Here is a 117,175-nt window from a genome sequence, read left to right on the forward strand (position 1 = left end):
CCAGTCTAGGTTCAATGCAGGATACAGGATGCTTGGGGCTGGTGCACTGGGATGACCCAGAGGGATGGTACGGGGAGGGAGGAGGAAGGGGGGTTCAGGATGGGGAACACATGTACACCAGTGGCAGATTCATGCTGATGTACGGCAAAACCAATACAATACTGTAAAGTAAAAAAAAACAAAAAAAAGAACCAAGAAGCAGGCTCTCACCAGACAAATCTACCAGCACTTTGATCTTGGAGTCCCCACCCTCCTGAACTGTGAGAAATCAATTTCTGTTGCTTATAAGCTCCCCAGTCGATGGTATTCTGTTACAGGAGCCCAAACAGACTAAGACACCAAATAATTCCCTTTCTACGAGCACAGAAACTGCACAGTGCTTTTGTCTTCTGACCCAAAAGCAGACCACAAGTGGTTTATGTTGCATTTTCACAATGCTGCTCGACCCAGAAATCTAATATACTGACTTACCACCAGCCCTTAAAATGGGAGCATTGTCTGTCAACAGAGTTGGGGGATTCATTTCTCCATCAAAAGACAAAAAGGGCAACTTTGAAATGAATCTCTTGTGTGCCTGCTGGACAGAGCCCAGGCCCTGTCCTCACCTCTGGCAGTGACTGGCCACATCCTGTGAGCAGGGCCAGCCCAGACCCTCTGGATGCAGTGAGGGGCTTTTATCTGCACCTTGTCACAGACCCACTGAGTGACAGAACATGAACTGAATAGCCCATTCTCTCTGTCGAGACAGAGTCAACAGTGTTCTTGTAGCACACTCGGCCTTCCTTGCCTGAAGGAAAGTGAGGGCACCGCACACACCCCCTCTGTCAGCTCACTTCCCTTGGTGGATAGCTTGAGCTAGAGAGCCGGAGATAAGATAAAAGCAGAACAGAGAGAGCAGATGTCAGGTTCAGAGGCGAGGCATTATTTTTAGAGCTTGTAGGTAAAAGAGCGGCTAACCCTAAAGGGAAGACAATTCCTTAATTTTTAAATTTGAGTTCTTGACCTAAGGTTCTGAATTTAAGAAATATAATAATTAAAAAAAAATCATGCAACCAGGTCTAGGTTGGTTCTAAAGCATGAAGACAAGAAATTAAAAACAGAACCTGCTCACAAAGAGTAAAAGTGACAATACATTTGAAATGTATCCACACAGTTTATATAATCTCTCTCTGGGTCTTGATGGTCTTTGTCCATTAATTTTCACTAGAATGCTAGTGAGCAAAGGGCTCGTGAAGACATCATGGCCAACAGTAGCAGTTCTCACCCACATCTCCATTGACCATGACTTTTTTCCTTCCTTTCCTCCAGATGAACTTTTTAAAATATCTTTTCAGAGCTGTCTTTGGACATAGCAATGTGCAGTTTTGTCAATGGAGGCCTTATACTTCCTTGAGAAAAAGATACAATTCTGTATACCACATTATGATTAGGTATTCAGAAATCCAAGAGAAATGGGCCAGAGGCCTTATCCTGGAGAAACCTACAGTCTATAGGAGACGAGCTATTGGTAGATTGCAATGGTCAAAAGTACAGATCTCATCAGTCAGATACAGGTTCAAATCCCACCTCCAACATTATTCACCATTAAACCACTCACTTCATTTAGTCTCTGTGAATTTCAGTTTCCTCATCCATAAAATAGATATAATTCCAATGGCACAGAATGACCATGAAGATGAAATATTCCATAAAAAGCACTTATCACAATGTCTACCTATTAAATATTTGGTATATACTAGTAATTATTATCATCAGTACTGCAGCTTACTGAATTTCCTCATGCCGATCCTCTGCCTTCTACGCATTGTTTTTCCTACTACTCATGTTTTGGATCTGTTTACAAGACCTTGTTTTAGCCACATGATCTTTGGTCCAAAATACATTGAGAGGATAGGGAGGAACATCCTAAATGGTGTGATATACAATCAGCTTGGATTAATACCACCTCTGGGATCATTCTGGGTCCAGAATCTTAGAATTGAAGAGAAACTTAGAAATCTAGTAACTAATCCAACTTATAGAGGAGCTTTTACCTGCCACATCTTTGGCCATCAATAGTGAGATACAGTGGGGCTGAAAGAAACTGGAGGTACAAGGACCCAGTACCTCCAGAGGTACATAAAGGAATAATCTCAAGACCCAACACAGTCTCCTATATCCATCTGAGGTGCCAATGACAAAAATCTATCCAGCTCCATCATCTGCATTGACCTTATCCTTTTGAAATAATATTGGGGAGATGGAGCTGCACTGCTAAGCCTCTCAGTCCCCACCTGCCTTCTAGCAAAGATGCTCTAGTAGAGACTTTGAAGACAACCAGAGCCACAAGGGGGTAATCTCTTAGGCCACTAGGGCTTGACCTATGTGTCTTGAGTTCCACTCCTGTCAAAAAGCTAAAACCCTCTCAGATACAGATGGTGGGTTTGACTGACTGAAGACAATGGGGTAAATGACACATTGTCTGTGTTTTTCCTGAAGACTAATTGCTGCCTGGATAGAAGCATTTTAACTATTCTAATTATTATTAAACCGATTACAAAGCTCCTTTAAGCAACTTGCTTAACCAAGCCTATTTGGTTCTTTGGGGGCTATGACTTCTCCTAGAATTACAGTGCGCAGAGTTCTGATTCAATACTGACCGCCAATCCTTTCCAGTCAGTAGGGACTCTCAACTTCTCCAGGGAGCCCCTAATAGAGTAAGGAACAGAAAGTGTCTTCAGCCAGGCATATAATTTACAGTAACTTCAAAGAAAACTTAATGCTTAAGACTTCAACTCCCAGCAACAGAAAATCAAGACACAGACCATTGAGACCACCAGACAGTTGCCTGTGGAGTACCACTTACTTCCTGCCACAGAGGAATGGAGAGGAGGAAGAAGGAGCAAGGAGGCAGTAAAGGCTTGCAACCTCAGACATTCTCCCAGGCAACCTGGGCTTTGTTTAGGCTGCTTCCTGTTGGAAAATGAATGTTCAAAACAAGTTTATCATTCATTGAGTCTGTAATAGTCTCTTAAAAAAAAAAAAAGAAGACATCTAGGAAGGGCATAAGATGAGGGTTCCTCTGATAAAACTGCGCCAGAGTTCACTGACCAGAGGACACAGGGCTTGTGCGTTTAACTGAGGGCTCTCTATTTGTCACCACACAAGACTCAGTGGACCGCAGACCAGAGCTGCTATCTGCCCTACACACAGCCTTTCTGGGGTCAGGTGCAGGAATACACATGTCAAAGCTCACCTTATCTCCCTCCCCTCTTCCTATCTCCTGTCGATAAACAAGGGCTCCAGTCCTCAGCTATCAGGCCAGGTCCTCTTCACACTTGCATATTCAACTGCACAGAGAGTCCTCATTCCTTCTCAAAGTACAGCTTCCTCCCCAATGCAGTACGCGGGCACGCTTTGCCTCAGGGAGGATGGTGATGTCCATCCTGAAGACACAGCTCTCCAGCAGTCTGTCTTGTCTCTCAGACTCACATGGCTTTCCACGTAACCTTGACTAGATCTTTTCTTTGTTGGAAACCACTTGACAAGTCAGAAAGGAATCAAGCAGCTCAGGAGATAAGCCTCAGCTGACCCCAAAGGAGGCCGATCAGGCGGCTATAAATTCATGTTGATGTATGACAGAAATCAAACCAATATTGTAAAGCAATCATCAATCAATTAAAAATAAATATAACTGTAAAAAAAAAAAAAAAAAGAGCCGCATTCTTTGCTTAGTCACGCACCCAGAAGAGGACAATGCCTCCGCTAGGTCACTGGAGGACTCAAGAAAGGATCGGAAAATGGACAGGAAATAAATCCATCCTTTACCTTCCCCTACTGAGCCCAAAAACCGCTCCAAGTTCTTCCTTGCAAGTTTTGAAATCACGTGAAAACTCTCTTGGACGACAGCCCAGAGGATTCGACCCTTTCTTGTGACAAACATGCCTGATGGGTTTAGCGTCAGGCTCTGGGTTTTCTCTTCCTTACGGAACAACCTTTCCAAAAGCATTCATACATATCATCTCAATATACCTTCATTCCAAGGGAGATAGAGAAGTAAACGTTATTATTTTTAAGTTAACAGTGAGAGAAACAGACACAGGTGAAGTCAGAGCTGTCCTGACAGGTCTGGGACGAACCTGATAACTTCGGGTCCTTTTGTTACCAGCAAAGCCCATGAATAATTCCTGGGAAGTAAACATAGAATCTGGGTAATAAAGCCTAACCTTTCGTTTTTCCTTTTCCTTTGTGCTTAGTCTGGTTTCACTTGCTCGCAAGATGCCGCAGGCAGAGGCCTTGCCCTGGTGTTCCTGGCAAGAATCTGCGGGGCCAACACCCCAGCTTTGAAGAAGGGAAGAGTTCAAGATGGCGGCGGGCTGCGTACAGAGACCACGCCCATCCCCACGCCCCGCTGGGATCTGGAGCCCCAGCAACCTGGCTGCACCCGCTCGCATGCCCACCCATGGGAGCTCTGCTCCCTGCTGCCCCCATGAGGACCCTATAAAGCAGCCGGAAGCACAATTTGTCAAGGAGGGCATGGGCCGTAGAGTGTGAACTCTCACCTCTCCGTTCTCTGATCAAAGACTGAAACTGTCCTCGGTTTCAGGAACTCAGTCTCATTCTATTGGCCCAAACACCATCCGGCTGGAAGAACCTTCCTAGAGCCGGACAAGAAAGCGTCAGTCACACTTGGTTCTCGCCATTGATTGTCCCACGTGTGTGATGCAATGATGGCCTCACATTTAGACTCTCCTAGCTTGTTTAAGGTGGAGAAGGCAATGGCACCCCACTCCAGTACTCTTGCTTGGAAAATCCTATGGACAGAGGAGCCTGGAAGGCTGCAGTCCAAGGGGTCGCTGAGGGTCGGACACGACTGAGTGGCTTCACTTTCACTTTTCACTTTCATGCATTGGAGAAGGAAATGGCAACCCACTCCAGTGTTCTTGCCTGGAGAATCCCAGGGACGGCAGAGCCTGGTGGGCTGCCGTCTATGGGGTCACACAGAGTCGGACACGACTGAAGTGACTTAGCAGCAGCAGCAGCTTGTTTAAGGAGAAGGCAATGGCACCCCACTCCAGTACTCTTGCCTGGAAAATCCCGTGGATGGAGGGGCCTGGTGGGCTGCAGTCCATGGGTTCGCTAAGAGTCAGACACAACTGAGCGACTTCACTTTGACTTTTCACTTTCATGCATTGGAGAAGGAAATGGCAATCCGTTCCAGTATTCTTGCCTGGAGAATCCCAGGGATGGGGGAGCCTGGTGGGCTGCCGTCTATGGGGTCGCACAGAGTCGGACACGACTGAAGCGACTTATCAGCAGCATCAGCAGCAGCTTGTTTAAACGGGACTTCCCAGGTGGCGCTAGTGGTAAAGAACCCCGCTGCCAATGCAAGAGACAGAAGAGACATAGGTTCCACCCGTTGGTTGAGAGGATCCCCTGGGGAAGGGTATGGAACCCACTGCAGTATTCTTGCCTGAAGAATTCCATGGACGGAGGAACCTCTGTCCTGGCAGGCTGTGGTCCATAGGGTTGCAAAGAGTTGGGCATGACTGAAGCGACTTAGCACACACACACATATCCCCAGCCTACCTCCCCACCATTCTCAACCTCACTAGTCTCTCAGCAAAAGAGCAGTATATTGAAAGTGGCATAATCTATGTTTTGTCTGACATTTTTGCTTGTTTTTTTAAGTAACAGACTTTGAAACTCAGAATACTATTTTTAATAGTTTAACAAAAATCACCTTAACCAAAGACTATGTATAGCTTCTTAGCCTGAGAAACACACTTTTTATCATCTTTTTGTCCAAGGTAGTTGGTATACATTGGGTATGCAGTAAATGCTGAAGGAGAAGCAAGAAGGGAATGATGGAGGGGGCTGGAGAGGAAAGAAGGATGATAAACAAGGGCTCTGAGGATTTCATCCTGCCTTCCTTCTCATCCTCATTATTTATGGGCTTTTAAAGAGTCATCAGAATATGATGATTCAAAAAAAAAAAAAAAACTGGATGTTCTTGGTAGCCTACTTCAAGGAGAAGTGCTCAGGGTTCTGAGATGTAAGAACAATGAACCCCAAGGCAAATCTCTGAAACAAGCAACAGTATTTGAATCACAAACTGTTTTTTATTTATGACAGCTTTCTTGAGGTTGATCAGTAAAATATTCTTTTGAAATCTATTTGCTAGGATTTCAAAATCATGACACTTCAACAGCTCATTTGTCTTGGAGTAGAGATACAGCTCCTGGAGACAGGGTTTGTGTTTGTCCTTGGAAATAAGGACAAACACGAGCTGGCAACTCAGAGTCTTTATTTTCGTCAGCTTGCTCTTCTGCAAGCTTACACCGTCAGCACTGTGTGAAGAGTGAAACCAATAAAAATCATCTCCCTCAACGCAGGAGGCCAACTCAAGACTGTTTCTTGGCTCAAGAGCAAGTATCTGTCAGTCAAGGTCAGGGAGCTTTCTGCTGCATTCAGCCAGAAAAATCTCTCACACAGAGTAACTGGGAGCCTGAGAAGGGAGCCTAAATGGAAGAAACTGAGGCTCCCAGGTGATAACGCTTTGCTCCGGTGAGGCTCGCCCTACTCAGAGGTCATTAACTGAGATCCAGAACCAAGAAAAGAACAGACCCTAGAGCAGTGGCAAAGTCACAAAACTCCATCACATGGGACGTTTGTCAAGGAAGTCAAGAATCTCAGCCACAGGGAGTCATTTTGCAAATAGCTACAACTTCCTAAAGAGCCTTGACAATGGCATAAGGGGGACAATCTTCACGGGGAGGGAGCTTCTCTCAGTTCAAGCCTCAAGCCTAGACTTTGTAGCAAGGGTTGGAAGTCCTTCATGATCTGGCCCTCATTTCCTCTCCAGCTTCATTTCTTCTATTCATCCAACACCTGTAGTTGAGCTCCAAGTATCCAAGCTACTGGAACTGCTATCCAAGTGTCCTTTTCCAGATGCCTGGAATCCCCTGCTTGCCCTCATACAACCTGATGTCAGCTGGCAAGTTCCACAGCTTCTTCCTCAGGAGTCTACTTAGATGTCAGTTCAGTTCAGTTCAGTCACTCAGTCATGTCCAACTCTTTGTGACCCCATGAATCGCAGCACGCCAGGCCTCTCTGTCCATCACCAACTCCCGGAGTTCACTCAGACTCACATCCATCAAGTCAGTGATGCCATCCAGCCATCTCATCCTCTGTCGCCCCCTTCTCCTCCTGCCCCCAATCCCTCCCAGCATCAGAGTCTTTTCCAATGAGTTAACTCTTCGCATGAGGTGGCCAAAGTACTGGAGTTTCAGTTTTAGCATCATTCCTTCCAAAGAACACCCAGGACTGATCTCCTTCAGAATGGACTGGTTGGATCTCCTTGCAGTCCAAGGGACTCTCAAGAGTCTTCTCCAACACCACAGTTCAAAAGCATCAATTCTTCGGCACTCAGCTTTCTTCACAGTGCAACTCTCACATTCATACATGACCACTGGCAAAACCATAGCCTTGACTAGACGGACCTTTGTTGTCAAACAAGAAAGATGTCAACTTTGTTGACAAACAGCTTAGATGTCAGCCTCTCTCAAAAGTGCTCCTGGACCCAATTGTCTCCCACTGTTTGTGTTTGAAAATGTAGATTTCCTGATTATTCAGGTTTGCTGAGACCAGCAGTTCAGAATACCATTGCCAATGAAAAGAGTTTGTTCATCAAAGATCCCAAAAGAGGGCATGCCTTGCCAAGCCGGTGCACACAGATTTGTCAGGAGGCAAGAGGGGAGGTAGGGGAAAAATGTGGTTAAGCGTCTTTATAAAGGTTTTTATTTATTTATAAATAAATAAATAAAGGTTTCCTTTATGGGGGTTCCCGCAGGAACAAACAGAGAAGCAGGGTGAGGAGGCTTGGGATTGGCTAGTCTGGAGTTTCGTGGGCTCTGGGGTGTAGGGTCTGTCCCTATTGTCTGTGCCTGGCCTTTGAGTGATTATGACGTGGGAACAGGGACCCAGAGCATGAGAGCCTGAAGGAGGAGGTAGGGGTTTATAGGCTCTGAGCTCCGTGTACATATGAGAGGCGAGTCCTTTACTACCTCGCACAATTGGCTGGCCCTGGCAGGAGCAGACTCTCCAAGGTGAGCAAGATCTTGCATGTCATGTCACAGGATCAGAAACATCATTAAGACTATACACTGTTCAAAGTGGTTAACTGCTCCTCTTATACTCACCATGGACTTACCCTCTGGAAACCTGACTACTTAGCTCGTTATTTGCTATGACTTTTGGCCCCCTGGACTTGAAGTTCATTGAGGACGGGGGCTGTACCTTTTTCAATGCCAAGAATGACAACAAAGTATACAGAGATCAACCTGATTGGCTTCGAGGTCTAACCCTTGGTCTGGTGTACTAGGTGACCAGTGCAGGATCGAGTCTCGTGGAGGGTTGATCACCTGCTGCAGGATCGGGTCTCATGGACCACTCAACAGCTCATGGAAATATGTCTTCCACAGCACCATGTTGCCCATTTTTCCTTAGGAACCCAGTTAGCATCATGCAAGACCTCTCTTTGGGTTCAGAAAGCCAAACTGAAGGCAAAAACAAAGTTCTGTTGTTTCCAGATTCTTGATCTGTTTTTTCCAAAACTAAGAAAACAAGCTAACAAAGGCAAAAATAAAAAAATAAAATTTTACTCATCTGTTTTGCTCCAAAAGATAAGACTGTAGAATTAAATGTCAAGGGATCTTATGACATTTCTTGGCAAAATTTCTGTGTGAAGCTTTAAAATCAGTCAGTTTAATCCAAATTAGTAGGAGCTTCAGAAAAGGCTTTTGGCCCATCCCTAACTGGGAAGAGGTTTTGTCATGGACTCTGCCAAAAGCATAAGTATATATAAAAAAAAGATAGAGGGAAATTGGGATTTTGGCCCAATATTTTTTAATAACGGGCAAACAAAACTCTCAACTTAATTAAAATTTTCCCCACATTCTGGCCTACCCTGTGTGATTTTTGTGTTGCTACCCAAAAGCTATTAAGCAGTTACTTAAAAAAGAGAAAAGGGAAGTATTTTTAAAGGATAAGGAGAAGAGGAAAAAACTCAAGGTTTCCTTTCCTTTCTCTGCATCCAGAGTCCAAACCATGGTGGCCTGTTTCTTTAGCAGGTTTTTCCTTCGAGGCAACTAACAGCTTGTCAGTTTTTAAAGTTCTATGATGAGGCTCGTGAACATATACAATCAATGGGGTGTATGCATTCATCCAGTTTGGACAGGGGCTCATCACCCCAAAGCCAGGGGGATTGCTCTCTGCAGCTTCTAACAGTGCAATGCAGCAATTCATCTCACTAGATGAATTTCATCTTACTATATCTCACTATATTTGTAATAAAAATATAAATTTCTCATAGTAATTTTGGAATTACCTCATTCAGTCTGACAGGTGTTGGGTCATGCCAATTCTCTTTGCTAAACATACACATTATGCAAGGGGACAGGGCAACAGAATGAACCGGTGTGGGGTATCTTCACTCAGGGGCTCTTTGTCTCAGGCAAGGATCTTCTGCTCCTCAAATTTGCAACCACTATCCAGATTTGCTCTTGAATACTCAACAGTCTGCTGTGCAGTTTTCTCTGCCTGTTCCATAGGCTTCACGTTCAGGATGTGTGTCTGTCCAAACCCTAAACACACGGTCTTTTCTATTTTCTATTCCATTGTGTGTCATGCCATCCACCCAGTCGCCCAACTGGAACTCTGGACATCATCCATTACTCATCCTTGTGTGCAATCAATCAATCAGCAGGACCTGCTCATTTCATCTTCTAAATATTCTCTTCAATCTTTACTGTCACTGATTTCTAGTGGAGATCCTCACATCTCTAAGCTGGATGGATGACTGCAGCAACCCTCTGACTAGCATTCCAGCTTCTCATCTATCTCCCTTCATTCCAAACCACTACTGGAGTGATGGTGATAGACCAAGCCTGCCAATATCACCCATGAAACTCCCAAGGTAGCTTCCCTTCCGCCCCCAGGAGGCAAAGTAGAAAGCCCTCCTGCCATAATTTCTAGCCTTATTCGGTTGCTCCCTTCAGTGATTCCAAACCACAAGCAGTTCCCCTACACACCCTCATCTTTTTATGCCTTTTATCAACCAATCAGCAGCAAGCAAGCCTTGTGAACATGTATAACAGGAAAAGCAGGGAGCTTCTCTGGTGGTTTAACCGTTAAGAATCCACCTTGCAATGCGAGGGATACCGGTTTGATCCCTGGTCCAGAAAGATGCCACATTCTGCGGAGAAACTAAGCCTGTTCTCTGCAACGTGAGAAGCCACTGCAAAAAGAAGCCCGTGTACCACAAGGAAGAGGAGCCCCACTCTCTGCAACTAGAGAAAGCCTGTATGCAGCAACTATGATCCACCACAGCCAACAAATAAGATTAGTCCTTACAATAAAAAAAAGGAAAAGTAGAGGAGCACATATAACTGGTACATGGCAAAGCAGTTATTAAAATAAAATAGAAAAGAACGTTTTTACATATTTTGGGCTCTAGAGGAAAATATAAAGAAAATTAAAGATAATAAATCAGCTGAAATATTGATTTTCCAGCTTCAACATCAATAATAAAGCATACCAGGTAGAGGGCTCCTTTTGGACCAGATTGTCATAGCTCCCTCTCTGGGTCTGGTTCTGGAAACCTTCCCAGTCTGAGGCTCAAGCTGTTAATCAACAATTGTCTCTGGGCTGAAACCCAACAATTAAAAGACTTAGATGTCTGACAAAGGACGAAACACTGTACTGTTCAGAGCTAACTCTAGAGCAATGTATTACTAAGCCTTTCTGAGAAGGCTTGGTAAACGACTGCCAGAGAAAACATAGAACAATGCAGAGAAAATTTCCAAAGCTCAAAAATTCCAGATGCCTGTGGATGGTAGGGAGCATGGAAAGTCTATCAAATACCTTGACTATCAGCCCATGGTTGAGTGGCTTTTGCAATAAAAGGTATAATACCATTGTCATACCAATGGTTCAGAAAGCCAAACATGTGACACCACTTAGTTTCAAGGGCCAAAGTGATGTGGCTGGAGTCAACTGATCAGACTGGAACAGCAAGGCTGTAACCGAAGAAAGTGCCAACAGCAGTGACACACAAGCAGCAGCTCTGAGAGTGGGGGCAAAGACCCGAAATCATCAATCTGCCAGGAGCAGGCTGGACAGCACTCCATGCAACGTGGCCTCCTTCACTGCAAGGCAATCAGGTCTATTTCTTGGCAGGAGTCATAAGTCTGGCACCGAACAGTAGCTCTGCGTCAGAAACACAGCCCTTTACTTTGTGTCCTGTCTACATATTGGCAGGTGTGCAGTCACATGGGGGACAACGCTGGATCCAGGCCACAAGGATGGCAATCTGGGTGGTGCCAGCCCAGACAACAGCTTTCTTCTAGCTGGCTTCATCAGACAACGACCCAGACAGCTGTCAGCAGCCAGCTGTCTGTTTCCGCTGTTGGTAGCCCCCAAGGAAGGGTATCTTTAGTCAACCAATCTGTAGTTTTCCAAGTGATGGACCAAACCATAGGTCATCAGCAATAGCCTAAAAGTCAGTAAAAATATAACAAGTCTCAGCAAAGAGGGGACTGGCTGGAGCTATAAGAACAGCTTTGAGATTTGCCCATGGACCAGGTCAACCACACCCATTTTCGGGTCTGAGTGCCTGGTGCTAAAATGGAGTGGCCACGGCAGCCCATTGCGCACTACTGGGTTTCAGTCTGGCCGATCCTTCAGTGAAAGAGGCAAAAGGCACTTAGAGGAATCGCCTAATTGTAACGTAAAAGTATTTTTAACCCACCGTAAATGTAACCTTTAAGAATCAAGGAGACCATTGAGCCATTCCCTTTGTTTCAGGCAATGTGGAATGGGGGACAAAATTTTCCCCAAATGGATAGCTACCACCTTTTCATCTAAATCCAAGATGCAAGTAGGGCTATGCCAATTGCATTCTTGAGTACAGCAACTCCATCTGACAAATGAGGTTTGCTGGGCCCTTCTCATCACGGTGAGTCTGATTCACTCCACATTGGCAGGATCAGGTTGGTTGGCTCAGGTGTTCAATTTTGACAAGAGCCCAGTCTTTTGCTATTTTTTAGAAGGGGGAGCAGGCAGGGGGAGACACTATGTCTCTATCTTTCAAGGGTGCTCACACATGCACCAAAAAAAAAAGTTTTGCTGTTTGTGCTGGAAGCACTCAAACTTGTGAGATACTCCAGTCCATGATTTATAAACAAACCAATATCAAAGTAGACTTCACCTACCCTATGGATACAATCCTTCTAAGAGAAAAAGATTCTTACAAGTGTTTAAAGAGGTTTTACAGATTTTTAAACGTTCACCAATACCAGCTCTGACCATCCTGATTCACTTCACAAATGTACAACATATTAGATACAATACTTAGGCAGACCATGGAAGCCCAACCCAAGTACCATTTCACTTCCAATTTTAATTTTCTCCTCAGCCATTTTTAAAATTTGACTAACTTCACACATAAGCCCAGCTAATCTCCGCTGCTGGATGTTAGACAAAATAGAGTTCCTCTGATAAGCCCTCAGGAGAGAGATGGGAAGGCTTGATTAAAGGAGAGATTTTAAAGTCATAGAGGTCAAAGCAGATTCCTTTTTGGGTGATTCAATTTGGCATCACTGTGATATAATTATCTTAGTAAGAACATTCAAATGCTAGAACAAAAATATACTAAGAACATCCTAATATCCCAAGAAATAGGACTAGCAGTTACATAAAGTGAAGTGGGCTTATCTTAACATTCATCTCTTAAGCCTATTTTGTTCTGTGACCCAAGCTTCTTAGGAGACTGCCATGAGAATTTAGCCTCCATCCCCCTAAAAGCCTGTCTACAATGGCTTATGAAGGAAGGGATAACAGCCAAATTCCAGGTTGGCCTTGGTTATGCCTAAACGTCAACTTGCTTATCCTACCTAGTGAAACATATGAACATCCTGAGGCAGACCTCTATTGAGGGAAGAGGGTCAGGTTCCCTAGTGAGCTTTGCTAGGAATGTGCTGTCTCTATGATTCTATGGCTAGACCAAATCACAGATATGTTTATCATTCCATTACAATTCTTTACACTCTAGACCTTATGCTCTCAAACCACTCTGTTTTACAGACACTCTCAAGGTTTTAGTAAAGTACAAACATCAGTCTAGTATTATTGTGTCCATGTGTATGTTCTGGATTAAAGCACTTTTTTTTTTTGGTTTGGATTACAAACCACATTACTTGATAAATATCTGAGAAAGGGAGTGAGTGAGTTGGAAATAAAAGTAGGTTTTGCTTATTCTATGAACACAATTCTTGTAAGAAAAAAAGATCCTTACAAGTGTTTAGTTTTCTAAATAACTTTATAATGGAGAAAAAAATATGCTCTTGTGAGTTGTCAAAGTCCTTATTCTGGTATAATTTACTCCCTTTGGTCAAACAGAAAAATCAACAATAAGATCATCAATGTTCTTAGCCACAATTACTTCCCATTTCTATCCCTATGCTCCGTATTAATTAATTTATGCCCTGCTTTATCTACAATGGATTTTTCCCCCCTATTAGAACTATTAACATCAGTTTAGTTCCACAGTGCTTTTACAAGGGAGATTAGAATGCAGTAGAAAGATCATTTTCGCCCAAACATGTCACCTTCATTCTTTAAAACATAAACATTATGCATTATTACATATCTCCTGAGATTAGCAATACCTGGTAATACTTCCAGCATGGGTTATTTCTTTTTATCCCAAACAACTAAGGCCTTTGATTCAAGAGTCAGATTTGCTTATACTGGCATCTAGATAACCACCTTAACATCTAATTTCCTGATGTTAAAAAAAGTCATCCCTGATTATAAGAGTATAATAAAACATATTACCTAAACAGTTGTTTCTGTCCCAAACTTTTAAAGCACATCTTTCACTCGATAACGTAAACACATTCACTATAAATCCGTCCATTAACTCATACTCTACCTTTCCCTACCAAACTTGAAATAAATTTCTTTAGTTGTAGTCATCATTCTCCTTAAATTTATAGTAAATATCAAATTTTAAGCGAATTTTCACCATAAGGGAATAGTTGTAACACTGACTTACCTTCCAGAGTTTAAACAGTTTGAAAATATTTTACTGCTCAATCTCTGTATTTAAAGAATCAGGAATAAGGAAGTTAGCAGTGAATAGGCCTAAACCTGGGTTACCCTGGGCAGGAAGCGGCTAGAAATTTATAGGAGATTTGAAACTTTTTTTTTTAATCTGCTGGTCACTTTGTCTAAATACCCCAAAGACCACCTACCCCACTATTCCCTCGCAGCTATCACAGAAGAAAAGAAAAGAAAATCCACCAGAATGGATGCGAAGCAGGTTACTTCTGATGAAACACCACCAAGATGCCAGGAGGAAAATTATAGAGTCTGTCATATTATGAACATTAACTAGGCCAGCCCAGAGACCACCGAAGGGTCACTCACAGATTATACTGTAAATTCATACTACAGGACTACCTAACATGCAGGCATTATGCTAGGTGATGTTCTTGCTAATAAAGTGCATGAAGAATATACATAAAACTCAAGCAATCCTGGAAATGATCTTCTCCAACTTATGCAGAAAGTAGTAAGATCCTGATGCCAGAAAATAAAGTTGTTCTTTCTAGAATAAGAGGACGTATGACCTCTAAAATTGAAATTGGTTGAGAGTGATTAGTTTCTTCTTCACTTTTGGGTACAGACCTTAAAACAAGTGAAATCAATCTCACAACAATGAACAATTAAAGAGTAGAATACCCCCATTAGAGGTAATAAGAAATAATTTGAATTTTTTTTAAGGTAGGGTCATTTTTTAAGAACAAATGATTAAAATTAACATTGCAACTTTTCCAGATTTAATTTGGAACTAATTTGGACTAATTTTTGTGAAAACCAAAAAACGAGGCAAGGCTAAAATTTCATATTCCAAATTTAGTCAGCTACAAACTTTCAAACTCACTCCCCATACAACCTCCAAAAATTTTAAATGAGACGGTTTACAACAGAAATACTGAAAATAAATCATTCTTGAATATTTTTAGATTTTCCCCAGCGTACCACAAATCACATCCAAAAACCCAAACAAAATAATCACTGAACTGTTTGAGATCTGCTGAAATTCAGAGCTGCAGAACAAGGAAAAGAGGGAGGAGGTAGCAGACGGCCTGCTCCCTTTCTGCTTGGGCAGCACCGGTCTTCTGGAAGTCTTAAGCTATGCACATTCAAACTGTGAGTCCATAAAAGCCAGCAGTAACACTAAATTAATAATAACAGCATAAATAAAAATAGGCTCTGGTTAGAGAGAGAGGATTCATTTACTGCCGCCCTGCTGAGGTACTTTGGCCACTGAAAGCAGGAAAGCTATTAGCATCCTGAATTAATGGGTATCGTGGTTTCCAAACAAGATATTTTCATGATGGACGCAATGTGGACTCAGCAAAGTTTCTCCTTCAAGAAAAATATAGCTTCTATTTCAAAGAGCTCTGATTAGACTTAATACCATTAGGGAACCATCAAGGATTTGTGTTGTTGTTACTGCTTTAACTATCAGTTACTTTCTAAACCAAAAATTGTGGGTAGTTAACTTGACCGACAGTCAAGGTTTAGGAATGCAGAAGCAAATCCAAGGTACAGACGAACTTCAGATGTGAACAGGCCTCAAGGAGTTTGGAATCTTTTTAGGTTGTCAGGTCCTAGCCTTTCTCATTATCAACATGATCATTGTTACTACTTATTTGTCTGGGATTTATAAATAAAACTTCATTTCCATCATCACACCCCCTCTGTATACTACATGATTTTAGAAATCCTCAGTAAGCTTTATTAGTGACAATGACAATGTAAAACAATTACAATCAAAAACAAAATAAACAAGTCTACCTAATGAACAAATTCTCAACCACTATTAACTGCCTATAACATATCCAGCAGATTATGTTTAAAAAGTCAATGTGATTAGTTCCCTTTATAAATTAATTACCAAAAATATAACTGTTTTCAATTTCCATAATACTTGAAAGTACAAATATAAATTAAAGTTCAAAAGACACATACAACAAAATAGTCTATAAAACAAAGCTAACGTTAAAAGAATTGTACTTTGTAGAATGTATTTTATTATATAAAGCTATTTAAAACAGTACATTTTCTGTATTACACATGAAAATTCACATCCAGATGTCTTTTCTATCAAATCCTTATTCTTTCTCCGTTGTCAAGAATCTTAAATTTTCATTCCTGGCTAGATTTTTCCTCCTTGGCAATTCTTTTTGTTACCCCACTGAAATATTTCTCACGGAAGGAATTATGACCTTGGTATAGCAGAAAGTGATCGCTCAGCAGATGTGAATACTGGTCCCGGTTCTGGTTGGTTGGAAAATACAAAAAATAAAGATGTTTGAGTTACTTCTTTTGTTAGCCTGCAAGCAAAGCAGTTACTTTAAGCAAAATCTCACTCTCTGGTATACAGAGAGTTGTTTTCCCTTTATCACATCTGAATTGGAAATATACCACCATTTTATATCTGGGTCATGCTTGTGTATCCAAAGTACTTTCATCTACTTCACCTCACCTGATCCCCCCAACGGTCCTCTGCACAAAGAAGACAAATACTCTTACTGGGTAAGAGGGAAAACAGGGAGAACCATCTCCCGCAACTTTAGTCCGGACAGCCACCAGCATCTTCCAATTCCTTGCTCAGCACAGACAGAAGCCTTCTTTGACTATAAGAATCATTGAGCGAAGAAGCTTCTATTCTAACAGATTACTACCTCTGCATGATGTCATACAGGTCAGTAAAACCGCTTGGGGATATGTCCACGTTCGGTTAATGACATCAACTACTCCTGGCAACTTTAACCTCAGTAGATGAAGATACAGGCTAAACAAGTGGTCTTCACACTGAGACTTCGAAGACAGGTGAGGACTAGTGGTCAGACAGATCTTTAGGAAACCAGAAATACGAAACCGGGACAGACTGTCATGTTTCAGCTTAGAAAACCAAAGGATAAGAAGACTGACAGAAAACACTGACACATCAGCTTCTTGGTCAATTTCACTTGTCACCTCAAAATGTGACAAAAATCGAATTAGAAATAAAAACCACATATCCCATGCCCTTCTGCAAGTTCATATTCTACTGCACAAGGATTAATGTGATTTGGAGAACAGGCATGGAGACACAGTTAGAAAATATGAAGCCTAATTTGTTACTCTGGTTTCAGTATAAAACAATATCTACAAATATATTTGAAATATAACAATCCTCAAAATATTCTTGTATTTTTCCTCATTCCTGTATGAGATGAATACCTTCATTCTTTCCCTCATATCTAATATTAATAATAGCCCAGGTTTAGCCAAAATCAAGTTATTTTGGCTGATTCGTTTATTCGAAACTATTTTGCCCCAGAATGCTTTTTTAAAAATCACACACAAAAGAAACAAATTATTAAACACGCCAAGATTTCCTGATTCATTTTATTAAAAAAAAAAAAGTGGCTACTTAAATTCTATGGCACTAAGAATACTATACTTCCAAATTCTTGCAAGCACATGAAAACATGATGGTGGTTATAACTTCAGGCTATATAAACGTCAAAAGATTAAAAAGAAATTTTACCTATCTACAGGTAAAAAATTAAAGAATTCCAAAAGAAAGACAGTATTTATGTGGTATTTATTATGAGCTAAAAAGACAACCCACGCCAGTATTCTTGCCTGGGAAACCCCATGGACAGAGGAGCCCGGTGGACTACAGAGCAAGGAGCAGCAAAGAGTCAGATACACACACCCACACCCCATCCTAAATGCTTCATAGACGTGGAACTGTTAGCTGCTTAGTTGCGTCCAACTCTTTGCCACCACATGGACTGTAGCCTTGCCAGGCTCCTCTGTCCACTGGATTCTCCAGGCAAGAATACTGGAGTGGGTTGCCATGCCCTCCTCCAGGGGGTCTTCCCAACCCAGGGATGGAACCTGGGTGCCTTGCATTGCAGGCAGATTCTTTACCATTTGAGCCACCAGGGAAGCTCAAATGCTTCATAAGCACTATCTAATATAAACTCATCACCTCTAAGAGATAAGCACACTACTATCACATCTAGAGATGAATTAATTATTGAAGTGCACAGGCCCAAGAAAACACAGCTAGTAAGTAAGTGACAAAGCTAGGATTTGAACACAGGTCTGCCAGACCCAGGGACTACACTCTTTCAATGTAACATAATGAGGACTTTTTTTTTTTTTGTCTTCCAAAGAACTAACTTTATCCTCAACTCAAGAAGCAGGAGTATCTCTGGGAACAAAGCATGTGATAAACAAAGGCCTCCCAGAAAGGAAGAGAACTGGATCAGAAGTGCTATTAACTTAGTTCTAGTAACTAAAAGAGTTACTTCAATGACACAAAATTTTCCTACTAGGAGATGTAAGGAGCCACAGATGCTCTAACCCTAGGAGGACAGTTGACTTGAAGGGAGGACTCAAGGTCCACATCTCAGAACCAGACATGGGAGAGCAGCAGGACAGAACAGTGGTCCAGCATTTAGCCTCTGCACATGCCAACTCTGATCAAACGTCTGACTGAGGAGTCATGAGAAAGGACGAGTCACACCTTCATCTGTTCCCCCAGGTATTCTGCATTCTGTCCATATATCAAATAAGAGCATTAGGAAACTTGTCTACTTGCTGAAGGGCATGAGTTTCATCCTGGCAGAAATACCTTAGTTATACACAGAGCTATGTCCAGAAGTGACATCTCCCCTGCTATTACGTCTCACAGCTCTTTGTGTCATTCTCCACCCAGTTATCAAAATCAGAAACCCGGGTCAAAGTGCTCTCCCTTTCTTTCTCACATTGAGTCAGTCCTGTAACCTGAGGTTCTACATCCTAAATATTTCACATCCACTCCTCCTCTTCATGTATAACTCCAGTACTACAGTCTAAGCCTTCCTCATCTCTCCTTGCTTTTTCCTGAACAGCCAGTTGCCCTGCCTTTGTGGTTCCCTCTCTAGTCTATTTTCCACAGTGGGATCAAATACAACTTACTAAAGTGCAACCTACTACACCAGCATTCTGGTTGAATCCAAACGAGTCCAAACTCTCCCCAGTGCTGATGCTTTTCCCTTAACGTTTGGGAGTGACGTACAATTTCACATCAGTTTGCTGAATGTCCTCTCACTTTCCCCTTCTGAACAAGAGGGATCAGAACAGTATCAGGCAGTGAGATCCTTCAGTTCTGCCTTCTGTCCATTCTTCTCCCTGTGACTCCTCTAAGCCACGCAAGATCACCTCTACACCAAAATGCACTGCAGACTAGTTTAGCGAATGTTCCAGGGCTGCAGAGGTATGACAGGACAGAAATGTGTGATGCGAGTGTGCAAGCTTAAAAGGCAGAGGTGTGGTAAGACAGCTGAGACCAGCATGGGCCAGGAACTGACTGGGGCTCAGTCGCTCCTGCGCCTAACCTACCTCAACTGCCAACTATGCAGCTCACGAGGGGAAGCAGGAGAGAAAGTCAGAGCACAATGCAAGACAGGTGTCCTCAGAAGACAAACCGAGAGCTTAACAAGATAGCTTGCCTTTGATTTCAAGGATATACACAGGACAAACTGATGATAAATAAAGACAAGACTATAAAGATCAGAGGCAAAGACTAGGAATGAACAGCAGAAGCCTAGAAAACTCAAAGTGATGATTATAACCTATACCAATGAGTGATTACCAAGAAAACATGTACTAGCTATGGCATTCTTTATCTGACTAGTTTAGACCTCAAGATTTACTCAAAATACAGTAAAAGCAAACTAAGCCTCTTAACAGATCATATGCTCAGTGCTACAGAGACCCAGTGACAGAGAAATACATGCTACTGGAAAAGTGGGGAAAGACTATTATTAGAAATGAAACCTCTTTGGGGGCGAGGGTGGGGGTGTGGTGGCAGTGAAGTGAAAGTCACTCAGTCGTGTCCAACTCTTTGCGACCGCATGTAGTAATAGTCCATGGAATTGTCCAGGCCAGAATACTGGAGTGGGTAGCCATTCCTTTCTCCAGGGGATCTTCTTAACCCAGGGATTGAACCCAGGTCTCCCACATTGCAGGTGGATTCTTTACCAGGTGAGCCACCAGGGAAGTCTTGGGCGGAGAGGGGATCCTATTCATCTCCCAGGGAGTAGAGAAGATTTAATGTGAGTCCTATACTAGAATGCCTCCTTATGCAAGGATTGATTGCCCCCTGATTGCAAAATCAGACATTCATAACAAAAACTCCTGAAGAACCCCAAAGCTCCAAATCCCTTGTTCAGCCAGGGATCTGGCAAGTGCTATTCTATTACTAACAGCATAAGTCTGCTTCAGGGCAAGCCAGACACTCCAGGACTTTGACAACCATTTTCATCTAAGTGGAAGAGACGTGGTTCACAAAATGTTGCACATAATAGGTTCAGTACGTTTATCGTCCACATAGATACATGTAAATATCACACCTATGAACAGTACACTCTGGTCCTTATGAAAAATACCATTTGCAGCATTCAGAACTTATGTTACCTTGATGCTGAATAAAATAGCAAAGTCAATGTTTTTCCTCTTATTTCTCTCTCTCTTTCAACCTATCTTTAGTTCAGTTTACCAGGGATCACACTTGAGACGATGATATTCAACTCCACATATTTTTCATCACCTTTTGATAACTCTTCTCTATTCACATTCCCTGCCCATCTCAACCAAGAATATCTGCAGATTTTTTTTTCAACTCAGTATCTCAAAGGCCAAGAGTTTACTTAAAAGGGAGAAGAGTATCCTCAAGCAACACGACCCTTGAAGTCCCTCACTAACTCCAGCTTGCCCCAGTGTTTGATTTCTGGTTTCTCTGACACTTCTCAATCTGTCTATCACTATCAGTCATAATGTCATCTATGTATCATAAAACCTGACTTATGCCAGTTTTTAGTAAGCAAGATATACTGCATGGAAAATACACATACACAAAGAATTAGCAAATGCCAAGAAAAAAAACTATGGCAATGAAAGATTACAGACCACCTTTCCTAAATATGATGACTACTGGTTAAATTTTGGCACATGTCAGTACTTGAAGAAACAGGAATAAAATACTAAGATTGTTGATTATACTATTTACTGTTTATCATTTTTATAACCAGAAATCAAGAATTTCTGTAGGAAAATTCTGGATACATAATGGGAATACACAGCTTTCGGATCTATCACTTAACTTTGTAAGACAAATAGCAATTATGACAAGAAACATACAAATTCTGATTTAAGAAAGCAACTGATATACATGTATAGCTATGTGTGTGACAGAAGTGAATTAATTTTCTGCATCTTTTCACAGCAGATTATTATCTAAATTTTCCACATACAGAAACTTCAAGAGTTTAAATAATCTGCCACAAGTCACATAGCTAGTAAGTAATGCCAGAATTGTAGCCTAGATCAGGCTTTAAAGCACATACTTTTTCTGTCACACATTTTTTTTAATAGATATTACATCAAAACAGTGGTTAAAGAGTTAACTTCCTACATGGTAGATTAGTGGGTTGTTCAAAACGGAGTGTGACATTTTGAGGCTGTTTTTTACTAAACAGCAACATTATGGTAATACATATTTCATCTCTAAACTTTTAGACAGAACCCCTTTAACCACTGTCCCACCCAGCCAATTTCTGGTCCTATCACTACTACTAACTCTAAACATAAACTCCTCGAGGAATTTTAACACTATTGCCAAGGGAAAAAAAAAAAATCAAAGGAAGCTTTACAATTGGCCGTGTACTTTTTATATATACAGTGCCCCCTGCTGGCTGAAGCAGATAAATTCTTCTTTATAGTATTTCCTGATGTGGGTAAAGAGCATTTGAAGCCCAGCTGATCACGATGCATCGGACAGTCAGGAGCACTCCACTTCCCTCTCTGTCTGAGTCCTGGTTGCTGTAAACATATAGAGCCACAGAGCACCAACAGGACAGCCGTTTTCCTTCAGAGAGCACTGGCATTTATTCACATCATTTCTAGAAGAATGATGTGGAAATATACTAACACGTATTTACCTTAGTGATTCTAAAGTGTTTCATCATTGTCATTTATGTCCAATCTAGAATTGCATATTCTCCAGAAAAATAAATAAAAAGTACATAAACCACACCTTATTCAAGTTAACCTTTATTTTTACAACTAACTCTACATCAAAAGTTGCTGAGTTGCTCAGTTGTGTCTGACTCCTTTGCAACCCCATGGACTTCAGCCTGCCCGGCTCCTCTGTCCATGAGATTTCCCAGGCAAAAATACTGGAGTGGGTTGCCATTTCCTCCTCCAGGGGATCTTCCCTACCCAGGGATCCAACCTGCATCTTCTGCACTGCAGGAGAATTCTTTATCACTGAGCCACCTGGGAAAAAAGTAGAGCATCAAAAAGAAAAAAAAGAGACTTCAAAAGGGAAGTACTTTAGCTACTTATAATTTAATAAATGTTAATTTAAAAGGGAACAAATCCTCAAGAAAAAAAACTAACTATGTTTTATAGTAACATCTGAAGCTGCCACTTTAAATGGAACTAATGACACTCTGGATTAATCTGGGAGAATACATATTTGCAAGAGTGTCCTCAAACTGAATGTCATAAAACTTCTCACTTTAAAGAAAATAAAGCTGAGAACTGCACTTACATAAAACTATCCTTCTAACTACTATCTTCTCCCAGAGATCTGCCTTTCTTTGTTATTTCCGCCTTAATTAGAAGGAAGGTGTTCTCATCTCCACAGTATAGCGATCCACCTGTTTCTTTGTTGCTTCTCATAAGAAATAAGGCCTAGGTATCATAGGATTAAACTATTTCTAAATCACTGACTTTTCAGGAGTGACATCAGGGTAATGACAAAATTCAGTGTATTACTCTTCCTTCAAATGGATGATTTAAATACTGTTGAATTTGACTGGTTTTATTCTAGAAGGGCCCCAAACAATCACCGAACAGTTACTATTTATTTCATAAATATTTACTGAGTAGTGAGCAAAACAGTCAAACTCCATTAATTCACAGAGTTACAGACATTAAACAATATACACCCTAACATATACTTACAAACTGTGATGAAATACTGGGAAGAAAAGGGTACCATAAAAATATAAGGAGATACCTAGTTGGATGGGAGAGAAGAAAATGAATAAGAAAAGCTTCCCAAAGGAAGTGACATTTACCTGAGACCTAAAGGATGAATCAAATTTACTCATAAAAAGAGACAGGAAGAAAGCATTCTAGGAACACAATGAGGGAGGAGACACAATGTGAAAACATTCAGACTAGAAAGAGCTAAGTACATTCTGGGGAGTGAAAGCGGGCCAGTGTGGCTCAGGCTTGAAGAATGAACGGAAAGGTGGCTCAAAATCAAATTGGAGAGACCGGCTAGAAGTAGGTCAGGCTGGCCCTGAAGGTTATGTGAAGGATTCTGAATTTTGATCTAAATTTCATAGCAAGTTATTGATGAATTTTAAACAGGGGAGTTTGATTATCTGCTTCCACTCTGAAAGATACTCTGGCTACCGTGCAAGCTATATGATGGGAGGAGAAGCTGCAGAAGCAGGGAAACCAGCGGGAAGCCTCCTGCAGTAGCCCAGGGGAGCAGCACTGCGCGGTGTCCTCTGGGACGGAGGGGCAAGGGTAACATACCTGCACCTACTCAGCCACCCCAAGCCAGATTTCTAAGTCAGCCTTCAACCTGTCTCCCTTCCCCAATCATTCAATCAGTCTTCAGGTCCTGCCACATCCACCTACCCGGAAACTCTCAATATCACCGTCTCTCCCACAATCTCTATATTCTATCTTTCTTAGTTGACAGCCTCATTGTCTTCACAAGATCATACCAGAAGCCTCCAGGCTGGTGTCACAGACATCTTTCCACAACAAAAACTGGCCTGCATATTAAAGTCTGGGTGACCTTCCTAAACAAGAACCTCTGTTACTCTCCTAACTCACATCCCTCAGGATTCGCCATCGCCAATAGGATAAACTTGAAACTCTTTGGTAGGTAAAGACCTTCAACACTAGGCAGGCCTCCGGTTTTCGACTTTATCTCCAACCACCTCTCCCCAAATACTTTCAGTCATGCTTCAATGTCTAGAATTCCCTGAATGCACCCCTCTCGTATCTCTGTACCTTTGCTGAGAATGTTGGCTCTTGATTCAAGCACCATCTCCTCGGGGAGGTGCCCACTGGTGTTCACATAGCAACTTGCACAGATCACTACCGAACCAAACTTTCTCTCACACCAAGTTCTCTAAGGATAAGAGCTATGTTTCATTAGTCTGTTCTATCTCAGCAGATGACAGAAGTGGTTCCATAAACACATGCTGAGTGATGAAAGCCATGGCTTTCCCCTCAGGGAGCACGCAATCAAGTCAGAGAAAGAAAACACAACAAAAATACCCGAATGTAAAAACCAGTAAAAGACAGTTTTCTTTCTCATTTCGCACAGTCCTTTTTCCATTCGCTCTCAACAAAAACTTATATCCTTCTTTATAGAGAAAAAAGAGGAGTCAGGGGGTATGAATTTCCTCAACCTCCTTGCCTGCAGCCCACCCTCTACTTACAAACTGGATCCCCTTGCTTAATTCTACAGTCTCATCTCTCACACCACTCCCTACCCACATTCTAACTGAAGCCAAAATTCTCTCACAGCATCGCTTTTCTGCCAAAGAGTGACTTTTAAAGAATCCCCCAATAATATGCCTAAGGATAATCATCAATTTATAATTAATTTACTGTTTAAAAATAAGAGCTTTCCCCTAGAAAGGTATCACTTTGGGGATGAAGTTGAAAACCATTTAGAAGAAAACCAAATGCCTTCTATTTTAATTATAGGTCAAGTTTAAATTGTCCTTTTACTTAACTGACAATTCCTGATAATGAGATAATGATTTTTTCTACCTCACTAGTATTAACCTTAAGTCATTTATATTCTCAAAGTGGCAGCAGTTTATATAACATAGCAGTTTCTCTGCAAACACTTGATACAAATGGCTTATGAAACTTATTCTATGATAAGTGGAAACCAATGATGCTGTCATCGTAATAAAAGCCAAACTGGTGATGCTCACCTAATTTTGTCAAGACCAACTTCTGGATTCAGGCAACAGATTAACGGCATAATATACATTCTTTAATAAGGTGAGAGGAAGAAGGCAAAGAGATGGAAGAGGAAAAGAGTCAATAGATTTTCCTTCTTATAATTAGCAGAGAGTGAAATGCAAAGTAAATGATAGTGCTGAATATAATGGACCTCAGTTCAGCTTCAGGGTAATTACCCATGTCCGGCTTTTGTTTAAAAATCCTTGCTCCCCTTATCAAAGCTTCCCACTGTTCTACATCTGGTACTGGACAGTAGCTATAGAAACCACTTGTGCTAAAGTTATACAACTATAAACAGCACTAGGCCATTTGCAAACCAAGGACAAGCAGGTCAAAAGTCTGGCATCCAATACTATTATGGGAAACTTCTAGCATTACTCTTAATGGGAACAAGGTAAGGGTTGGAAATCTTCCTCCCTAAATTAGGTATTCACATACAATCTATACTTGTAAAACAAAATTACTCTGTAAGGCATTAAGTTACCTAAAATCTGGTAAAATATTTTAATATATTAAAAAATCTTTATAGCTAGAGTTCTGAAAATGAGTGACATTCAATTACTGAACTTTGACATCTGGCACTCAACACATAACTTCTAACTGTAAAAAAACACATCATGGATATCTGTGCTATCATGATGATACAGAACTATGAGTATATTCTACATGCTCACCACTAAAACCTATAACTTCATAAAATTCAAAACTTAACCCCAAACATTAAAATACAGGCCAACACACAGGATGAAAATGTAATGACAACTTATTAGTTACTCTGTCTAATGGCTAGTTACAGTTAAGAAGAATCTTACTTACTCTAAGCAGCAAAGGATGAGCCATAGGCCAAAGCATGCACACACATACATATACAAACTCTCCTGTTTAATGTGGAGACACTTCATCTCCTGGGTGACTTTTTAAAACCACCACAACCCATTAAAATTAATAAAAATACATATGCATTTATATATATAAAGATCAGAAACAAATAATTATTTTGCTTAGCAATGAACTGGATAGTGATAATATTACAAAGGAAAGCAAGGAGGTGATTACCATAAGAGTCAGATTAATGCTTATATCTGCGGGAGGAGGTATTTTTGACCAAAAAGAGCCACAAGAGTGGGATGCTCCAATACTCCATAATTTTGACCTTGGTGGTCACTACAGAAATGTTTACTTTATAATTATTCATTAAACTGTACCCTTAGGATTGGGGCAAAAAAATACATATTAAGTTTCAGGGTTGGGTTCTTGATGGGTCATACGGTGAGAAGACAAGCCTGTGTTTGAATTTGAAAAATACTAAGAAGAGAATTCTAAATTAAACAACCATATGATAAACAAAAATACAAAAAACAGAAAATGTGTCATTTGAGAATCATAATAAATTAAATAACCCTATGATAAATAAAAATACAAAAAACAGAAAATGTGTCATTTGAGAATTATTTTTAAAAAAAGCTCCAGAGGATTACGCTGACTCTGAACATACACTCCTCATTTCCCTAAACCATTCATGCCTTGGACTCCCAGATCACACTTTAAAGTTTTAAATGACCTCTGCCTAAGATTCTGAAAGAGCAATAGATTAAAGACAGTTTTACTGTCATGGTTTGAAAATATGAACATTAGAGCTGGAACACTTTTTCCTGCAAATAAGAGAGTTATATCCAAGTAGCATCGTAAGTAGAAAGACCCAGGTATCTTAAATGATTCCTTCTTGGAGGAAGTAGGGGACAGAGCTTTGTTTTTACCTGGTTTACCAGAAACAGTAATTTCAAAATACTGTGATAGCATTAATTTAACAGAAAATCCAGTCTGGCGAAGTCATTTAGTTGCAGAAATAGAAAAAGTCAAATGATGACTCTCTCAAATTTAAATTCAAGGGAAACTACCATTAATAGCAAAAGTAATTCACTTGGTAAGTAGATGGCATGATCCTTAAACCTGAATTAATATGATATATAGCATCATCAGTCTTCTATCTGTGGTTATAAGCCTTTTATAAACACCTCAAGTTGAACTATAATTTTAAAATAATGCAAATAGCTTCCTTTTGATTTCTAATACAAAATAATTTGGAAGATTCTCTCTTCATCTCTGTTCCTTGACCTCTCTCTCTTACACACACACACACACACATTTTAATGTTAATGAATACTGTATTGTACTAAGACACAGACTGAGTTCATATCCCACTACCACGTTCTTAGTGTCATTCTGTCTTATTTTTGTCACTGATAAACGAAGTAGCATCTATTTCCACTAGGCTTAGGATCGAAATACTTCATACCTAATTTTTAATCTTTCCTCTCTGATCGAAAGGAAAATACCCAATCACCCTGGCAAGGGATAGGCAAAAAAACAAAATATTTCAGAAAGAAAGGTCAACAGGAAGAGACAATCTTTAATTCAAATGGCTGCCTAAGGAAAAAACAATCAACACCACTGATCCTGGGAGAGGGTAATGCATCATGGAAACAGGCACAGGCATGAAGTCAGCAGAACACCAGAGTTTATGATTAGCGACACTACTATCGTTCTAAAATGCCACTACTTATACGAAGTCAAATTTCTTCCACTTCAAGCCATCCATAAGTCATTTTCTCAAACAAGTGACCTCAGTTTCTCTTCTCTTGCTTCCTCATTTAAAACACTGTTGTAAAAAAAAAAAAAAAACCACTGTTGTTGTTAGTGGTATGTTAAGGCTGTTTTCTCCCTCCACAGCTTTAAAATCTTTCAGTCAAGTCTTTCGGTTTTGGCCACCTTCCATTATGATTAATGAAGCATTCATAGGCTTCATGTTACAGGACTCTTTCATTTGGTCCAAAATAAAAAATTATATTAACTTTCACCACCTGCCACTATGACCTCCCAATATTCTCTGTTTTAAGTCATGTGAACTATACTGCCCAGCTACTAAAAAAAAAAAAAAATGACGACTCACACTATAACTTTCGTCTAAATTAATGTCAGTGATATCTAAAATTAATTTACTCACACTTCAGTAGTTTTCAAATCACCAGCAGGGTAAGGCAGGATGTCAAGTAAATAAGCCACAAATAAACAGGGCATGTGTGTTAGTTGTTTGCTGCTGCTAAGTTGCTTCAGTCATGTCCGACTCTGTGAGACCCCACAGACGGCAGCCCACCAGGCTCCCCCATTCCTGGGATTCTCCAGGCAAGAACACTGGAGTGGGTTGCCATTTCCTTCTCCAATGCATGAAAGTGAAAAGTAAAAGTGAAGTCACTGTGGCCCACCAGGCTCCTCCACCCATGGGATTTTCCAGGCAAGAGTGCTGGAGTTGGGTGCCATTGCTTTCTCCGTGTTAGCTGCTTAGTCATGTCCAACTCTTTGCAACCCCATAGACTGTAGCCCACCAGGCCCCTCTGTCCATGGGATTCTCCAGGCAAGAACACTGGAGTGGGTTGCCATTTCCTTCTCCAAAAGGAACTATACAAAGAAAGAAAATGAAGTCGCTCAGTTGTGTCTGACTCTTTGTGACCTGATGGACTGTAGCCTACCATGCTCCTCCATCCATGGAATTTTCCAGGCAGGAGTACTGGAGTGGGTTGCCATTTCCTGCCCTGAAATAGGGCATATGATAGCCTATTTAGTGTGACAGCAACTTAAGATAATTTTCTTATATTTAACCAAGTACTTTTATAGCATATAAGAGTTGTATGAATGTTTAAAAAAAAATTTCAAGGAGATCTTGAAAATGGTTGTCTTGGGTACACACGCATTCATCTATTCAAGTACACTGGTATAGAACACTGAGTATTATTTTGGGTAGTTTTCACTGAAGACAAACTACTGTACTCATATTCTTCTGGATATCTCTAGAGATCAGCATTTTTCTCCTATGAATTTTATATGAGAAAAATATTTTATACAAGTAACCACTATGACCACAGCTATATATGGCCGCACTGACTACACGTTGTATCAGCAGGAAAAATTAGTTCTCGTACAAGTCACATTCTACCACGGCCACATGAGGAGTGGGAAAAGAAACTTGTAACATGCCACTCAAGAATGTCTGCCTTTTAATCTCGGCATATTCTAAAGGCAGGATTGTGTTTTGGTAAAGAGGCAACATGATGTTGAAAAAAGGATATAGAATATCAGGTACAAAGGAGGAGTTTTGCTCTCAAACTGGCTACTTCCTACTTAAGCAGACTGGGCTAGGCCTTGGGCACTTCCTCATCTCTAACCATATGCAACAATAATAAGGTCAAATTGATGTGAAACTGCTGCAAAAAATAAAGCTTTATAAAAGGGCTATTTGTCATTCATTTAGCTTTCAAACTGTATCAACAGGGAATAATAACAAAAAACTGGCTTTTCTTAGCAGGCATTTTCATATTTTAACACAGTCAGCAAGAATTTTCTTCCTTACTACCAATGTTCAGTGAGTCTAAAAACCATAGCCAATAAAGATACAAAATTTTATGAACTATCTATACTCTTTAGATATTTTTTACATATATAACTTATGTTTACATTTTAAAAGGGGGGAGAGGGAGAACACTTTATAACAACATATCAGCTGGGCCAAAAGTTATACTGAAGTTAATCCTAACAAGTGACAAATCAAAAATGAAGAGACAGTATACAAAAGTGTAAAAACCTAAAATTAATAGTCTTCCACTGCCAAAGTCAACAACACTGAACAAGGTCAAGAATAATTTGTTAGATGTACATGAGAACTGTTTGACAATTTTATGTCATCACTTTCATTATAAAGGACTCAGATCTTGCTCCAATTATATACACTCCTCTCCATGCAAACAGAAGGTAGAAATGAAGCCATTAATTAAAAGCCAAACATGACTAATTCAACATGACAAAGTAATTTCAGTTATAATAAACTCCATGCAAATTAAAACTCACTGATTAAATTTGATCTTATAAAGGGAAGGACATTTCAAAAAATTACTCGAGCAACAGGATTTCCTTACTTTATAAATTAATTTGAAAGGACAAAAGTAAAATATTAAATATTAAAAATATCTCAGGAAACCGCCTTTGTTTTTAGATAGCAGAAATATTCTCGGAAGCATCCTTAGATCATCCTCTATTTCCTCTTCTGTGTATCAAATTTGCTTGGGGAAATATAAATCTATCAAAAAAAATACCAGACTTTCTTAAACAAATTAAACTCGGAGGAAAGCAAGCGTGAAATGGTCCATAATGGGTTTTAATTCTGTCATTAAAACAGAAATGACTGGCTTATCATGTGGCTCCATTAATTCTTAAGCCTTTTCTCTAGACTGCTCTCCTTCCAACTCTTTAGAATAGCACTTCAAGCCTTCATAACCATCATATGGTGCACTTTTTACGGAGGCCACAAAGTTAACAACTGCTGATGTCATTCACTGTACTTTCTAATATCAAGACTTAAAACTGAAAAATCTATTGGTAATATTAATTTTTCAAACATATTAAAATAAGCATTAAATAAACAACCTAACTTTATACCTCAACAAACTAAAAAAAGAGGAATAAGCCCAGAGTAGAAGGCAATATAGGTCAGAGCGGAAATAAATGAAATAGAGACTAAAAGGATAATAGAAAAGGTAAATGACACTAAAAGCCGGTTCCTTGAAAAGATAAAAACTGGTAAGCCTTTAGCCAGACTCATTAAAAATAAAAAAGGCTCAAATAAGGAAAATCAGAATTGAAAGAAGAGACTTTAACCTGACACCACAGGGGAAAAAGCAAGGAAAAGAGACCACTGTTAACATTTACATGCCAACAAATTATACAATCTAGAAGAAATGGGATACATTCTTAGAAAGACTTCTGAAGAATTCTAATAAGTTCCTAGAAATGCCTTCTAAGACTGAGTCATGAGGACACACAAAATCTGAACAGACCAATTACTAAGAGGACTGAAAAAGTGACAGTGAAAGTGCTAGTCGCTCAGTCGTGTCTGACTCTGCAACGCCTCTGTAACCCCATAAACTGCAGGCCACCAGGCTCCTCGGTCTATGGAATTCTCCAGGCAAGAACACTGGACTGGGGAGCCATTCCCTGGGCTTCCCTGGTGGCTGAGACAGTAAAGAGTGGGAGAGCCGGGTTCAATCACTGGGTGGGGAAGTTCCCCTGGAGGAGGGCATGGCAACCCACTCCAACATTCTTGCCTGGAGAATCCCCATGGACAGAGGAGCCTGGTGGGCTACAGTCCATGGGGTCACAAAGAGTCGGACACAACTGAGAGACTAAGCATAGCACAGCACAGCCATCCCCTTCTCCAGGGGATCTTCCTACCCAGGGATCAAACCCCAGTCTTCTGTACTGCAGGAGGATTCTTTACCATCTGAGCCAGCAGGGAAATCAATAGAGATTGCACTAGTAATCAAAAGCTTCTCAACATATAAAAGCAGAGGACCAGAGAGCTTCATTCAGTGATTTCTACCAAGCATTCAAAGAAGAATTAATACCAACTTTTTCAAACTATTCAAAATATAGAAGATGAGGGAACAATTCCAAGCTCATTCTACAAGCCCAGCTAAACCCAAAACCAGACAAGGATACCACAACAAAAGAAATTACAGGCTATATCCTTGATGAATACACAACTCCTTAACAAAATATTACTGAACCAAACTCAACAATACATTAAAAAAATCATACACCATGATCAAGTGGGATTCAGGCAACAGTTCTGGGGATGCAACAGGTTAATCCTCACAGATCAGTCAACATGACACACCACATTAACAAAAGAAGGATAAAAATCATATGATCATCTCAGTAGATACAGAAAAAGCACCTGACAAAATTCAACATCCATTTACGATAAAAAAAAAAAACACCTGTCAACAAAGCAGGTATACAGGGAATATACCTCAACATAAAAAGGCTACGTATGATAAGCCTATACTCAAGAATGAAAAGCTTAAAGCTTGTCTTCTAAGATAAAGACAAGGATCCCCACTCTTGACAATTTTATTCAATACAGTACTGAAAGTGCTAATAACCAAAGCAATTAGGCAAGAACAAGAAATAAAAGGCATCCAAAATGGAAAGGAAAAGGCAAAACTGTCACTATTTGTAGATGATGTGATAATACATATAGAAAACTCTAAAGACTTCCACCAAAAACTGTTAGAGACAATAAACTGTGAAGTTTCAGATGCAGTAAAGCTGCAAAATACAAAAATCAATATACAAAAGTAAGTTGTATTTCTATATACTAACAAACTATCAGAAACAGAAATTAAGACAACAATCCCGTTTACAATTACATCAAAAAGAAGAAAATACCTAGGAATAAATTTAACCAGGGAGGTAAAAGATCTGAAAACTATGACACTGATGAAAGGAACTAAAGACAACACAAATAAATAGAAAGGTATTCCATACTCATTCCATACTGGAAAATTTAATATTGTTATAATGTCCACACTACAGGTTCAGTGCAATCCCAATCAAATTTCTAATGGTACTTTTCAAGAAATGGAACAATTCTAAAATTTGTATGGAATTGCCAAAAAAAAATCAAAAACCCAAAGAGCTGAAAGACAACACATAGGTAATGGATACCTGAAAAGATGCTCAACATGACTAATCAGGGAAATGCAAATCAGAACCACAATCAGATAACATCTCACACCTGTTAGAATAGCCATTCTTCAAAGGAAATAACAAGCGTTGGTGAGGATACAAATGGAAGGGAACCTGTATGCTTTGCTGCAAGGAAGGTAAATTTGTGCAGCCACTACGGAAAGCAGGCTGCTGCTGCTGCTGCTGCTGCTGCTGCGTTGCTTCAGTCATGTCCAACTCTGTGTGACCCCATAAATAGCAGCCCAAAGGCTCCGCCATCCCTGGGATTCTCTAGGCAAGAACGCTGGAGTGGGTTGCCATTTCCTTCCCCAATGCATGAAAGCGAAAAGTCAAAGGGAACTTGCTCCTAGCGACCCCATGGACTGCAGCCCACCAGGCTCCTCTGTCCATGGGATTCTCCAGACAAGAGGTCTGGAGTGGGTTGCCATTGCCTCCTCCAATGGAAAACAGTATGAAGATCCTGCAAATTACAAACAGAACTACCACGTGAACCAGCAATTCCACTTCTGGGAATTTATCTTAAGAAAATGAAAACACTAACCTGAAAAGATATCTACAACCCCACATTCAAGGCAGTATTATTTACAACAGCCAACATATACAAGTAACCCATCACTGATAGATGAATGGATAAAGAAGATGTAATACATATATGCAAAGATGGGCACAATAAAGGACAGAAATGGCATAGACCTAACAGAAACAGAAGATATTAAGAAGACGTGGCAAGAATACACAGAAGAACAGTACAAAAAACATCTTCATGACACAGATAATCATGTTGGTGTGATCACTCACCTAGAGCCAGACATCCTGGAATGCAAAGTCAAATGGGCCTTAGGAAGCATCACTACAAACAAAGCTAGTGGAGGTGATGGAATTCCAGTTGAGCTCTTTCAAATCCTAAAAGATGATGCTGTGAAAGCGCTGCACTCAATATGCCAACAATTTTGGAAAACTCAGCAGTGGCCATAGGACTGGAAAAGGTCCGTTTTCATTCCAATCCCAGAGAAACGCAATGCCAAAGAATGCTCAAACTACCACACAATTGCACTCATCTCACACTCTGGTAAAGTAATGCTCAAAATTCTCCAAGTTAGGCTTCAGCAGTACGTGAACTGTGAACTTCCAGATGTTCAAGCTGGATTTAGAAAAGGCAGAGGAACCAGAGAGCAAACTGCCAACATCTGCTGGATCACTGAAAAAGTAAGAGAGTTCCAGAAAAACATCTACTTCTGCTTTATTGACTATGCCAAAGCCTTGGACTATGTGGATCCCAACAAGCTCTGGAAAATTCTGAAAGAGATGGGAATAGCAGACCATTTGACCTGCCTCTTGAGAAACCTATATGCAGGTCAGGAAGCAACAGTTAAAACTGGACATGGAACAGACCAGTTCCAAATTGGGAAAGGAGTATGTCAAGGCTGTATATTGTCATCCTTATTTAACTTATATGCAAAGAACATCATGAGAAACGCTGGGCTGGATGAAGCACAAACTGGAATCAAGAATGCCAGGAGAAATATCAATAACCTCAGAAATGCAGATGACACCACCCTTATGGCACAAAGCAAAGAAGAACTAAAGAGCCTCTTGACGAGAGTCAAAGAGGAGAGTGAAAAAGTTGGCTTAAAGCTCAACATTCAGAAAACGAAGATCATGGCATCTGGTCCCATCACTTCTTGGCAAATACATGGGGAAACAGTGGAAACAGTGACAGACTTTATTTTGGGGGGCTCCAGAATCACTGCAGATGGTGACTGCAGCCATGAAATAAAAAGACGCTTTTTCCTTGGAAGAAAAGTTATGACCAACCTAGACAGCATGTTAAAAAGTTGAAATATTACTTTGCCAGCAAAGTTATGTCTAGTCTAATCAAAGCTATGGTTTTCCAGTAGTCACGTATAGATGTGAGAGTTGGACTATAAAGAAAGCTGAGTGCCGAAGAATTGATGCTTTTGAACTGTGGTGTTGGAGAACACTCTTGAAGAGTCCCTTGGACTGCAAGGAGATCAAACCAGTCCATCCTAAAGGAAATCAGTCCTGAATATTCATTGGAAGGACTGATGCTGAAGTTGACACTCCAATACTTTGGCCACCTGATGCGAAGAGCTAACTCATTTGAAAAGACCCTGATGCTGGGAGGGATTGGGGGCAGGAGGAGAAGGGGACGACAGAGGATGAGATGGTTGGATGGCATCACTGACTCAATGGACATGAGTTTGAGTAAACTCCCAGAGTTGGTGATGGACAGGGAGGCCTGGCGTGCTGCAGTCCATGGGGTTTAAGGAGTTGGATTCGACTGAGCGACTGAACTGAACTGATACACATATATATATGTGCGCATATACACACAGCTTAGCTTTCAGAAATGCCCTGATACTAAAGCCTAATTATTGAGAAAAATGTCATACTGAAGATTCTGAACCTTACTCTGTAATAAAAATGAGTCAACTAAAATTCTTGCAGAAAGAAGTGACCTAACAAATGCAGTGTTTTAGGAAGATTTATTTAACATATAGGGCTTCACAAGTGGCGCTGGTGGTAACGAAGCTGCCTGTCAATGCAGGAGATTTAAGAGATGCAGGTTCGATCCTTGGGTTGGGAAGATCCCCCTTGAGGAGGGCATGGCAACCCACTCTAGTATTCTTGCCTGGAGAATCTCATGGACAAAAAAGGCCTGGTGGGCTACAGTCCATGGGGTCGGACAGAGTTGGACACAACTGAAGAGTCTTAGCAAGCACACACATTTACTATATAAGAGCTAGAGGTGTGAAAAGTAGGAGACGTAATTTAGGAGCTTATCAGCATAAACCAGGTATATGGTAACAAGGGCCTATATTAGTGACAGATAGGAAATAGAAATTAAAAGGAAAAAAAAACCCACAAGAAATATGTAGAACGACATATGCAAACGGCACTGTACAAATATTATTTTTTATTATTGTGAAAGAATCCATAAGCTGTGAAGCACATGAAAAAAATGAAATGCAGAGGTAAGGATGAGTAAGACAAAATCCTCAGGCAGTAACACTATTCTTTTCTGCTTGCCCTCCAGATCCAAAGCATTCATGGGGCTTACCCAAGTTCTAGTGAATGTGGAAGTGCTTTGGTTGTTAATCAAGATCTGTACAGACCAAGATGAATTCTGCAGATTTAATTAAGCTCCATGAGGAGGCATTATTCATATCAATTCTGATCTTGGTATGAAATAACAGATGTTTTGTTCTTTCTTTTCAACCTGAAAAATGAATTGTGTGTGGGAGAGAAAGAACGAAAGAGAGGTAACACATGTTGGACCCTAACAGATAAGTCTTTCTCCTTTATATAAAGTGACATGTTCTCCAGTAAAGTGTGCAGTCAAGCAGGTTCTGCTTTTGAAGAAAAAGGGTAACTAGTACATTGCTAATTACACCTTGGTTGTTTAATTAACAGTGCTCTGTTCTATAACTAAGTTAGCCCAAGGATAACAAACATAGCCTGAAAAATAAAGGTCAACCATTCTTTCTATTCTTCAGTTTCTATATTCTATTCCTACCCCACCAAATACCACAAACCTGTTCAACTTTTGCCTCCTCCTGAATTCATTAAAAACTTAAAAAAAATCAAGGACTAACATTAACCAAACTTCATTTGAGGAAATTAGGAAAATCTACATTTAATTCTTCCAGAATTTATCTGGAAAAAAAAAAAAAACCTTGGACAATTTACCTCAAATTCCTTCACCTTTTCCATTGTTATCAAGCGCCTTGATGTGTGACTGGAAAGCTTCTGCTCGCAGTTGCTGATGAGTTTCAAGCAGGGGTGCCAGGGTACCATCTCCTCAGTGTATCTGAAGAAAGAAGAGCTCACTGTTATGAACACTCACAGGTGCATCCTGCACAGGATCATCAAGGGGGTTGATCCAGTGTGGAATGGGCCCTCCTCCCCCTACAGGCTGCACCATTTTATTTCACATATGCTAACTGTCCACATAATCCATAAACCATCTGCATTTTTAACAAGCAGCAGTTTTTTTACCTATATAATGTGAGAGAATACAGATACGTTTTAAACCACAAAAATACAAAATGACAATTCAACCCTAAAGGATCCGGCAAGAGCACAAAAAGACAAATACAGACCACAACAACTCTCTGATATTCTTGACGGACTGATTCAGCTAGGGATTTTTATAAATTCCCCACGTATAAAGTCCACTACACTATATATTTTCACCTTTAAAATGAAATGTCCATGCTAAATTGTAATGACATCTTAAGACCTCTAACAACTTTGTTATGTAAAGATAATTGAGACAAACTACCGTTAGAACACTACAGAAAACATCAGTCCCCTGCCATGAAATAAAACCAGAGTCATGATAAAGAGTGGTGGTACCCGCTGCTGTGCAGCACGTGTATTGAACTCGGTGAATGAAGATGATGACACCGAGAAAGCACAGCAGTCCAGCTGCAGGAGTTCAGAACCTGACATCCGACAGGCTTTTGGCATTAATCTTGGTAGAAGAAGCAGGTAACAAATGTGGGGGAAGTAGTTATGGAGCAGAATTCAGAAAAACAGTAGAAGAGAGGGCTCCCTAGGTACGGGCACCTTTAAGAACACAGGGATTGCCAGTTTTTGTGTTTTTTTCTTCTTTGCAAATCTTCATACCTTTCTAGATACATAATTTCTGCAAACATTTCTTATATGGGAAATTTTAAAGCTCTGATCCAAGGTGGGGAAGGAGCTGATCAGCACTTCCTGTAAAGGATCACCATCTTGGTTAGCCCATTCTAATACATCAACACTGTCTCCCCCACCCCTCTAACTGATTTATCTAGGTCCCTGTGACCTTCAACAAGCTCTCCCTCACTACCTTGACCACTTGCTCAGAACCTTCACCACCCACTTACCAAACGACATTCATAATGCACCTCACTTCATTATCAGTGGAAGGAATTCTCTTGAAGTCATTCTCTGACTCCTTCCTCAGGGCTTTCCAACAAGTAATGACCATTTTGGACTTCATCTCACCCCACAATTCTCTAATGCCAACTACACAATAAGAAATGTGCTCTTATAACATCAGTTGATGTCAAATTTGTAGACTTCATATAAACCATTTATGATATGAAACAATACATTCTATATCATAGTTGACAGACTAAAATAATGATAACAGAAAGAAAATATAGTTCTGACCTTAGGTTTGCAAGCAGCAGGGTTTCTAGATGTCTGAAACTGTCAAATCTAGTAATGTATACTTTTTTTAAAGAAAAGAATCTTATTTTCCAGCAAAGTGATAAGGTATTATTGTTAAAATGCTACTTAAATGTATACAAATATAAATTCCTCATGCTTATATAATCTGTATAATTATAAAACCCAAGATAAATCTATAAATCAAAGGACAAAACCAATACAATTATTTATGACATGAATAATATTAAACTGGTAAAACTAAGCCATTGGCATTTGGCTTAACAGCAGAAAAACATATTTACATGTTCTATATTATTTTTTGACTTGATCTTTGAGTTTGAGCATGAAAGGACATCATTTAGGTTATCATTAACAAACTTGTTTTTAACTTACTGCTCTTGAATGAGCCAATCAATTTAATCATGTACTTCCAAAATATACTAAAAAAATTAAAAACAGCTTTTAAAATCATCTACTATATATTTATTACTATATTTCATACCAATGGATTGTTTGCAATCTGTTAAGTCGGAGCTATAAATCTGTACTATGCCCAGATTATGAGGGAATGGTATTTTAATTCTGTTTTTACTACCATCCCTCTATGATATAAGCAACTATTTAAAAATCTAAATAGTTAATAGTCAGCTAGAATAGATAAATCCACAGAGAAAGATAAGTGGTTGGCAGGGAAAACAGCAAGATAGATTGTTTGCATGAATGAGGTTTCTTTAGGGGGTGATAAAAATGTTGTGGAGTTAGACCTGGAGAATCCCATGGACAGAGGAGGCTGGTAGGCTGCAGTCCACGTGGTCGCAAGAAGTCAGACACGACTGAGCGACTTCACTTTCACGCACTGAAGAAGGAAATGGCAACCCACTCCAGTGTTCTTGCCTGGAGAATCCCAGGGATGGCGGAGCCTGGTGGGCTGCCGTCTATGGGGTCACGCTGAGTCGGACACAACTGAAGCGACTTAGCAGCATGGTTAAATAACCTTGTGGCTATGCTAAAAACTGTGGGGTTGCACACTTAAAAGCTGTGACTTTTCTGGACTTCCTTGGCAGTCCAGTGCTTAAGACTTTGTTTCCCAATGTTAGGGGTGTGGGTTCGATATCTGGTTGGGGGAACTCTGATTCCACATGCCTTGTGGCCAAAAAAATCAAAATATGAAACAGAAACAATATTACAACAAACTCAATCTTATTTAAAAATAAAATAAAATTGCGATTTTCATGGTATACAAATTAAATTTCAACTTTTTTTAGAAAAAAGGGGAAAAAACCCTGTATTTATACATAGCTTTTCCATCAGTCAGTTCTGACAGTCATTTATCTTCCTGTGAATCTTCACACCTCAGACTATTTCCAAATGTCATTAGAGGTGCACTTCCCATTTGAGACACAGTGCTGATTGGAGCACTTACTGAAAACAATTTAAAGAATCATTTTTTTTTCTGTTTCCCAGATGAAAAATGAAAAGTATGTTCTGTTCACTGCTCTGAGCCAGCACAAAATTCATTTTATCACAATTAAAATTTACCCCCAAATCCTACTTTGCAGTCCTTTATCAGACTTCTTCACTCTGTCATCATTTTTTCACAAGCTTAGCAGTTGGATTTCTATGAAAGGACATCTTTCACAAAGAAACACAGTTCCTAATCATTTCATATGGATATGTGGAACCTGGGCAAGAAGCTACAGTCACTCAACAGCTTAGGAACTCCTATAACATCAAACACAAAAGTTGAATGTATGCCCTGACCAAATGAATGTTATACAGATCTTCGGGGTCATTTACAAAGAGTTGAAACTGTGAATAAACTCACATATACCAAGAGCCAACAGTAACTTTATGTGGTTAAGTTTCTATGAGTAATAAGAGTAAACTACTAGAAAAGCACAGATGCTAGACTAATGCATTCTGCTGAGAAGGGTTGGGAAAGTGTCAGAGGTCGTGACAATTAAGCCTGGCCTTAGATTACCAGAATTTTACAGCTGAGGAAAGAAGAAAGAGTATATCAAGCCAAGGGGACAAAATAAAAAAGGTAACAGGATACAAAGAATACAGAGTGTCTTGATGCAGGCCCCACACCCAATATACTAAAGCAGGAAGAATCCGGTCTAGAGGAAGCAGAATTTGTTGAGCAGTAGTTTCTTCACAATTTAAACTGTTAAACAGTGAGAAAATCCTTTTTCAATCATCAGTTTTGATAATTCTTCACAAATAACTAAGCTTTGATGTTTTTATTATGCTTTACAACTTTCAAAATGTCCTGGGTTTAATGAATAATACCTTAACTTGATTATAATGTGCAATTCTTATTTTTAAACTTCAATCGTATTAACAGGATTTGGTTGAGTAAATGAATTCAACAGCAGGACTAAAAGTCAATATTACTATACCAAAAATACAAAAGTTGTCCAATTAAGCTGTGCCAAGGCACAGTTTTAAAATGAATTCTTTATTCCCAGGCTAATAAAAAGCTATATCCGCAATACAACATAACCAAACTAAGCAAGAGAGTTCCAGAAAAACATCTATTTCTGCTTTAATGACTATGCCAAAGCCTTTGACTGTGTGGATCACAATAAACTGTGGAAAATTCTGAAAGAGATGGGAATACCAGACCACCTGACCTGCCTCTTGAGAAACCTATATGCAGGTCAGGAAGCAAGTTAGAACGGGACATGGAACAACAGACTGGTTCCAAATAGAAAAAGGAGTACGCCAAGGTTGTATATTGTCACCCTGCTTATTTAACTTCTATGCAGAGTACATCATGAGAAACGCCGGGCTGGGAAAAGTATAAGCTGCAATCAAGATTGCCGGGAGAAATATCAATAACCTCAGATATGCAGATGACACCACCTTTATGACAGAAAGTGAAGAGGAACTAAAAAGCCTCTTAATGAAAGTGAAAGAGGAGAGTGAAAAAGTTGGCCTAAAGCTCAACATTCAGAAAATGAAGATCACGGCATCCGGTCCCATCACTTTATGGGAAATAAATGGGGAAACAATGGAAACAGTGTCAGACTTTATTTCTGGGGGCTCCAAAATCACTGCAGATGGTGACTGCAGCCATGAAATTAAAAGATGCTTACTCCTTGGAAGGAAAGTTACGACCAACCTAGATAGCATATTCAAAAGCAGAGACATTACTTTGCCAACTAAGGTCCGTCTAGTCAAGGCTATGGTTTTTCCAGTGGTCATGTATGGATGTGAGAGTGGGACTGTGAAGAAGGCTGAGCGCCAAAAAATTAATGCTTTTGAACTGTGGTGTTGGAGAAGGCTCTTGAGAGTCCCTTGGACTGCAAGGAGATCCAACCAGTCCATTCTGAAGGAGATCAACCCTGGGATTTCTTTGGAAGGAATGAGGCTAAAGCTGAAGCTCCAGTACTTTGGCCACCTCATGTGAAGAGTTGACTCATTGGAAAAGACTCTGATGCCGGGAGGGATTGGGGGCAGGAGGAGAAGGGGACGACAGAGGATGAGATGGCTGGATGGCATCACTGACTCGATGGACGTGAGTTTGACTGAACTCCGGGAGTTCGTGATAGACAGGGAGGCCTGGCGTGCTGCGATTCATGGGGTCACAAAGAGTTGGACACGACTGAGTGACTGAACTGAATTGAACTGAAACTAATTCTACATTGTTTAATTCAAAAGCAAGAACAATATTTCAAACTTTCGCAGATGACTTTAGTTTTAAGTTCATCTAATAGAAACAGTAAAGATTTTGGGTTATGTTTGCTGCAAAGGTGAAAACAGTTCATTCCCTAAAATAAATTCATGACAAATTAAGTTCATTAATAAGATTACTTTGGGTTAAGGGGAGGAGAAGACACACTGGAAGTCTAGTAATGAACATCAGAAGATCTGAAAATAACTCTCAGACAAGTAAGTCAGGGAAGTAAACGCCACAGAAGTCTTCCTATTTGTGTCCTAGCCTGGATGAAATTTGCCCTTTGATAAAACATCTAAAGCTAAAAAAATAAATAAGTAAATAAAAACCTGCCTCCTTTTTTACTTCTAAAAAATCCCTTTGGTTATAAGAACTTGGAAATTTCCTGTTGTCAAAAAACTATTAAAAGAGAAGTCACTGAAGAAACATCCTAGACATTTTTTTTAAGATCTTCAGAAATAGTAAAATAGTTGAAAGTGCCTCCAATTTGACTTTTCATAACAACAACAAAAGAATTATAGAACATACTCATAACCACATTTAATTTCAATTAGAATTAAATAATAAACTACAAAATAGTAGAAAGTAAAAAAAAAATGCCAGAAAATAAGAAACACGAAAACTAATGAGGATACTTCAAAAGGACAGAGCAGCTACCTCAAAGGGACTCTCCTATTTCAAATCTAGGACAATCTAACAAAATCATGACAGAATTAAATTATAACCCAATGAATAATATTGGAATCTCTGACTCCATACCAATATAAATCAACAAATTAATGGGAGGGAAGGGGAAACTAATCCTTACAGAAAGCCAGCTTACAAATGCAGAAGGAATGATGGAACAGCAAACTCATCATTATGGTGGTTGTCAACAATAAAACAAGACATTGATGTATCCTGGGTTTCCGTCCCCTGGAACATACTAACTGAAAAGAAAATGATAAATCACTTTATCAGAGTTCTGATATTTCTTTATCAGAAATGATAGTTTCTCCACTTGACAGAACATGACCAGATGATTAAGTTTAAGATCTCCAGGAGGGGCTGCTCTGTGTGCCCCATAATGCAATGCACTAAGAACACAGTATCATTTTTGTGGTATTCCTACCAAGAGCATTACCAAAGCCTGGTCATGGAAGAAACAACAGATGGACCTGGTTAAGGGTCAACCTTCAGAATATAAGCCATGTACTGTACAACTCTTAAGGACACAAAAGATAAGGAAAAGACTGAGGAAGTATTCCAGACTGGAGGAGAATGACATGATGGATCAGGGCAGTACATTTTCCTGGAGAGACTACAATCAGTAAAATCTGAAGGGGTCCAGGATCGGGCAGAAGCACTATCAATGGTGTTTCCAGACTTTGGGGCTTGACGGTGATTTGACAAGAATGCTCTTACTGAGAAATGCAATGAAATATGTAGGGGTGATGGGACATCATATCTGCAACTTCTTAAATGGTTCCGAAAAAGATTAATGACAGTGGGCATAAATGTAATGTGTGAGAAAACAAGGGTGGAGGAGGTGTATCTGAACAGCTGGAAAATTTGGATGAGGGGAGAAATTAGAGCTTTTTGTACTGTATTTGAAACTTTTCTGTAAATTTTAGATTTATTTCAAAATAAGTTTTTAAAAAATTCAGTCCTGAAACTTGAATTAAAACAAAGACACAAGGAAGCTTACTGCTGGAATTTAGCTTGTCTAAGACAGAAACCACTTTTGCATAGAAATAAGCAAATACGCTACTTTCTGAAAATATTAATAAAGCCTCATCTATCACTTCATATACCAGGTAACTGAGATCTTGGCAGGATGCTGAATTAAGTAAACACAGCACAAGGAATAATGAAACCAATGAACTAGTCAGCTTTAAACTTTAGACAAGTCATTCTGTTCCTTAGAATTAACTCCTCACACTTCTAAAATTAAGAAACGATTAATTTAACAGAACATAAGCCCAGTGTTAAGGGGTTCAGATACAAATGTGCACAGTTTTATTAGCCAATAAACAAAATGCAAGACTAAAGTTAGTGCATGGTAGCTCCCAATGTGACATTTATTAAAAAAACAAAAAAGCATAGCTTCCAACTGCTGGAAGACCATCCACCATTACAAAAACAGAAACAAGATAAAACTGTTCTAAAATGCTCTTTGTTTAACTATATACAGTAAATATAGAAATTAAAATAATTTTTAAGAAAGATTTCTATAGCAGATTGAATAGCCAAATTTTGAGCTTGATACTGATTTTCAACTCTAAAGAGTCTCTTTTGTTCAACACATCATGTCTTTCATTGTTGATGTATATAGCTCTGTTTAAAATTAATAATTACTGAATAATAAAACTTAAACCACTAATGTTGAACAGAATCAGGGCTTTAAACATATGCATAGCTCTTCTTTTGGTCTTAGTTTTTTAAGACAATCACAAGAGCAACATATATTAAAGCTAAGAGTAAACAGATGAATCACTCAGCCAAGTTGTTAAAAATTACCTAGGTTTGTGGCCTGGCAAAAGAGCTGATGAACAGCTGACACATAGAACCTGAACTAACAGTGATAAACAACAGGGCAAACTTTTGCACTTACAGGTCAGACAGTAAATATTTTAGCCTTATGGACCACGTGTGCTTCTGACACATATTCTTTTTCGTTGCCTTTTTCCTTTCTAACAGCCCTTTAAAAAGATAAAAACCAGTCTTAACTGCTTTACCAAAGGAAAAAAAAGGCTAAAGACTGTATCAGGCTCACAGGTTGTAATTTGCCAACCCCTGATGTAAAATAAAAAGTTTAAAGCGATTCAATCAATAAGAGAAAGGGGCCTGTTTTATACAACGTGTTGGTAAATAAAGGCTATTGTACACATGTACACATTAAACACGAAGATACTCACTCTGAATATGATTAGAGACAGAAAAAAAGCATGTTAGATACACAAACACCATAATAAAAATGAAATTAAAAGTAAAATTATTATTATTACATACTCTGGTGTGTATACTGGTAACCAATAGACGAGTCTTCCACCTAATACGAGGGTCTCTGCTGAGAAGTTTAACAGGTCAAAAAACATATCACTCAGATGATAACTCAAGGAAACAGGAACGTGGCTTTCTGGACTAGACAAAACAAAATTTCAGAATCAGTGAAAAACTTAAAAACCAGTGAAAAACTAACAAACACTATTAAACTCAGTTAATTAAAAAGAACCAATATGCTTCTTCCCAAGGCAGTACTGTATCATATTTAATATTCACTTACCATTTTTCTATTCCCTTTGGTATTTCCTTCTGTGAACCTGTTCTTCTTGTAGATTCTCTAATACCATATGGAGCTAGAGAGAAAGCACACAGAGCAAAGTCACCCCATCACCACTGCCAAGCAGATGGACACCACGTGCCTCCAGATGTGACATCCTGAGGACACAGCACCTGTGCAATACTCCAGCCGAGAACGCCAACGAGAGGGACATTCTCGTTAACACTGGGAGGGCAGGCAGGCAGGTGACTGTCTTCTTCAAAATGTCAATGTCATGAAAGACAGAGGAACGTTGTGGAAATGCTACAAATTACAGGAGGCCCTAAAGATATGATTACTCAAAGCAATGCCTGACATTAGACTGGATACTGTACTTCAGGGGAAAACATGCTACAAAGGAGTACTACTGGGTCAACTGACAAAACTGGGTGAGAAACTACAGATTAAAAGTACTGCACTGACTCACTGAAACTGGTTAACTGTACTCTGGCTATCTAGGGCTTCCCAGGCTCAGCAGTAAAGTCTGCCTGCCAATGCAGGAGCACAGGTTTGATCTGTGGGTTGAGAAGGTCCTCTAGAGGAGGAAATGGCAACCTGCGCCAGTTATTCTCGCTAGGGTAATCCCATGGACAGAGAAGCATGGCGGGCTGCAGCCCATGGCATTGCAAAGGGTTGGACAGGACTGAGCATGCACGCTCTCTGGCTATCTGAGAGCCTATCCCTATTCTTAAAAAATACACACTGGAGTGTAGGAAGGTAAAGGGCCACGATGGACACAACTTACCCTCAACTGATCAGGAACAAAATTACATATTTTTACAAATACATATAGAGTGAGAGCAAGTAATACAGCAGGTTATAAATAAAAAGCCACCCAATTCCCATGAGTATATTCATAGACATTGTAAAGTGAAACTTTACAACGTATCCAACTCTTTGAGTCCTCATAGACTGTAGTCCATGGAATTCTCCAGGCCAGAATACTGGAGGGGGTAGCCTTTCCCTTGTCCAGGGGATCTTCCCAACCCAGGGATCAAACCCAGGTCTCCTGCATTGTGGGCGGATTCTTTACCAGCTGAGCCATAAGGGAAGCCCAAGAATACTGGACTGAGTAGCCTGTCCCTTCTCCAGGGGATCTTCCCAACCCAGAAATCAAACCAGGGTCTCCTGCATTGCAGGTGATTCTTTACCACCTGAATTATCACTGTAAGGCCTTAATAATTTTCCTTTTGTTATATTTGAAACCACCTAAGTTACGAAATGGAGAAGGAAATGGCAACCCACTCCAGTGTTCTTGCCTGGAGAATCCCAGGGACCACGGAGCCCGACGGGCTGCTGTCTGTGGGGTCGCACAGAGTCGGACACGACTGAAGCGACTTAGCAGCAGCAGCAAGTTACCAAAGAACTGAAGAGGTCTGAGATGGAAGGGCTGAGATACAGCTTGCCACTATGTACAGATTTACAGTCAAAGACTACAGAAAAGGCAGATCTATTCTTAGACAGGATGCCTGAAAAGCCCAAGAACTCAGGAGGCAAGAGAAAACAAGTTCCTATGCACACTCCTGAAGCTCAGTGGGTTCCCAATCCCAGTGGTTCACAGAACTCCAAATTTCTTATAACTCTAGGAAGAAGATGCCAGTTATAATGGGCATAAAAACAACAACAACAAACACAAAAAGTTAGACACAGAAAATCTGAGATACCTAAAACTTTCTTCTTCAAAATCTGATCCCATAATTGCAAATGACATTTTGGCTCTAGTTGGTATGCTAATAACCAACTACAGGTAAACATAAAACAAATATAAAAACAAATTTATGTCTTGAAAATAAGCTGAAGAGAAAAAAGGGGTGACAAGTTAATATACATAGTTTAGAAAAACAAAACCATGTAGTGAAATTGGTGTCCTGCCCTACATGCATAATTTCTTCCTTCTCACAATGTGAAGAAGTCAGGAGTGGGGGTAATGCTAGTACAAGGTGGCTCTTTTTTGTTGTACTGATACATTTTGTACATTAAATGTAAATGACCTTAGGAACCCAATCCTACTCCTGCTGCTGCTGCTAAGTCGCTTCAGTCGCAACCATCTCCGTGTGACCCCATAGACGGCAGTCCACCAGGCTCCTCCATCCATGGGGTTTTCCAGGCAAGGGTACTGGAGTGGGGTGCCATTGCCTTCTCCAATCCCACTCCTGCTTTTGTATAAAAACATACTTACGATCAGTGATGATTGCATCAAAATATGTGCCCTTCCTCCAGGAAGGTTTAGATGCATCTGAAACCAGGACATCAAGGTAATACTTCTCTAAACCATACTGACGAAGATTTGCCCTAATGTTTTCATCCGGTCCTCTCCATTTCTGGTTTTTCCTACTAGCCTTTCCTAAAGGCAAAGAAAAAGGAAGACAGAACTAACAAACAACATTCTTAACTCTTTGTCATTTAGCTAAAAGCAATGTTTAGCTCACCCAAACCTACATTAACTCAAATAGAACCTGCTTTTGTTTATACAATTTTAACTGCATTTACACAAATGAACAATTATTTTTATTTTAACTTGCAATGAAGAAATACTGATGAATGAGATAAACGGAGCAGAAATGAAGAGAGCTAACCTTGGAAATGCAGGAGCAGTGACCATGGAGAGAGAAAGTAAAAGGGAGACACGAGATATGAAAAGTTAAAGTGGCGGCTCAAGGGAAGTTCAGAAGTTTCAGTTTAGGAGACATGAGTAGATGATGACATTGTCAGTTAAGATCTGAGAAACCAAGAAGAAAAACAAGCCTAGGAAAAAAGATGAAATTCATCTGTGATACATCAATCTCGATATACCTTGAGGTACCTATGGAAGATTCAGAAAGAGATATTCAGCAGGGAGTTAGAGGCCAGAATATATATACACACTGGGAGATATCAGTAAATAAACTTAAGCTAAATGTGTAAGAATGAATGATATTTTTTACTAATGTAAGTGGCAATTATTTGTTTGTTCTCTAACTTCTCTATTTTCATAAACTCCTCTGCATTACGATCTACTTCACAATAAAAACGAAACCTAAAAATTAAAAGATGAATGACATGACTCTGCACAGTATGTAATGTGATAGTTGGGGCTAACAAAGATGCCTGGAAAAAAGCAACATGTAAAGAGACACTGAAGATAACCACAGGGCCTTCAGGAAACTGAGAAAGAAACAGACAAAGAAATCAAAGTACCACCAGATGAAGTCACTGTCTAGGAAACCAGAGCAGGCATTATGAAGGTCTACACTGCCAAATACTGTAGACCTGGGGCCTGAGTATCCAGTAGGCATGGAAGCTGGAAACAAACAGGCAGAAGACAGTTAAGAGATGAAAAAGAGGAAAGAGCAAGTAAACACTAGTCTTTTTAAGAAGCACTTTGGCAAACAGAAGAGGAGAATAAAGTAGTAGCTAGGAGGGCCTCTACAGGGTTGATAGAAAAAGTTTTGCATTTTTAAAATAGAGGAAATTTGGAAGTATTTGAGAGTACAGTAAGAGATGAGAAGCACAGGAAACAGAGGGCAAATCTAACAGCACGTTGGATAAGCTCTGAGGAAATTCTACCTCAATCAGAATTCTACCCAAGCAGACTGAGAGGTTAGCACGTAACTTTTACACATAACTCTAATAAAAATTAAAATGAAGCACATAGGACAATATCCTTAAAGCAAACAGACTGTTTCTACTAAAACCAAACAGGAATAATTCTTCTTAGCACTCTGTCTATGCTAAAATACTGCAAACAAAGACTATCTTTTTCTAGTTAGCCCATTTAGGTGAACTTTATAAAATGTTATTCATTCTCCTTATAGTACTAAAGTACTAAAGTACTATTCCTTACAGTCAAAGTAGAAAAAAAGGCAGTTCATCAAATATAATATATCAAATTACTTCAAGAAAAGAAAGTCTAATAAATTTTCACCTATACAGTAACTTACACTGGGTGAGAAAAATAAAAAGCATATTTTACAGGCTGATTCTAGCTACAACGATAAAACAATACCATAAATACAATTTCAAAATCAAAGAAACTTTACATTTTTAACACTATTCAGCTATAAAAAAATACTTTTAGATTGATTCAGTTTCATGCAATCACACTTCATTAGCGTAGCTTCCGGATTTTTAAAGTGTTTTCCAAAACTGCCTCAAAAGTAACCCGATGCTTATTTCAAGTTACTCTCAGTCTAATGCAGAATCTTTAAAGTTACTGTCACCGTAACTGCTTTGAAGATGTTTTGGTTAATTATGAAATCAAAAACATATATGGTACTCAAGGACTACAGTAATTAATCAAGTATACACATAACAAATGACTGCTAAACAAAAGAACGGTGATAATTTTTAAGCAGAAACTATGTTTTACTAAGGAGAATACACTAATCACAAAAGGCTTAGTTAGTCCCTCTCCTACTTCTTTCCCAGCCATAAAGTTTTACAGCTTTACTGATTGTCTACTTTTTAAAAATCTAAGACCAAAAACAGCTCTGAGAGAAGGGCTTTTGGTTATTCATCTTTGGTTCCCCTGGGAGGTCATTTTGCTCACTGGATAACTTCATGAAAAGCAGATACCCAATGAAAAGTCTTATTGTTGTAAAAATAACTAAAACTGTATTATATCACAACTCTATATTTTAATATTAAAAACAGATGTATAACGCCATACATAACTATTTAAGTATTTTAAAGGCACATTTGGTACAAGAGCAAAGACTCATTTGCTCATTTGTTATAGAGGAAAGACTATAACACTGTCTAGAACCACTACTCACCCAAGCCATGAACAGTATTGTAGTCTATATCTGTCCCATATACGTATGCACCAAAATGAGCAGAAGCTATCAGAAGGCCACCTGAAAAAAATCACACAATTGTGATTTGTTAACCAGAAAGTCCCAGACTCTTATTTCTTCCTCTATTTAATCTGATCCAGATTCTTACAGACTACCTGTAGGCAGAGTACCCTGGAATGACCTTGGTTCTGGCCATACTTAAGAGGCTTCAGGATGAAAAAGCAAACTCCTAACCTGTGCTCATCAACCTGGTTAGAAAGCAAGGAATTAATATATGTCCTGGCATTACTACTTAAAAATTCCCAGCACTATTTTGGGAAAATTATCCATTTTTTTGGTGAAAATAAGATGTTTAGACATTTTCCTTTTATTTTTGAGAAGTCTATATAAAAGCATCTTGTTCCCTTCTTACAAATAAACATATAAGGCTGCTACACAAACAGCTGGCAATAAGTAAGTTCTGATAATTGAACTTAATTCTCACTGAAGTCAGAGTTTCAGATAACTTAAAGAGAACATAATTAATATATGAGATTAATTCTTATAAAAATTAAAATATGAAGACAAGTAACAGTTACTCCTATAATCAGTGAGGTAATTCTTTCATTTTCAACTGTAAATTTCTATGGTAGGACAGTTATGTCTGAATAAAGCTATTATTGAAAATAAAAAAAAAACTGTAAATACAAATTCCTGAATAACTATTATCAGACATAAACAAAATAGTTAATACAACAAATCTTTTTACCTAGTGTTATAAACAAAGAAAACACAAATGTCCTAATACAATCTGAGGGGACTAAGTAACTTGGTAGGTATGACCAGTTTAATATGGAAAAGAATCCTAATAGAAATCAAAAATTAATGAAAACCTTAATGAAAAATGAAATATTTTAAAACTGTTTAAGAACAAAAATTCACAAAGTTAATAGCTGTTCTTTTCAGGGAACTTCACTTTTTAAATTACCCGAACTAAAAATGTTCTTAATGATTGGGTAAATCCTCATAGCTTTACTGCAGAAAGATCTGCCAGTCAATATGAAATGAGAAATATACAGAAACATACACTTAGACGATGCACAAACTTGGATATGGGGATATAACTAGGGCTCTTTCCATTCTATCCTTCTGAAATGTAATCTCTAAAATTAAGATGGGTAGTACCTCCAGAGGGCCAAAAATCTATAAATCTTGTTTTGAGATTTATAGATAGATATAGGTCTATAAATCTACAAATCGTGTTCCTTCCATAGTCATTTAAAACATAGTTTGGTAACATGTACTTAAAAATACTTTGCTCAATGAAAAATAACTGACTAGTTCCTAGCGGAGCCATGAGTCAGAGAGATGGAAGACTAACAGCATAGCAGAAATCAAAACCTAGGTTCCCCCATGCGAACTACAAAAAGGATTTGTTTGAGGAGGTAAAGACAGACCTCCTAGTTTTTAGCCTATAAATGGAACAGTCAAAATTTAGGAAAGATACTGTATGTAATGACTTGAAATACTCATTAAAAAAAAAAAAATCACTTCATCCAAATTATGAGGCATTACTACAATTCTGCCAATTAAGGCAGATACTCACCTAGAAGAACTAGTTGTCAAGGGGAACAGAAAAGTTTTCCTGTGCTTCCTTAAACAGAACCTTATCCATTTGGTTAGAATGAGCTTTGAGAAGACCCAATTTAGAGTACACTGCTGAAAGGAGATGAATAATCTGTTAGACTACATCTGTTAGTGAACTCTGTATTCTTTCCAGGTTTTCAAGTTTTAAATAAAATCACTATAAATTAGCTTCTCTGGTCACTGGGTAATCATTGTTAATTACCTCATTTTATTTCAATTAAATTGAAGCATTTTTGCATTTAGTTATGTATCTCAGGTGGAGTTTTCTTGGAAGCTTTTTGGTGGAACAAGGGGTAATAAAAAAGAAGGGGTGAAGAGTTGAGGGGGCAAATAATGCAATTCACCCAATTTCTCATTATGCTATCAAGTGTAAAAATACCACAGTGTGATCTACACTAGTAAACCAGTGTTTTGATTTCTTATTACTTAAACAGTAACCAGTTTAAGGTTCGGGCAATATCTTTGCAGGCAAACGGACACAACAACTGAACTTTATAATGAGAAACTAATTTATGATTTTCATCTGTACAGATTTAAGCAGAAAGCTATACAAAATGTGAAAATCAGAACTGGGCTTTAGTTTTGCTGAAAGAAAAGGAGGAAAAATTGTGATACTACTTTACCTATGTTACCCTAAAAGAAGAAAACAAAATACACAGAACTCTAATAAACCGGCAGCTTATGCAAAAGGATACTGCCAGTAAACAGAAATTCTACCAAACTATGGGACTCGGGAAAATGGGACTACAGAGTGGTGAATAAAACGGGAAGCAGAAAATTATTAGAAAGACCTACAGAGATCCATTATCTCTCTCCTAACTTCCTCTCCTCCTCTTCGTAGTCTCTTTTCAGAGCTAGGACAGTGGGTATCTCAACACCTTGCTCTCACATCTATCATTCTGCAAAGATAAAATTTAAAAGTTTTACTCTTTTCCTTACACCTATGGGCCATCTGAAGGTAGAAGAAGCCAAGGAATACACAACCAGTCTCCTGGGTATATTCTCCACTAAAGGAGAAAGAAGAAAGGGAAAAGGAATCTGAGCTATGGCTGCAGAGCTACATCACTGCATCTGCACACACTGGCAGACACTTATGCCAATTATTTTCACTGTAAACAAAGAAACCGAAGTTTACAATTTTAACCCTCAATTACATTTCTTGCTGCCATAATTTGCAAATAGTTGCAAATTATGAATATCTTGGAAATCAGCCAAAGAAGGAACTAGAAAATGAATTCATGGTCAAATTGTTCATTGTAACAATTCAGTATTGGCTATATCTAACATCTTTCACCAAAAAGGATCTCAGTGCTTAACAAAATAATTAAAAAATGATAAACAGTACAGTTCACTGTCTACCATGCATAACACAACTTCCTAATAAGTTCATATACATATATTACCTCATTTACCCTCACAATATATTACGTATTACAATCATACAAATGATGAAATTGAGGCCCAAACAAGTTAAGAATTTTGCTCAAAGTCACATAGTAACCGGTAAGAGTAAGGATTTAAAACTCACTCTCTTTGCTGTTACAGTGGTCTATAATCAGACAACCTCCTCTAGGATCAGCAGCAACTGAAGTAAATATTTATTAGGCTACTACGTAGATACACAAAAGTAAAAGTTTGTTATTAAACAAATTAGATTAAGTAAGACTACACACTCAGTTAAGAGTTGTGTACCATTCACAAGTCTTATATCACATCACAGGTCTGCCTGTGACATTATAGGTATTCAACCGATGCATCCTCATCACTCCTTTAGTGATGTTCATATTAGAATAGCAGTACTTTCTAATTACTGAGAGCTGATCCAGGATACATATCTTCTCCCTTGGAAAAATGGAGATGCAAAAACTTAAAAAAAAAAAAAAAAACCCTTACTACAATGAGAATCAATGTATTTGCTAAAACAGAAATGAAAAGTGTGCTTCTGCAGCTTATAATGTCATTCTAGACAAGACAGTAGACTGTCTAAAAGAAAACGGTATTTAGGTAGGAAAAGATTACATCTCTCCTTTCAACTTCCCAGAAGTTCTCTAACCTACTCTATAACCTTGAGAATATCACAAGTCATAAGTAGTCTGTGGGTAAAGCATTTAGAAAACTAATAAATATCAATTTTATACCTTTAAAACAGAAAAGGAATTGCAGACACTTAAATTTATAAACAAACAAAAACTAAACAGAAAAAAAGACAAAAATAACCAATAGTGTGTGAAAAACTATGACCATGGAGGAAAGCACAGGGCTGCTTATTTCTCCAATCCTTCAGAAGGTACTACCCATCAAAGAGAGAAAAGGCCCAGGAAAGAGGACAAACTGCTTAAAAACTGTTGCCTGTTCACAATTACTGGCCATTATCAATTTTAAAGATGGAGCCAGTGGTGAAAAATCTACCTGCCAATGCAGGAGACGTGAGTTTGACCCCTGGGTGGGGAAGATTCCCTGGAGAAGGAAATCGCAACCCACTCCAGTATTCTTGCCTGGAAAATTCCATGGACAGAGGAGCCTGGTGGGCTACAGTCCATGGGGTTGCAAAGAGGAGGACCAACTGAGCACCAGTTTTAAAACAAAAGCACTAAAAGCCGAAGTCTTAAAGCTATGCTTAAACAACAAGCACAAATTATGAAATGTATTTTAGCAACGTCTTTGCAAAGATCTTCGTCCTGCAATTTTTCATTAACCGTCCTGCAATTTTTCATTAACTGTCCTGCAGAGTGCAATTAATTCTCCATTAATTGTCCTTATGTTGTTATCGTTCGGTCACCAAATAGTATCTGACTCCTCGAGACCCCACAGACTGCAGCACACCAGGCTTCCCTGTTCCCTGTCCCTCACCATTTCCCGGAGTTTGCCCAAGTTCATGTCCATTGAATCGGTGATGTCATCCAACCATCTTATTCTCTGTAACTGTCCTATACAAACACTCAAATGACCAAGATATGCCCCTCACTCTAAAGAGCTGCCCTAAAGTACATTAGGGGCAGATCTCTCGCCCCTTACCACACTAAAGGTAGTCAACATCTTGACTGCTATGGAAGTTAGCGTTTCATAACATGCCCAGCCTCATCCATGTCAAAGGAAGAAAATTTTACCCATACTAGTAACTATTTTTAAACTTTATGATCTTGCCTATGTGTGTATGTGCGTGCATATCAAACACATACATGTATGTATCTCAAAAAAAAAATCACTCCCCAGAAAAAGGTTTTAGAAATCCAAGAACAAGATAATTAATAGAGGGTTAGCATTTGGAAAAAGACAAATTAGATTTATTCCTCACAGCAAACAAGAAAATAAACTCCAAATACACCGGAGATCTAAAGGGAAAAAAAATCAAAACTACTGAAGAAACCATAGCTGAATTCCTCTATAACTTGGATGTAGGGAAAGCTATCGCCTGGTTGGAAAAAAAAAAAGTTACACGCAAAATCAGAAGAAAAATGGCAAGCTGAGAAAAAATATTTTATATATTTATCTACATTAAAACAGGAAAAAAAACAGGGGGACTAAAATACAAAGTATTTTTAAAAATAAGGGGGGAAACCAAAATATCTACAGAAAAATGAGAAATGACTTTAAGAAAATTCCAAAAAAGTTACACTGCTAGTCCTTAAAATAGAAAGTTATTAGAGGTCACTCTTAATAAGAAAAATACAAATTAAGATTACACTGAGATAACATTTTCACCCAATGGACTGGCAAATTTCAAAAGCCTGATAATACACTCTGCTGGTGAGGCTGTGGGGGAACACGGACTCCTATATATTGCTGGCAAGAAAGCAAAATGGCATAACGCAGAGTAACTTCGCCACATTTAACAAAATTACATACACATAAACTCTTCAACCTAATTTCCTAGTTTTAGGAATTTACCCTAGAGCTGTATTTCCAACACTATAAAAGTATATATATAAAGATTATTCATTGCAAGCACTATTTATAACTGTGAATATGGGAAACTACCTATATCCAGGCTTAAGAGACTGTCTGAATAAATTACAGTACATAAGAATCTGCCTGCAACACAGGAGACTGGGTTCGATCCCTAGGCTGGGAAGATCCCCTGGAAAAGTGAATGGCTACCCAGTATTCTGGCCTGGAGAATTCCATGGACTGTATAGTCCATGGGGTCACAAAGAGTCAGGCACAACTGAGAGACTTTCATTTCATTTCAAACCCATGGAGTATGCTGTAAAATAGATGAAAACAATCTCTATGAACTAAAGGAAGTGATTTCTAGGAAATATTGTTAAGTGAAAAAAGGTTAAAGTGGAATTTGTAGTATATTTGAGAACTCACAAGTTCTAAACTATGCATATATGTTTAGTTATGTATACATACAGTATGTATGCATGAATGCGTATTTGCATATGCATTTATATACAGATTTTATATATATACATACATGCATTTCCAAGTTGTCTGCTGAAAGGGTGTAGAAGCATAAATACCTAGCACCTAGATCTTGGTTTCTAATATTAATACCATTCCCCACTAAAAGAAATAAGAATTTCTAAGAGACATGACTGATTCCAGGGTCTGGGGAGGTAGGAAATGAGCCAGAAAAAAGAGGGAGGTGTTAAAATAAAAACAAACAAAAAAAAGACTACAGGAACATATCACAAAGACAGATCCAATATGAAAGGGCTTGCACAAGGCAAATCTGGGACAATTTGAGCAATAAAATAATTAAGAAAAAAGTGAATTAAGACCACTTGGGGAAAGGAGGGGAAATCCACTAATTCTTATTAACAATAGATAAATGAATACAAAGGAAAAGAAAGAGTTTTTGCTTATAATAAGAAAGGTGTCCACTGGAGGGAGTGCTGAAGACAGAAAATCATCCCTTTGTAGCCAAAGTTAAGACGGGTGTACGCAAGAACCGACAATCAGCGCTAAACCTGACAACCACAGGGTGGGGGTGATTCAGATATACAGAATAGAATATTTTCAACATCTTGGTGTGTCTCCATACAGACTGCCTATTAACTGCGAGGAAAAAAAATAGTAATCACACAGTGGGAGGGGGGTCGGCAATCGAGCACCATCTCAATCAGTTGATCAAAATTAACATTACCAATGGGGAGAGATGGGTACTATTTGGATGCCCTAAGAAGACACAAACCACTGATGCAGTGGTCCAGCCAGGAAAGTGGGACCCCTTAATCTAACCATAAGGAAACATCAAATTAGCCAAAAAAAGGAATATTCTGCATAAAAAATAAAGAGAGGAGGGATAATATTCCAAGTTTCCTAAAAGAAAAACTAAGACTTTGGATACATTCCATATCAAAGGATCAAAGAAATGCTGACAACAAAATACAACACCTGATGCTAGAAGGAAAAAGAAAAAAGATGGTATAAAGGACATTCGTGAGTCAACTAACAAAAATGGAACACCAACACTAAAGTACTATATGAATAATATGTTTACTAACAAAGAAAACTATACTGTGGTTATGCAAGAGAATATACTTATCATCAAGAAATATATATTGAAGTGTTTGAGAGGTAAAGGGATATAATGGATGCAACTTACTTTCAAACGGTACAGAAAGAAAAATACTGTTTATATAAAACATAATGGGAAAGTAAGTGATAAAGCAAATAATGCCAAATTTTAACAACAGTCTACTCTGGGTCAGGGATATGTAGGTTTTCTTTCTCTTATTTTTATAACTGTAACATTTCCGTAAGTTTGGTATTACTTCCTGTCAAGTTCAAAACATTGGGGAGGCACTTAGGATGATTAGGATAGGAAAGAAAGGAATGGGTAGTGTGTCGGGGGTAGCATATATACAGAGACAGTGGAGGAACGGAGCAGAGAGACGCACCAAGGTTGATTTAACAACTCAGGAAATTATTCCACCTCTTAGAAACCTCTTGACCTTGATTCTATTTGCTCCCCATGTGCTGCGTTGCTCCCGTTAGTTTAGGGTACAGCAGCTGGCTGGCAGCTCCTAACGCTGAGAGAGGCAGTGCTGACAGGAACGGGCAGGGGGCCCCGGGGTTAGTGCTTGAGTGTGAGACCTATGAGATTCATACAGTGCCTACGTCTGGGCAAGTCACTTAATCTCTGTGCATTAATCTCAGGAAGATTTTGTAGAGTATCTCAATGTCAGTAGCTGTAGAGAGTTAAATTAGACCTTAGAGTCCACAGCTAGTACGTGACATGTTTTCTATTCAACAAATGGGAGCTCCTGTGTCATCACTGCTTACGGAGTTTCAGAGGAGTTTCTGACAGGGAAAGACCACTACAGTGAGAAATTCCAACTGCACATAATGTATTCCTACACAATCTGAACATAGTAAATTTAGTCAGGTGAACCTAATTGTGAATACTCCATAAGCATAGGCAAGATGGAAGAAAAATGGGTTGAAGCGGGAAAATGTCGTCAAACTCAGGTGAAATAACCCTGGACTTTCACACAAAGTTAACTATGAGGACATCCAATCGCACATCCTGGGCGTACAAAACCCAGGGAAGAGCCTCAGCAGTCACGCTCTAGGCCACTGATACTTAGTCACTTTTCTTATTTTCAAACTTCACACATGAACCTCCACAAGCCAAAGATAAGGCACGTTAACTATTTTTTATGTAAGTATATAACCGCCAATTTTAAAAGATGAATACTTTTTAAAATTGTGTCACTTCAGTCTTTCTTCCTCAAGTGCTTTCCCGTTTTTTTAATTCAAGTACAGTAAGAAATTTCCTATATAAAGAAACTGTAAAGCTTTACAACATTTCTATAATGAATGGTATGCTCCCCTCAGTGGTTACTTATGGGAAAAAACCCCACAAAATTCTAAAAAACATAATAAAAATAAAAACAGAGCCCACAAAATTCTTTCAGCATTATCTTTGGAAGTAGCAAAAATGTCAAATACTGACTATTATACAAATATGTGGTTGTCTCTTATTTAGTGATCAATAAAAAATTATTCTATTTAATCTTTTAGCAAAAATAATACTATGACCTTGACTAATATAAACAAGTAACATCTCTACATTAGTTTAAAACAATTAAATAAAAATACCTGTTCCAACAAATGGATCAAATACAATATCATTTTTTTTCACTTTTCCATGGTTGGCCATGATGAATGATAAACCAGCATCCATGCTTGTATTTCCAATAAAGTGTCTCTTTTTGACACTGTATGACTCAATAAGCTCTCTCTGCCCATCTGCAATCTAGATCAGAGATATTTTTCAATAAGTACAAATCTATAAAACGGATCTAAAATAACTATTCACATTAAACCCATAGTATCTTGATGACAGTAACTTCTTTCCACTTAACCACTGCTTTATATAAAAATGTGACTGAGGCAGTTACGGACATACACGTTGTATTTCTTAGTGTGTTCCCATTTACTTCTGGTTTTCAAAGCAAATATGAATTGAATTTGAATGCAATTATTCCAGGAGCTGGTAGGGAGCTCTAGCCACCTCTTTTATTCTCCTAAATAGCAATATCTTGTAGCATAAGCCACAGATTCCACTTGCCCATTCATTGCCTCAGGGAAGTGGGCAGAACTGCTTTGCAGTGATTTCTTTTAAGAATGGAAACCTCAATCACAGAGCTCCACCAATGAGATTCCTGCTGTCACAGCACTCTGCCTCGTCTCTGCTTTTATTTAAAAAGCAGTTCATCTTTCCAACAAGTTTTGGGTTAAGGTTTCCAGGTACACAACCTCCTACCTAGGCCCCACACCTTATAACACCTTATAATAATCCTCTCGCATTTCATCAGAATCTCAGGGAAAAAAACACACACACATAACCACATATTTTCCACTGATTTTATTTCACACAGTAGTTCTGACTCTTCAGCTCGTTTCAAGTTTTACATGGAGTCCAATTCAAAGGACTAACATTTAGGTTTTAAAGAAAAACTAAAATAGGTAAAAAGATCACTTGCTTACCCATCTACCAAAATAAATATTATGTGGATTTTCAGGGATGTGGTTTGGGTCCAAACCATAATCCTCCAAAATAGAGAATATATGTTGTGGCTTCTTTAAATTTACTTTCCCTTCAAATGGCAGAAATTCAAGTGCCTAAAAAATAAAAATAACTCTAAATAATATAAATATCTAAGAGGAAAAATAGTGCTTAAATAATAATTCCTATCTTGTAAGTCTGGTTATCAGCATTAAATAAGACAAAACATGAAAAGTGCTTAGAATACAATGGGGTACAAAAGCACTTAGTAGACACTGGGGATTCTCATCTATCAACGGCGACTATTTTACATTAATCTCATAGGTCCTCTCAGCTTTGCTTTTGCATGCGTGCTCACTCGTGTCCAGCTCTTTGCGACCACAGGTTTTGGTTTTTGCTAAATTCACTTACATCTATCCGTTTGACTTTTTCTTCTTGTGTCAATGTTTTATTAAATGTGTGAATCTTTATTTTATATGTAGAACCTGAATGCAGAAATGGAACCTAAAATAAAAGCAGACAAATCCTCTAAGTTTTGTACACAGTACACATGTAGGCAGTACAGTATCTACAGATCTGCTTATATAAAACCACATTTGCTACGTACCATCTTCTCTACAGGGTAGTTTTTAAGAGAACTGTACAGCTCCTCTGGACACTTCCCATGACCCCACAGTTCAAATATAGACCTAGGAAATAAATGATTGGCACTGACCTCAGTAAAAGAAGAGTTAGTTCATACAGTAATATATAACAATTCTTTCATTGGTTCTTTATGCTCGCTCCACCAAAACAATTACTGCCTATGTTTCTAAGCTATTAAATGAGAAATACATATCTAGAAAACAAATATAGCTTAAGTCTAAATTACAAACACATGTTGAACTTTACACAGAAGAAGAATTTATAAGTCAAGATCTTTTTTGAAGTCTTCACCATTATCATTTCATTTTTTTTTAAACTATAACACAAATGATGCCATAAAAATCACTTCTTTTAATGAAACAGTTATAAAGCACAGGAAATTCAATCTTTTCCAATGTCTTCTACATAAAAGGAAAAATGACTGGATAAAAATGTTACCATTAATATCTAGCCATATTTGATAACACTTAGTAATTGTTACTTTTAAATATGAAATCTTACTAGGAAAAAAACCTCAAGCTTATATCTATTTTAAGGAATAAAAAAGATTACGCAAAATTGTATTGCAATCAATGAAACCACTTTTAGGATCAGTTGTAATGAAACTTGATCTATATATTACAGTTTTGTACATCTAAAATCAACCACTTCATGATTAGAAAAAATGCTGCTCTCAGGACTGCAAATATTATCTTTTGAAAATTAATTCCTCCTTTCCCTTGTACTGAATTTATAGAAACAGGGCCTCTACAATTATACTGCTCTTACTTAGCTAAGTAAGAGCTAACACTTAATATAACTCAAAGTACCAGGGACTGTTTTAAGGCCATTTAATATTAACTCAGGTATTCCTCATAGGAATCCTGAGGTAGCTGCCAGGATCATCATCCATTTAACCAGTGAGGAAACTGAGGCACAAGAAGATTAAATGACTCTCTCAAGTCATACAGCAATTTGTAAGGTAGGATTCAAACCCCAATCCATCTGACTCCAGAATCCATACGTCACTTCTCTATGCAAAAAGACAAGAACTCCAGGCCATTCAGGAAAGGCACAGACAATGCCACAATTCATAATTATCCCTAATGAACTATTATACAGTAATAATGAAGGAACTTATGCTGGAGTGACAACCCAGATTCAGTAAAAATAATACTCCATGTCCTCTTTCAGAAAGAATTTATACAACATAGTAAATTTGTACGTAAACGGAAAAATAAAAATATTCAATATATAACATCATAAGCTTCCATTATAACCGGCACACTGGAGTAACACCTTTTATGATTTAGATTTTCACAGTAAACTGTTTCCATATATATGACTGCACTATTATGATTCCTGTTTTAGAGATTAGAAAACCTATATGGATTGCTACATTTCCCATGGGTGCTATATAAATAAGCATGGGTGTCAACTTATTAATATCAGTATGTTTGAAAATATTTCACTGATTACAGCAATAATAATGAAACCTTTCTGACAAATAATGCTTTAAGAAACTGTCCTTTGAAGGAAGGAGGGTTAGAACTGGGACATGTACACAGGGAGCACCAATCATTTCTGTAATGGGTGGTTTTTTTTTTTAATTGTGGCAAATTACCCCGAAATGTTGAGATTTAACAAGGTAGGTACCTAGGCATTTGTTATATTTTTCATTCTGTAATATGCTAAGAAAACAGTGCAGGTTAAAAATAAGTCAAACAAAATCAACTTTCAATCCCTATTCTACCACAAAAAAATCTGAATCTAAGTTAGTTTTGAATACACACTTCTAATGTCTGTTATTCAAGAATAATTAATGCTACAATTAGGACTGTGAATTTTATCCTCTAAAAATGAATTCCCCTTTACCTGTTAATTATAGAAAGAAGGCCTCCACAGTGATACTACTTTTACTTAGTTATCACTTAAGGTATAACCTCAGCTATGCAAAATATACACAGACTAAAAAGCGAAGTCAAGTGGGCCTTAGGGAGCATCACTATGATGAACAAAGCTAGTGGAGGTGACAGAATTCCAGCTGAGCTATTTCAAATCCTAAAAGATGATGCTGTGAAAGTGCCGCACTCAATGTGCCAGCAAATTTGGAAAACTCAACACTGACCAAAGTACTGAAAAAGGTCAGTTTTCATTCCAATTCAAAGAAAGGCAATGCCAAAGAATGTTCAAAGTACCGCACAACTGTACTCATCTCACGTGCTAGCAAAGTAATGCTCAAAATTCTCCAAGCTAGGCTTCAACAGTATGTGAACTGAGAACTTCCAGATGTTCAAGCTGGATTTAGAAAAGGCAGAGGAACTAAAGATCAAACTGCCAACATCTGTTGGAGCAACAAAAAAGCAAGAGAGTACCAGAAAAACATCTACTTCTGCTTCACTGACTATGCTAAAGCCTTTGACTGTGTGGATCACAACTGTAGGAAATTCTTCAAGAGACAGGAATACCGGACCACCTTACCTGCCTCCTGAGAAATCTGTATGCAGGTAAAGAAGGAACAGTTAGAACCAGACATGAAAGAAGACTGGTTCAAAACTGGGAAAGGAGTACGTCAAGGCTGTATACTGTCACCCTGCTTATTTAGCTTATACGCAGAGTACATCATGAGAAAAGCCAGGCTGGATGAAGCCGAAGCTGGAATCAAGATTGCTGGGGAAAATATCAATAACCTCAGATATGCTGATGACACCACCCTTATGGCAGAAAGTGAAGAGGAACTAAAAAGCCTCTTAATGAAGTGAACGAGGAGAGTGAAAAAGCTGTCTTAAAACTCAAAAAACTAAGATCATGGTATCCAGTCCCATCACTTCATGGCAAATAGATGGTGAAACAATGGAAACAGTGAGACACTATCTTTTCTTGGGCTTCATTATCACTGTAGATGGTGACTGCAGCCACGAAATTAAAAGACGCTTACTCCTTGGAAGAAAAGCTATGACCAGCCTAGACAGCATACTGAAAAGCAAAGACATTACTTTGCCAACAAAGGTCCATATAGTCAAAGCTACGGTTTTTCCAGTAGTCAAGTATGGATGTGAGAGTTGGACTATAAAAAAAGCTAAGCACCAAAGAATTGATGCTTTTGAACTGTAGTGTTGGAAAAGACTTGAGAGTCCCTTGGACTGCAAGGAGATTCAACCAGTCCATCCTAAAAGAAATCAGTCCTGAATATTCATCAGTTCTGAAGGAATGATGCTGAAGCTCCAATATTTTGGCCACCTGATGCGAAGAACTGACTCTCTAGAAAGGACCCTGATGCTGGGAAAGACTGAAGGCAGGAGGAGAAGGGGACGACAGAGGATGAGATGGTTGGATGGCATCACTGACTCAGTGCACGTGAGTCTGAGCAACCTCTGAGAGTTGGTGATGGACAGGGAGGCCTGGCGTGCTACAGTCCATGGGGTCACAGTCAGACACAACTAAGCAACTGAACTGAACTGAAAAAGCGACCAGGGATATTATTTCATAATGTTACACAAGTATTACACAACTATTTACTGTACTGCAGTATTTACTGCATTCATCAAAGATATGAGCTATGAAGGAAGCATATAAATCTGGTTCTCAATAAGCTATTTTAAGCCTATAAGATTTATCCTTGGAATTCAAAGATCTCTCAGAGCCATAAGTTTCAATATGCTAACATATAGTGATAATTATTCAAATGACTTGTTTTTTAGTTCTGTTTCCATTTTCTGGTCATTTTTATTGACTAAGTGAAACTCATTAACAAGCTTCAATTTATGAGATTAGACTTAGCATTGCAGCTGGTTTTCAATTGTTGTTGTTAAGTCACCAAGTTGTGTCCTACTCTTTGGGACCCCATGGACTGCAGCACACCAGGCTTTGCTGTCCACGTCCTGGAGTTTGCTCAAACTCGTGTCCATTGACTTGGTGATGCCATCCAACCACCTCATCCTCTATTGCCCCCTTCTTCTCCTGCCCTCAATTATATGGGGGTTGTAATCTACTCAATAATAAAGCGATAAATATTGCTAACCATATTAACAAAACTAGATATATGTAAATTCTTATTTGCATTGCATTATTAAATATAATTTCCAAGCAAAAAGAAGGAAGTTCTCAGAAATCTGTCAAAATGTTCAGGGGGTTGGAGGGGAGTGTTAAAAAAAAATAAAGCAAGGACAGCATAAGTTTTTCAATTTTAAAATGCTAGTTGAAAATGCAGTTTAATTTCCAAACGCAAAGACAGAGTTTTCCAACAATGAAACAAGAAGAAAGAAAGAACAGATACTAATGATGAAAGCCAGAAAACACTCAGGCAAGATAAACAAGAATGACATCATTATATTAATTCACATGAAGATATTATAATCAGAACTACACTAACAAAACAGTAAAACATATTTTATGGTAGGTTTCATTTTTTGTCATCTTATACTTCACCAATCTGTTCATCTAATTAAAAACCATCTATAAGAAAAACACTTTTAGGCTTTCAATACTTTGGCTATAATTAAATGTGGCATTTTCCCTATGTAATAACATAGCATTTACATCTTAAACCATATGCTTGCTTAATATAGAAGTTTAAAAAAATTATTCTAAAGCACGTGTTTCTGCATTTCATCATCTGAGATTCTCTCATCCAGTTTCAGTAGGTAACTCTCTTCTGTTCTCTTACCACCATCCAGTGGCAAAAACACGTAACTACAAGCTAAACTGGGCTCCTCACAACAATCAACCCCTTCTGCTTTCTGCCAACAGAAAAAAGAACAGAGTAGTTATGAGAAGTCCAGCTTACACTCATGCAGGAGAACATAGTAAGTTTTTCTTACTTGGCACACACTGTCCGTTTCATTAAATTTCTGGCAATATCCTCAGAGGGAATGCTAAGAATCCAAAAAGGAGACTGAAAGAAATAATAATATGCAACTTACTTCTAAGTGGTTTTATGACCTTATTTAAGAAGTCAGTAAGAAGAAATTCTTATTTGCTACTTTTACGTGAGAATATCTAAGCTGACACTAGCCAAAATAAAAACTGCTCCAATAGTGGAAAAAAAATTAATTAACAGGTAACCTGTCAGGACAATACAGTAAAAATCAGAATACTTTTAAAAATGATCAGATAAATGAAAACACTTTTTATTGCAAATTTAAGGTTATTTAAACTGAAGATTAATTTCATGTTTGCTCATATGTATTATGACCAAGAATTAATGCACATTTTACCCTTAAGTATAATCTCAGAATCTTTTTTATTGTTGCTAATATTTTCTTATAATACAGCTATTTTGTTTTGAATTACTAAGTAATACATGTCTGAATCATCTCTCTTTTTTTTTTTTTCTAGCTAGCTTTGGCCACCTAAGAGGGTGGGGTCGCTGCAATAACTATGATGAAAAATTATATAGAGTATATTATTCAATTATCATTTATTATTTTATCCAAGGAAAAAAGTTCCAAGTATATCAGGGGCTTTTAATACCCAAGATAATCTTTGCGCTCCACCCAGATAACCACTTGCCAGAATGCAGCAATATGCAGCAGGACCCCAACCTCAGTTCATCACCCTCACCCAATTATATCCACACACTCTCTTTTCCTCCTCCATCAATAATTGAAGTTCACTTCCCTGATGGCTCAGAAGGTAAAGTGTCTGCCTACAATGCGGGAGACCCAGATTTGATCTCTAGGTGGAGAAGATCCTCTGGAGAAGGAAATGGCAACCCACTCCAGTACTCTTGCCTGGAAAATCCCATGGGAGGACCCCGGTAGGCTACAGTCCATGGGGTCGCAAAGAGTCGGACACAACTGAACGACTTCACTTCACTTCACTTCAGGTGTAAAAGTCCAAAACCAGAGGACTTTCAATTTAAGTTCTCTCACTTTTTATGAGAAGTCCTCCCTGCCAGACCCAGTCTTGATTCTAATTTTTATACTATCCTACAAAAAAATTCAAAATAACCCAAACAGGGAAAAGACAGTAACCTTAGTATTATTTTTATTAGGAAAAATTTTAAAGCAAGCTGAATGAAGTGAAATCATTAGATAAATTATGGTTGAGTTAATTGATAGAAAAATATACAGCCCTTTAGTAATGAATGCTAAGCAGAGGTATGTGACTGACTATATTAATGCAATCAAATGAAAAAGAGATATAGAAGTTCACTGCTAGTATTACAACCAAGGGGGAAAAACATATATCAAAAGACCAGAAGGCAGTATCGCCAAATTATAAGTCATATCAAAGAAGAATTGTGAATGATTTTTTTTTCTATTTTTCAAACTTCCCCAATACACTGATAAACTGTCAAACCCAAATATATGGCTCATAAATTCACAATTTCACACATACATAATTAATTTCAAATTATAAAATGAGTACCAAAGTAAGTCTGAAAGCCAGTTAAATTCTAATTATACCTCATCAACAGAAGACAGTCCTCTTTTCAATAAAGGGACAGACAAAAATTATGGTAGACTACCGAAGTAAAATTTAAAAACTAACGAAGTGAAAGTTGGAGATAAATCTAACTTTCCAAAACAAAAATTTTCCCAAAATATCCTTTTTATTCAACTGCCCTTAAAAACAGACACAAGTAACTATAAAAATATAAATTTAAGATTTCTAAGGATACTATATATATATATATGTCTAATTAAAAATATAAATTCAACTTACCTTTCCGTAAGTTTCCTGACTACTGGTGAACTGACCTCCAAAAAGTGAAAGCAAAGACTTTATCTCCTAAATTGAAAATATTAGAGAATACATTTTAACACATGGAACTTAGAAGTATAATAAAACACAGATATTAACACAATTTTTAAAAAAAGAGAGAGAGGGGGTTGATTATCTACCTAAACGGCTTAAATGTCAATACCAGACAAATTATAACTCTGGGTTCTGAAAATATTTTATAGTCACAACCATGGGAAGCAATTTTTGAGAAATTTTAGAAAAAAAAAAGTTGTCAAAAGATTTTGGGAAAATGCCCTGATTTCTGAAAAGGAAAAAGCAGATTGCAAAAATGATATCTGACAATGGATCAATAAAAATAAAACCATTAGATGATTTGAGGATGTTCAGAAAGGAAATAACATGTTTGTAATGAGGTTTAGGACTGTTACTTCTTCCCTTTAAATATTAATTTCATAAACATTTTTCTCCTTGGCATTAGGATTACAAATTTTTCAGTAGGAAACAATATACTTTATGTTGAACACTTAGGTGTTTTCAAAATTTTATCAGTTTAAAACAAGGCTAAATACTCATTTTCATAAATATCCGGCTTTTTCCAAATTTTAGATTGTTTCTTTAAGATAGAGATGCAATAACCTAGGTGTCCATCAGCAGATGAATGGATAAGAAAGCTGTGGTACATATACACAATGGAGTATCACTCAGCCGTTAAAAAGAATACACTTGAATCAGTTCTAATGAGGTGGATGAAACTGGAGCCGATTATACAGAGTGAAGTAAGCCAGAAAGAAAAACACCAATACAGTATACTAACACATATATATGGAATTTAGAAAGATGCAAATGATGACCCTATATGTGAGACAGCAAAAGAGACACAAATGTAAAGAACAGACTTTTGGACTCTGAGGGAGAGGGAGAGGGTGGGATGATTTGGGAGAATGGCATTGAAACATGTATACTATCATGTAAGAAACGAATCGCTAGTCTAGGTTCGATACAGGATACAGGATGCTTGGGGCTGGTGCACTGGGAAGACCCAGAGAGATGATATGGGGAGGGAGGTGGGAGAGGGGTTCAGGGTTGGGAACTCATGTACACCTGTGGTGGATTCACGTCAATGTATGGCAAAACCAATGCAGTATTGTAAAGTAAAAAAATAAAATTAAAAAAAAAAAGACAGAGATGCAATAAACAATGATATTATACCCAAAGATGTGGAAAGTTGTATGACTTCTTAAAGTATATATGGGCAAAATACTTTCTCGAAGAACTGTTCTACGTTATAAGGTGAGAGTACCAATTTGTCTTCACTACTGTTCAACTGGATGCTGTACTGTTTTTAACTCATTAAATATATGAAAAATAGCACTTGTTGTTTTAATTTTTTGATTACTTGGATAGAAAATTATTTTTAATGTATGTTTACAAGCTGTATTTGGAACTATTCTTTCTCTAGAAAATAAAATCATTAGTCATGTATTAATTTATGATTAACAAAGACCAATAATAGAATTTTACTAAATGTCAGAAGAGAATACTTTACAGACTAAGTCTGCTGTCTTGTCCAGTTAATTAGATGAATAAACATATATTGAATTACAAAAAAAGAAAAGTGATTATTAGGGACCATAACTATAGATTAACTGACTAAGTACAAGCCAGGCTTCAGCAATACATGAATCATGAACTTCCAGATGTTCAAGCTGGTTTTAGAAAAGGCAGAGGAACCAGAGATAAAATTGCAACATCCGCTGGATCATCGAAATAGCAAGAGAGTTCCAGAAAAACATCTATTTCTGCTTTACTGACTATGCCAAAGCCTCTGACTGTGTGGATCACAATAAACTGTGACCAACCTAGATAGCATATTCAAAAGCAGAGACATTACTTTGCCAACAAAGGTCCGTCTAGTCAAGGCTATGGTTTTTCCAGTGGCCATGTATGCATGCTAGAGTTGGACTGTGAAGAAAGCTGAGCGCTGAAGAATTGATGCTTTTGAACTGTGGTGTTGGGTAAGACTCTTGAGAGTCCCTTGGACTGCAAGGAGACCCAACCAGTGCATTCTGAAGGAGATCAGTCCTGGGTGTTCTTTGGAAGGAATGACACCAAAGCTGAAATCCAGTACTTTGGCCACCTCATGCAAAGAGTTGACTCATTGGAAAAGACTCTGATGCTGGGAGCGATTGGGGGCAAGAGGAAAAGGGGACGACAGAGGATGAGATGGCTGGATGGCATCACTGACTCGATGGCTGTGAGTCTGAGTGAACTCCGGGAGTTGGTGATGGACAGAGAGGCCTGGCGTGCTGCGATTCATGGGGTCACAAAGAGTCGGACACGACTGAGCGACTGAACTGAACTGATGGTAGTTTTTATCCTTTCTGGATAAAATTACAGAACTAGAATGAGAATACAACAGCTACTTTAAAAACATCAAGTATGCAAAGTTGAAATCTGTTCAGATAGTGCATATGGCCTATGAAGCACAAATACTTTGTATTGGTAAACACAAGATGAGGATACAAACTTTCTAATTCATACTGCTAACAAATTTTATCTTCCTCAAATAACATAAAGCAGTTAGACTCCCACTCCGCTGGGTAGGTCTTACACAGGATGCAAGCTAATGAGAGGGTGCCTACAATCCCCTTTCCTCTCAGGCAGGGGAAGGAAGAATTAACATCGAGCCCACCATGAGCCCTGGTCACCCTGGGAGAAAGTATACCCAGCTAGGAAAGCCCTCCACCTCAAGACCAAGAAGAATGGGAGGTTTGCCCAACTAGTGCCTTGTCTTTTTCTCCTTTTGTCTGTGCAACAAATCTTTTTTTTTAATCCCAGGTACTAGAAGGTGCTGCATTCACCCGAATCCTATGGACAGAGTAAGAACCAGCACAGACTATCAGGTCCAGTAGTTATTTTGCAACACAGGTGACACAAATTTAAACAGGAGGCATCATTCAACCTTGGAGGCGGGCCACAATCTGGTTTCCAGTTCTTCCAAATAAGCAGCTATGTGATTTTATACAAGAATCTTAACTCCCTCAACTCCCGGTTCCCTCATCAATAAAAAAGGAATCAGCTACCTCAAAAGGTTAAGGAGATCTGTAGTGAAAAGAGCAAAGAACCTAGGCTGTAACTGAAGGAATCAAGATAGCGATCACCACAACACTGTCCTTGAAGCTCAGTGAGTCAAGAAAGCAAGCAAGACTGACAATTATACTACTTAAAAGAAAAATGAAGTTATAGATTAAGTTTCTTGGCCAAGAATGATTATTGTTCACTCTTTATTAAAGCATATTATAAATATGAATTCATACATTCATAACATACTTTCAAAATATGAAAGGTGCTGCTCTTGGAATACAGTTAGAAATGAGCAACAGGTTAAAGCACAAAGGTTCTAAGCATTTAAAAAAAAAAGTTGAGGATTATTTGAAATTTTATGGCATAGGATTAGCACCATTACCCAAAATCTAAGAGATGACTTAAAAGTCAGAGTAAATGTGATAATCCATGTTTTGAACTGAAAAGCAAAACATGTATTAAAACTACCACATCAACCTACTTGGAAAAAGCAAAACAAAATTTTTATTCATCACATGGCAAATTTACTTTTCAGTTGAGAATCTTTTTACATCAGGAACAAAGAATTTAGACATTGGATACAAAAATATGGCATGATCTGGGGCATACCTGATGCATTAATTCACACGAGCTTTGCAGTTCTTTTAGCCACTCACTTTCTCATCCATTTCGTTTGCTTCAGAACCAGCAGTAAAATCCAGGTGTCTGAACTTTACTTTTAGTACAGTAAGGCAGCTGCCAACTAAAACTGGCCTGATTAACTGCACAGAGGCAAAACCAGAACCATATTTGCACTCTTAATCTTTTACTTTAAATCACATAGGCAGCTACTCATTACAGCTTTCCTGTCTAGCAGTTCTAACAATGTGTGTGTGTGCACCCACACACGCATGCACACTCAGTCAAATCCAACTCTTTGCCACCCTATGGACTGTAGCCCGCCAGGCTCCTCTGTCCATAGAATTGTTCAGGCAAGAATACTTGAGTCGGTAGCCACTGCCTTCTCCAGGGGATCTTTGCCATTCAGGGATCAAACTCACATCTCTTTTGCCTCCTGCATTGGCAGGCAGGTTCTTTACCACGGTGCCATCTGGGAAGCCCTCTAACATAGTAGATGGGTCCAAAAGCGTCCTTTTGATTGCCTTCCCCAAAGAGATCCTATTTCACTCAATTCAATATTTATTAAATGACTAATATATGCAAGGCAGTGAGCTATATAAAGATACATTGAGCTGTGTAAAGACCCTGAGGGAGCTAGGGTCTAGTAGAACCAACATTTAACCTAGTAACTGAAATGTGAGGTGTAGAACAGTGAATGCCCTTAAAGAAGCAAAAAAAAAAAAAAAAAAAGACAAAACACCATAATAATACACTAGAGTACAAAGGAAGGAAAGACTGCTTCAGTTTTAGAAGAAAACTGTCAATGGAAACTCACTTTAAGCCCTGAAACACAAGGAGAATCTATACAGAAAGAGAACTTTCAGTGATGGCAATTCAATTCAAATCTAATTCAGGTTAACTCAGATTAAGCCTCCTGTTGAGAAGAATTTAAAAAAAAAAAAAAAAGAATGACCTCTACTTGAAGGCATGAGAGATTACAAGAATTACCAAATCAAGATCCAGGACAGGACAGAAATCTCAAGGTATAGTCACTCTTTCCCTGGGAAATATATCAAATCCAAGAGTAGTGGTGAAGGTGGACAGCTTAACGGAGCCAGAAGAACAAAAAAGAGCACAGGGCCAACAATGGGAACGAAAGAAACTTTGATAAAACCACAGTTCAGACTGGAATCCCCCAGAGCTATGCATATTATCAAGCTCGTGCAAATCAGAGCAGAGACAGAACTCAAGGCCTGAAAATGAGTTCAAGCGATCCTGGAGTGTTAATGCTCCTATCTTCAAGAGCATTTGCATCATCCCAGTATTCATTTCTTTTTTAAAATAAATTTTCAAATATATCTGGCATGTATTTTAAAAACACCCAGCACACATATGAAAAAGAAGCAAGAGAAACAATACATGAAAGAAACTGACCCACAGGACCCCTTTTATCAGTTACATATTTTAACATAACAGTGCTTTCTATATTGAAGAGGATAAAAGACAAAATTAAGAACTTGGGCAGAGGATTAAAAAAAAAGAAATTGCACATCTGAAAAAGAAGTCAAAAAAAATCATGGAATCTAAAATAAACGAGTATGTGGGCAAATTAAATGAACACTGACTATATAAAATCAATAGTCTGAAGAGTGGTGCAGGAAAGACGCAAACAAGATGGTGGGAATGACAGGGAAGGGTGTCTGGCTGCGCTGTCGGTGGCCAGAGGCCGTGGGAGGGCACAGAAGACAATCGTGCAGTGGCAGGCTTTAAACGCCAGACCAGAGTTTCAGCCTCAGGACAACGAAGACAGAAAAGACGACTGAGCTTTGGGGAGATGGAACTGGCACAAAGGAAGGATACTAAGAAGAACTTAAGAACGAAGAAATAGGTAAAAAATCAGCAACTACTAGGGATGCTATTTCTAAGACTGCAGCCTAACCACTCTATTCTCCCCGCATTACCTGACCATAGGCACTCACCCTCCTTGGCTTCTCGCTAGTTTCCACCCTGGTGGATTAGAATCCTAGAGGATTCTAAGTGGTATCCCTTCTCTGTTACTCCAGAGTTATCTTTTTAAAACACAAATGACTGCTAGTCACTTCATGATTTAAAAAGGAAAAATGTTTGTTACTTGGCTTAAAAAGGAAATTTAAAAAAAAAAAAGCCAGCGGTTCTCCATAATCTAAAATAAAATCCAAATTACTTCCAACAGTTTCAAAACACTGCAGAATCTGGATTCTAGCCACCTCTCTAGCCTCACTGTCCGCTGCTTCATCCTCCTTCCCCATACAACCCACACCCAAACCACCATAAACCACCACCCTTCTGGGCCTCTACACTTGCTTTCTCAGTGAAGTGGGCTCTGAGTCCTCTTCATCCCCAGAGTATCTTCCTTATCAATTAAGATCTAATTAGAATATTACTTCCTCCATGAGACTCTATGCCCTTGCACCTCATCTTACCAGTGCACCTGCTCAGCAACACATTAGTCCTGAATCAACACAGCAGTCTTCTTGGAAACTCGTAAGGCCAGTGGACTGAACACAACTGAAGAGAATCACGGAATCCTGGCACAATTACAAATATGTGCTCTTCACCCCAGCTGAGTTTTCCACATCACTCTATCACCCGAGTTCCTCTCTACTCAATTGTTTAGCTCATCAGTTCCCTCTTTGCTCTCAATGATTATTTCAAAGTTTTCTCAATTTCTCCATTCAACTGCTTGGTCCTCTATCTTTCAAGAAAGTACCTTGACTCATTCATTACCTAGAAAATAGCCCTTCAAGCAACTACCCACACCTGGCCTAAGTCTCCTCTGCCCAAGCTCCCTCCTATGGAAAGGCCAACACCTCCAGCTGTGTCCTTATACCCACTTTCCCCTTCCCTCCAGCCTTCAAACACCAATTTCTCCAACAGGGAAAGGGATTCTCCCTCAACTCTAGGTCTCCCTCAAACTGTTAACCAATCTCTTACTTTCCATTCTTGTGTTAAGTGCAGTCTAACTCTGCTTTCTCATTTTCTAGTGATCACTAAACCAAGTAATCTATTTCTCCCCTAAAACTATACAACCACTCTAGAAAAACCCTAAAGCTTTATTCTCTTGATTTCTTTGGTCTCATATTAAAAAACAGAGACATTAATTCGCCGACAAAGGTCCATACAGTCAAAGCTATGGTTTTTCCAGTAGTCATCTATGGATGTGAGAGTTGGACCACAAAGGCTAAGCGCTGAAGAATTGATGCTTTTGAACTGTGGTGCTGGAGAAGACTCTTGAGAGTCCCCTGGACTGCAATAAGAGCAAACCAGTCAATCCTAAAAGAAATCAACCCTGAATACACTGGAAGGACTGATGCCGAAGCTCCAATACTTTGGCCACCTGATATGAAGAGTCGACTCACTGGAAAAGACCCTGACACTGCAAAAATTGAAGGCAAGAAGAGAAGGAGGTGACAGAGGATGAGATGGCTGGAGGGCAGCACTGGCTTAATGGATATGAGTCTGAGCAAATTCCAGGAAAGAGTGAAGGACCGAGAAGCCTAGCATGCTGCAGTTAATGGGGTCGCAAAGAGTAGGACACAACTTGGCGACTGAACAACAAGAACAACTCTTCCTATTCTGACGCTTGCCTGTCTTCCTCAGGACCTTCTTTTCCCACTTCCCCTTAATATCAATGCTTCCAATGCTGTATTTGGCCTACTGCTCTTTTTGATGCTATGCTTTCTCTGAATAATTTCGTTCTCTCTCCTACAGTTCATATGCAAAAGACTTCTAAATGTTAGTTACCAGCCCATGCAACTCTATTAAGATCCATGCATACTCATATTCACTGCCTTGTCATGTCTGTTTGGTGTTACACAAGCATCTCAAATTCAGCATAACCAAAGTTTAAATCTTACTTCTGCCTGTGCTATTTTAAATGGAAACACCTTGATATCCATCCCAGGACTCATCCTTGATTGATCCCTCTTCCCCCCACCTTCAACCAATCATCTAACCGTCAACCCTCATCATCAAGCTCTGATGATTTTATCACCTAAATATTGTCCCAATGTATACAGTCATCTTATTCCCTGCCCTAATTCAGGCTTTGTTAACTGAAGAAATAGTCTGTGGACTATTCCAACAGACTCAACTCCTAGCTCCTGATTACCCTGAAATCCATCCTCTGTACTGCTTCCAAAGTGATTTTTTTTTTTTAGTCTGATTTTGTCACTTCCTTACTTAAAATTCTTCAATAAAATCTCCTTCTAAGTTCCAGAGTATTTAAGGCTTTGCATTTTACGAACTCTACCCTTCTCTCCAATATTTTGGCCACCTGATATGAAGAACTGACTCATTGGAAAAGACCCTGATGCTGGTAAAGACTGAAGGCAGGAGAAGGGGATGAGATTGTTGGACGGCATCACTGATGCGATGGACATGACTTTGAGCAAGCTCCAGGAATTTGTGATGGAGAGGCAAGCCTGGTATGCTGCAATCCATGGGGTCGCAAAGAGCTGGACACTACTGAGTGACTGAACTGAACTGACCTTCTCTCCCAGGCTTCGCTGGTGGCTCAGTGGTAAAGAATTTGCCTGCCAATGCAGGAGACACAGGTTCAATCCCTGGGTTGGGAAGATCCCATGGAGAAGGAAATGGCTATGCACTCCAGTATTCTTGCCTAGGAAATCCCATGGACAGAGGAGCCTGGTGGGCTAGAGTCCATGGGGTCGCTAAAGAGTCGGACACGACTTAAGACACTACAACAATCCCTCTCTCCCGCTCTCTTGTCATGCTTTGCTACATATTTGGTAATCCAGTAATAATGAATAGCTTGTAGTTCTAATTTACTTGTGTCTTTCCCTGGCCTAGCTAACTTCTACTAATCTTCTAAGTTACAGTTCAGATGTTAAACCTTTCTGAAAGCCATCTCCCACCCCTCAGATTCTTGCCTGGAGAATCCCATGGACGGAGGAGCCTGGTGGGCTACAGTCCACGGGGTCGCAAAGAGTCGGATACGACTGAGCGACTTCACTTTCACTTTCCAGGTGGTATTTCACTGCGTGTCTATCACTGCACTTACCAAAGTTATTTCATAATGCTCTGTTTACGCATCTGGTCACCCTTTAGCCTAAACGGTAAACTCCGTGAAGACAGAAACTCTGCCGTCGTTATATCCCCAGCGTCCAGTACATTCTATTACATGTATTCTGAAAATCTTTCTTGAATGAATAAGTAAAAAATTTCCCAACTTTTCATCATTCAATCCTAGCACCCACATTCACCACCACTACTCCAAACCCCATGAAATTTGAGCCGCATATTCGATACTTAAAATACTTCCCGAAGCATTTCTGTCCGCTGTCTCTATTTTCTCATAGACGAAGAGCTCCAGTAGGAAGAGGACCGGTCATACTCACCTACCTGATGCTGCTGCTGCTAAGTCGCTTCAGTCGTGTCCGACTCTTTGCGACCCCATGGACGGCAGCCCACCAGACTCCTCTGTCCCTGGGATTCTCCAGGCAAGAATACTGGAGTGGGTTGCCATTTCCTTCTCCAATGCATGCATGCATGCATGCTAAGTAGCTTCAGTCGTGTCCGACTCTGTGCGACCCCATAGACAGCAGCCCACCAGACTCCTCTGTCCCTGGGATTCTCCAGGCAAGGATATTGGAGTGGGTTGCCATTTCCTTCTCCAATTCATACACGCATGCTAAGTCGCTTCAGTCGTGTCCGACTCTGTGCGACTCTATGGACAGCAGCCCACCAGGCTCCTCTGTCCACGGGATTCTCTAGGCAAGACTACTGGAGTAGGTTGCCATTTCACCTACCTAACTCCGGGTAACAGGCACAAGGACAGAAGAATGAACAAATACGCTTAGCGAGGATGAGAAGCTGTTTCGGACTTTTCTCTCACATCCTCCTCGGAGCTCAGACCTGTCTCAGGGGCCGAAGGATTGGAGGGGACGAGTCATTTCCCCGACAAGCACAGACCCCCAATCCCCGCGGGCTCAGACTGCGCGAGTCGCCTCCACCCGCACATCAATCCCCACCGCGCCATCCTCTCCCGCCAGAAGCAGTGGACGGCACTGCGGGCTCACCGGAAGGCGGAACTCCAGGTGCTCCTGTGCCATGAGCAGAAGATACCTGTTCAAGATACCCGGTGGCGCCATCGCAGCAACCCACAACACGCCTGAGGGGTCCAGAGTGTCTCACCGTTTTCTTCCCCCACACACCACTTCCGCTGGGGCGGAGTCCGAGCCGGAAGCGGAAGTACGGCAAGCCGAGCACTGTCCGGAGTTTCCCAGCTGTTAGAATTTGAACCCTGCGGCTGCTGGGAAGGCTTCCTCCGGTACTAGGTGCGCGCTGGTTGAGGCCACCTTGTGCTAGGAGCTTGTGTGGAATGCTGCGTTGTGTTCCAGAGCAGGTTGCGATCAGACAGTGTAGTTCCCAGTGATCCTCCACCTGAAATGTACTTTTAACTTTCCCTACAACTCTTCAAATTCCGAGTTCTAACTGAAATTTCACCTACTTCAGTGCAGACTTCTCCAACCACTTTAGGCGTGGGGAATGACTTAGCTGGCCCACTCACTCAAGATTTAGTATGCTTTTTATATTTTCGGTAACTTTCAAAGATACTTGCCTTGTAAGCCAATCAGAGTCAGCTCTTGAGGACGGAGGTCATCTCTTAACAATCCATTCTGTATCTCACAGAAAACAAAGTGAAAGTGAAGTCGCTCAGTTGTGTCCGACTCTTTGCGACCCCATGAACTGTAGCCTACCAGGCTTCTCCGTCTATGGCATTCTCCAGGCAAGAATACTGGAGTGGGTTGCTATTGTCTTCTCCAGGAGATCTTCCTGACCCAGGGATTGAACCCAGGTCTCCCACATTGTAGGCAGATGCTTTACCGTCTGAGCCACCAGGGAAGACCTCCTCAGAGTTCAAGTTGATCCTTGAACAAGATGGATTTGTACTGCTTGGGGTCCAGTTACATGTGGTGGTGGTGGTTTTCCCACTGAGTACTACTAAAGTACTACAAGATTAGAGGTCGAAGGGCCAACTATAAATTTTTACACAGATTTTCAACTTCTTAGGGGCTGGATACTGCTAATCCTTCCCCAAGACCCCACCCACGCCGTCTTGTTAAAGGATCAACTATACTTGAGTTGTGTTAGGCTCACATGACAAGTCCACAGCCAATTGTATATTAAAGCAATGATGTAAGTTGCTTCTAACTATTCACAATGGCACAGATTTGATAGCAGATAGTGTACAAGTTCTAATAATTTACATAGTCTATGTATATGTTGTTGCTTTTGAGGGTACTGAGTCTTTTGAGCTTTTGAGACCTGTTTTACATTGTACGTAATATTGTGCAAAGTACAAAAGGGTTGGTATTCTGCATATCCCCACCATCAAGCGCCAAGATCATAGTTGATGCTTAGTGGAAGTGACTAAGAGCATAGGCTGTTGTCAGTCTTAGGTTCAAACTTCAGTTCCACTATTTACCATCTATATGCTCTTAAGCAAATTTCTTTGCCTCTTTTATGCTCAGTTTTATCGGAAATGGAATAATACTGCCTCCCTTAAGGGATTGTTCTGATTGAGATAATAAACATAAAGAGTTTAATAAATTGTATGGGGCAAAAGGGCTTCCCAGGTGGTGCTAGTGGTAAAGAACCCACCTGCCAATACAGGAGACGTAAGAGAAGTGGGTTCGATCTCTGGGTTGGGGAGAAGGCATAGCAACCCACTTCAGTATTGCCTGAAGAATCCCATGGACAGAGAAGCCTGGCGGGCTACAGTCCATAGCGTTGCAAAGAGTTGGACATGACTGAAGCGACTTAGTACGTGTAGGGCAAAAAAAAAATTTAAGGAGGATATTTTTCTTCTCATAAAAAAATCTGTAAGAGAATTCCTCTTAACAAACCATCTACTTTTTTTAAGGTAAAATGTCTTGATAAGCCCACTTGAAGTAAGTGAGCCTCTGAATGTCTCTTGGCCAAGGCTTCAGAGAGGGTTAAAACTACTAGATGTGAAAAGGGAGTTGTTGACTCCTTTGAGAAAAGAGGCCAAGGTAGGCACAGAACCGATGAAATGTTAGGGCAAGGATGTGCAGTGCTTGATAAACCCCTATCCCCCAAGTTTCTCAGAATGATTAAATACTATACACGAGATTTTGATGGAACAGCTTTTTAAGTTTTAAAGAAATGCTGATTTTCATGGCTGGGTTGATTCGGTGCTGTGCAGAAATACCAAGTGAGAATACTGGCCCTAGAAGAACCCAGATGAATTCAAGTTTCACAGATTTTTCACATTGAGATCCTTTAAGCTAAGGTTCATAACTAAATCTCTCCTAATTCTTCACTCCAGAAATGAGCAGAAGAGCATCTGCATCATGAATCTCAAAGCGTTGGCTACATGGTCTGGGGAGATAGAACTTAACCCTGCATAGGCCATTAAGGTTAGTGAGAAACTACTCTGAGATCAATTAAACTACCTTTGGAGGAATCACAGCTAGAACTGTTCAACATTTGGGGGCTTTCTAGAGTAGTTAAGGAGGAGCAGGAAGGTACAGATTTGGGAATTTGGTGTTCAAACTAGCATCTAGAGACTTGCAATTAAAAAAAAATCATTTTGTTGAAGTATAATTCGTTTTCAGTATTGTGTTAGTTACTTGTGCACAGCAAAGTGATTCAGTTATACATATATATTTTTTTCATATCCTTTTCCATGGTTTATTATCAGATATTGAATATAGTTTCCTATGCTATTCAGTAGGACCTTGCTGTTTACCCATTCTATATATCATACTTTGCATCTCCAACTAAAAAAAAAAAAAAAAGAGTACTAGAAGGAGTTAAGAGGTTCAAATTCTGTCTTCTGGGAGCTGATCCAAAGCTCCATTTTTGTTTCATCTATCCAGACAGATCTCTTAGAGACCTGGCTCCTCTTGTGAGATTGGAGCCTCTGAGATAGGCTGCTCATATTAAAAACCCAGAGGTATATTCCTGGGAAGTCAGGAGAGGAGAATTTTAAGTTCAGGTTATAATAGGTCACTACAGTGTTGAGACTAGTAGGACATGGTGAAGGTAGGAAATGAGAGTTAACAGGCCCAGCAGCAGAAGTGTGACCATACATCTAACTGAACATCTAACACTTGAGAAGTGTTTAGGTGTCACAAAGAACCACAGGGATTGTGAATCAATGAGCGGGAGAAAAGGATTAAGACTAGAATTTTGCAACAAATTAAAAGCAAGGGGATTCTGAGCAGTTCAAAGAGTACAAATTTGTTGTAACAAGTCATATAAGAACTGAAAACTTCACTGTAGTGAAGCATTCCTGAGGGAGTTCTGTTTCACAGTATTTCCAAAGAATACTTGGCATCGTCAGTCTTAATGAAGATAATTCAGGAAGAAAAGAGAAAAAAAAAATGGTTACTTTCAGGAAACTGAACAAAGTGGGACTCTGAGTTCAAACTCAGCTCCTGGAGGTTAAATTTCCAACAAGCAAGATCTCTAGATGAGGATAAAAGTAGATCCCATCTTCCGGTCGAAAGACTCCCCAGAACAAATCTGAAGTCCCAGTTGCAAACTGGACCAACTAATTTGCTTCCTGTGAAGCCCAATCTGTGCATAGAAAAAAGTGTGAAGGGAAATAGGCTGGAGATTCAGCTTTCTCTCTTGGTCGTCCTGCCACTTTCAAATAATCAAGGGCCATACACTTCAAGGCAGATGTAAGATGGCAGCATGATTGAGTTAGGCTCAAAACCAACTCTCCCCAACTGAGCAACTGCATGAAGTCAAAACAATTTTTCCAAAAGGAGCCTAACCTAGGGCCTGCTGCCAAAATTAGGGATGCCTTTCCTCTTTGGGCCTGTCCTTAATTTCTTTTGTTTGCAATGAGATTGATTGCAAGGTACCAAAAAATGGTTTCAGTCTTTTACTCTACTTCAAATATAAGGCCATGCAAGACCTGGGTATCATCTGCACTGCTCCAGGCTTCAGCTTTGTAGCTTAGGTGGCTCTGCACATCTTTGAACAAATGCCATTTATTACTTCTCTTGGGCAGAACTTGCATACTAGGCATAAGTTCACAGTGCATGTGCTTTATCTGAGCCAGATCTTTCGTCTTTCTTTTTTTTCCTCCTCATTTTCCTTCTCTTGCTTCCTTCTTTCCTTCCTAAAATATAAGAAGCAAAATATGATATCTAAATAAAGGCTTTTGACAAGTGTACATGCTAAATTGCTCCAGTTGTGTCTGACTCTTTGCAACCCTGTGGACTGTAGCCCACCAGGCTCCTTTGTCTGTGGGATTCTCCAGGCAAGAACACTGGAGTGGGTTGCATGCCCTGCTCCAGAGGATCTTCCCAACTCAGGGATCAAACACTTGTCTCTTACATCTTCTGCATTGGAAGGCAAGTTCTTTACCATCAGGGCCATCATTTGTTTGCAGATATTAAGTAGGTGTGCAGCTTTCCTAGGGGAAAAAAAAAAAAAACCCCACAGATTCTTATTTAAGCACAATTTCCAGTAATGACCATCTCTTGATCCTAGTTGCTTACCATGAGTGGAAAATAATCATATATAGTGTAGTTAGTGTCAGGTCCCAGAGAAAGATTTTCTTGAACATCTACTGTAACAGGGCCCAGAGAAGTTTTATTCAATCCCATAGGACACAGGTTCTCCCATTTTAACTGCACACTGGAATTACCTGAAGACTTTTTAAAACTACAAGGCCTGGAATCTATCTCCAGAGACTCTTGTCTGGTATGTGGCCTGAACTCAGTTATTTTTAAAAAACTCCTCAGTTTTTATTTACTGTGCAGCCACCAGCATATCACCTGGGAACCACTCAGAATGCAAAATCCTGTCCCACCCTACATCAGACACTCCAGTGTAGGCCCCAGTAGTCTGTTTTCAGTAAGCCCACGAGGTGGTTCGAATGCACAATGAGGTTTGAGAATCACTGCTGAGAAGACAGTGGCACGGAAGATGGATGGGCTTTGAGTCCCAGGTACCACAGATAATAGCATGTTTTGCCTTCTTTGCACCCAACTTTGGGAAGAGAATTTATGTGATAAGTTTGCAACACACTGCAAATATTTTCTCAGAAGATATAAGAAGAAAATATTCCTCTCTTACTAGCCAGAATGAGAATCAAAGATAAATCTTAGCTGAGAAAATACCTAGTATAGCCTCCTGTGCTAGGTCACTTCAGTTGTGTCCAGCTCTTTGTGACCCTATGGACTGTAGCCCACCAGGCTCCCCTGTCCATGGTGATTTTCCAGTATAACCTCCTAAGGTAGGTGAGTTCTTATGGCCCAGGCATGGTGATTAGAACTGAGGCTTCAGAGCAAGTTTTTAAATTCCAGAGTGAAAGTGAGATAAATGTGTCCCCAAGGCAAGGAGAGAAGAAATAGAGGAAAAGTGAGTCAAGATGGCAGGAGCTAGATAACACTTTCCCCTTGCCCTGCAAAGGTGTGGTTGTTAGCTGCAGGAAATGTTTGGTGTGGGTGGATTCTTTGGAATCTCAGAGGTTTCACACCTGAGTTATCTTGGTCATGGACACCACCGTAATGCCAGGAAGGTCCTGACATCTAGGTTGTACTCTTGATTTTTGGACTGAAAGCTGCTTGAAATCACTATCATGGTGCTTGACCAGATTTTGGTTTGTTACGGTAACGTTTTAAGAGACGCGCAAAGTAAAATACAATATTTCCTGAGTGGTATTATGCATCAGTCACCGGGTTAAGGCAGTGGGAATACAAGTATAAAAAAAAATCATCCAACTAAGAGTTTTAAATCCAATGGCAAGAATTACACCATATTTCCTGGCTAGACTGTGTAAGGTCTATGCTAGGAAAATGAAATGTCATGGACCACAGCTGATGGTACATTTAATAATGCTGTGGTTGGGGATGGGCAGTATAGACATGACTTCCCTAAGGAGGTATGGAGAAGGCAATGGCACCCCATTCCAGTACTCTTGCTTGGAAAATCCCATGGACAGAGGAGTCTGGAAGGCTGAAGTCCATGGGGTCGCTAGGAGTCGGACATGACTGAGCGACTTCACTTTCACTTTTCACTTTCATGCATTGGAGAAGGAAATGGCAACCCACTCCAGTGTTCTTGTCTGGAGAATCCCAGGGACGGGAGAGCCTGGTGGGCTGCCATCTCTGGGGTCGCACAGAGTCGGACACAACTGAAGTGACTTAGCAGCAGCAGCAGAAGCAGCAAGGAGGTAACATTTTAACCTGGCCTTTAAAAGTGAACAGATTTTCAAAGGTGTGCTCAGTTTAGTTGAAATAGTAAAAAATGTCTGGTATGTGGACTATGAGTTGCTGAATAATCTTGATGGTAAATGGACGTTTCCATAAGAAAGAAAATTGCATAATCAGGTCAGTAATTTAGAATGGACTCTGATGGAGGCTGTGTTAGAACGGAACCAATAATGGAAACAGAAAGCCCAGTTAACAGATTCTAGTAACATTCAAGGCAAGAGAGGATGAGTGTCTGGAAAGGCAGAGACTTTGGGCACTTACAGGAATGAAATGATTTTTGTTTTAGCTTCCTTCTAAACAGTCCGTGTGATACCATAATGGGATACATTTCATTACATGTCATACATGTCATTAGGGAGCACCCCTGTGTGCTCAGTCAAGTCAGCTGTGTCTGACTCTGCAACCCCAATGGACTGTAGCCCACCAGACTCCTCTGTCCATGAGATCCTCCAGGCAAGAAGACTGGTCTGGGTTGCTGTGCCCGCCAGGGGATCTTTCTGCCCCAGGGATTAAACAGATCTCTTGTATTGCAGGTGGATTCTTTACCCACTGGGCACCTGGGAAGCCCCTACATGTCATTCATTATATATTTGTCCAAACCCACAGAATGTACCACACCAAGGGTAAACTTTAAGATAAACTATGAACTCTGGGGTGATTTTGATGTGTCAATGTAAGTTAATCAGTTGTATTAATAACAAATGCACCACTCTGGTGGGGAACCTTGATAATGGGAGAGGCCTTGCATATGTAGAGACAGGAAGTATAAGAAATCTACGTACCTTTCTCCCAATTCCGTCATGAACCTAAAACTACTCTAAAAAAGCAAAATCTTTTAAAAACAAAATTTTTTAAGTCCAGAGAGACAAAATTTCACACAATATTTTTTCCATATTTATTTAGCAGAAATTTAGCTAAGTAAACAATTTGAAACAGTTCATTGTTAATAATTTTAAAATTCCGCAGTTACCAAAAATAGTATCACAACATGCATTAATAATGCTCTTGATACTACTATAAACATTTTTAAGACAGGTTATGAATTAGCATTTGTACTGAGCTAATGTTATAACTGTAGCAGCTAGAGTTACCAAATATTAATAATTAAATAAAGAAACTAATAATTAAACTATATACTTAAATAAACCTAATAATTAAACTACTGCAAAATCTGAATGAATTTCAGTTGTCATAATTCGATTATTAATCTTGACAGGAGAAGTGCCACTAAAAATTTAAGGCTCCAAGGGTTTTCCAGCAAAGGAAAAAAGCTTACTATGAGAGGGTATAATCCTATATAAATTAAATCAAATGGCTAATCAACATTTTTTGTGAAGCCCATGGGGCATCTGAGAATTCTGAGAATTCCTTAAATACCTTTACGTTATTATCATAATACTGTCCATTATGTCACTACAAGGTCACAAAGCACAACACGTTCCACATGTTGAAAACTCCTTTCCTGAAGAAGCTGGTTACAGCTGAACTGATTTATTGCTAAGTTACTTCAGTCGTGTCCGACTCTGTGCGACCCCATAGACAGCAGCCCACCAGGATCCCCTGTCCCTGGGATTCTCCAGGCAAGAACACTGGAGTGGGTTGCCATTTCCTTCTCCAATGCATGAAAGTGAAAAGTGAAAGTGAAGTCGCTCAGTCATGTCCGACTCTTCGAAACCCCATGGACTGCAGCCTACCAGGCTCCTCTGTCCATGGGATTTTCCAGGCAAGAGTACTGGAGTGGGCTGCCATTGCCTTCTCCGGAACTGATTTATAGGAACGTGTGACTGCGAATCTGCATAGGTGCTCAGCAAGCTACTTAATACAGTAGTGCTGAAAAACTCGCAAATATGTATTTGAGAGCCCATAAGCCCTCTCTCCACCTCTAGTGAATACAATGGAATCCAGATATTCAATTGTAAAATAAATAGTAATGGAGGCAAAACCCAAGGAAAGTGCACGTTGGGTCTCTCGGCCTTAACGTCCACGGTCCACCTGCCGAACACTGAGTCACAAACACTTAGATCCACTGCCACCCGTCTCCAGTGTGGCCCTCTCCACAGACTCCGCTACGGACATTCTGATACTTAACATACCAACTTTTACCCACTGGTTTTGTCTGATCCTTGCATTGGCAATTAAAGGCAGATGGTCTTTTCTCACTTCTATATTTCCTGATCCTGGCAGTGCCTGGTACAAGTTAAATGCTCAGCAAATGTTTGTTGAATGAATAAATGAACTAGACAATATTGAAAAACACTGTAATTGTAATAAGTATTTCATTACTGAAAACTATGTTTAATATAATGCACCCCAAAAAGGAAGAAAAAAAAAACCTAGTCTTCTTGGATTATTTCTAAGATCAATACTTTAATCCTTATGTTCATTTATATTCGTGTGCATGGTACAATTATACACTGGCACAACGTAAGATCAGCTTTCAGTGTTTATTTCTCATTCACATTCACTACTATTAGTGTAGGTTAGCACCAAAAGATAATTCCTAAAGAAATATGTCTCATGAAATGATTTATCAATAATATTAATGTATTTAATGTATTATTAAAGTAAGTTTCTCATCCTCACCTATCCATCTCTACTTTCAAGTCAGGGCTTGTTCATGATAAAAGACACGTCTAATCACTTTGTAATTCTAATTTTCCTTTGGTATAGTAGACAAATTATCAAGCAGAAGCTTCCTCCAGTTTTTAATATATTAATAAAACCACTTCATGTTTCTTCCCTATTTATATTCTTACAGGTAAAATTCCATTACAATGAATTCTCTTGGATAACCAAATTGATTTGCTGTAGCAAATTCACTGTTAGAGAGAAGTTATTTTATATATACTATATAGCTTTCAGTATCAATTTACTACAAAGATGCTAGGTTTCAGGAAGTGAAAACCAGCACCTGAAGTCTGAGTAAAAAGTGACACGCATACAATTCTTTCCATCAAGATCAGAGATCACTGTGTAGCATGGTGCTCTTTATTTTGAAATTTTACGTGTAAAATTACAGAACAATCAACAAGTAATTTATTTCTCTCCTTCATATAACAAAGGTTCCAACAAAGTACTTTTATGCCAGTTTATTCTTCATAAATAAATCACTATTATAACTGACTGCTAAGTCGCTTCAGTCGTGTCCGATTCTGTGCAACCCCATAGACGGCAGCCCACCAGGCTCCCTCGTCCCTGGGATCCTCCAGGCAAGAATACTGGAGTGGGTTGCCATTTCCTTCTCCAATGCATGAAAGTGAAAAGTGAAAGGGAAGTCACTCAGTCGTTTCTGACTCCTAGTGACTCCAAGGACTGCAGCCTACCAGGCTCCTCCACCCATGGGATTTTCCAGGCAAGAGTATTATAACTGACTACTTACTGAGAAATAAAAATATTTGAATTTCTTAAAAAAATACAGAGCCCTTCTTGATTAACAGAATTTGTTTTAATGGGATTTTATCTAGAGTATCTTATACTTTAGACAAGGAACCATTAAAACAAAGTCAATGACAAAGAATTTATATGACTACATCACACATTTCAGGAAACAAACATGAAGAAACAATTTAAGGCTACCCAGTAATAGCTTCTCATAAAACCCAGTGAACCTTACAATTGTAATTAGACTTCAAAGAGACGAAAATATTAGTCTATGTTGAGCCAAGATTAGGAAATCTTCCACTGTTGACATTTTCATGTTCTTAGTCTTTCAATCAAATAATCAGCCTGTAATTAAAAAAATAACATATCTTTATTCTAATTATCATAGCTTCTATGAAATAATTTTACTGGCACTTCTATTACAATAAGCCACAACAAAAGAGCTAGATACTACATATTCTTTTCCTAAAAATCTTACAAAAACTCTCAATTGGTTTTAAACTATGGTAAAGGTGTTTATTTAACATTTTGTATATAAATAGGCAGATTTTTATCCACATTGCCTATTTGTCAGAAAGTTTCAAAAAGAAAAAGAAATACATCACATTAAAGTTTTATAAAGTAAACTAGGGGGGCTTCCCTAGTGGCTCAGCAGTGAAAGAATCCGCTTGCACATGCGGGGGACAAGAGTTCAACCCCTGGCCAGGGAGGGTCCCACAGGCTGTGGCGCCACTGAGCCTGTGTACCACAACCACTGGCCTGCTCTCCAGAGCCCAGGAGCTGCAACTCCTGAGCCCACGTGCCACGACTGCGGAAGCCCGTGCACCCTAGAGCCTGTGCTCCACAGCACAGGCCACCGCAATGAGCAGAGAGCGGCTCCCCCTCACCACGGCTAGAGGAAAGCCCATGCAGCAACCAAGACCCAGCACAACCAAAGCTCAGTAAGAACTGTTTTTTTAAAAATCAAGAAGTAAACTTTATATGGAGGAACTTGAAATGCATTTTACTAAGTGAAAGAAGTGAAAAGGCTATATACAATATGGTTCTAACTATATGATATTCTGGAAAAGGCAAAACTGGAGACTTAAAAAAAAAAAAATCAGTGGTTACCAGAGGTTAAGGGGCAGGGAGAAACGAACGATCAGGGCACAGAGGATTTTTAGGGCACTTTAACTACTCTGCATGGTACTACAGTGTTGGATATATGTTATGATACATTTGTCCCAAGCCATGGTATATACTACACAAAGAATGAACCCTAATAAAAACTATGGACTTTGAGAGATAATGATATATCAATGTAGTTTCACAGATTATAACAAATTTGTCACTGTGGTGTACAATGTTGATAGTGGGAGAGATTGTGAGTACGTGGGGACACAGGATATATGGGAACTCTCTGAACTTTCCATTCAATTTTGCTGTGAACCTAAAATTCTTTTTAAAAAAAATCTGTTTAAAAACGAATAAAAACTAAGGTCTTCTAGTTAAATTATTTCAGATACTTTACTCAATCATCTTATATATCTGGAATACTATATAAGATTTCAGATTAAATGTTAACATCTTTATTTTGATTTTTTCAAAGTCTCATAATACATACTTAATATCTATATTTAAGAAGAGTTCAGATTCCCAGGATGAACCATTAACAGATATCATAACTTTATTCATTCATTTTTTTCCCAACTAAAAAATCTTGTAAGGAATACAGTTTAGAAATTATAAAAATATGTTTATTTTTTTTTGAAATACCATAAGTTTATTAATTTATTAAGTACTAACACATATTTGATTCTTAGCCAGAATACGGAGCTGGAGGGTGTTCTTCCACACTGAAAAATCAACTACATAGTATGGTGCATCATGTGCAAATGTAAATACTGAAAACTCCAGAAGTTTAATCACAATCTGCTTTGTCTGCTAATGATTTTCCCAGAAAACCACTGAGGAGAACGCCATGAATCTCTCCAGAATTAATGTTTATAATGGCAGTTTTGATTATGTTGATCCAAGTAATGCAGTGGTGGCAAGTTGGGCAAAGGCAAAGGTTTACTTTTCATTTCCCCAAATGTCGTCTCACTTGATTTAGGAGGGCTTGGGAATACCCAGGAATTATCTTCCAGGGAATTTCTGCTGTAAGAGTTGTGTTCCTGAAAGTTTGTGCCATCATGAGGAATGGATCGCTCGTGATCTGTCCACGACTGGAGAGCTGCCTTCTCTGATAAAACCTTTGCGTCTCCTGGTAAGGGGGAAGGCGTGGTATGGCAGAGAGTTCTGCCATTTGGTGAGAGGGGGGCATGTCTTCTGTGAGCTGCAGTAAAATTCGACAAGTGCAGTTTTGTGCTGTCTTTACCCAGGTCTTCCATCCATCCTGCTGGGGCACAAGCTTTCTTGATTGCAGTTGGGGTTTTCAGCTTTCTCAGTAGTTCGGCTTGTACTTGAGTCACCAGATGCAAGTTAGACATTTCTCTCTTCAGTTCCCAGTATGTACTTTGCATATTGTCACTTGAAACGCTCAGTCTCTGCAGATCTCTGCAGTTCAGATTGTCTTCCAGAGATGGATCCCTTTGTCTGGCTTTCTGCAGCTCTATTTTGAGATCTCTACATTCTTTCCTCATCAGTTCCAGTTCCTGTTCCAAACCATGGATCTTCAGGTCGCAGCTTAACTTTTCCACCTCCCAGTTTGATGAAGGAGGATTTAAATTTCTTATCACCTGTTGAGTTTCCACCTCTGTCCTCAGCTGGAGGAGTTCTACTTCTTTAGACTGCAGCTGTTCATTCAACACTTTCAAAGATTCAGAGTTGTCTTTATTCATTTTGTCCAGTTTGTTTTTCAGATTATCCCTGTCAATGCAGACCTCTCGGTACGCGTGATAGGCTTTATTTACTTGTTCCCGTCCCACAGAGCTTGTTTCTTCATCCTTTCGAGCTCCTATAAGCTTTTCTTCCAAAATTCTGATTCTTTTTTTTAAGAAAGAGTTCTCTTTCTCTGAATCCTTAAGTCTTTTTTTAATGTCTTCATATGCAGTGACGAGGGCAAAATGTGAGGCAACAGATTCATCTCCTGAATATATTGAGACTGGAGTCACTGGGTCTCTCCTGTGGGCTTTTTCGTGATTCAGAATACAAATACCATCTTCCACCAGCGCATCCATGACAGCCAGAACACAGGCTCCGTGGGGCCGCCCCCAGGGCCGCCGAGTTTCGATTCCCGTGTCTGGAAATGGACCGAAAACAAACCGGGTCGCCAGGGGTCACCGCGGGCTTCCGGTTTCCTCGAAGACACAGCCGCTTCCCTGACGAATGCAGCTGCTCCGGGAACGCCGCGGAGGGACTCCCATTTCTCGTGCCTCGGCGGTGCCGGGGCCGGCGCGGCCGGCTAGTGGGCTGCGGCCCGGAGGCTCTGGAAGGTGGGCCGAGCCGAGGCCGAGTGCCGAGCCGCTGCCGAAGAAGACCGGTTACCCGGCCTCGTCAGCGCCCGCCCGGGCGGCGCGCCGCGCCTAAAAATATGTTTAAATTTTATTATGAAACATAGTATAGAAAATTAGAAATACAGATTTAAAAAAAATACCTCTTTTTTATCATACCAATCTTTTAAAGAGACCACACCAGCTTCCCACAAAATGTCCAATTTTTTAATCTGAAGAACACATACGTCTTGGCTTCCCAGGTGGCGCCAGTGGTAAGGAACTCATCTGCCAGTGCAGGAGGCATAACAGATGGGGATTCGATTCCTAGGTTAGGAAGATCCCTTAGAGGAGGGTATAGCTATCCACGCCAGTATTCCTGCCTGGAAAATTCCATGGACAGAGGAGCCTGGCAGGTTACAGCCCATGGGGTCACACAGAGTTGGACATGACTGAAGCAACTTAGTATGCACACACATACATCTTAAATATATTTTTAATAAAATAATCTGGACAAGTTGAAGAAAGAGATAATAAGTCTGAAATACGAAGTTTCTAAAAATCAAATGTATTTTCATTTCTTCTGTAATATGGCTATAATAATAATATATATTAACTAATGATAATTACTTAATTTGTAATTTGATGGTTTTTCAGATTTAGCTGCTACAGGTCACCTTATCATCATGGACATATAAGAAACTGGTAAATTACTAATTAAGTGGCCCTGGAAAGACAGAGTCATTTAATAACAAAGCTTGACTGTCAGGTTACAAGCTTATAATCAGTAGAATTCTATTCTACTGTTGCTCTAGCAAAGCAGAATTCTGCAATTTTTTAGACTCACAGCTTCAACTTCACATTTAGCAGCTGATGCTACTTGCCTCTGTTTCTACAAAGAGGCTAACAATGATAGAGGTTGCATTTACTGAGCCCTTACTATCTGCAAGGTACAGTTTTAAGCACTTTGTGCACATGTGTATGTTTGTGTGTGTGTGTGCTTAGTCACTCAGTTGTGTCCAACTCTTTGCATTCCCATGGACTATAGCCTACCTAGCTCCTCTGTCAACTGAATTTTCCAGGCAAGAATACTGGAGCGGGTTGCCATTTCCTTCTCCACGGGATCTTCCTGATTCAGGGATCAAACCTTTGGCTCCTGCACCTCCTGCATTGGCATGCGGACTCCTTACCACTGCACCATGTTAATTAAATCATCAATCCTCTTCTGAACCCTGGAGGCAGGCACTATTAACCGTAAGTCAGTAGACAAAAAGCTTGGGCCTTAAAAAGTTTAAGTAACTTGCACATGGTCACTTGAATAACTAATGGAGCCAGAATTCAGAACTATTAATGCTACAAACTTCTATATCATATCCTCTGCTTACAATTCAGAGACTTCACCACGGTGTCTCTTCCTGCAGATTTGATGACCTGGAAAGTCCCCCAAATTAAAAAGATTATTTTGGATTTGTGCAAATAGCACATTAAAACAGATGACCAAATCTATAAGAAGTGTAAATGTCTACTGTTGCCAAGAAAAGAAAAACTACAACCAAAAGGACAAATATTTTTGTATGCTGCTAGCGTAACAATAATACTCACTGTGATAAACCAATAGGAATTCACTCTATAAACCAATCTTGACATGAAGCTCAGCTGATCAGCTGGTGCCAGAACATGAAGGTGCAAGTGGGCAATGGAACAGAATGGTGACACATGGAAACCCATTCTGAAACAGAAAAGTACGAGGTAGCTGACAGATTAGTTTACAACTACATTTTCAGGTTAAAACACATAAATATTAAAGATACCCAAAACAGGTTATTTAACTTCTATTCAGAGTACATCATGAGAAACGCTGGACTGGAAGAAACACAAGCTGGAATCAAGATTGCCGTGAGAAGTATCAATAACCTCAGATATGCAGATGACACCACCCTTATGGCAGAAAGTGAAGAGGAACTTACAAGCTTCTTGATGAAAGTGAAAGAGGAGAGTGAAAAAGTTGGCTTAAAGCTCAACATTCAGAAAATGAAGATCATGGCATCCGGTCCCATCACTTCATGGGAAATAGATGGGGGAACAGTGGAAACAGTGTCAGACTTCATTTTTGGGGGCTCCAAAATCACTGCAGATGGTGACTGCAGCCATGAAATTAAAAGACGCTTACTCCTTGGAAGAAAAGTTATGACCAACCTGGATAGTATATTCAAAAGCAGAGACATTACTTTGCCAACTAAGGTCCGTCTAGTCAAGGCTATGGTTTTTCCAGCGGTCATGTATGGATGTGAGAGTTGGACTGTGAAGAAAGCTGAGCGCCGAAGAATTGATGCTTTTGAACTGTGGTGTTGGAGAAGACTCTTGAGGGTCCCTTGGACTGCAAGGAGATCCAACCAGTCCATTCTGAAGGAGATCAGCCCTGGGATTTCCTTGGAAGGAATGATGCTAAAGCTGAAACTCCAGTACTTTGGCCACCTCATGAGAAGAGTTGACTCATTGGAAGAGACTCTGATGCTGGGAGGGATTGGGGGCAGGAGGAGAAGGGGACGACAGAGGATGAGATGGCTGGATGGCATCACAGACTCGATGGACGTGAGTCTGAGTGAACTCCGGGAGTTGGTGATGGACAGGGAGGCCTGGCATGCTGCGATTCATGGGGTCGCAGAGTCGGACACGACTGAGCGACTGAACTGAACTGAAGGTAGACAGATTACCACTCAAACAACTCTTCCACTGTTTTTCTACATGAACTTCAGAGTATTCACACAGTTCTTTCTCATGTTGAAGTTCACAGTAAGATAAAGTCTTCATCAAGAAAAACTTTCACAGAATATTATGGCACTGTATAACTCTTATGAATTCTGAGCTGGCATTATGTCTTACTTCAGTTCTTATCCCTGGTGGCTCAGACGGTAAAGCGTCTGTCTACAATGCAGGAGATCCAGGTTCGATCCCTGGGTTGGGAAGATCCCGTGGAGAAGGAAATGTCAATCCACTCCAGGACTACTGCCTGGAAAATCCCATGGACAGAGGAGCCTGGTAGGCTACAGTCCATGGGGTGGTAAAGAGTCGGACACGACTGAGCGACTTCACTTTCACTTTCAGTTCTTATCATATTCTCTTTAATTTTCCTAAAAAATGCCGAGTCACTGGACCGAGTAGAAGTCGGGAGTCCTTAGTTCTAAGACATGACCAGTAGATGGCATGCTTTCTCCTAAATAAAGTGGTCATTTCCTTACCATCACTAAAAAAACTTTGTCATCACTTTAAAGTTTCTTGAATACTAAAAGTTAGATTTTTTTTCCCTAAGGAAATTCAATTTATACACAGTTTTATAGGAATGCACATACTGAACAAAGAAGACTAACTAATTTTCCCTGCCCACTGCTTGAATATACCTGTCTGTCCACACTGCAAGTGGCGATTATTAGAAGATGCTGAGATGTGAAAAGAAGTTCTGTTCATTAAATTTACTAATGAACAATATGTTCACTTTCAGGAAAACTGCATTTAAACCATGAACTCTGCATCTCTACTTTCATTTTCCCGAGGAAATAACATTTGAGGAAAACCAACTGTATGTATCGGTTTCTATATGGAAGTATACAAACCTTGTATTTGCAAAATCAGTGAAATTATTCCTTTCTAGAATGGCTTTTCCAACAGTCACCATGTTCTCAACTGTAAAACAGGAAAGAAACTATATTATGCTCTAGGAGACATTAAGTTCATTACCTAGTTATTAACCCAAACTTTTAGATCCTAGTAAAAAGTCATATCAAATGGATACACATTTAAAGACTTCTTCAACAGCTCTAAGTTACTGTGACGTTTGCTGATCAACACCTCAAACGAAGGCTTAACCTATCACAAACTACCACACATGAGCTGACTCTAAACAGCTCTTGAGGGATATTATCAAGTGATACCACAGGACATCTGATCCTACTGTGGTCTAATTGTAATCATAAGGAAACCAAGTATCTACACAAAACTTGTCTGAGTTAAGAAGACAAGAGAACTTTGAACTTGCCTTTGAATTCAAATTAGGAATATGACACCGCTTTATACTAGCCCCTTGGTGACTAAATGTTTGTTTTTCTTCCAAACTCTCATCTGCCTTAGCATCTTAGTCTCAGTGTTTCACGGGCTTCAGATGGGATACGCTTCCCCATTAAAACATTTTTGGCAACCTGGTATCTTCAAGCACAATGCCAAACTTCAGATCCCTTTTGTTTCTGAATTGGTGTAATCAAGCATTTAAAAAGGGAAGAAGTGAGAGAATCTGCAGAGGATAGTTTTATAAGAGGTTTAAAATCATTGCTATCAGTTTGCTTCTCTTAAGTCAGGCTTGAGTGGGAAGGCTTCCATGACAAGGTCAGTACCATTCAGTGAAAAAAAAAAAAAAAGCCTAAGCCAGATTGTATTGTTTTCTTTCACAAGACTCCCAAGATTCAAGGGGGTGGGGTAAGGTTAAATTAGGAGGCTGGGATTAACATACATACATTACTATATGTAGAACAGGGACCTACTGTTGTATAACACAGAGAACTACACTCAGTATTTTGTTATAACCTGTAAGGAAGAAGAATTTGAAAAAGAATATATATACATAAATGTATAACTGAATCGCTAGGCTGTATACCTGAAACTAACACAATATTGAAAATCAACTACACTTCAATGAAAAAATTTTAAAATAAGGAGAGATGTTAGAAGCATGTAATAAGATAGAGAGAGATGGTAGTCCATGTAATAAGATAGAGAAGGACTTTTAGCACCATAAATCTAGTCCAGAGATCTTAATTGGATGACAAATTAAACTGAAAATATTCAGAAGAATGTTGCCTAGTTTCTGGTTCAGTATGGAGACCTGTGTGATTATTCAACTTGCTTTTGCTTTCAACATTAAAACCATTCTCGGAAGTATAATTTGAGAAAAAAAATACCCCCAAGATGCCAAACATTTGAATAAATAAAAAAGACTGTTTTTTCTTTTAATTTCTTTAAAGGACATATGACTATTTAATCATTTTAACAGTAACATGGCATTATAAAGTATATAGATGAAATATAAATGACAATAACACAACAAAGTGTTGCAAAGTTTCTCATATTTTAAATTGATACAATGCTAACTCTAAGTAGGCTGTTTTAATTGCACGATGTGTGTTTTAATTTCACTATAGCAACTACTTTACAAAAATACAAAGAAAATTGGCTAAAATGACAGGAAATAAAGTGGAATATTAAAAGTATGTTTGGAAAAAAAAAAGTATGTTTGATCAACCACAGAAAGGCAGGAAAGAAGAAACAGGGCAACAAAAAGCAAGTGGGACAAATAGAAAACAAATGGCAAGATGGCAGACCTAAATCCAGCTATGTCAATAGTTATATTAAATGTTTCTGAACTAAATGCTCCAATTAAAAGACAGAGATTTCCACATTATATTGTTTTTTTAAAATGCCAGATGCAATTACATTGCTATCTTCATGTCTTTAAATATACATATTCAATTTATTGTAAGTAAAGGATAGAAGGGGCTTCCCTGGCAGCTCAGTGGTAAAGAATCCACCTGCCAATGCAGGGGACACAGCTTCCATCCCTGGGTAGGAAAGCTCCCGTGGAAAAGAAAATGGCAACCCACTCCAGTGTTCTTGCCAGGGAAATCCCACGGACAGAGAAGCCTGGCAGGCTACAGTCCACGGGGTCTCAAAGAGTTGGATACAACTTAATGACTAAACAACAACAACAGAAGGATAGAAAAAGATACCCAAGGCTAACAGTAAGTAATAAGAAAGTTGCTGCTACTGCTGCTGCTAAGGCGCTTCAGTCGTCTCCGACTCTGTGCGACCCCACAGATGGCAGCCCACCAGGCTCCCCCGTCCCTGGGATTCTCCAGGCAAGAACACTGGAGTGGGTTGCCATTTCCTTCTCCAATGCATGAAAGTGAAGTCACTGAGTCGTGTCCAACTCTCAGTGACCCCAGGACTGCAGCCTACCAGGCTCCTCTGTCCATGAGATTTTCCAGGCAAGAGTACTGGAGTAGGGTGCCACTGCCTTCTCCTAATAAGAAAGTTGGGAGTATCTAAATTAATATCATACAAAATAGACACAAGAAGTACTTCCAGATATTAAAAGGGAACATTTTATAATGATAAAAATAGATCATTGAGAAGACATGTCCATCATGTTATGCATTCACTTAAAATCAGATCCAAACTACATTAAGCAAAACCAACTGTCTCGTTCCTGTTTCACTGATATCTGCTCTATTATTTCCTTCTTCATGCTTACTTTGATCTGATTTTGCTCGCCTCTTTCTAGTGTCCTAAACTGAAAACAGATCATTGGTTTTGTACCTCCCTTTCTAACATAAGCACTTAGAGCTATAAATTTTACTCTATACACTTTAGCTACATTCTATAATCCTTTGATATATGTTTTTATTACCAATTGATTCAAAATATTGAACTATTTAGAAGTTACTTAAAAGTGGGTTAATTTAAAAATATTCAGTACTATTCTAGATTTTATTATTTCTTCAATGTAATTCCATTGTCATCAGACAACATATAAGGTTTTGATCATTTGAAAATGTACTGAGACTTACTTTATTTATTGTCCAGAATATATCTTGGTGAACATGTGCTCACAACAAAATATGTATTCTATAGTAAGGTGAAGTTCTATTAATGTTAATTATACTCACAGGGCTTGACACTGTGACTAAGCTCTTCTATATGGTTATTATTTTCCCAACTTTAAAGACTATAAAAAATTAATTGCAAGGACTTTTAAAGGTTTATTATGAAGATATTCAAATATACACAGAATCAGTAAAAAACAGTTTTATATAATGAAATCCAAAACATCTACTATGCTGCTTCAAAATTAGTAACATTTGATTTGCAACAGTTATAAAAGCTTTAAAGAAGAAATATTAGAAAAAGAAAAGCAAGCATAAACACATTTCTTCCTCTTAAAAAAAAAAAAAAAACAAAGTAAATACTTAAGGGGCTTCCCTGATGGCTCAGTGGTAAAGTGTCTGCCTGCCAGTGCAAGAGAAATAGGTTTGATCCATGACCTGGGAAGATCCCACGTGCCACAGAGCAGTTAGGCCCGTGTGCCACAACTACTGAGCCTGGCCACGAGTTAATAAATGTTGAGGTTCGATGATACGTACGTAAAGGTTATACTAAATATTTTCTTTAATTTTGTATATATTGGAAATTTTTCATAATGAAAGTTTAAAAAGCCACATGCTCCTTTATCCCAATACCTGTCTAAACTATTTCAACTGTCACTGCCATCACTGATGCCAGTTCAAGATGCTATGACCGTGAAGAATACCACCATCCACTTACTGAGTTCTATGTGATCTTTCTTTAGATATCTGCAGTTTTCAAAATGCTTCTTTGGCACCACAAGATAATGATGAGGTGCTGCTGGCTTGATATCTTTGAAGCAAACTAGGTCTTCATTCTAAAAGAAAAAAAAAGTGTCATTTGTTAAAAAGAATTTTAACGTGAATTTTTAAAAAGAATTTCCTAATGCAGTTGAGGCATGTGTTAAACATCATAAATCTCAGTCTGATATGGAAATGGTACTTATGTTACAGCTAATCTCCACTGGGCAATTTTGTGATTATGCATTATGTCCATAAAGACAAGCTTTAGCTTCTTTCATGAGACACTCATTTATCCCAGAGAAGAAAAAGACTTATATAAAGTCAATTTCAAGGAAACAATTATGAATGAAGCTATTAAATTCATTACTATAATCCCAAATTTTTTTTAAATCTCATTATATATTTCTCCATCTCTACCCTAAGGTTTGTCTCCTCCTAATATGTACTTTTAAAGGTTTGACCACAGAATCATAGGAGGTTTGATAAGTTCTTTTTTAAATTTAGTTTTTTTCTAAAGTCACATTTTCTTCAATTATAGCATCATCTAGCATCTACATGGGATTACATTTTAAAGCTTTTTCTACAAAATTTTTTTTATTTGCCACTTTACAGCATTAAAAAAGACTCAAAATATTGAAAGCAAACTCCAGTATATTGTGCTAAGATATGTATGGCATCAGTTTTCTGTTTTATACACTCTATACAGCAATGTAAGGAAAAACGAAAAGGAAACAAAACAGTGAATCTTTCAACCTATTAACATTTGAGTTTCAAGCTTTTCCAAGAGAAAAATCTATATTCCCTAAATAAGCTTATTCAATTTCTCATACTTAAAAATTAAGTAAAAACTAAAATCAGTATCAATAATCATAGTTTCCCTCAGAAACACTGACAGAATGCACTGTTGCTCATTAGTTCTCCATTCCAAGAACTAAAATTCAACTGGGACAAGGGCCTCATATGCATACCAATAATCTTGATTTCAACAAGAATAATGATGAAAGGCAATTGTACATGTATCATGAACTCCCTTATCAGTATCCATCAGTTCAGTTCAGTTCAGTCGCTCAGTCGTGTCTGACTCTTTGTGACCCCATGGACTGCAGCACGCCAGGCCTCCCTGTCCATTACCAACTCCTGGAGTTTACCCAAACTCATGTCCATTGAGTTGGTGATGCCATCCAACCATCTCATCCTCTGTCATCCCCTTCTCCTCCCGCTTTCAATCTTTCCCAGCATCAGGGTCTTTTCGAATGAGTCAGTTCCTCACATCAGGTGGCCAAAGTATTGGAGCTTCAGCTTCAGCTTCAGACCTTGCAATGAATATTCAGGACTGACTTCCTTTAGGATGGACTGGTTGGATCTCCTTGCAGTCCAAGGGACTCTCAAGAGTTTTCTCCAACACCACAATTCAAAAGCATCAATTCTTCGGTGCTCAGCTTTCTTTATAGTCCAACTCTCACATCCATATATGACTACTGGAAAAACCATAGCTTTGACTAGATGGACCTTAGTTGGCAAAGTAATGTCTCTGCTTTTTAATTTGCTGTCTAAGTTGGTCATAGCTTTTCTTCCAAGGAGCAAGCATCTTTTAATTTCATGGCTGCAGTCACCATCTGCAGTGATTTTGGAGCCCAAAAAAATAAAGTCTGTCACTGTTTCCCCATCTATTTGCCATAAAGTGGTCAGTATCCATATTGTTCATCTAAGCTTTAGGTCACTGACAAGCTGATCTCCAGTGACACCACATGATACTTTAATATCACAAATATACTGTGTATCTGTCATATTCTATATGACATAGCTGTACTTTATAAAGAATAAACCATATACTTTGCTCCTTCTCCATCTTCAGAGCTTTATTCAAATGCCACCTTCTTTTTTTTTCTTTTTTTAATTTTTTAAAATTTATTTGGCTGCATCAGATCTTAGCTGTAGCACACAGGATCTCTGTTGTGTTATATGGACGCTTTTGTTGAGGCATGCAGGCATGGGCTCCAGCTCAGTAGTTGTGGTGCACGGGCCCAGTTGTTCCAGGGCACATGAGATCTTAGTTCCCTGACCAGGGATCAAACCCGTGTCCTCCGCATTAGCAGGTGGATTCTTAACCACTGGACTACCAGGGAAGACCTCAAATGCCACCTTATTGGTGAAGCATTTCCTTACTAAAATTTTAAAACTGCATCCCTTTTCTCTTTTGTTGTTCCACATCTAAGAAACTATGCATTTTATTTATTATGTTGCTTATTGTCTATTTCTTGTGAGTGGAATGTAAGCACCACGAGGACGGGGAGTTTTGCTCATTTTATTTGTTGCTGTATCCCAATGCCTCCAGCAGTGTCTGGCACACAGAAGGCACTCATGTAAATACTGAGTAATGGACAGGGGACTAAATTCCTCTCTACCAGGGACAAAGCTCTACCTCTTGGGGCCAGTTTAAACATCTCTCCATTGGCACCTGCCCATCGGGATTTAAGCACACCAAAGACTTCCCTGTTTTATAAAACTTTCTCTTAACTCCACCTCCTCCTGTAGTTACCACTATCTCTCCCTTTTCCCCAAGACTGCCAAACTTCCTTCAGAAGTCATCTGTCTTTGCTGTCTTCAATGTTTTAGGTTGAACCTCGAGGTTTTTATCAACGATCTGCCTGCTGCGCCATCACTGCACTGCAGTTGCTCTCCTGAAGGTCAGCGGTCATCACCCTGGGGACAAAACTAGCTCTAATCTAAGTTGGTCTCTCTGCATGCATACTGGAGAGTCATCCAACCCAGATATGAGGATGAGGGAAGGTAGCTATTGCTGCCAGTTCCTATCTTCTCAACATATTCCTCTCTCTTCGCTTTCCTAGTTTCTCTGTCCCCTTTTCAGGTCTTCATCCTCTGCCTCTCTCTTACGATGTTAGTGTTCTTTAGAGTTCTGTGCAGGGATCCCTTCACTACCCTACAAATATGTCCTAGGTGATCTTATTAATTTCCCTCTTTTCAATTTCCACCTATAAGCTGGCAGTTCCTATCATCTGGGCTAGAGATGCAGACCTCTGCATTGTCAGACTCCTAATTATTCCTAAATTGATCTGCTTTTCTTCATCCCCATTACTACATTTTAAATCAGACTAGATTACCTCAACAGCTTCATAACCAATCTCTATGCTTCCAGCCTGGTCCTCTCCAAATCATTCTTCCCCAGGGTACCAGATGATCTTTCAAAGATCAAACGTTTTCGTGGACCTCAACCCTTTTCGTCCAACTCAGCATGAACAGTAGCAATAAACTGTGGCGCTTCCTTCCCCTCACTCTTCAAATAAAGCCCAAACTGCTTAACATGAAGTACAACAGCCTTAGTAACTTGGCCCTCCCCTACCTCTCCACCCTCAGTTTTTACCACTCACCCTTTCAAACGCTATGCTCCAGTTAGATTGAATTTCTATTTGCCTGTGGCAGAGACCAAACCGCAGAAGGTTCTCTTTACCCAAGACATTGTTCTCTCCTCCTCCTCACCTGACCATACTTATTTTTTCGTGTCTCACTTCCTCTGGAAGGTCTTCCCTAACCCTTCAAATCTGGTCAGGTGCCCCTCCCACGGGCCTTGCAAAATACTGCAGGTGGTAAAACCATCTCACCATAGCACGGAGCACTACCAGCTGTCTCTTCTGTTGGTACTGACTCCACCCTTTAGATTATAAAATGTAGACAGGGACTGCTGGCCTTTATTTACCTTGCTCAGCACTGAATCTCCAACAGTGCTTAGAAGGAATTCAATTTACTTTTAACCAATGAATGATTATTACAAAACAAAAACAAAGCCCAGAATCTTTGGAGGTGATTCTTTCAAAAGACTGTTTCTTTAAAGGCGAGTCAAGCAGGTAGACGAGAAAGTACCTACCCGATACCTGTTTTAAAATATCTGAGCAAAGTCTAAATGCTTTGAAAATTTCCCCAACTGATAGTAACACTTCTAAGGAACTGTGTAAATCAGAATGCATTAACTAATTGTGTGACCACGGACCACTTCTGCCAGCCTATTTTCAGCGGATCTAACAAATGGGCTTGTCACAGTCACCATTATCTATTTTCTCCTAGTTTGTTTTCAGTATCAGTATTTGCAGAATGTAAAGGCAGTGTCTAGAAAAGGGGGGGGGGGGAGGTGGGGCAGGGGGAGGTTCCTTTAATAAAATCAGAGGTCACTATTGTCCACCGACCACCTTGGCAGCTGCGGAGAGAGGTTTTATCTCTACATTTTCTCCCCTTAGAACAGTAAACGAGGCTGGCGACACTCCCGGCGCCTAGAGAAACAAGCCTTCTCTATCACTAGGACACCCAGCCTCCTCCAGCTCCATTTACGCAGGACCGTCCCCACCCGATCCACGCCGGCGAGGCCCCCCTAAGCTGAGGCGCCCTAAGCGGAGCCCCCCAAGGGCGTTCCGGATCCCACCCGCGCCGGGTCGCGCGTCGCAGCCCACCTCACAGTGCAGGAGTTCGGTGCCGGGATCCTGGTGCGCCGCGATCCGGCAGAACACGCACTTGCTACTGTAGCTCGCGAGCTCCGGGGACTCTGCGGTGACCGCGGGGGTCTCCCCTGGGGATCCCGCCGGTTGTGCAGCCGCGACTGGCTCAGAGCGGGCACACGACTTCCCTAAACGGCATTCCTCCTCCTCCATCATCGCACCCGCTCGTCTGCGCCGCTGAGAGGCTTCTCCGGGACAACAGGGCCTCGCAGAGTTCGCCTCCTGCACCTCCTAGATTTTACCTCGAGGCGTCGCCCCTTGTCTGGCGCTGGGCCGGGCAGGGACTGGGCACAGCGCGGATCCAGGGCCACCGGAGCCGCAAGGCGACTCGCCGCGAAGCCGAAGCCAGAGGCTGTCCTTCACGCTGACTGCCACGCGGGGGCGCGCAAGGACGCGACACGGAAGAGCCGCCGCGGCCGGCGGCAGCCGCCCATCCCCGTGCGTCTCGGTGGTAACGACGCAGGACTTCCGCCACAACGCCGGCTCGCGCCCCACGCCGCGATGACCTCACGTTCGCACTCTACCCGGGGGCCGAATGGAACTTATTGAAGGTCTTCTCCCTGAGCCCAGTAACATAAAGTACCTCGAGTGTATAGTGATGTCTTAAAAAAAAAAAAAATTTTTTTTTAATTCGTAGGTTTTACGAGAATGAACATTTCTAGAGCTTTGTTTTCTACACAGACTATATTCGATACTTTGGGTATCCATTTAATACCATGATAATTTTAGGTGATAAGGCTCAAAATATCAAAACAGAACTTCACACCTGTTTTTACCTTTTGTTGTTATTATTGACAGCACCAGCTAGATCAAAATAGTGGGCTTTATCTCATTCTTCATACTCAGATAAATGCGGAATCCTGTAGTTTATAGTCTGACATATTCCAGAACTTCATAGAAATTGGCGAGGAATTGACCTAGAAACTTCAAGAAATTGACAAGAAATTCAGGCAGGGCTTTCTTGGGAGTTGTGCTTCGGGAAAGAGCAAAAAATGAGCAACACATTCCCTTGCTGGCTCCCTGGGTTGGGAGGGGTGCCTGAGTTGGTCTCTTAAATGGGATGAGGGCCGGGCCAGATCTGGGGGTCTATCGGCGGGCGAGGGGGGGCGTGGCTTAGGGTCGGCCCACCCACCCCCACCCTCTTGAGGGTGCTGTGTGCAGGGATCATGAGTAATACTAACACCCTCTTTCTGCTCAGGACATCGCAGAAGTAGCAGTTGGGTTTTTGGTCTTTTTGTACCTTGTTGCTTATAACTTGTTCAGGCTGTACTTCAGTTCAGTTCAGTCCCTCAGTCCTGTCCAACTCTTTGTGACCCCATGGACTGCAGCATGCCAGGCTTCTGGGTCAATCACCAACTCCCTAGAGCTTGCTCAAAACTTGCAAGCAGTTATTTTTAGTCCTTTAGTTTCTTTATATTCTGTTGCTCAAGGAGACATTTGTCCACATGCAAACACTGTAGCAAAGGGTCCCAAGTCCTCAGTCTCTCTCATTCCCCCCCTGTGAGCTTTTTCACCCCTTATTTTTAAGGGTTAAGGGGCTGAAGTTTTCCTCTTCTGAAGCATCTTCCTGCTGGACAAGGGGTCTCAGACCCTAGCTTATATTAGAGGTTTAGAAGTCCCTTGCTGACTGTTTCAAGGACATGTAGGGACCTGGGCCACCCTCTGCTGGAATGGATTGAAACCCTTGAGCCATAATGAGCCTAACTTGAAATTGCTGGAGCCTAGAAGATACAAAATTAACCAAAAGATTAACCAGACAAGAGCCGAAAAGAGCAATAATAGCCACTAACGGGCCTAGAAATGGAAGAAACCAAGTTAACTTTGGGAGTAGGGCTCCTGTCAGTGTTGACCAGACAGTGAGATTGTGTCGCTCTTGCCACAACTGTGACGCCGTTCTGCATGGGTATTTCTTTAATATTAACATCCACCTGTCCTGTTGCACTGATCCAGGCACAGCAGGAAGTATTAGTTACCAAACAAACTCTGCCTTGTTCTGCCAGAAAGTAACAAAGAGCCAGGCCATTATGAAGAACTATATTAGCCAAAGAGACAAGAGAGGTCTTAGGTCCCATTAAGGCTTATTGTTCTATCAGTTCCATCACATAACCACACTGTCCGGGTGAAATTTCTCAGTGTTACTTCATGATAAGTTAAGCCTCCGTGTAGAGCTGCCTGTCCTATGACTAGCCCTGCCCTGTGCTAAGATCATTCCTTTTGCTCTCCAGATTCGGGAGTGAGCCAGCCTGGTCCTATTATAGATAATATCCCTCTTATCCCTATAGACCATACAGGACACTCTCACACGAAGTGGACATCATCAGTGCATTTACAGGCCATAGTATGAAGGCCTTGGGAAAAGGGCATGGCCTGGCATAACTCCATAACATGATGTTTTGGGTGTCTTCAGAGGAAAACAAACCCTTCAGGGGGGCAAACCCTTCTGAATGTCTTACAATTGTTCAGACCTGATAGTCCCTGAAGGACATAGCTGTTGCTAGTACATATGCAACTAGGAGACCACAAATCTTTATGTTGGTAATTTAGATTATATCATATTATAAAGGTCTTCATGAAATGCTTCAGTGTGATCTGGTTGGTTTTGTCAGAGTTGACAACTGTAGTCCAGCTCATTGTTTGCTCGATGTCCCACAGGCAGGTTGAATTGGATTGACAGGTGGATGAGATATTTCTTTCAATCGTTCACACGCCCCTTCCATGGTTTAGGAAGACGGAGCCATAGTTTGAAACAGGACACGGGAGGTTGTAAGTACAGTTTCTCCCTACATAGGAGGCAGAATATCTGGTGTAATTCTGTCTCCGATTGCCGGCGGTTGGGGGTTAGGCATATGAAACAAGTACTATTTGTGCAGTTTAACATAGCGTGCCCCATGCCTTGGGTCGTTGTATAGGGAATTCAGGTTAAAGCATTGTAATAGCCCCCTGGAAAGTGCAAGCGTGACTAGCAGAGAGGGAAGGGGTGGCAGCTGTCCCCAATTTATTTTGTTAATCAGTATTGGAACCGGAAGGATCAGGGGAAATGCAAGGGGAGGGCCAGTATCCAGCTGGGGTGGTGAGTGTTGATGGTATATCCAGCATTATTTTAAATGTTCTCTTTTGGACATGATTTTGGAAATGTTGATAAGTGAGTGTTCTCACTCTTTTTACCTGGTTACAAGGACTAGTAGGGCACAGGGTCAATAACAGAGCATCTTGGGGGTGGAGAATTTTCCCTTAAACCAGCATGGACAAGGGAGTTAATTCTCTGGCGAGGGTGGCTGTGCAAACCAGTAGGATGCGAGCAACAGCACAGTAGCACAATTGCAAATGGGGGTCCAGCTCACACACCGATTTACTTAGCTGTGGATCCTGCCTGCGCTTGCAACAGGCATCGCAGGCTTTCCCCTGGCTCACAGATGTGTTGCTCTTCTCTCATGACTTGAGGGGTTTTTTCCACATCTAGTACTAAGACAAGGCCTCCCACTGGTCATTTCTGAGCTAAGCCTCAGACCACTCCTGGGGGCTACATGGACCCCGAGGACTGCAAGAGGAAGCAAGTGTCATGAGCCTCTTGGCAGAGCTTTGCTAAGGTTTCCTTTAAAGGATGGTTCATTTTCTCCACCTTCCCTGAAGACTGGAGGTCTTCAAGTATGGAGGCCAAGAAGTATGTAGCTTGTAATCAATCCCTAGAGTCCTTGTGAGCCCCTGTGTGATTTTGGCTATAAAAGGGGGCCTGCTATTGCCCTGGAGGGGAAGTTCAAACCGAGGAATTATTTCTTTCAAAACGGACTGAGACTTCAGTAGCCTTTTCAGGTCGAGTGGGGAAGGCTTCAACCCATCCTGTGAAAATAACAACAAATACACAAGAAGATACAGCCTCACCACGGGGGCAGTTGGGTGAAATCTAACCACCGGCCAGTCTTCCCTGTGTGTGTCCCTTGATGTTGACCCAGCCTGAGTAGCAAAGCGTGGATTGGATGGGTTTGTGGGTTATTACAGGCACACAAATCGTAGGCAAGGGTTACTTGTTTTACTGTTCTTTGGAGCCCCTTTCCTGGAAGAGCCTTTTGCGTCAAGCCCCATACTGCATCCCTGCCACAGTGGCTGGCATCAGGCAAGCTCTTAGCGAGTTTCCGTTGTTGAACCTTAGGGATTAGAGCCTTGTGAGCCTTCAGGCCAGCCTGTGCTTCCTTTCTCATAGCCCCATTTCTCAGCATTTTCTTCTTCCTGTGGGGAATACTGGGAAAATCTAGGAAGTTCAGGAGGGCCAATCACTAGGACCATAATTTGATCAGGTTCTTGTGGTCAAGCTGCCTGTTTTGCAGTTAGATCAGCTTTTGCTATTCCCGTGGCTCTCAAAAGATCCATCCTTCAGTGGATTACTGCTACCTGGCTTGGGAACTACACTGTTTCTAGAAAGCCAGAATTAAATCTTTATGATTTTAAAGAGAATTTCTAGCAGTTAACATTCCTCTTTGCTAAGTATTGGGGCAACCATACAGTTAACAGAATAAGTCTCAATTTTTTAATAGAGCCTGGTCACAGGTCATGGAGCATTTGATCTTTATTTAAGCATAGATGGCAGCAATAAGCTTCAGAAAAAAAAAAAAAAGCTTAGAACATCTTTTTAATAACTCAAACTACAGGAAGGGGCTATCTGGGAGGTGAGTTTTAGGCAGTAAATACAGATTACTTACGTAAGTGTAATTGATCATATAGGTTCTTTTAAATTGGCTATGCTGGACTTTTCATAAGGAGGTCTCAGACTAAACTTTTAAAAGACCTCCCAGGACCCAGGAAAGCCATGCCAAGGGTTTATCACAGATTTTGCCTAACAGATTTGAAGAAATTCCTCCCTTTCTGTGGTTTTTCTCCCAAATGACCTTGAAATTCTTCCATTTGTTTGGAGGTGGGCTTCCATATTTACCGGATAAAGCTCCTGGGAAACTCTGAGTTTCCAGTTTCTGGAAGGATCAGGTAGAGAGAAAATATAAATGCTTCAATTCTACTTAGCATTGTAATTTACCAAACTGCTGTAAATCATAATTAGCTTTAAGGGAAGGGTTTTCTTATATACGGTGAACACAGAATAATAAGCTAATAATATCTCAGATAAAACAAAAGAATTATAACCACACCCATCAGTTTACTCAGTCCTATGTAATTAACAGCTTTCTAGAGCCATCAAGTTTACTCAGTTCAGTAGAATGATACGAAAGTTATCAGAAACCTGTATTGGTCAGAAAACCCTTTCTATGAATCTTCCTGAAATGAAACATTTTTGTTTTTTTACATTTACATTATTGAAGTACAGTTGATTTACAGTGTTGTTAATTTCTGTTGTACTGCACAGTGATTCAGTTATTTATATATACACATATATACACACATTCTTTTCCATATTCTTTCCCATTATGCTTTTTCACAGAATATTGTATAGAGCTTCCTGTGCTCTACAGTGGGGCCTAGTTGTTTATCCATTCAATATATAATAGTTTGCACCTGCTAATCCTGAACTGCCAATCCGGAACCCCTGGCTTGGCAGCCACAGGTGTGTTCTCTGCATCTGTAAGTCTGTTTCTGCTTTGTGGATAACTTCTTTGTGATATATGGTGTTTGTCTTTCTCTTTCTGAACTACTTCACTGAGTATGATGATCTCTAGTTGCATCCACGTTGCTGCAAATGGCATTGTTTCATTCTTTTCACGGCTGAGTAGTATTCCACTGTATATATGTACCATGTCTTCTTTATCCATCCATTTATAGATGAACGTTTAGGTTATTTCCATGCCTTGGCTGTTGTGAATAGAGCTGGTGTGAACATAGGCGGAGTGGCAGCTGTCCTGGTTATATCCCTAGTGATACCTACAATTGCTTCACTCACTTACCTGGTATTTTCAAAAAGTTGCTTTCTGTTTCCTAACCTTGGACTTGATAGAGTTCCCTGCCATAGAAGTGGGAGGAGCAGAACAAAGTATTTGAAAATGTTCTAGAGTATGTGTCCTGGTGTGGGAGCAGGCACAAATGTAGGCACTGTGTGTGCACCGGCAGAGCTGATACCAGCTGGTGTTCTGGACAGCTGCCCTGGGAAACAGCAGTTTGAGTTGTGTGACAGTAAACAAACTTTACATTTTATTTGCAAAATGGAGTGCTCTTTTCTAGTTTCGAAAGGACACCATTTGGGGCAGTAGCAGCCCTGCTTCAGAGCAGGCTCTGGAATTAGACAGCTGTGCAACTTGCCATCTGTGAAGACATGGGCTAAGTTTTTCTCTCTCTCTCTGTATACTTTGCTGTATACCTGAAACTAATACATTGTAAAATTAACTAGAATTTAATTAAAAAAATAACTGATATCAAAAATAATATACAATATGGAGTAAGTCACATTACTGTTATCAGTAGCAAGCATTTATTAAGAGCCAACTTTGAACATCATTGGAGAAGGAAATGGCAACCCACTCCAGTACCCTTGCCTGGAAAATCCCATGGACAGAGGAGTGTGGTAGACTACAGTCCATGGGGTCGCAAAGAGTCGGACATGACTGAGCGACTTCACTTTCACTTTCACCATCATATCACAATAAAACAAGCCGTCATTTGTCCATGCTTTCCCTATCACTTACTGATCCCTTTCTCTGCTCTCCTTTGCAGCCAAATGCCCCCTCAAGAGTTGACCTTGCTCTTCCCAATTCTTCCCCGCCCCTCCTCTCACACTGTCTCCCCTCAGGCTTTCACGGCCATCATCCCATCCAAACTATTCTGCCAAGAGGACCAATGACCTCCATGTCACCAAATCTAATGGGTCAGTGTTCATCTTTTCAGCAAAAGTTGATTATCATCTTCCTCTTAATGAACTTCTTCTCTTGTTTCCAGGACACGACACTTCCTCAGCTTTCCTCCTTCTGGGTTGGTTGTTTCTTCTCAAGTCTCCTTGGCAGCTTCCTCTTCTTCCCAGACCTCTCTCATCACCAATGGGCTTTGGTCCTAGGTTCTTTTCTCTCTCTTCCTCCCTCCTCTCTCTCATTCCCTCCCTCTCACATATAAAAAGCTGTACATATTTAACATGTAAGTCTTTCCTTAACTGTACTCACTCCCTTGGTGACCTCCTGCAGCCTAATGCCATCACATTAGTCAGTGACAGAGCTGAGACCCAAATCTAAGCAGTCTGCCTGAAAGAATATATACCAAATATATTTGCACTGTGATCTCTGGATGGATAAATTATGACTCGATGGTTTAGCTATATATTTTACATCTTCAACAATGAAAATATAGTATTTTTGTCATAAGGAAAACATTTTGACAGACTTAAAATTCAGGATTCCTGATAAACTTCATTTCATCATTCTCTGTTTCATAAATAATCTCATTCCATATACTTTTTAAGTTGTTCAGCCATGGTGTCAAAAATCACAAGGCATTTTTCGGGCAGATTTTTTGGTGTTTCCGGCAGAGACAGACAATGGAGCTACTACAGCCATATGTCTGATACAGCGCAATGCTGAGTCCATTCTACAGTGAGGATATAGAAAGTGTGTTGGTGAGTTTGTCTTAATCTCATAAAATATCATCTCAACAGTAGACACCCCTTTTCCACATCCTAAATAGAAATTTCCTGAATATAAATACGAAAACCTTCTATGGTTTATATTGAGTAAATAGGAATAACTTTTTACTACTTCACCAGACTCAAAAATTTTAGATAATTCTGGAGATAAAATATAAGCATGGGCACATTTCCCCCTCCCTAAGAAAGCCAGTGTAAAAGTAAGTGTGTGTGTAGGTGCAAAGTCATGTCTGACTCTTTGAGACCCCATGGACTGTAGCCCGTCAGGCTCCCCTGTCCATGGGATTTTCCAGGCAAGAATACTGGAGTGAGTAGCCATCTCTTTTTCCATGGGATCTTCCTGACCCAGGGATTGAACCCGTATCTCCTGCATTGGCAGGCGGATTCTTTACCACTGAGCCTCCTGGTATGCCCATAAAAGGAAATACTTAAGGCTAAAGTGGCCACTGCTTGGTACTAAGTATTGCATGATGCTGGCCTCCAACTGTTGGAGTGAGTGAAATGTTAATAGGCAAAAGAGGGGAGGAAGAAGTGCTTGTGTGTGGGAAAGGAGAGAACTTTCCAGTTTCTGATTATTAAACTGCCTTATTTAGACCTCTGTTTGAGCAAATATTGGCACATGGCCCAGGATCCTAACTTGTGACTGTTTGAGCTCTGCTGAAGGACTTTAAGGGAAGTCCTGATCTGTTGTTCTGAAGTGGAAACTTGGTAAATTGATTGTAATGGATAGGATGACAAAAGAAAAAAAAAAAATCCCATCTCCTTATAGCAACTTTCCCATTCCTTCACTGATATTTTGTTTACTTGTCTACAGAATATAATGCAGACACTTCTGCTTTTTGCCATAATCCTTTCCTGAAAGCCATGTCTTCAAAGCACTGAAAGTAACTTCTACTTTTTATCAGAAACCACATTACAGTTAGACTTTGCATTTTTGATAGAGAGTGCAGAATAAGCAAAGTCTGATGTGACTAACACCGTAGTAGCACTCCCTTACCTTTTCTGGCACTTTGCAGCTTTCTAAGGCACTTTCACGCCTGCAACACAGGAGACTTGGGTTCAGTCCCTGGGTTGGGAAGATCTGCTGGAGAAGGGAATGGCTACCCACTTCAGTATTCTTGCCTGGAGAATTCCATGGACAGAGGAGTGTGGTGGGCTACAGTCCATTGGAGTCTCAAAGAGCTGGACACGGCTGAGCAACTAACACTCTCACTTTTTCACTTGTTTCACATATGCAAATTAATTTGATTCTCTTGACAAATCAGAGAAGACAATATTATTACTTCTATTGTAGAAATGGAGAAAATGGGACAGAGGAAGATGAATCAGCCTACTCAGGATCACTTAGGTGGTAGATAATAGAGGGACCCATCTTTCAGACCTTTTAGTAGAACCAGGACCAGAGGTACTTCTTTTCTTCCTCAAATCAACAGAAAACAGCTACCACATAAATCAGCACACTCCCATCATCTTGAAGTTAACGTCAATTTTCTTGCCAAATCACGCCTGTATTTTTTCATAATCTCAAAGCCAATTAATCTCATCTTTACCATTCATTCTTTTTCTTATTAAATTTTTTTTGTCTTTACTCATACCCAAACTGTCTTATGCTTCCTTTTCTCCTTTTTTCCACCTCTGGCCTCTTTGAATCTTTTTCCACTCTAATAGCCATAATTTCTTTGTAAGCACCCTAATCTATATCGACAGCTTCCTCACAGAACCATACCTTCACCTTCTTGCCTTGACTGAAAGCTGGCATTCCCCTAAGGACATCACTCCCCTTGAGCCCTGACAAACAAAAACTGCTTTTTCTGCCCCCCTTCCAACATGCTGAAGCAATCTGGAAGCAATGGTGGCATTCTCTAGCTTCTAACTGCCAGTCCAGGTGATCCCATTCCTACCTGTGTGCACCTCCCCACCCTCTGCACCCTTCTGAGTGTCATGTTGTAGCACGAAGCGCAGTCACATCGTGCTCCAGCTTCTTGGTCACTCCCTCAGATAAACAGGGAGCTTCGGCACCTGGGCCACACACGCTGCCAAACTCCCACGTTATCTCAGACAAACCCAGCACCCGTGACTCATAGCTTCTCAGGCACACAAAGGGACTGCGTGTGCTTCCACTCCTCTTTAACACAACTCATTCCTGTGGCAAAATCCCAACCTGACATCTTCCAGATGCTCTGAAAAAACCTAAACTTTTAACAACTCTTCACAACTCTGAAAGCACCCGTCCTAGCAACTTTCATTCTCTCCTGACTTTACTTAGTGATTTCTGTTCTTGATCTTTCAACGCTTTCTGTTGGATTCCCACCTTCACTTCTCTCCTTTCCCAGCATAAACTCCCAAAGTCCATCATATCCCAGAATTGCTTCTGGGCACCTACCATGCCCTCCCTCTATTTTTGCTGTACTGCCAACTAACTTGGTATCGCCTGTGGTTATCTCAGTGGTTAAAGGCATGAGCTAGGGAGTCAGACTTCCTCAGTTTCTACCATTTAGTAGTAATTCTATCTTAGACAAATCATTAATTTTTTCAGGGCTTTCAGTTCCTCAGTTGGGAAATAATAATAGAGTACTTAGGACCATCACAAGTTATTATGAAGATTAATTGAGATAATGTATGTGAAGTGCTTAGAATAGTGTTATGCCTTACACATAAGTGCTCGAAAATCTTTACTGTTATTACAAATAAACTGCTTGATGCTGCTTCTTAAAAGAATCACATAATCAAATTAATAAGTCCCAATATATGCCCAAATCTGCAAAGCAAAACACAAATCAATAAACATCCCCCTTTTCCACCCCTCTCCCTAGATACTGCCCACTGAAAGGAGACACTTGAGAAAATACCCTTGTAGGGCCTGAGGATCTCTGAGATATGTGTTTGTGCTCAGTCATGTCTGACTCTTTGCGTCCCCATGAACTGTAGCCCACCAGGCTCCTCTGTTCATAGGATTTCCCAGGCAAGAATACTGGAGTGGGTTGCCATTTCCTCCTCCAGGGCATATTCCTGACCAGGGATCAAACCGTGTCTCCTGCATTGACAGACAGATCCTTTATCACCTGGGAAGCCCAAGGACCTCTGATATCATCATGTTAACTGTCCTACTCATCAAAGGTAGATGGGATTAACAGACTGGCTAATTTCTTTTATTCTTAGGGCAATAACAGAAAGGATTTCAGGTGACTACTTCCCAGAAGACAGACTAGAAGAAACAGGCATTGACATGAATAGACATCTCACAAAGGAGAAAACATAAATGGCTAAGGAATATGTTAAAAGATGCATATCCTCATTAATAGTCAGGAAAATGCAAGTTGGAACTACAATGAAATAACATTGCACATTCCTGAAATTGGCAAAAACTAAGAAATTTAACAATGTCAGGTGTTGGACAGAAAATTGTAATAGGCATATAAATTGTACAGTCACTTTGTGAAACATTGAGAGATTATCTTGTAAAGCCAAATACTTACTCCATAGACTAGCCATTCCACCCCCATGAACCTCTTTCCTGGGCCTCAGGACAATTTTCAGAATCAGACAAAACTGCCGGCAACTCTATCCACTGATAGAATGGATTAAATAGTGATACAGTGGTACATTCACACCAAAGAATATTAAACACACACAGAAATGAAATACAAAAGCAATAACAACATGGCAGAATCTTAGAAACAATGATGAAAAGAAAAAACCACATCTCTAACAAGTAAATAGTATAATGACATTTTACATTTATCGATCCACTTGATTCTTCCAACATTGCTCTCATTTGACAAGTGAGGAACTGACGGAACAGAGAGTTTAAATAGCTTGCTGACAAAGGGAAGGTTCCAGGATCTAGCTAACATTTACTTCGTGCTTCGCATACCATGTACTTTCCTGCTGCTGCTGCTGCTAAGTCGCCTCAGTCGTGTCCGACTCTGTGTGACCCCAGAGATGGCAGCCCACCAGGCTCCCCGGTCCCTGGGATTCTCCAGGCAAGAACACTGGAGTGGGTCGCCATTTCCTTCTCCAGTGCATGAAAGGGAAAAGTGAAAGTGAAGTCGCTCAGTCATGTCCGACTTTCTTAGGTTATTATTTTATGAGAAATGCTCCACATAACATGTCCTTGATTTTTTTTTTTTCCCCTGACTAATCTTTCTTCCAAAATCAACCCCTAGAGTTAGGAGTGAAGAACCCAGTTTATCATATGCCTTTGCACTCTTCCCCTAACCCTATCACCAAAGTGCAAACTCACTGGATAGTTGAATTTTTACTTAAATGGTCTTCTGAACTGTTTTCTGGATTCCTCACTTGGAAGCAGAGTGTGACTCACTGTCCACACCCTAAAGCCCTGAAGCCTTGAACTTCCCTTTAGTCTATACTTTGCAGAATGACAGTAACTAAGAGGTCTGAAAATGAAGGAATTTTATTCCCAGAAAGCATTCGCACACCACCCCGCCCTCCGCCCTGGACTTTACATGACGCTCCTAAGACCCAAAGGCTAGAACTTGGGCAGCTAGAGGAAGGCCATTTCTTCTTGCATCACAGTCTTAAGAACGGCGCTTGTACGCCTGTGACTAAGCACTCTATAGCAGGAAGGGGAGGAGAGCCAGGAATCCAGAGCCTGTATTTTAATCTCAAGTTCTACTACTTAGCTGTACAACATTGGGCAAATTCAAATTCTCTGTTGTTCATTTACTTTAGTTACGCGCTTTGTTCAGTCGGCCTTGACAGGCATTTATCGAATGCCTCCTAGGGGCCATGCACACTGCCAAGCATGGCACCCGGACAAGCCCTGGGACTATAGGGATGCATGAGACCTTGTTAGCTACAGACAACCTCCCAGCCATGAAGGAGCTTTCTTTCCAGAGTGAAAACCTGTGTTATCTTGGCGCCTGAGATGGTTAAGCAGAGTGTGGGTAACGTTAAGCAGAATGTGGGTAACCTTGTGGTAGAGATGTAGAGACTGGACAATGGTCAGCATACTCTTGTGGTTAAGAGCTTAGCTCTGGGGTCAGTTATAACTAAATGTATCCTGGCTTTAACTCTGATGAACTCTGTGATTTCTGGCAAGTTATGTAACCTCCTGAAGAATCAGTTTACTCATCTCTAAAACAGATAATACTATATATATATATATATATATATATACACACACACACACACTATATTATATATATATATATACTATGATTATACTATATTCAATTTGAGAATCAAATATGATAAATGAATATAAAAGGAGGTTGAGTTTCACGATAAATAAATGTTACCTGTCCTCTTCATTCTCCTCTTCATATTATTATTGTTAATAAATCATTTGTTTCTCCATAAGGCACTGTGACAGAGTTTGGAGATTTAGACAGAAGTTGTCCATCGTCTTGCTTGGCTCTAGCTGGAAGATGGTACTTTAGATGGATATTCAGATCTTGTCCCAAGACGGTTCCTGAAAATGTTGACATGTTTTAACAGGATGATTACAGGCCAGTGCAAAGTGAAACTGATCTTGGAGGAGGTTATTTATAAATGTTCTGAAATATGGAAGGAGGTATAATTAATCATAGAATAAGCAAGAGGATGCATTTTAAACTAAGGATGGGTCAGTACATTCTTTGGGGAGATGTTTAAGTGAGTGTAAATCATACTGAATAAATTTGACTTAATCTAAAAAACTGTGGTCCAGAATTATGTCAGAAATGAATGATGAATATGATTATAAATAAATTGTAATTGACTTCTTATGTATTAAAAATGCATGCATTTCAAAAGTATAAACTGAGCAAAAATATTTGCTATGTTTTCTCATTTATGTATATGACAAAGGGCTAGCATTGTGAATATACTAAAGAAATCTTACAAATACATAAGATGGTGAGTAACTCAGTAGAAAAATGGATAAAAGACTTAGCTTATTTAGGAAAAAAGACATAAATCTGGGCAATATATGTGACCCCAAGGACTGTAGCCCACCAGGTTCCTCTGTCCATGGGGTTTTCCAGGAAAGAATACTGGAGTGGGTTGCCATTTTCTTCTCCAGGGGATCTTCCAGACTCAGGGATTGAAACCATGTCTCCTGCATTGGCAGGTGAACCCTTTACCACTGACCCACCTGAGAAGCAAAAATGATCTCACAGATATACAAATTCATATCGCGCAAAGTTCTATATGTATGGATGATCACTAAGAATTATTTGTAAGAACCAAAAAAAAGTTCCTTAGTGAATAGCTGTTAAACAATGACAGACCCATGCAATGTATAATGAGGTAAGTCTACATGTACTGATTAAAAAATGCTGTTCATAGTATATTGTTAAATTAAAAAGACAAAGAACAGTGTGCATAGTATGGTTCTGTTTAAAAAAAGAAGATACAAACAAAGATATATGCATAGACATGCTCCGGAAGGAAACACAAGGAATTTCTGTGGTGGTTACTTCTGGGGATATAGGAAGGAAATGTTTGCCTTTTACTGAATTCTCTCTGTCCTGTTTGAAAACGTTACCACGAATATGTTTTACTTTTATAATTAAAGGGAGAAACAAAACCTCAGCTTAAAAGTTCTAAATAGCAAATGGGAACCATTGCAGTATCTGAAAGTAGGTTTCATTACTAAATACGTTGCTGCCTTAGAAGATGAACTTTCCTGTGCAGCTCTCACATTATTAGTTGATTCCTCCATTTGAGGGAAGCATTTCTACATTTATTTATCAAACCCTTAGCTGTGCTTGCTTTATGTCAGACACTATTTTAAGTGCTCTCATCATGATACAATCATGAGGTGGTGGTTGTTATCCCCGTAGTGGGGATCAGGAAGCACATAGAGGTTAAAATACTTAACCAGGGTCACAGTGCTAGTAAGCTCTAGAACTAAGATTCAAACCCAAACTGGGTCTAGAGAAGCCATGCCTTAATCCATGCTTTTGTTGCCTTTGGAAGTCTTTAGAAGCTTTGAGTTCTTGCCAGGTAATCTGGTTGTATGATCTGCTGAAAGGAACTTATGTCATGCATAGCCCCCAGCTCTCCTTGGGACACCCCAGGTCCAACCTACCCACATTTCTGACCCTTTGTAGGATCTTAGAGTACTCTTGCCTGGAAAATCCCATGGACGGAGGAGCCTGGTAGGCTGCAGTCCATGGGGTTGCGAAGAGTCGGACACGACTGAGAGACTTCACTTTCACTTTTCACTTTCATGCATTGGAGAAGGAAATGGCAACCCATTCCAGTGTTCTTGCCTGGAGAATCCCGGGGAAGGCGGAGCCTGGTGGGCTGCCCTCTATGGGGTCACACAGAGTCAGACACGACTGAAGCGACTCAGCAGCAGCAGCAGCAGCAGGATCTAAGCAAGAAACAAACGCTGTAGGAGAACAAGACTAAGGCCTGCTGGGCGTGGAGTAATAACAGGACCTTTTAGCAGCTCTCAAGGTCAACACAATACCTCAACACAGCGTATCTTTGTAGAAATATTCTTACTGTTAATTGGCATCTTCAAAGATGAAAGGGTTGATCTCAGTCAGCTGTTAGGTAAAATGTGGCTGATCCATTAGCCGGTAGAGACTGTTGAACCAGGAAGGACTGCTGTGGAGATTAAAGGCTGAATTGATCAGCTGAATTCCAATGTTTTCAACATATGTCAAGGTAAGGACGACTTTTTTAGCTGGAGAGACATGAAAAGGGCTGCCTTATCATCCAAGTTTGTTGAATGTGAATGTTCCTTGTAGGTGTTTCTTGTTTATCATTTTCTTCAGTATAATCTCAGACTTGTGTTAAGCTCTATCAAGGCTACTTTTTGTAACCCTAAAAGTGGATTGGTTGATGAAATGATGGGTTCTTGTTGATGGGTAAATAGGACACTAAGATGATCTAATCATCCCTTTTCTTATGCTTTTTGATTGCCCTTCATTCTAACAGGTTGATGTTGAAAGCTTTCTCCACAGGCAGCAGGTTCTCTGGGTGTGCGTGCAGCCATTGGGCATCCCAGCCAGCAAGCTCAATAAGGAAGACCAGTCATTGAGCAGAACTGTTTGAGGCATTCTTGGTGGTTCATTGTTCCTTGAGGATTCTGAAACTGGATGCACAACTCTATGTAAGAAATAAACGTTTTTTCCTTCCTGTGGTTCATTGTGCATTGTGGATGGGTGCCTGGTAAGAGCTATGTCATCCTATAGGACTGCCATGGGCACCAGAATATCCAGGATAGGAACAAAACACATACAGATGGCCAAGGAGGAAATTTATTTAAGACAAGGTCTGGGCACTGGAAAAGGTTTTTTAAAATTATTTTTTCCTCAAAGATGAGCATCATTTATCCTAAACAGATCTAGGTTTTCAGTGTGAAAAGACTCTCAGGGAAGTGAACCTTCTGGTTATTTTATTAGCAG

The 117,175-nt window shown here is 39.8% G+C and overlaps 2 protein-coding genes and 1 pseudogene across 3 annotated transcripts; all 3 read right to left on the reverse strand.

The window, feature by feature from the left end:
• Positions 1–15,915: 15,915 nt before the first annotated feature.
• Positions 15,916–76,474, reverse strand: TRMT11 (tRNA methyltransferase 11 homolog). 2 transcript variants are annotated; one of them, XM_068985159.1, is made up of 13 exons: positions 76,355–76,474; positions 66,570–66,635; positions 64,721–64,794; positions 59,884–59,965; positions 59,688–59,780; positions 59,258–59,392; positions 58,367–58,523; positions 49,667–49,747; positions 47,092–47,256; positions 44,877–44,949; positions 44,603–44,734; positions 36,457–36,577; positions 15,916–16,389 (listed from the first exon to the last, which is right to left on the reverse strand). In XM_068985159.1, the coding sequence occupies exons 1-13, from the start codon at positions 76,424–76,426 to the stop codon at positions 16,258–16,260; spliced, it is 1,383 nt and encodes a 460-aa protein (XP_068841260.1). In that variant the 5' UTR covers positions 76,427–76,474; the 3' UTR covers positions 15,916–16,257. The 2 variants fall into 2 exon arrangements, with proteins under 2 accessions (XP_068841260.1, XP_068841261.1); XM_068985160.1 differs by lacking the exon at positions 64,721–64,794 and having other exon boundaries at positions 76,355–76,398.
• An 8,425-nt stretch (positions 76,475–84,899) lies between these two features.
• On the reverse strand, positions 84,900–101,432 carry HINT3 (histidine triad nucleotide binding protein 3). The gene is made up of 5 exons (XM_068985363.1): positions 101,201–101,432; positions 96,697–96,814; positions 92,940–93,009; positions 90,931–91,057; positions 84,900–86,263 (listed from the first exon to the last, which is right to left on the reverse strand). The coding sequence occupies exons 1-5, from the start codon at positions 101,399–101,401 to the stop codon at positions 86,231–86,233; spliced, it is 549 nt and encodes a 182-aa protein (XP_068841464.1). The 5' UTR covers positions 101,402–101,432; the 3' UTR covers positions 84,900–86,230.
• LOC138089785 (5-azacytidine-induced protein 2 pseudogene) lies at positions 87,852–89,197 on the reverse strand (annotated as a pseudogene).
• Positions 101,433–117,175: the final 15,743 nt, after the last annotated feature.

This window comes from Capricornis sumatraensis, chromosome 13, assembly GCF_032405125.1.
Source record: "Capricornis sumatraensis isolate serow.1 chromosome 13, serow.2, whole genome shotgun sequence".
NCBI lineage: Eukaryota > Metazoa > Chordata > Mammalia > Artiodactyla > Bovidae > Capricornis > Capricornis sumatraensis.

Bases quoted from the DNA above. Each gene is read 5' to 3' on its own strand.
- TRMT11 (XM_068985159.1), bottom strand. From the start codon at position 76,426: ATGGCGCCACCGGGTATCTTGAACAGGTATCTTCTGCTCATGGCACAG. The intron at 58,524-59,257 runs GTAAGCAAGTGA...TCTCTGATCTAG, and splicing joins ATATTTATTTTGGTAGATGG to ATTGCAGATGGGCAGAGAGA. The intron at 47,257-49,666 runs GTGAGTAGTGGT...CTTTGCCTTTAG, and splicing joins CAATACTGTTCATGGCTTGG to GAAAGGCTAGTAGGAAAAAC.
- HINT3 (XM_068985363.1), bottom strand. From the start codon at position 101,401: ATGATGGAGGAGGAGGAATGCCGTTTAGGGAAGTCGTGTGCCCGCTCT. The intron at 93,010-96,696 runs GTAAGTGGATGG...CCTGTTTTACAG, and splicing joins GAAAGATCACATAGAACTCA to TTGAGAACATGGTGACTGTT. The intron at 86,264-90,930 runs GTGAGTATTATT...TTTTAATTACAG, and splicing joins ATTCCTATTGGTTTATCACA to GCTGATTATTTGATTGAAAG.